Source organism: Ziziphus jujuba, chromosome 12 (genome assembly GCF_031755915.1).
Source record: "Ziziphus jujuba cultivar Dongzao chromosome 12, ASM3175591v1".
NCBI lineage: Eukaryota > Viridiplantae > Streptophyta > Magnoliopsida > Rosales > Rhamnaceae > Ziziphus > Ziziphus jujuba.
This window is the reverse complement of record NC_083390.1, coordinates 21,582,409-21,722,630: the sequence shown is the minus strand read 5'-3', so window position 1 is coordinate 21,722,630 and position 140,222 is coordinate 21,582,409. Positions and strand designations below refer to the sequence as shown.

At 32.2% G+C, this 140,222-nt stretch overlaps 16 protein-coding genes and 2 long non-coding RNA genes across 37 annotated transcripts in view; 12 read left to right on the top strand and 6 right to left on the bottom strand.

Moving 5' to 3' along the window:
• LOC107413355 (uncharacterized) overlaps positions 1-1,268 on the bottom strand; it is a 5,616-nt gene extending 4,348 nt beyond the window's left edge. The window contains exons 1-4 of one of the 2 annotated variants that reach the window (XM_016021287.4): positions 1,027-1,268; positions 815-913; positions 615-699; positions 7-76 (exon numbers count right to left, since the gene is read on the bottom strand). In XM_016021287.4, coding sequence (XP_015876773.1) covers positions 7-76; positions 615-699; positions 815-913; positions 1,027-1,140 — 368 coding nt within the window. In that variant the 5' untranslated portion in view covers positions 1,141-1,268. The remainder of the gene's footprint in view (positions 1-6; positions 77-614; positions 700-814; positions 914-1,026) is intronic. The other variant, XM_016021289.4, reaches the window with a different exon arrangement.
• Positions 1,269-7,725: 6,457 nt separating this feature from the next.
• On the top strand, positions 7,726-10,840 carry LOC107413344 (receptor protein kinase-like protein ZAR1). The gene is made up of 2 exons (XM_016021271.4): positions 7,726-9,608; positions 9,764-10,840. Exons 1-2 carry the CDS (start codon positions 8,132-8,134, stop codon positions 10,432-10,434), a joined length of 2,148 nt encoding a protein of 715 aa, XP_015876757.3. The 5' UTR covers positions 7,726-8,131; the 3' UTR covers positions 10,435-10,840.
• A 2,324-nt stretch (positions 10,841-13,164) lies between these two features.
• LOC107413322 (auxin-responsive protein IAA32) lies at positions 13,165-14,828 on the bottom strand. 2 transcript variants are annotated; one of them, XM_025072221.3, is made up of 4 exons: positions 14,358-14,828; positions 13,961-14,212; positions 13,607-13,758; positions 13,165-13,522 (listed from the first exon to the last, which is right to left on the bottom strand). In XM_025072221.3, the coding sequence occupies exons 1-3, from the start codon at positions 14,506-14,508 to the stop codon at positions 13,646-13,648; spliced, it is 516 nt and encodes a 171-aa protein (XP_024927989.1). In that variant the 5' UTR covers positions 14,509-14,828; the 3' UTR covers positions 13,165-13,522; positions 13,607-13,645. The 2 variants fall into 2 exon arrangements, with proteins under 2 accessions (XP_024927989.1, XP_015876720.2); XM_016021234.4 differs by having other exon boundaries at positions 13,650-13,758; positions 14,358-14,817.
• A 3,282-nt stretch (positions 14,829-18,110) lies between these two features.
• On the bottom strand, positions 18,111-23,245 carry LOC107413342 (uncharacterized). Of its 5 annotated transcripts, none has more exons than XM_048462301.2 (9): positions 22,485-23,231; positions 22,254-22,331; positions 20,548-21,252; positions 20,279-20,381; positions 19,824-19,924; positions 19,572-19,746; positions 18,920-19,090; positions 18,733-18,833; positions 18,111-18,451 (listed from the first exon to the last, which is right to left on the bottom strand). In XM_048462301.2, exons 1-9 carry the CDS (start codon positions 22,824-22,826, stop codon positions 18,392-18,394), a joined length of 1,836 nt encoding a protein of 611 aa, XP_048318258.2. In that variant the 5' UTR covers positions 22,827-23,231; the 3' UTR covers positions 18,111-18,391. The 5 variants fall into 5 exon arrangements, 2 of the variants coding, with proteins under 2 accessions (XP_048318258.2, XP_048318261.2); XR_009635083.1 differs by lacking the exon at positions 18,111-18,451 and adding an exon at positions 19,278-19,365 and having other exon boundaries at positions 22,485-23,245; XR_009635084.1 differs by lacking the exon at positions 18,111-18,451 and adding an exon at positions 19,278-19,332 and having other exon boundaries at positions 22,485-23,244.
• A 375-nt stretch (positions 23,246-23,620) lies between these two features.
• LOC107413341 (elongator complex protein 2) lies at positions 23,621-29,450 on the top strand. Its single transcript, XM_048462300.2, has 11 exons — positions 23,621-23,904; positions 24,009-24,096; positions 24,368-24,453; positions 24,798-24,951; positions 25,663-25,823; positions 25,918-26,592; positions 26,766-27,090; positions 27,227-27,447; positions 27,628-27,805; positions 28,528-29,012; positions 29,208-29,450. Exons 1-11 carry the CDS (start codon positions 23,749-23,751, stop codon positions 29,340-29,342), a joined length of 2,664 nt encoding a protein of 887 aa, XP_048318257.2. The 5' UTR covers positions 23,621-23,748; the 3' UTR covers positions 29,343-29,450.
• A 2,912-nt stretch (positions 29,451-32,362) lies between these two features.
• Positions 32,363-35,048, bottom strand: LOC107409866 (protein PAL OF QUIRKY). The gene is made up of 2 exons (XM_016017289.4): positions 33,748-35,048; positions 32,363-33,577 (listed from the first exon to the last, which is right to left on the bottom strand). The coding sequence occupies exons 1-2, from the start codon at positions 34,944-34,946 to the stop codon at positions 32,641-32,643; spliced, it is 2,136 nt and encodes a 711-aa protein (XP_015872775.3). The 5' UTR covers positions 34,947-35,048; the 3' UTR covers positions 32,363-32,640.
• Positions 35,049-47,171: 12,123 nt separating this feature from the next.
• Positions 47,172-51,156, top strand: LOC107413321 (lipid phosphate phosphatase 2). Of its 3 annotated transcripts, none has more exons than XM_048463188.2 (9): positions 47,172-47,315; positions 47,735-47,831; positions 48,585-48,809; positions 48,937-49,024; positions 49,169-49,278; positions 49,714-49,804; positions 50,262-50,450; positions 50,566-50,625; positions 50,715-51,156. In XM_048463188.2, exons 2-9 carry the CDS (start codon positions 47,766-47,768, stop codon positions 50,912-50,914), a joined length of 1,029 nt encoding a protein of 342 aa, XP_048319145.2. In that variant the 5' UTR covers positions 47,172-47,315; positions 47,735-47,765; the 3' UTR covers positions 50,915-51,156. The 3 variants fall into 3 exon arrangements, with proteins under 3 accessions (XP_048319145.2, XP_048319144.2, XP_048319143.2); XM_048463187.2 differs by lacking the exon at positions 47,172-47,315 and adding an exon at positions 47,387-47,634; XM_048463186.2 differs by lacking the exon at positions 47,172-47,315 and having other exon boundaries at positions 47,668-47,831.
• An 11,735-nt stretch (positions 51,157-62,891) lies between these two features.
• LOC107413325 (lipid phosphate phosphatase 2) lies at positions 62,892-67,445 on the top strand. 6 transcript variants are annotated; one of them, XM_060813110.1, is made up of 9 exons: positions 62,900-63,427; positions 63,991-64,071; positions 64,216-64,437; positions 64,538-64,625; positions 64,750-64,859; positions 64,976-65,069; positions 65,765-65,953; positions 66,083-66,142; positions 66,938-67,445. In XM_060813110.1, exons 3-9 carry the CDS (start codon positions 64,222-64,224, stop codon positions 67,129-67,131), a joined length of 951 nt encoding a protein of 316 aa, XP_060669093.1. In that variant the 5' UTR covers positions 62,900-63,427; positions 63,991-64,071; positions 64,216-64,221; the 3' UTR covers positions 67,132-67,445. The 6 variants fall into 6 exon arrangements, with proteins under 6 accessions (XP_015876728.1, XP_060669093.1, XP_060669091.1 ...); XM_060813108.1 differs by having other exon boundaries at positions 63,991-64,080; XM_016021236.4 differs by lacking the exon at positions 63,991-64,071 and having other exon boundaries at positions 62,902-63,427.
• Positions 67,446-70,729: 3,284 nt separating this feature from the next.
• Positions 70,730-71,540, top strand: LOC107413320 (uncharacterized). The gene has a single exon (XM_016021232.3). It carries the CDS (start codon positions 70,822-70,824, stop codon positions 71,257-71,259), a length of 438 nt encoding a protein of 145 aa, XP_015876718.1. The 5' UTR covers positions 70,730-70,821; the 3' UTR covers positions 71,260-71,540.
• A 2,720-nt stretch (positions 71,541-74,260) lies between these two features.
• On the top strand, positions 74,261-74,739 carry LOC107413318 (uncharacterized). The gene has a single exon (XM_016021230.3). It carries the CDS (start codon positions 74,314-74,316, stop codon positions 74,737-74,739), a length of 426 nt encoding a protein of 141 aa, XP_015876716.3. The 5' UTR covers positions 74,261-74,313.
• A 5,183-nt stretch (positions 74,740-79,922) lies between these two features.
• Positions 79,923-80,586, top strand: LOC107413319 (uncharacterized). Its single transcript, XM_016021231.3, has one exon. The coding sequence runs from the start codon at positions 80,018-80,020 to the stop codon at positions 80,441-80,443; it is 426 nt and encodes a 141-aa protein (XP_015876717.3). The 5' UTR covers positions 79,923-80,017; the 3' UTR covers positions 80,444-80,586.
• Positions 80,587-82,634: 2,048 nt separating this feature from the next.
• On the top strand, positions 82,635-90,582 carry LOC107413350 (amino-acid permease BAT1 homolog). Of its 2 annotated transcripts, none has more exons than XM_025071677.3 (8): positions 82,635-82,824; positions 82,923-83,183; positions 88,084-88,102; positions 88,221-88,440; positions 88,545-88,726; positions 89,228-89,517; positions 89,610-89,739; positions 90,040-90,582. In XM_025071677.3, exons 1-8 carry the CDS (start codon positions 82,712-82,714, stop codon positions 90,385-90,387), a joined length of 1,563 nt encoding a protein of 520 aa, XP_024927445.2. In that variant the 5' UTR covers positions 82,635-82,711; the 3' UTR covers positions 90,388-90,582. The 2 variants fall into 2 exon arrangements, with proteins under 2 accessions (XP_024927445.2, XP_024927444.1); XM_025071676.3 differs by lacking the exons at positions 82,635-82,824; positions 82,923-83,183 and adding exons at positions 86,452-87,050; positions 87,199-87,459.
• LOC107413327 (two-component response regulator ARR11) lies at positions 90,443-97,135 on the bottom strand. Its single transcript, XM_060813428.1, has 6 exons — positions 96,985-97,135; positions 95,753-95,902; positions 94,861-95,640; positions 94,642-94,745; positions 92,109-93,096; positions 90,443-91,996 (listed from the first exon to the last, which is right to left on the bottom strand). Exons 1-5 carry the CDS (start codon positions 97,133-97,135, stop codon positions 92,149-92,151), a joined length of 2,133 nt encoding a protein of 710 aa, XP_060669411.1. The 3' UTR covers positions 90,443-91,996; positions 92,109-92,148.
• Positions 97,136-106,756: 9,621 nt separating this feature from the next.
• Positions 106,757-108,528, bottom strand: LOC132800330 (uncharacterized). The gene is made up of 3 exons (XR_009635369.1): positions 108,402-108,528; positions 107,664-108,367; positions 106,757-107,545 (listed from the first exon to the last, which is right to left on the bottom strand). It is a non-coding gene; the product is annotated as an uncharacterized LOC132800330 (long non-coding RNA).
• On the top strand, positions 108,203-112,704 carry LOC107413329 (uncharacterized). Of its 2 annotated transcripts, none has more exons than XM_016021250.4 (7): positions 108,203-108,342; positions 108,483-108,558; positions 108,784-108,845; positions 108,966-109,108; positions 110,269-110,476; positions 111,441-111,612; positions 112,440-112,704. In XM_016021250.4, exons 1-6 carry the CDS (start codon positions 108,337-108,339, stop codon positions 111,609-111,611), a joined length of 666 nt encoding a protein of 221 aa, XP_015876736.1. In that variant the 5' UTR covers positions 108,203-108,336; the 3' UTR covers position 111,612; positions 112,440-112,704. The 2 variants fall into 2 exon arrangements, with proteins under 2 accessions (XP_015876736.1, XP_015876737.1); XM_016021251.4 differs by having other exon boundaries at positions 112,386-112,704.
• Positions 112,705-114,548: 1,844 nt separating this feature from the next.
• LOC107413346 (zinc finger protein CONSTANS-LIKE 10-like) lies at positions 114,549-120,462 on the top strand. 5 transcript variants are annotated; one of them, XM_048462836.2, is made up of 7 exons: positions 114,549-114,756; positions 115,559-115,600; positions 115,716-116,234; positions 117,084-117,452; positions 118,037-118,264; positions 119,054-119,364; positions 120,125-120,462. In XM_048462836.2, the coding sequence occupies exons 3-7, from the start codon at positions 115,719-115,721 to the stop codon at positions 120,249-120,251; spliced, it is 1,551 nt and encodes a 516-aa protein (XP_048318793.1). In that variant the 5' UTR covers positions 114,549-114,756; positions 115,559-115,600; positions 115,716-115,718; the 3' UTR covers positions 120,252-120,462. The 5 variants fall into 5 exon arrangements, with proteins under 5 accessions (XP_048318793.1, XP_015876759.1, XP_015876758.1 ...); XM_016021273.4 differs by lacking the exon at positions 115,559-115,600; XM_016021272.4 differs by having other exon boundaries at positions 115,559-116,234.
• A 2,848-nt stretch (positions 120,463-123,310) lies between these two features.
• Positions 123,311-126,323, top strand: LOC107413317 (zinc finger CCCH domain-containing protein 15). Its single transcript, XM_048463001.2, has 3 exons — positions 123,311-123,458; positions 123,986-124,700; positions 125,783-126,323. Exons 2-3 carry the CDS (start codon positions 124,011-124,013, stop codon positions 126,110-126,112), a joined length of 1,020 nt encoding a protein of 339 aa, XP_048318958.1. The 5' UTR covers positions 123,311-123,458; positions 123,986-124,010; the 3' UTR covers positions 126,113-126,323.
• Positions 126,324-135,603: 9,280 nt separating this feature from the next.
• On the top strand, positions 135,604-138,863 carry LOC107407404 (uncharacterized). The gene is made up of 3 exons (XR_007237451.2): positions 135,604-135,901; positions 138,045-138,443; positions 138,581-138,863. It is a non-coding gene; the product is annotated as an uncharacterized LOC107407404 (long non-coding RNA).
• The last annotated feature ends 1,359 nt before the right edge of the window (positions 138,864-140,222 follow it).

Sequence of the window (140,222 nt, the reverse complement as noted above, 5' to 3'; positions counted from 1 at the left end):
CCATACATGTGGTCCCCAAGTTTCGGTCGTATGCTGGCCAATGCACCAGTAAATCCCACACCAACAACTGGGGAACCTATTTATTAGAAAGAAAAATGAAAGCCATATGAAATGAGAACAGTACGAATTCCATTCCGTAAGGAAAATCATAAATTATGTAAAAAATACATGTGTATGAAACCTGGTGAGCTTGTTTCTCTAAGAAAACAGCTTAAAAGAATTTGGATTCTATCTGAAGTTCATTGATAATAGTTACACACAAAACGAGGACTTTGCCAGGATAAAAACATTCAACCATAATCAGCTCATAAGGCACATAAAAAAAAAAAAAAAAAAAAAAGGACCTTTCGAACTATGCATTGGATTGCCCTGAAAGTAGCTTTAATTCATCATTGACAGAATAACGATTCTCAGCTATTACAACACAAAATTACCAACAAGCTGAACAGCAAAAAAAACAAATGCAAACACTATGCAATAAAAAGTATTGTACACACACAGGGATGGTGACAAACATACACTCACATAAAGTCAAAGAAGCAATACAAACTGAAAAAGAAAAAAAAAATGATAATGGGTCTGGAGCAAACTAATCATATTCATTGCTGACGAACCTGGTCTGGAGAGCTTGAGAGCTCGATTGTAGGCTAACAAAGCCATTTCTTCAGCAGTGCGTTGGCTGCAAAATTGGGTCGGAACCTGCAGCAACAAAAACACAAAAGGACCAAATTATACCACACTCAGGAATTTTCACAAATGGGTTGCAAGCGGGAAACCCAAAAAAAAAAAAAAAAAAAAGGCTTCGTTGGAGGACCTTGCCAAGTAATTGGATAGTGGACATTCTGGAATAGGGGATCACAGCTTCAAGGACTGTGTTTGAAGCTCCTGGAACAGACAGTAGCCATCCCAAGGCCTGATTAACATAGTATTAAAAAAAAATAAAAAATAAAAACCCATTCAAATTATTCAATTTTTATTAATTAATGTTTAATAATTGTTCATATAAAATATGAACCAGAGAAAGACCTTAGAGGCTCCGCCGGCGAGATAGAGAACGGACTGAGTGGGACTCGAATGAATGGCTTCCACTACAGTTTTGATACGAGCCTCCGTCATCGCTTCCTCTTCCTTGTCGTTCATCGATCCTTTCCAAAGTTTGCGTCCTCGACTTGGCGGTGGATTAAAAACTTACCAAACGGTGTCGTTTGATTCTAACGGGAATTTTACCTTATATTAAACAACGTCTTTATGTTTTTATTTTTATTAATTTTTTTTTTTGTGCTTTTTTTTTTGGAAAATATTTTTTGTGCTTTTTTGGTCCGAAGAAAGTCTCCTTTTATCACAGCCCAATTGGTTAAAAAGAGTATCATATCACAGTCGTCAAGTGGGACAGGCACTTACACTAAGGAATTGATTCAGACTCGATTCACCAGAAAAAAATAATAATAATAATAAGAGATTCATACTCGGTAAATAAAAATGAAATAAAATAAAATAAGCAAGGAATTGATTCGAAGTTGCCAACAATATGCCAAACAAAAAAACAAAGGTTGCATGCTAAGAATGACCTCAATAAGATACAAAGTAAATAAGGCTTAGCTTGAGGTTCACAATTTACATTTTGATCATGTGGTGGAGCTAAATTGATGAAAGGATTTTTTTATTTATTTTCATTTTTCTTTTTTCTAATAATTGGGTGGAGAATTGAAATTTAGACCAGATTGACAATATAATAATTCATTTATGATTGACAGTAGCATCAAATATTATCAATATGAAGAAGAGATAAACTATTATTTTACCAAAAAAAAAAAAGAAAAGAAAATGGTGAAGTTTCATATATAATATGATGGAGTATATCACAAGAGCCTAAGAGTCTCGCTAAAATAATGTCTATAATACAAATTCGAATTAGTTGAAATGAATTTTTTTTTCTTTCAAAAAAAAAATAAATAAAAAATACAAATTCAAGTCCCCGTAAGAGAATTGTCCCCAAAAAAAAAAAAAGAAAAGAAAAACAATGTCCCCTCTTGGAGTTAAAAATAGAAAAAAAAAAATACTAACTTTAATCATAAATAGAGATTTTAACAATCACCTTCTCGATGTATCTTACTAACATTTTAACCAAAAATGACCAAGTCAAAGACACTCTTGAAAATCACTATCAACAGCGAAGATAGAATCATATTGTTTTTTGATAGAAAAGATAGAATCATATTGTTAACATATTTAAATTTGGATTACCAAATAAATAAATATATCCATTCTGTCAAAATTGAAACTCCAATGCAAAACAAACCACTTAAGACAAACACCCAAACTCCCAATGAAAGAAACAAAAGGCAATCAGGCATTGGACTTTAAGAAATTGGGGAGGTTAAGCTCAATTTCAGCTTTAGCCCATATTGAGAACTAGCACCCACGGCTGATTCATGGTCAACGGTCAAAACAAGCCCCATAAACAAGCCCCATAAGCTCCTTCAATTAGATATAGCTGCTTTACAATTTTTGTCCCAAAGAAATAAATAAATAAATAAATAAAATAAAAATTACATGATTGATTCGACCGTCTGGCGTGATTGGCTATTGGCAACCTCCGCGATGCCCGGAGGTTCGGTCTGATTCAATATTTTGAAGCCTTTTTTTTTATTTTCCTTTTTTTTTTTTTTTTTTTTTTTTGGTTTTGAGACAGAAACTAAAAATTCCAAAAGTAAATGTCTCTCCGCTCACCATTTTTATAAGTCCATTTTGAATAACTTCCAGCGACACAAATTAATTCTGTAAATTTACAGCAACTAGAAAACTGGATGGGCAACTTAGTAGCCAATAATGACTTTAATATAGGTGTGTATGTATATATATGTGTGTATTATATATATATATATACAATTCTTTGTTGTACATGGGCACATCCACCGTTGAATATATGCCCCGTATAAGCAAAATTATAGCAAAGGTTAATAATATTCTATGCTAGCTTTCCAACTGATTATACGCTTTGAACTCTTCAATACTACAAAAACTCTTACACTATCTTCTAAATTATTGTTTCTCTATCTTATAAGGACCGCCATCCATCTTTCTATAAACTTATTTAATTTCCAGGTTCTAACATCTATAGTTCAAATGGATGGTGTAAACCCCATAATAGTTCAAATGTAAAGTCTTTACTTTATCCATGAGTAAATGCAGTTATTACATCAACTTGAAAAGATTAAGGTGCAAATTGCAAAGTGCAAAGGAATAGCAGTCACAACTGTTATATATGCATGGGACCCAAAATATAATTGAGAGGCAGTATAAAGTAATAGAAGAACAAAAATGAGATTGAACATAAACTTGGCCTAAGGATTAGTATGCTGTGACACACTGCTAATGATATTTATTAGGCTCCTAGATAAAACTTGTAAATGTGTTTTAGTGGAGATGACAGTTTTGTGGCTTTTTATCAGTCATGGACTCATGGTAGTGTATTTACAACACACATTATACAGACAGACATGCATGGGGTGGACAAAAAGAACCTTTAATAATAGAAGGGAAAAAAAAAAGCATGACTTATTTTTATTATTAATTTCTGCTGTAAAGCATAGAGCTACCCTTTTTTTCTTTTTCTGGTAATAAAAAGCATACATTATGCATGGTGGTAAGCTTTGAGGAATTTAAAAATTGTCACTTTGGCCCCACTCACACGTTAGATATTATGGTCCAACTTCTACATTTTATGCTTTTGCACCCTCATTTGTTTTGCATTTTGTAACGGCAAAAATTGTTTCCAAAAAACAAAATCAAAATAAAATAAATAGAAGATATCTAGAAAATAAATGTTTTCTCTCCATCATATCCCTAAACGTCTCTCTCTCAGGAGTAGTCCATTTTTGAACCCCACATATGCACCTTTAACACGCAAATATTTTGGCATGCCTGCAATGCTGTAGTCACGTCTTTATTGTTGATAATAATAAATTCTTAAATATAGCCATTCGTGTCCATTATCTATTCTCTATTTTTTTAGTTAATGAAAAAGGATTGGAGGATTAAAGGTTGATGTATCCCTACAATCTTAAATGGTAAATTCATCTACATCGACTCAGCCAATTTGCATATATCTTAAGCAAATTTTAAGCAAATTTCACAGATATAACTGTATCTCCAATAAAAAAAAAAAGGTGAGATCCGAACCATTGTCTATTTTACATACATAATATTAAGGCCTTTTTTTTTTAGCTTATAATTTTTTTTGGAAATAATTATATTTTGGTCTGTTACAAAGTAATTGATGGGATTAATTGATTGTTACATGTATAACATATGATACAACAATACCAACTATAGGATGGCTGCTAAGGAAACCAGAAAACTTATTTTAATGATATATATTTTTTAATTTTATATTGGATGAAAAATTTATATTCCAAACAGTTTAGAACTTATACCAGAAAATAGTAGTTTTATCGCTAAATTATGGAGATTGATAACTTAAAACTTAAATTTGCATTAATATGCTGGAAAAATTAATATTATAAATCATGTGTGTATATATATATATATATATATTATTTCAGAGTAATCCTTATTAATTCGTTGGGTAGCTAAAAACTCAAAATAATGCAGTCTTAATGCTTTCAATAAAGAAAAAAAAAATATATATATATATATATACACATATATATACTCTAATTATGAGAAGAATATGCTCTACAAAATGTCCAGAAGAATTCTGTCCTGCCGGCATCTTTATTCATATAGATGGTTACCTTTGATAATTAATGTTGTATAGATATATATATATTATCGATGATATAAGATTTAAATGTTTTTTAACTCAATGCAACAGTTTGGGTGTTCTACATTCAGAATATTGCCAGAACAATATATAATGATAAAGGTGGTTTAATTTTTTAAAATAAATTGACAACCGCGTGAATGTCTGTATAATATTATATACTATGTGGTCTAATTTTATCAAGCACATCAATTTAAGATTATATAAAAAATTTGATAAGAATAAGACGGTGTATATATATATATATATATATAAAGATAAATGAATGTTTGTCTGAAAAAGGATAAGCATTTTGAATTATTCTACATATATAACAGAAAGTAGAATATATTGTATGAATTAATAATGTGACAATTTGATTCATTTCACTCGTACTTTGCAGCAGTGAGTGTCTATGCATGGCTTTATGCCATTCTTCTTATATCCTATACGTTTTTATTTTATTATTAATTTTATTGATATATGTAATCATTATCACAGCCAATGTTAAACCATGCTGAATCTGTTTGTACATTTGGGAGGAGACAACTTCATCAGTGTACAACAAAACAATGTTGGCCAAACATAATTCACATATTACTAATTTAATTTCCAAAATAGAATGAAAATAATTTAAATTAATTGGTTAGTATATATGCCTATATTTAAATGGACTGAGTACAAAACGCAGGTCAAATTAATTCCGAACTTTGAAAACAAATTAATGAACCTAATTAAACAATGTTCTATTGATAATATAATAATCCCGTATAATTAAATTAAATTTAATAAAAAAGAATAACTGGCCAATTATTGTGAGTTTTAGTGTGGCAAACTTTATTTGTGCCTCATGGTGAATTTCATTTATGCGCATTTCATCATCTCATTTTGATTTCGATAAAGTTGTAAGGTAGGCATTGTATGCTGAACCAAATAGCCCTTATTTCAATGAATCTTGGTGGAGATTTATTTTTATTCACCAAAATAAATATATAAAGAATAATACCATCGCCATCAAGTTTTTAATTAAACATTTCAACACTGGCACGCATATGTGGTAGACATTATTATAATATGACAAAATATTAATGTCAACAAAAAATCCCTTCACCGTAATTGAAAACTTAATAATAGAAATAGACCAATCGATATATTAATTTAAGTATAAAAAAAACAAATGGTAACGAAACGATTAAATTATTTTTGTCTTGGAGGAATAGAATTATAGTGACAAACTACTGTTTATGCCACATCCGAAAATAGAAAACAAATAATGGTTACGTTTTTCTAAAAACTGCAATAATAATTTTATTAAAATAGTCCTTCAAAAATAATTTATTGAGAGTAACAGAATATTGGTTGAGCTGGAATAACTTTTATTCGGCGAAGAAATACCAATTAATATTTTAATTTTCACACACATATTTACTACCCAGTTGGATGTTGGGACAGTCTATGGTCGAAAACCCAAAAAAAAAAAAAAAAAAAAAAAAAAAAAACATCGAGAAAAAATAAAATTAAAACAAATATTATGACAAATTTATTAATGAACCGTGGACCATTGAGTGAAATGCGGAGGGGATTGTCGTTTCTGCTTAATTAAATTAACCCTACACATTTGCCAATTTACAATTAAGTCCCTCGGAAAATGAATCCTTTTTTTTTTTTTTTTTTTAATATCTTTAAAAAGGCATTTCCCCACAACAGAGTCTAAAAGAGCGTGGGGCTCACCACTGACAAACGGCTACTTCCGTGGTGGTAAGTTCACATGTCAATTTATCGAACCTATTTTTCCATATCACGATATTTTTAACTAACTATTTTATAATAGTTTCCTTCCCTCACTGCCTGTCAGATATAGACCCGGTGTTCTTCCACGTGGTGGACATTCACAAGGTACCAAATTGGGCCCATTTATATTTAGGAAGATCGGGACCATTAGTTTAGTTTAGTTTATTCTTTTCGTTGCCTAACTTTTTTTTTTTTGGGTCAAACCTGGGGTACTTTTTTATTTATTTATTTGTGTAGTGATTTTCCCAATGAAATTAAAAATTAATCATTTATTTTTTCTTTTTATGATTGCTTGTATGCATAGTGACCATAATCATTTTGTGTCCCCTCTAACGGTTCCTTACCAAGAGCCTAATAATCATAAAATTTACAGACTTTGGCTCCTTTTCAATCTTATTAGTCCAATAGTTCAACTAAGGGCTTAGATTCAATGTTTTAATATAAAATTAGAAGTATCTATATTTTGATGAAAGAAGTGTATATTTTTTAAAAAAAGTATCTCCAATTTAAACAATTATTTGGTTACATCTACAATTATTATGGCATTATGCAATAAAAGAACAATATCATGAAAATTCATTAGTCAAAAATTTTCATATGTTTTTGCAAATTTTATAGAACTATCTATATATTTCTTAAAGAATTTAGAAATGCCTTCCTATGTTATTTCACTGGCAATGATACACTTTTTTATATCTAAATTATCTCATTGTCAAATAAAAATTATATACGTTAAATAAACCATTCATATCTATAATTGAAAAGTAATAAATTCAAAATATAAAAATAAAAATAAAATTTATTATAAATGATAATAAAAATTAAAAACTAAGTGCATGAAATTTTTTAAATATCAATTACAGTTTTAATTAAATATATTTACATATTTATAAATAAAAAATTCAAATATTGTATATACACAAATTATTGATATTGCAACAAAAATAAAATATGGATTTTCCTTTTTTTTCGAACTTCCCATAGTACAAAAATATTTATATAATACAACCAAAATATATTGGATGTTACTTTTAACTTAAAATAAACAAATAAAAAGGAAATGGGTAATTTTTTTTTTACAGAATAAAAATCATTACAACACATTTTTTTGTGGCATTAAATTATTTAGTTACATATCAATTTCATTATTCTAAATAGAGAGAAGAGGATTGCACGGAAAACCAATGTGAATACTCCGATGGGAGCAAAAGTTTTTCAACAAAATATCGCGGTAAAGTATATTTTCGATATGGAATGGAAGGAATTTAACTGCACACTACCATGGATTCTCTCACCAATGCATACCAGCTTTCTCTTTTACAATTTTATTTTGTTTTTCTCTATCTTTCCAAGGTCCTGCTAGCTGAACCTTTACTATTCTTCTAACACTTTCTCTCTTCTCCATCACTGTCAAAGCTTTTACACGCTCTTTCTTTGTCATAACCTCCATTGTTTCTCTGCTTGGCCTTCCTTTGCAAGAGTTATCACTTGGTTTTCTGGTTTTCATAAAGGTAAGCCTGTGAAAACTCCCCATCTCTTGTTTTGTTTAAGATTTGTTCCCAACGGTTACTGTAAATGTTTGCTTTGGTTTGTCTGGTTTTGCTTCTCTGCAACTCTCATGGACTAGTGGGTTCTCTGAATGATGAAGGCTATGCGCTTTTATCATTCAAGCAGTCCATTGTTCAAGACCCAGAAATGTCTCTGAGTAACTGGAACTCTTCCGATGAGAATCCTTGTACATGGAATGGGGTTACATGCAAGGAACTTAGAGTTGTCTCTGTTAGCATTCCAAAGAAGAAACTTTTTGGGTTTCTTCCTTCTTCTCTTGGCTCTCTCTCTCAGCTCCGCCATCTAAATTTAAGGAACAATAAGTTGTATGGAAGCTTGCCAGATGAGCTCTTTCGAGTTCAGGGGTTGCAAAGTTTGGTTCTTTATGGAAATTCCTTGTCTGGGTCTGTGTCGAATGAGATTGGGAAGCTTGCTTACCTTCAAACTTTAGATTTATCACAAAATTCGTTCAATGGGTCAATACCCTCTTCGGTTGTTCAATGCAAAAGACTTAAAACCCTTGTTCTCAGTGAGAATCATTTCACTGGTTCTCTGCCAGATGAATTTGGGAATGCTTTTGCTTCTCTGCAAAAACTTGACCTTTCGTACAATAAATTCAATGGGTCAATTCCTGGTGATATTGGGAATTTGTCTAGCTTGGAAGGCACTGTTGATTTGTCTCATAATCTTTTCTCTGGTTCAATCCCAGCTAGCCTTGGAAACCTTCCTGAGAAGGTTTATATTGATCTAACTTATAACAATTTAAGTGGTCCAATACCCCAAAATGGTGCTCTGATGAACAGAGGACCAACTGCTTTTCTTGGGAATCCTGGACTTTGTGGCCCTCCATTGAAGAACCCATGCTCGGCAGAAACTCCGGGTGCAAATTCTCCTTCCTCGTTTCCATATTTTCCAGATAATCACCCACCTCGGGATTCCGATGATAATGCTGAAAAGAATAAAGCAAGAGGGCTGAGTAAGAGTTCTGTGATTGTGATTGTAGTGAGTGATATAGTTGGTATTTGCCTTGTTGGGCTGCTTTTCTCGTACTGTTATACAAGGCTTTTTGCTTGTGGTAGTCATAAGGATGAACATGGTTATGGCATTGAGAAGGGAGGGAAGGGAAGGAAGGAGTGTTTATGCTTCAGGAAAGATGAATCTGAGACGCTATCAGAAAATGTTGAACAGTATGATCTTGTGCCATTGGATCCACAAGTGGCATTTGATCTTGATGAGCTTCTCAAGGCATCGGCTTTTGTTCTTGGTAAAAGTGGAATTGGTATTGTTTACAAAGTTGTACTTGAAGATGGGTTTACCGTAGCTGTGAGAAGATTGGGTGAAGGAGGCTCTCAAAGGTTCAAAGAATTTCAAACAGAAGTGGAAGCAATTGGGAAGCTAAGGCATCCTAATATTGTAACTCTAAGAGCTTACTACTGGTCTGTTGATGAGAAGCTGCTCATATATGACTATATACCTAATGGAAGCCTCTCCGCTGCAATTCATGGTTCGTTTCAACGTCTCTTTTTCTTCAGTTTATACTTTTTTGCATTGTTTCTCACTTTCTTAGAGGTAGTTAATCTCGATTTTGATTTAGGAGTGTGATTGCAGAAACTGATATTTATTCTGATTTGTTTGATTTGGTTCTTATAATACCATCAGGGAAGCCTGGAATGATAACCTTTACACCACTACCATGGTCTGTTAGGTTAAAAATCATGAAAGGAATTGCAAGAGGTTTGGTCTATCTGCATGAGTTTAGCCCTAAAAAATACGTCCATGGTGATTTGAAGCCCAATAACATACTGCTTGGACAGAACATGGAACCTCAAATTTCTGATTTTGGCCTTGGTCGCCTTGCTAACATTGCTGGAGGATCCCCGACCCTGCAATCTAATAGAATGACCATAGAAAAACCACAAGAGAGGCAGCAAAAGACTGCACCTTCTGAAGCTACCACTGTTTCTTCATCTGCTAATTTGGGATCTTGTTATCAGGCCCCAGAAGCACTGAAAGTAGTGAAACCATCACAGAAGTGGGATGTTTATTCATATGGGGTAACCTTACTAGAAATGATTACCGGAAGGTTGCCACTAGTCCAAGTGGGTTCAACAGAAATGGATCTTGTTAGTTGGATTCAACTCTGCATTGAAGAAAAGAAGCCTTTGTCAGATGTTTTAGACCCATATTTAGTTCAAGATGCAGATAAGGAAGAGGAAATTATTGCGGTCATGAAGATTGCAATGGCTTGCATTCATAGCAGCCCTGAAAGAAGACCATCTATGAGGCATGTAACTGATGCTTTGGACAGGTTAGCAATATCCGCTGACTGAAAAACCCAACAAACTCGTGAAATCCTATTTATGATGGTTAGAGTTGTTTGGTTTCAAGATGCTGTGTTTGTTGCATCTAAGTGATTAGATGAACCCTTTTGCCATTGAAGTAGTGAAAAGAGATGCTGATGCGTTTGTGTACTCACAAAGGTGTTCATGGCTTCCTTCAATGTAAGATTCTCTGGTTGGTTTATTTTTATTGCACAGGTTTAGGTGGAGGCAGGTCTGCTATAAGAGCAATGCTTTAAGGGAGGCTGCAATTGGATTATGGATGAGAGCTGGCTTTTGGTATATATGTTTCTTTTTCTTCTTCTTCTTCTTCTTCTTCTTCTTCTTGTTGCTGCAAACCTTTTGTATCTCATTATCTTTGTTGGTCATCTAGAATGAATGGATTATTTGCTTGTTATTTATTTCTCTTTACTATCAAATTATTCATTACTTAATAATGAAGGACTGAATGTTATTTGCCTGTTACTTATACCCTGAGACTCATCCAGATGAGTCCGTTTTGGTAAAATTTTATGGTAAATGAGCTCCCAAAACGTCTGATCATGGTAGTTCTTTGCAAGAGAGGCTAAAATACTTGAAGATGATCTAGGAGCATAAACCCGGGGTAGGAAATAAAGGATTACAAACCCATTTGTTATCTTGATCTTGCAATCGAAACAAGAAATTTCAGTAAGAATTTATATATATATATATATGTTCATATTGTCGTGTTGCAAAACATAGGCTTGCTTTCACAACAAAAGAGAAGAAAAAAAGCACCTAAAGAATTTTTCATAAACTTGCTTTGTGAGATCCTGTCAGCATATTTTTATTTGACCATCTTTAAACTAGTACTACAAAATGAGTGCTTTCGCGGTAGTCACTTGCAAAATAGTAAAATTTGGATTTTGGAATGGTTTATTTTCTAGGGAACCAATCACCCAACAACCATGTGGCGCGAATGTAGGGCGTGGACTCCACCTATGACTTTTAATCTCTAGAGTCAATATATATAAAGATTCTTAGCTGTCTTTGGAGTTAAAATATTTAAATCCGTCTGTTTTCGACTTTTACAGACCTTGTCGGTTATGTTGGCCAATTCATTATTCTCACGCTTCCATAACAAAGCAAAAAACAACTGCATAAAGGTTTCCATTTTCTTATTCAAGTTTTCTAAACCTAGAGATTGGCTTTTAAGTGTCTCCCGCTCAGATTTTACCGAACAGTTGCCTTATTCCTTTTTGAATGCGAGACAGCTTTGTTAATTTGTCCAATATCCTTGTTTATTTAAAACATATACATAAACAAATCACTAAAATATAAAAACCGAAACTGGTTTTGGAATATATAAATGTATCTCTTTCATGTATCTATATATAGAGTTTTTGATATGTTGGGAATGTATTAAATCAAACTCTAACTAACAGTAATGACAAAAGAGGTTCAACACAACATTGGAATGCACATTTCAGGAAGAACTCTTAGGATGTTAAAAAATGCTCTCTAAAGCCGTTTTGAGTTATAATCTACATATCCAACCCCATTGAAATATATGGTTTGGTATGATAACTAATGGATATGAGTTTAACCGTCTTCAATGTGATTAGCATAACCAATGTTATTATTAAAATTTTCAATGGAAGCAAAAGATTTTCAGGATACTAATTTTGTTCATCTAATCAAAAGGAGGAGCAACAACTAGCAAAGGCAAAATGCAGTAAATTTCTAATGAATGTTTTTCTACTTTTGAGTCCACCCCCTAAATGGTCCCCCATATCAATAATTGGTTGCTTTGCTTTATCAAATAATTTCAATGCCATATTTATTACTACCCACTTGATACAACATTGTTATAGCACAGCACCGAAAATCATTAACAAGGGTACAAAGGGTGGGGAGCCTTATAGAGTGATTTAAGGAATCGTAGGGTTGGCAAAGGTTTTCAGTTTTGAGTTTCCAATTTTACTAAGTAATAAAATTATTAAAACACCATTGATACTTTAAGAAATCCCCCCCAAAAGGATTGTTTCAGTTTTCAGTTGTACCTTTCTCTCTGTAATATTGTTTCAAAGGGCAAAGGCGATGGAATTTTGTGAGGTTATAGCACCAGGAAGGTGTTTGATGCTTTATAAGATGGGCTTTTCTTGAGGGCAAAATGGTCATAAAGTTAATTATTTTAAAAGACCAAAGTTTTGTGTTTTGAATAGACAAGCTGAATTCATTTTTTTTTTTTTTAAAAAAAAAAAAAAAAAAAAAGGGTTTTGAGGGGAAGGAAAAAAGAAAAAGCAATGATCTTTTTGGGCACTTCTATTGGTTCACTTAAAGCTAATATTGCCTATTGATTTGGGTCCTTTGTGTTCCATACCCCTGTAGATCAAAATTGGATATGCATGGTATGGAAACAGAGAGAACACAGCATTTAATTATGATAATCATGTAAATTACCAACTTATAATTACACAACACTTTTGGCAAGTTCAAAGCAAAAAAACTTCAACTTGTATTACCTTAAATTGTAAGTAATGATGGTTGGTTTTTTAGACAACCCTTTTTCTTTATTCATATTCTGAAGCCCTCATTCAGAATCCAAGGCACCAAACCCCAGAATATGTTCCCCTATAATTTTGTGAGGCATTATGCTGCCCTTTCTTTATTAGTTATAAGGGTCGCTCATAATAATTTAAGTTACTTGTTAATCAAGTGCTTCAGCAACTTCTAAAGCATTGCTATTGGTTGAAGAAGTTGAAAAGAACAATCTGAATCACTCTTGGAGTGCTTAATATATATCAATCTAGTAGATGAAAAAGATATTACATGGAGACTCATTAGCACATATTCAATACAACTTTCCCAAAAGATATGATCATAAGCCATTCTATTAGTTCAAACTGTCATCATTTTCTAGCGAAGGGATGTGAAATTTAAATTCAACTTAAAAAGTCAGAGACCACAAGAACATATCAGAGAGAGAGAGAGAGAGAGAGAAGAAATGTTAAATCATATTTGCTTCTATAAATTCTGAAGAATTTATAACGATCAGGGAAGATGAGCTCCATTCTTTGTTGCAATCCTCAGCCGTCGAACACATTCTACAAATTTCCTGTTACAATTCAACGAAAGACTTCATTACTTAAGTAGCAGCTACTTTTATTACAATCTATGATATAATAAAAGAGCCAAATACCAATTCATAAAAGTTGTAGCTATTGATTAGTCAATGAACCTACTTCCATGGAACATCACCAACAATCCTCCAATTTTCATCTCTGTCCTTGTAGAACAATGAGAATTCAGACCCAGCTTGGAACAACCGTAACCCAGATAAGGATTGCCTACCTGAAACCATCAACCAGTTATCATTTCTGAAACAAAAGCTTCCAGTGTATATGTATGTATAAGAACTAATAAGGCACCTTCAAGGCCGAATAAGGGTGTCTATAAGAGCTTGTAAGCTGTTCCTGGACTTTATTTTAGTCCTGGATGCTGGATAAAAGAATTTTCAAATATATATATATATATATTATATAATAATACCTACCAAACATCTCTTCAAGTTGGAGAGCTAGACTGGAGTAACCACCATGATCAAGTATACAAACTTTTCTACCCACAATAATCCCATCCATGTTAACCTTCACATAAGCCCACCTCTCTTTGCTTTGGACTCCCTCACCTTCTTCATCACAGTCATCTGGTACATAATTTCTTTGTTGAATTATCTCTGAACTTTTCAAGTTCAGATCAGGCTGGGGCCAATCTATAAGATCATCATATCCCTCTAAGCTTACCACTGATATTATTACCCAAAAAAAAAAAAAAAAAATCCTCTTCAAATCAGATTAATATTAAGTAATACTAATGACAGATAATGGAGGAAAAGTAAAGAAACAAAAAATAAAAAAAATTAAGAATTCAAAAAGAGTAGTTAAGCCTACAATGCCCAGATTGATGGTTATAAGCTTCAGGTTGCAGAGTTCTCAGGCTAAGACCGAGATCAATTACTCCATCATCTTGCTTATTAGCTTGATAGTAAACTGATGGGAGAGTTGAAGGATTAACAATAAAGCTTGAAGCATTGGAATCCATGGTGTTATAATTATTGCAAAACAAGTGCTTAGGTATATATATCGAAGATTTGAATTAGTAGAGCTATTCTATTTATGTGATTCTCAGGCAACAACCAGAGATAGAAATTTGTGGGTCCAAGTTCTTTAAACAATGGAAAGACAGGAAAATGCTTTCTCCCACTATCAATCATTCAGTGTTGCTTATCTTCTTCTGCAGACTAAGAACATGCAAGTACACAAAGTATGCAAACAAAACATCACAAGAACAAGGAATGGGAAAAGTGATTCTGACAGAAGTTATTTTGGATTCTGCAACCTAAAATTGCTACAAGGGTTATCGACTTTTTCCAAGGTCTCAGAATCCAATGGGAAACTGTACTGCTATAAAGTACACCATAACAAGGACACAGAACCTGCTTCCTTTAATTTCTTTTTTTTTTCTTTTTTCTTTTTTTCTTTTTTTTTCTGTTTTAAATTAGAAAGCATGCATTGGTGTTTTAACTGCAAATATGCAATAATTTATACTTTCAATTCCCAACCTTCTAGCAGTGGTTGCAGTTTTTGGCACAAGTAGCACCAACATAACTATGACAAACTTTCTAGCTTAACAGGAAGGGTAGGCATGCTATGGATATCCCCTTTCAAAATTTTTCTTCCTAATTATATCTTAAATTTGTAAAACCAACACATTATAATGACACTATATGTTATTGATGGAACCCAATTTGTAAGTTGAGTTGTAATGTTATAACATGAAACTGTATAATTAAATTCTGTAGTTTATAGTGAAAAGTTATTTTGGTTAAAGATAAAAGAATAAGCGTCACATGGATATTAGACATAATGTTTTCAAGGCCAAAACTGAGTAGGGTGTTGAATTTATATATTTGGCTTGATGTTATAGTTCTTATCCTCTAGTTCTCTTTGTTTGATAGCCTCTTCTGAATGTTTGGATGTCAGAAGTGTCACTCTTCAAGGGAACAACGATCTGGAACCTCTGGTCAGAATCCTACTTCCCATCCCACTATGCCCTAAATCATTCAAGATCATCAACAATAGCTAATAGAGAAATGCTCTGCTTTTTCTACAGTTTAATTCATTTTGTTTAAAAATATTTTTTCCTTGCAAAAGATTAAAAAAAAAAAAAACATTGTGGTAATTTAAATTGGCTTTCCTATAAGTGAGAGATTAATGACCATGCATCCACAAAAAGTCTATAGGTCATCCAAAACAAAATATATTTGAGGTCTTCTAAAATAAGTGGTGATTATGGATTAGAATATTAAAATATTATTTCTATTTAAGAAAACCAAATGAACTAAATTTTAGTCTCTATCAATTTTGAGAAACTGTAAACACAAAAATAAATTCAGTCTTTATAACAAAACTGTAAACACAAAAATAAATTCAGTCTTTATAACAAAACTGTAAACACAAAAATAAATTCAGTCTTTATAACACTGTATCAATTTATTTAAAATTAAATAAAATTATTTTTTAAAAATGGAATTATTAATTAATAATTAAAAAAACTGAAAATAATGTGAAACAGTTAAATTTTATTTTTTTTCATGGCACCTCCATTTTAATTATTATTATTATTAATTTTATTATTAGATTATAAATTTCGTTTCAATGGGCTGTATAAATTAAAATGATAAAAATATAATATTAACAATATTTTAAAATCTAAATATTATTTATTTTATAGTAACCAAAAGAAACCATAGCCTGAACATGTTATCATCTCCTGGCTCAACAACCTTGCCTTATCAACCTTTCCAACGACAGACTTAACTAATCATAATTCATCATATTTGCCTAAGAATAAAATGATATTCATATCAAAATTCCATATATTTGTCTTTCCATGCGTGTATTTCATTGGCATGGGTTAGTTGATGCTTCACCAGCAAAATTTCCCCATAATAGATATAAGCATGGTCAAAGATTGTTCAACTCATGTTGGTCTCAACTAATTTGAAGATTTTAAGGTAAAATAAAAAATGATATTTATTATATTGGTGAATATCATCAGTGGACCCATATATATATATATATATATATGTTAGTTATTAATTAGTATTGTAATTTTACATGTAGGAATTTAATTTTTTCAAAAGTTAAAATTGATTTAAATATAACTAATTACTATTTAACACATAAGCAAAGGTTTTATTGATGATATTCACCAGTAGTGACAAATAGTAATATTCATCTAAAATATAATATGACCGAATATTAGAATAATTTTAAATTTCTTTTTAAAGATTAGAGTTATTTAAACTTACCGAATGATTTAAATTGTTTGCTTTTCTATAGGATATAAAATTTATTTTTGGATTTGGTTAAAAAAAATTATATTTAGATTAATCATTTTATTCCATTTATATACAGTAGATAATGATTAAAATTGTACCAAAGCATTACTATTTTTAAATTGGGAAGTGTTATAATTGCATTAAATTGATTTTAATTTTCTTTTATATTTCTCAAATTTATGCAAAGCTTAAAAATGTAATTTTCCTTTACTTTTAATATTTTATTATTCTAATTTATAAAATGTATGATATAATATAAAATATGAAATGATTTAGTCGTTTTTGTATAAATATAAAAAAAATTCTTAAGAAGTTATATTATTTTTCTACATAATATCTAGATTTACTATTTCCTAATTAAAGATTTGGCAAAATAAATTATTAAATATATGTATATATATATATGCATCAAATAAGTAAAGAAAAGTGGAATTGTATCATTACCAATATTGACCAAATTTTGTTTGAGTCAATTTTAATGCAACATGGTAAGATGTTGAATCTTTTCAGCAGTGAATCAGTTATTTGAATTTACAAAATAATTTTTTTTGAAATTTATTTTCCACTTTTTTTTTTTTTTTTAGATGACATCTTCATTTTAATTATTAACTGTAAATTTGATTATTAAAATTTTGTTGAAAGTGCATTTTTAAAATTTTAAATAATAAATTGCCAAAAAAATCAAAGATTAAAAAAAAATTAAGGTTAAAAATTATGTTAACGAAAATCATTTCTATATCACGATCATTGTATTTTATTTGGCACAAATTAAGAAACATAGCAGTAATAATTAAAATATTTTCTAATTTGAAGACCATAATTTTCCATATGACAAAAAATAATGGAGGCAACTCAGATCTTAATTCAAAGGAAATTAAAAAAAAAATACATATATATATATATATATACACACACATTAATCATTCTTGGAATCAACATAATTGCATTTCTCTAAATGGTTACTTTGAGCTTTAGAGTGTTAATTAACTCTGTTTCACCACTTGTGTGGTACTAATTTTTCTATTGATTCATCCCAGAATTTCAAAGAAAATAATGTCTTAATTCAGAATGAAATATATTTCTGTGTGCCAACAATAAAATCTTTCATTTCATTCTTAAGAAATGAAGCTGTTCCATTATACTGAAATTATATATAAGTTAAGGGTTTGAGATTGTGATAATTTATAATATACATATACTTGTGAGATATAGGATAAGTCCAAAAAACAAAAAAAGAAAAAAAAGATACAAGGTTTTGGAAGAGCCGGATAAGTATACTAAGTAAATGGAAAAGGACCCAAAAAAAAAAGAGAATAATTTTAGAATTAGGAAATATAATACAAACTAAGAAATTTAAACCTTGTTTGTTACTAATAAAAAATTATTTAATGTAATTTACTATAAAAAAATTTATAAATACAAATTCGAAAAAGCAGGGCCCTTCAAAATCTGGGACCATAGGCATAAATCAGTAAGCCTCGAGTCGGCTCAACAGTTAATCAGATGGAGATACTTCACTTCAGATGGAAAAATCAAGTTTGCTGCCGAGGCATTTTGATAGATCATGGATAGTCTTGATGATCATGTTGAGTCATGACGACTAAGAAATTGGACCATACAGGGATACACTTGCTCCACTGCCTACAAGTTAAAAAAAGCACACAAAGACAGATAAATCAGTGACCAATTGAAAGCGCAAAACATAAATCACCTAAAACTGTTGTCAAGTTTCACCCATTTACTCACCCCATCCATACGATAGAAAGTTTCAGGAGGAAAAAAAAAAAAAAAAAAAAAAAACATTGTCTGTGCAAAAAAATAATTTATAGAAATTTGAGACAATATTGGTCAATGACATCATTATAGAAACTCTAAGAAAGCTTGCTCCAGTCACAAAAAAATTAAAAATTAAAATTTCATACCAATCTTCCTCCCACCAAATCATAATGAGCATAATGTGGACCTTCAGATTCTCCAAATACTTTGTAGGTGACCAAGTGCTCTGGTATTAGCTTAACAGTTTCTGGTACATTTGAAATACCATAAGCAACAAAAACGGGAAATCAGAATTGAAAATACCTAAAGAACGTCATTTTTAATAGGACGTACCTTCAACAGCTTCAGGTGGGCATATTAGATCCTGGTCTCCTGCGAGTGCCAAGATAGGTACAGTGGTTTTATGTAGATGATCCTTGTAAAAGAAGTCACCTCTTCTATTGCACAATCCACCCTCTTTAAAAGCTGTTGTAAGCTGCAAAATAAGTTTTGCTGGTATGGTACCTGCCAGTTGTAATTAGAATTTAAGTCCATCAGTACAGCTACTAAGAAAATGAGCGGACAAAAATTATTATGCCATGTGGTACTTTTTCGCTCTAAGGGGGAAACAAAGATCGGACATCTTACGAGATAGAATTACTAGCATTTGGGATAATAATACAGAATTATTTGCATTTCTCACATGACTGACCATGTTATGTTTTCTGCATACGTTGCACACTCTCTGGCTCCTCTCCTGAAATTCACTAAGTCCACATGCTTTAATTTTGTCTTCTTAACTATGCAAATATTATATGGATATCATCTCTGAAAATGCTATCCAAAAAGATCAACCATTTTCACATACAAACATTAATCAAGGCCGTCTTATCAATTCAAAACATGTCTGGTACTTTCTGCATTTATTGTTTAGGAAAAGAAAGCAACCTATAGTGGAAAATAGTATAAATCGAATCTTATACACTCCGTAAGCAGGGATACTCACAAAAGTTGTTCAATACAAGTTTTTTCAACAAATCTGGATGCATCATGTCTTCCGCTGAAATGAGGTTATTAAGCCACGCCAAGACATATGGAGGACGGGATGAAAGAGGATAAGCTGCTGCCAATAGCGTCCCCAAAGGAACAACAGGGACACTGAGAGCCTGTGCAGGATCTGCCTGTACAACAAGTGCCTTATTCAAGTATTGTACTTACGTAGAGAGGACAGCATAAGCATATTTCTGAATCCACTTACAAGGGGCAAAAGCAATTTGAGAGTTGACTTTGAAGAAGTGTAATCAAGTGATGACGCCAAGGTAGCTACAGCTGCTAATCTGGGGTCTCTTCCTTCAAAACCTTACAAGATAAAATAAAATGAACACTTCAGATGAACAACCTTTTTTTTTTTTTTTCCCCTACTTGGGAAAAATGACAAGGAAAAGAATCTAGAAGAATCTATTAATCATACGAAAACAAGCCTCATAGCAGCAAATTCCTTTTTTGGGAAAAAAGAGAAGGAAAAAAACATTACTGGTAAAAAGGTAAAAACATCAGGACCACAATGTTAAACTTATGTCGATAAAAAATTAGTTTCCACAAAAAGTACAACTGGCTTACTGGTTTAATATAATATAAGGCGTCAAGCCATTGAAACAGTACACTGCAAAACCTAAGGACATAAAAAACAATAGATAATGGATGGAATCTCACCACATCGTGATAGCATTGCATAAAGCAAGATTCCACCCATAGAGTGTCCAATTGCAAGCAACTTGCCATCCTTTGACTTACTTTCTGCTCTTATGTATTCCATCTATGTAGGATTTGTTGGAGATAGTTAATTCATCAAGTGATTAATTTTCAATATTTGTAAAACATTCCAGAAGGCAAAGTCATATAAGTGTTCAGCATATCAATTATGAAGACTGTAAATAAGTAATCATATCATAGCCTTCCAGCAAGATAAAATGTCACCTCACCGCAGCAGGAACATCCTCTTCCAGGTAATGATCGAAATCCCAGTCATACTTCACTATCAAGTCAAGTTGTTTCTGAAAATCTTCTATGGTTGAAGAAAGGCGCTCTTGCAAGTCAAACAATTGTGGCGAAACAGATTGTTGACCATCTTCAATGATATTTACAAGCCTTTGACTCAGATCCCTAATTTGGTTGGTAATACCTGAGTTTTGCCCTGTTTCCAACAAGCTTGAAAGCCTTTCCCTTATTTCATTAAAACGTTCAGACAGCTGAGAATCTACTAAAAGCTTTGAAATTTGATCAAGCAACTTAGCAGACATGATCTTCGATTGACCTTCGCTAAGGAAGCCAGAGAGTCTCTCCGACAATCGCATGAAAGTTTCTGTCAACCTGGCGACCAGTTTCGATTCATCCCATGCTGTTGCTATCTGTGTTATGTCTCCTTTGACAACAGAAACTTCAGATTTTCCTCCTCTAACATCAGAAAAGTCAGAAGCTATAGTGTTGGGAACATTATTTAACTGCCGTTCTGAAGACAATGTTACATTGGTTACAATCTCAGAAGCAGCTTCCATCTGCTCCGATAATGCATGGGCAGTCTGCTCAATTTCTTTGGAATTGGATCCATGCACACTTAGTCCAGCTCCTCGTACTTCAAGGATCCACGTGTCAAATCCTTGGCCAGCCATATAACGAGCAAATGAGCACTGAAAAGATGCCATAATCATTAGTAATACTTCATGGTATATAATATCAGAACACTCCTAGACAAAAGGTCAAGCATAAGGACTGGCAAAACCCATATGATCTTGCATAAGTTATTGTGGACTTTGCTCACCACCAAAAAGTTTCAAACCATTATAACAATCTAATAATAAGCTTCACAAAAAAGAATTCACAAAATAACACACTATTGAAACAGATTTAGAGTTGACACATGCAGATTATTATAAGCTTTGGCATTCGAGTACAAAAAGGTCATAGAAGCAGTGAACAAATTAGCTATTTATTGCAAGATGTCATACATCTTATATGGACTTTGTTCACCACTGAAAAGCTTCAAACAAATTATTATAACACTATAAAAATCAGATGGTTTGATCATGTTGTCTAAAAAATGTATGTATAACCATAACTACAAAATGGCTCCAAGCTTACAGGATTATAAACACCAACTATTAGGAGAAATTTGGGAGAACCTTCAACATTTAAATAAATTGCATCATTGACCAAAGTCAAGGTTATCACGTCCTCTGTCTAAGGCATAATTGATGAAGTTTCTCCATTTTAATTGCATACCACATTAACCACTAATTTTCATTTCCTGAAAACTCCTTCCGGACACTATTTCTTAACTGCAGCGAAATTTATTGTTGACACTGTTTTTGTTGCAAACATTTTAAAAAGGAATAACAACAAACATAGCTCACAAAACTAGCCAAATAAAGTGGCTTGTAGATATACTGTATTTCTATTTCCTAAATCATATATTGTAAATTTAGCTATTTATCCCATCTGTAACCCTAACAGTTTCTGTGAGACAAAACAAAAAACTTGGTACTTGTAACTATGCCAAAAACAGAATCATGTCTATATGTTTTATACAACAAAAAAATAAAAAAATTGGATATTTATGTATCTGAAAATTAAAACTTTTTCAGCAGAAATGAATGAATTTGAAAGCAAAAATTCAATGAAAAATACTTACCCCAGGTGAAAGATCGTATCCAATGGCATTAGTCCCCACTCCAGACAACAGCAACAGAGGATGATTCCTCTGAGGCGCCTAATATTCAAAATCCATTACAAATCAAACAAAATCAAAATCAAAATCACAAAATTTCCACCAATTAGAAAGCTCATCTTTGCCAAACGTTAAAAAAAAAAAAAAAAAATTGGAAACCGAAACCTCGAGGTCTTAAAAGTAAAATTAAATTACCTTTGGGGGCGGTTGGTATCGCCAGAGGGCGAGCCTCCAATCAGAGTTCGGGACTGACACATAATGAAGCTCGTCGGCCGTACATATCGCTGGCTTTTCCGCAACCTTAACGAAATCGTCTCCGCCGCCGCTGTCGCCGTCAGGTGAGAAAGCTCTGGGCCTAAACGACGTCGTTAAAGCCCGCCGCGCAGATGCGACGGCGCGTGAGCGGATAAGGTTGGGTCTTAGACAGCGAATGATAGAGGACGATGAAGAAAAAGAATAAGAAGAAGAAGAAGAAGAAGATGAAGCGGCCGCTATGTGAAGAAGCGCAAAACGCATGTCGGATTGAATCGATGCCATTTCCGTACAGTCCCGCACTAAAACTTTCAAATTATTACAAACTTTTTTCAATAATTATTATTATTATTATTTTTTATAAATTTCATTTAATTTCTCTGACCGTGCAAGACGAGAGTTTCAATGCGTATGTTTAGGCGGCGTATGTGTTTTTTTGTTTTTCGAAAGCAATTTCGGTGTTTCGGTTGTTTTTCGGAATGTGTTTTTGCATTTGGATTTGACGTGTGGCTTTTATGTTTTTTGGGATTTGAGCTTTTGACGGTGGCTCTGGCAGTGGCAAGCTTTGCTTTTGGTGGGTGACTGACGTGGATTCTCGAGACAGCTTAGTCAACAAAATTCGGCCATTGTTTGCTCCTTTTGCTTTATCACCTGCTTCCGATATCACTCACACTTTTCAATACTGCCATTCAGACAGCGGTCCTATTGGATGTTAAGATTATCCAAATCCTAAATTAAAAATTGGATGTGAAAATTGAAATACATTATTCATGTATGTATTTATTTAAATACTAGTCGATTAAATTTCATAACTTTTTTTTAAAAAAACCATTATGTCTTTATCAATAAAATTAAATTGTTTCTCACAAAAATATAAGATGGAAATTGAAACACGACTTAAAGATATAAAAGGTGTTGAATTCCCAATAGTGACACTTTTTTTTTTTTTTGGGATGAAGACCAATAATGAATTAAAAAATTTGTAAAAAAAAAAAAAACTCTGAAAAGCCTTGCTGAACTTGGAGGCCCAGAAAAGTTGACACTTCTTACGGCCCATTTTCAGATCTGGCCTCGTTAGAACGGCCCAAGTCCTCGACTCAGTTTCTCCACTTACCTCTCCATTGTTGAACCAGCAAAAGCCGAAAAACGCAGTCTTTTAACATTTGAAAAGCCCTCCCGTTCGAACTCTGCTATCAGAGGAAGCAGAATGTCAAGAAGCGGCAGTGATGGTGGGGGCGAGGTGGAAGTGAAGAGGGTGTTCATAGGAGCAGGATGTAACAGAGTAGTCAACAACGTTTCATGGGGTGCCTGTGGTTTGGCGGCCTTTGGTGCTCAAAACGCTGTCGTTATTTTCTGCCCGCAGGTCCTCGCTTTGTGTTTCTTCAAAACCCATATTCTATAATCTACTACTAGGCTATTTCAAACTTACAAAGATTTTTTTTTTTTCCTGAAAATTTCTGGGTGCAGACTGCTCAAATTCTGACGACGCTTCCGGGTCATTCAGCTTCTGTGAACTGCACCCAGTGGTTCCCAAGTGCTAAGTTTGCTTTTAAAGGTACTTTCTTTTTTATTCATTTTTATTGGATTTCTTTCCATTTACAAGTTGCTGCTGGAATTGGTTTGCTGTTATGAAGCTTCAAAAGAATGTCATAATGCCTAGTAGAACGACTTTTAGATCTTTTACTCTGTGTCATTACTGTGATTATTAAAATTTCTGTTATTTTCGATTATTTGGTTTTGCTAATGTGCTATTTCAATTCTTTTTTCTTTTTTTGGCAACCACTGATTCTAAATGGGTTTCTAACAAAAATATTGTTTATCCACAGCTAAACACTTAGAGCGGCATTACCTCCTTTCTGGAGACGCTGATGGCACCATTATTTTATGGGAATTAGCTCTGCTTTCCGGGAAGGTAATTCGATTTTATTTATTTATTATTTTTATTTTTGGATATGATCAACACTAGTCGATGCTAAGCATTCTTGTGATTACAAGTAGATAGTATAAAAAGTGTCAATTTCTTTTTGTATTTGGTTTCTTGGCAAACACAATTTCACATAGTTTGGGAGGTTGTTGAACATATTAAATTTCCTGTGGCTTTTGTAAAAGGTACTTTGACAGTGTTATACTTGTTATCTAAATATGATTTACTAAATAAAATCTGACAATCTGCTTGAAGATTTGGTTTCCTGTTGAAACAAAATAAATATTTATCGACAGCGCTTTTATTTTGTTCTCTCTTTTCACCCATGACAGTGGAGGCATGTATTAAAAGTACCAGAATCGCACAAGAAGGGTGTCACATGCTTTACTGGGATAATGGTATCGGAAACTGTGGCAATCTTCGCGTCTACTTCTTCAGATGGTACTGTTCATGTATGGGAGGTGACTTTTCCATCTACTAATGAAGGTCAGTCAAGGGTACTTCTGAATATATTGGAAATGTTAGACTGTTTTAATATCATAGTTCATTATTTTTCCAGTTTTTCTGTTGGCATTTTCATGTTGTTGGCCATGCTAAAGAAGAGTATACCACACAATTCTGAAGTTGCACTTTTATCTGGTTATATTATTAAGTTGGCAACTCCATTCTCGAAAACATATTGGATTCCCTAGGAAGCAACTATTTTAGCAGTTTTTGGAATCAAAATTTATTGGTTATGTCTTTCTTCCTTTCTTTTCCCCCCTTTGCAGATATCTACTTTGCAAATTGAATAACATGGTCCAACTAATAAATTATATTAGAAAAGAATGATGCAGGAATTAGGACTATAAGAATTCTGCATAGGTTTTTTTTGCTCCTTTTACATGGCAAATGAATAGTTGTGGAGGCATGAATGCTTCAAAAATAAGTTATTGCGCTTACTTAATGTACATCTACAAAGGTCTACACACTTTACCTTTAGCTTCATCTTCTGTGCAAATATTGTTAGTTGACCACACTTAACCGTTTATATTGTTAGTGTCATGCTGCTATGCTAGGGCTTTCAATCTATGCTCGTGTTTCGTTTTAATTATGTGAATCTTTTTGATGGAGTTTGAGTGCAGTCTTCATTGTCCAGCTTATATACTTTTTCTTAACCTGAGAAAACTTAAATTGCATATTTCTTGGTTGTTTTAGGTGACTGTAGATTGTTGTCTCTGGAATCTCTCTCTGTTGGTTCAAAACCTATGGTAGCACTGTCATTGGCTGAGTTGCCTGGAAATACTGAACATTTAGTTTTGGCAATGGGAGGATTGGATAACAAAATTCATCTATATTGTGGGAAGAGGACAGGAAAGGTCTGGAGCCCCAGACTTATACCTAATATTTTATTTACCTCTCAAGTCTTTTTGTGATGTATATGTATTGACTTTTTTTCCATAATTCACCCAGTTTATTCATGCTTGTGAGTTAAAAGGGCACACAGATTGGATTCGAAGCTTGGATTTCTCATTACCCATATGGACCAATGGTGAAGCAAAAAATATTCTTCTTGTAAGTTCATCTCAGGATCGGGGCATACGCGTATGGAAGATGGCTCTACGTGGTTTTTCAGGCAATTACCTTGGTGCAATTAGGAAAGAAGGAATTAGTCTAGCATCTTATATAGAGGGCCCTGTATTTGTTGCTGGCACATCCTCATATCAAGTATCTTTGGAATCTCTGCTAATCGGACATGAAGATTGGGTGTATTCAGTGGAATGGCAACCTCCGACAGTTGCAGCTGGAGAAGGTATTGCTCACCAACCCCAAAGCATATTATCTGCTTCAATGGACAAGACAATGATGATTTGGCAACCAGAAAAAACTTCTGGCATCTGGATGAATGTTGTTACTGTTGGGGAGTTAAGTCATTGTGCACTAGGGTTTTATGGTGGTCACTGGAGTGCAAATGGAGATTCAATTTTAGCACATGGATATGGTGGGTCTTTTCATCTCTGGAAAAATGTTGGTGTTGACTTTGATAATTGGCAACCACAAAAGGTCCCATCTGGGCACTTTGCAGCAGTGGCAGATATTGCATGGGCAAGATCTGGTGAATATTTGCTGTCTGTCAGTCATGACCAGGTAATCTGAAAATGTAGAGCAGTTTGAGATAATAAAGATTTGTAACATGAGTTATGGAGGAAATAAAGTTTTGAATTCCAGAGGTGGATATCGACAGAATTCTGTACAAAGCATTACAAATGTCAATGTTGCGTTGCTAAATTTTATTTGTTACTGTCCTTTTAAATATGCAGACAACTCGAATTTTTGCTCCTTGGCAACATGAAGCAACTTCTCTCAGTGGTGGGGATTCCTGGCATGAAATTGCACGCCCTCAAGTTCATGGACATGATATTAACTGCGCAACCATTATCCAAGGAAAGGGGAACCACCGTTTTGTCAGTGGAGCTGATGAGAAAGTTGCCAGAGTATTTGAGGCTCCTTTGTCTTTCTTAAAGACACTTAATCATGCCATTTCACAAAAGTCTGGCTTCTGTGAAGATCTTCAATTAGGTGTTCAGATTTTGGGTGCAAACATGTCTGCTCTTGGGCTATCTCAGAAACCTATTTATGTTCAGGGTGAGTTTCTCTCTTGTTCCTTTTTTGTAGTGAAGCTCTCTTGTTCCTTTTTTTTCTTCGAATCTATATGCTTATGTGACGTTAATGGTCAAATAGAATGATAAATGAATTAATGAGCTTCTTTTTCTCTTTTTAGAAGCTGAGAATGAGACTGCTGACAGAAATGGCAGTGATTCATATGACACCCTTGAAACAATTCCAGATGCAGTTCCAGTAGTGTTGACTGAACCTCCCATTGAAGATCAACTGGGATGGCATACACTGTGGCCAGAGTCGCACAAACTTTATGGTCATGGGAATGAGCTGTTTTCCCTATGCTGTGATCATAGGGGGAATCTTGTAGCCTCATCATGTAAGGTATATGGAACCTTTCCTATCAGCAAAGCATGTTATAAATATAAGTTAACACAAGTGGTATGCCACCTGGCCCATGCATGCCATCTCAAAGTATGTTGGAACCCTATGGGAATAAGTTGGATGGATTCCAGGTTGATGTCATAATTTGTCACTCATCATAGAATACATATTATATTGCAGGCTCAATCAGCGACAGTTGCAGAGATATGGCTATGGCAAGTTGGTTCATGGAAGGCAGTAGGTCAGTTGCATTCTCATAGCCTGACAGTGACACAGATGGAATTCTCTTACGATGACAAATTGCTTTTATCTGTTTCAAGGGATCGCCAGTTCTCTGTTTTCAATATCGAAAAGACAGGTACTAATGCTTACTGTAATTGATGTTACTTAATTGATGCTTTCTAATTGATTCTAGTGTTGAAATATTGAGGGTTTTCTTCTTTGAACTACGAAGACAACTTGTTAGGTTGCAAACTTGGAGAGTCTTTCTAATTTTTAAATCTTTGACGTAACTAAAGATAAGAAATTTGTGAACTTGACACCATGCTTTGTCTAGCTAGTTCTGTGTGCATAAAAAAAAGAATCTGATGTTCAGGACCTTTCATCTCATGCAGAGTGATTTACAGGGTAGTGAGAACTAAAGAGAATACAAAATTTTACCATAATAATCCACATTTAGGTGGAAAGCAGCAGTTCCATAACTTTATGCACAACCACCGAAACCACGTACGTAGCTACTCTGGTTGCTGTTACAGATGGTCCTCTAGAACCTATATATGTTATTTATGCTGCTTTTTCTTTTTAACATACAGTCCTTAGCACCTATAGATTCTTTGTTTCTCACCACCCTTTCTTTTTAATCTCTTTCTGATTGGAGCTCATATATAGATTGATTTATTCCTCATTAACTGTATCTCTCCAAGCCAATGGTCCAGTAGAAATATGTGGTTTGTTTTTGTCTCGATCTGGAGATTTTTACTGCCACGTTGGATCAACCTCTAATAATGAACACTGCTCAAGATAATTTAATTCATGTTGAAACTAGAAGAGCTCATAATGATTTTCTGATACGTCTGTTAGGTACTACTGATGAAATAAGCTACCAGCTTCTAGCAAAGCAAGAGGCACACAAGAGAATTATATGGGCATGTTCTTGGAATCCATTTGGTCACGAGTTTGCAACAGGTTCCAGGGACAAGACGGTGAAAATTTGGGCAGTGGAAAATCAATCTTCAGTTAAGCCTCTTTTGACTTTGCCGCTGTTTAAAAGTAGTGTCACTGCACTATCTTGGGTTGGTCTTGATAGCAAGAAAAACAATGGTTTATTGGCAATTGGAATGGAAAATGGACTCATCGAATTATGGAGTCTTTCCATAAACAGAACTGGTGATGGAAATATAGCAGTACTAGGTGCAACCGCCGCTCCTGTTGCCCGGCTCGATCCAGTTATGTGCCATGCATCTGCAGTAAATCGTTTGGCATGGAGGAACCCTGAGAAGAATGAAGATTTCAGCAGTATGCAGCTTGCTTCTTGTGGAGCAGACAATTGTGTGAGAGTGTTTGATGTAAAAGTTAATTAGTTAGATGATTTATTTTATTTATTTATTTTTTTAATCCAGTAAATTAAAATTTTGTTATATCTTTTCTAGATACCCACCCAGTTTTCAGATTAGTCTCCTATTGACGCCCAAATTGTTGTTACTTTATAATTGTCCTAGATGGACCACACTAATTTCGTTGAAGTTCTTGCAATTTGACAGGCCACCAGCCATGCAATAGTTGACAAAAACCTTGCGAATTGTAATTTTGGACCGGAAGAAACATCTATCAGGGACACAGCAGCAGAAGAAGAAAAAAAATGTATTCTACCACGTTTGGCAAGGTGGCAGAGTTAAACGTAGTCAAGCATATAAGATTTATCATGTTGTAAAATCCATACGTATTTGAAAATACATATATAAATATGAATAATAATGTTGTTAAACTATCAGGAATTTCTAAAATTGAAAGCAGTCTAGTCCAATCCAATCGGATTTAATGAATTCGGTAATTATTGGTCTGCTTGTGTCATCAAGCATGGTGGTAGAAGGCGTGACAATGTTGACAACGTTGCTTCCATTAAACCAATGAGTAAAGGGAGCTTAGTTTCAAAGACAAAACAAAGGAGGCGCTCAAGTGGAGTGAAAAACACGTTCTTGATTGTGATTCATAATTGTAATATTATTTTTTTAAAAAAATTTCAAACCAAGACAAAGTATAAGGATTGTTTCATTGAACGAGAATAGTGGGCGCAGACATTTTCCATCTGATTAACAATCCTGGTCTCTGTATTCAAGATTGGAACTTTGAATCCTTGACATATTATATTCCTCCTTTAGGGGACCCAGAAAATGAAAGAGATAAAGTAAGAAAGAAAGAAAGGAATACCCAAGATTTTTCTGACTGTAACAACTGAATATTAGATCTTTGGAGCAAAATCATTGAGAGATCTCGAATCAAAATTTTTATAAACGTTCAATTCAGGGATTGAACTCAATCGGGGTCCAGAGTTCCTTGTTCGAAACAAATTATACCAAACCAACAAGAACGTTGTAATGGAAGTCGTTATCTTGCAGCAACGGCAGCATTCTATAGATTCCATCAATCTTAAAGCATGAGATTCTGGATGTTAAAAAGCTACAGGCATTCTCTAGAAGAATACCTAATAGCTTTCAATTAAATGATTCTGAATTGGAATCCAGATCCTCAATATCAAAAAAAATATAAATATAAGATGAATTATATTTTACTCATCTTTAATTGTGGTCAGTAAAAATAAGCATTAAAAATCGTTTCACAGTTTGAGAGATCTGTATATTCTATTGTTTAAATCAACAAAAGTATATTGTTCATTTTAATTTTTTTTTTTTTTTTTATTTTAGTAACATAACTTTTGTAGTCACATACTCATACACAAACTTTGTCATAAACAAACATAATTATTTTTTAAAAAGTGATTTGCTTATTATTATCGTAAGAAATGAGCTGTCCTTGATAAGACCAAGACAGAAAGTGGTAATGGGAAGAAGCAGAGTCACCAGCTTTGGTCTCCAAAATGACAATTAAAAGTGACTAAACACGTGTTTAACCTTTTAATCTGCGTCACTAAAAAGTGTAATCTCTTCCATCCCCAAAACCAAAAACCAAAGCTTAGACATGAAACCTCGTACGTCTATTCATTATTTAATCACTAATTAATACCAAAAATCAACATTTAGACAATAAAACAAAGAATCTAAACTCGCTGATTCTCATGTGAACTATACAGTAACTGTGGGGTTTAGATTCTTTGTTTCAAAATTTGCATTTTTTATAAGACATGGTTTTTGGACTTTTATATCAGATGTGTCTTTCATATTTCATTATTTGATCTGGCTTGGATAATGGTGAGTAGATTTTGTGTATTATTTTGTTTCTTTTTATAGCCAATGTTTTGAAAAACGATACCCAAAAACATATTGTCCTTTATCGTTTTGATCTTTCTGAGAAACCAACCAAGAGACTTTTGTGTTCCTATCTTTGAAAGATTCCTTCACCAATTATGCACATCATGGGGATAAGTTTATATGTTTAAAATTATGCATTGGATTCAATGGAACAACCAAATTTCACCATAGCTGTGCATATATCGGTGTTTCTGGACTATTCGGTTCTAGATAATTTTAGATGCGATCAGCTTGAGTTCTTTATAAAAATTGAAATTTGCTTTAGTTTGCATTTTGGGTTAACCTGATAGAAGAGCTTGGAGGATCTAAGAGGAACCAAAAATAGAACAGAAATTAAATTGGGATCGTCAGGCTAGAATTTGATTCTCTTTGTCTATATAAATAATTAAAGCTCAAGCTTTCCTCTATAAGCTCATAAACAAACTTTGAGCACACACTTTGTTATAGAAAGAGTTGCTTATTAAATATCAAGTTTGAAACTGAAATATTTTAGTATATCCTCAAACTAAATTTTAGATTTCACTATTATGCTGTGCTCTTCTCATGTAAACTAGATTATAGACTTGACCTTGACCTTTACCTTTACCATGCTACTTATTATTATTATTATTATCATTATTTGGGCAATTAAAAGCATGAATCAAGCTTGCAAACCACCCAATTCTATGTCAAGACTGACGCCCTAGATTAGTAATCAGCTCAGCATGAATTAAACCTACTATGATCACAAAAGATTTTCACTCTCGACCCTATCTTTCTGGTCCCCTTTTCTTCCCCTTTTGACCGAAAAAGAGACTGAAAATTCTACATGAATTGAGACAAACCACTAGGGCTTAAAATACAATATTGCAGCTACACAAAAGTTGTACTACTATCATAATTACACATCTTCATTCTTCATAAATTCATTCGTGAAACCACGATTTATGTTTCACCCTGACAGAGGAGACATGGATTTATAGTGTTCAGTGGTTAACACAGGCCTGCAAAGCCATGCACTGCAAATCCCATAAATCACAACCTAAACAAGGAGTTGAAAAGGATGGTTTAAGGATCGCTTTACAAAACAAGGCTATTTGTGCAGTAGGAAAATCCAAATCTAATGCATTCATGGAGCTAGAGGCTGCAAAGCTATTTTGATTGGTCTTGCCGAGGAAATCAGATTTCTGAGCATTTGATTTGATTCCAATGGATAATGCAAGAAGAACAGGAGCAGGCCAAAATCCTAGTGTTACTTTGAGTGTATCACAATGATAGGACTAGAACGCACTATTATGGCCAAGCAAAGCCTTGGAACATGTAGGCCCCTGTTCCCCCAACATCTGCAGAAAACCCTTCATAAATTTGAAAAGACAAAAGCTCTTGCATTGCAGCTTATGAAACATTTGTTCAGTAACCCATATATACGAACTGCACAAGCACACCACATGTAAGTTTTGAACTTTTACAGTATATATATATATATATATATATATTCTCAGACCACTTTCATTTTCCTATGACAATAAGGAAAACAATATGACATACAGGAAAAAAGAGTTTTCAAGACCACCAGAGTTTCTTATTATCTATCACAAATACATACCACAATCCAGTACCAATGACAAGACACTAAAAACAGGAAAATCTTAAAACAAAAATCAAACCCATTACGCAAAATTGTTTCTTTCCTTATGAACTGGTTTTTTATATAGTGGCTGTGAAGTTCTCATCTGCTCTTCACATTGTCATTTGGCAGCTGCTCAGGAAGCATTACAGCACCAGTCCCTGTCATGGTCTGATACTGAGAAGGCATTGTAGGAGCCAATGGCTGTGTATAGTATATCTGAGCATGAGAGGGATCGCTACTATACTCATATGTGTAATTAGCAGTAGCTGCCGAAGTAGGAGCAACAGACTGAGATGGGTGATGAATCTGAGAGTAACCGACATATTGTTGCTGATGCTGAGTAGAAGGAACTTGAACCAGAGGCGGAGCACCAGTAGTTGCCGTTCTGTACATACCCGTGGCAAATTCGGGCTTAGCAATGGGAGCATTTCTAACGGGGTTGTAAGCAGCCTGTGTAGCGACAATAGCAGGGTTGGAATGCGTTTGGGGGCGGCTGGAAGGGATGGTAGAAGGAGCTTCACCCATATTCGATTGCTGCACAGAAACATTGTTGTAAGCTTGGGTCTGTCTTGCAGGCACATAGTACACAGGGTATTGCTGATCAAGCTGATGGTGATGATGCTGAAGGTGTTGCTGCTGTGGAGGATATACAGGGTAATAGGCTGAAATTGGAACATTCCCAGCCAATTGATGGATATAATGGGCACCAGCATGTACGAAATGCTGCTGCTGTTGTTGATGTTGTTGTTGTTGTTGATGTTGTTGTTGTTGTTGATGTTGTTGATGTTGTTGATGTTGTTGTTGTTGCTGCTGCTGCTGCTGCTGCTGTTGTTTCGGATCAAATTGGGTTTGCAAAACATATCCAGAATCATGAACCTGTTGCTGCATCTGGACCCGAGTGTTTGGATCGGACATATTAACTTTTGGATCCACTGGGTTCGCCGGAACCCTTGTGGCTCCGGCAGGGAGTTGAACAACTTGGTCTTGATAAATTAGAGGTTTTTGGCGAGAAATTGCACTTGCAATACTAGTATCACTGTTTTAAATAAACAATTAAACAAGAAAACCCAATTCAGAATCTAATTAAGTAGTAACCCACTTCACAAGAAATTCACAACAGAAAAATTCTTTACACAAACAAAATTAGCAGATGGACAACAGAAACGAAATTGAATCAAATGGGTATGAAATTGATGAAAACGTTACCTTGAAACTGAATCCGGGGATGGCAAATCGATAATACCGGTGGGCTTTTGCTGTGTCTGAGGGGGGAGATTCTGAGGCTGAGGCTGTGGTTGCTTGCGATACCCCATGGGCACTCCGTGGTCGGATCGCTCATCGTCGGAGACAACCCGACCAGGATAATCAGATGGGGCAGAGTTCATAGGCACGGCGGTAGGCATTACAATGGTGGTGGGCAACGGAGGCGGCGAAGAAAGAACAACGAAACCACCTTCCTCTTGCTTCTGCACAACTTGTGCCAAACTCATCTGCGCAAACTGTTCCTCAATCCCACCCACCTTCTGATCTTGAACCCTAACCCCACCACCACCACCACCTTCCTCCACGTGGACACGAATCGGCGGCAAGTTCGCCAGCGACGGCGACGACGATGTCGACCCGAAAGACGACGTCGTCTCGAGCATCGGCGAATCGGGAACGGAGTGAACATCCTGCCCTCCTTGTTTCCCATTTTTTGAATTCCCAAACGACCCAGGCTGCGAAGCCTCAACATCTCTAGAACTCGAATCGAGGTTATTCCCAACACCAACGATAACATCGTCGTCTAGACCCAACAAGCAATTGACGGAGGCCGAGTCGGAAAACCCTCTGTTAATCATACCGGTAGCGCCATTGAGCGCGTTGAGGAACCAATCATCGGCTTTTGCTTGGTTATCGAGGATGGGTCCGATCGACTGCGACGATTCGGGTTTCGAAGGGAAGAGAAAGAGACGGAGACGAGAGGGTTTCGAGGTAGAACTCTGCGCTGTCCGATCGTACTCGTCGATCATGTTATCAAGGTCCTCATCGGTGGTTACGGAGATAAGCGAGTCGAGGTCCTCACTGGGAAGCTGGTACTTGAGAGTAAACGGCCTGCCGTTCAGAAGCGTCTTCGAAAGACGAGCGGAGAGGTCAGAAAGGGAAGTTTGGCGATCCACAACGACGATGCGAGTATCGCCGCCGACATAGCAAAGCGACTTGTCGTGTGGGCGTGGGACTATGTGACCACCATAGCTGCACATCAGCCGGAGCCGGCTGGCAGCCGGAGGAAGCGGGTCGTCCCATGAATCGGTGTTTCTGGACCTGGGAGAAGATTCGACCGAGTCGGGGTAGCTCAGGTGAGTCGGAGGTGCCACCGACGACAGGGGTGGGGCCGCCGACGGCGGAGGAGGTGGTGGGTCCATAGGAGGGACTTTTAAGGGAGCGGTTTTGGTCCTTCTCAGAGGAGAGAGAAAGAGTCAGAGAGAAAGAGAGAGACAGTAAGAGGGGGGTTGATGAAATAGGAGTAGATGATCTTATAGTTACTCGAAAACCCGGGTCTGCTCTAGTCCAGCTGTTTTTAATTGTTTTTTTTAATTTTTCAATTTTTCTTGGTGGGAGTTAAATAAATTTTTTTTTTTTTAATCTTTTTTGACGAAATTGATGATTACGTAGGAGTTTAAAGTAATTAATTAAAAAATTGCTGGGCCTCTTTTGGTAAAAAAAAAAAAAAAGAGAAGGATTGAAGAAGGAATTTACAGCGGAGTTTGAGGGAGTAATTCAGTAAAAAAGGAAACTTGGGAAAAATATGAAACTGTGGACCGGTCCAGATGGTTTGACAGCTCGTATACTAATTGGCTCCAGTTGGGACTGTTTTTCAGTGGCAGTTTTCTATGCGATGCGGCGATCAGCTGCGCCAAGGATCATTGTAATCTTTCTTTTGGTCTTATAGATACGCTCGCCGTGGTCTGCTCCGGTCTGTATACGTATCTCATTTTTTTTTTCCTTTTTTTAATAATATTAGATTTTATGAAATTTTATTTATTAAAATTCACAATATACCATATTTTATTGGATAAATTTTATTTATGTATTCTTTTATCCACAGAATTTTATATATATGTATTTAATTTACATAAATTTGTAAATTTAGATAACTTTAATAATAATTATATTTCAAAAGTTCATACGGCAATATGAAATAAGATTAGCATTAAATACCCTCACACTCTTAGAAGATTGGGGATTTTAAATATGTATTTCTCCATCAATTAAATATTATATATATTTGATAGTTGCTAATGACAAAGTATATATATTTTTTATTCTTTTTTATAATAAGTTTCAATATAAAAAAATATTAATTAATTGAGGATATAATAGAAAGGAAGCTTTCACACCTACGTGTTTGAAAATTAAATTTCAAATCTTGACCAATGGAAATGATCTCATATTGCAATATCAATATCTCATAACATAGAATTATCATGAGGTATCTTTTTTTTAAACTAAAATAAAAAAAGGATATAATAGACACTTTCTTTTATCTGTAGGCAACTAGTTGAGTCGTAGAGGGAATACAAAGAGACTACCATCCGGGTGTTCCTCAAAATTGCTGCCACTTGAGCAAGATTTTTGCTAAAATTACCAAACACGTTTAAATTAGCTTAAAGTAACAAATATCGACTTTAAAATGTTTTTTTTAATGATTAAAAAAAAACTTCAAAATGTATCAGAAAATTATGCATAATTTCTGTCAAAATTTATTGATAAAAAATTATATTTTACATATAAAAAATACAAAATTGATAAATAATTTTCAAATAATATTTTCATTTTCACAACTTTTTTTGTCCCTTTGCTATCATGCAAAGCAACTTTGGAACAAAAACGCGTTTCTAAAAAAGCCAAAGAATCAGAGAGAATACACGCTAATCCCGTTTTGGGGGCAAAGGCAATTGCAAATGGGTGAGAGCTGCCCCCACTTAACGGCTTTTGGATATTGCCAAACGGAGCCTTAGCCGCAATTCAGGCTACGCAGCCACAGGTGACGTAATCATTCTGCACTTTTTTTACCAAAACAAAGATCAACGATGAAGATAACTCCAAGAGGAAAATAAAAAAGAATCAAAGGTGAGCAAGTGTTCTCACGCGCTTAACGAGAACCACCATTGGCTTTGTGACTTTATAAGCCAGTATTATTAGCGCGTGTGATTAAGAAGGGTAGGATTTTTTCAACAGTTACGAGGCGGCGGCCGTGAGACGCACCGCTGTAAAGGGACAACGTTTCGCCAACTGCCAAGCCAAGTCAGTTTTTTTGTTTTTAAAAAAATAATAATAAAGAAATTATTTGGTGGACAACAAAAATTTTTTAGATGCTCGTTGGGGAAGGAATCCGGTGCTTCCGATATACAATACAACCTTTATTTTTGCGGTCTATGCCCACGTTTGGGAAAAGCGTAAATAATTTTTTAAAAAATTTTATTTGTCACCTTTACGATTTATAAAGGATTATTATTAATAAAACTTATTTGTCTGACATTTTAACTTGTTCTCTCTTATGAATTTTTTTTCCTCTAATATATTTTTAATTTGATTTAAATACAACCAATTATTAATTGCAAAAGCATCTACAAGGATATGTTTAAACTAATGACATGTTATTTAAGCATGCCATTGTCAAAATATAACATTTGTCTTTTAAATTTCTTCAATGAGAGATTGTAAAATGGCAAATTTTGACATCGGAGCCCATTTTTATAAAATATGCAGGTTCTATGTTCTTTGATAAATTAATTAATATTATCTTGATTTAATTGATAAAAAAATAATATTAAAGTGAAATTTAATTGATAAAATAGTATTTAATAAGATTTAAAATTTGATATTGTCATTTTATAATATTTATTATCAAAAAATGAATGGTGAAATCTAGCATTGACAGTAGTATTTAGCATTGAAGAGTTCGTTGCATTGAAGAGCTCATTCTAATGTACAAATGACATTTATAGTTTGAGATGCTTTTAGTAATGGACCCCACTTTATAGATTAAGTTGAGATAAATAACGAAATTGATAATTTTTTTGGGTTTTATTATGAGAATTAGCTCCATATAAATATATTTCCATTTGTTATTTTGATGATTGAAAAACGTAGGATTCTTATCAGGTAATTAGTGTTTTTTGGCATATACAAGTAATTTTATTTTATTGTGCTTAGAATGAAAAAAAAATCGGGTCTAATTATTTAAATTAATATATTCCAATTTCCAAAGGATAAGCAAGTTGCACAAACTGATAAATTTTTCTAGGATTGTTTTTCTCTTGGTGAAATTTTTTTTCTAGGATTGTTGAATTTAAGAGCAAAGCAAATACCCAAAAGGTCAAAACATCAAATGGGTCCAAAACCATATAACAACTCCACCACATAGCCAAAAGGACAACAATCTTGATTTCCAAATAACACGAAAGACCTTTTGCTAAGCCATTATTGAGGGATTCTGGTCAAGATCTAACTCATATTCTTGTGGTGTTATAATTCACGGGGTAAGATTTTAGATGAATTGGACTAGAAATCTGCACTATAAAATTTTGAATATTCATTTTACCCCTAAGAATTCTATTCAAGCAACATAACTTTATAGCCTTTACAAGGGATATTAACCATTTAATGTGTCCTCAAAAAAAAAAAAAAAAGTGATGAAATGATTACGCTATTTTTCAAAATAAAAAATTTATTCATTTCACATTGAGAATTAACGTATAAGTAATTAAACCATTAACATTTCAATGCTAATACTCATAGTATGAATATATATATATGGTTTTGTTTATTCTTTTAGTTGATGAGTATTTTTAGAAAGTTTGCTTCTCTAACCTTATCTGGACCGCACAATCAAATTTATTGGTATGTTCACCAAAAAAGTAAAAGAAAATTCGAAATTATTGGCATAGTGCTAGTTGAATCTCCATAGATGATTGGGTCAGAAGTACATTCTATGATTATACTATAACAATATTATACATTATACGCATTAAGCCTAAGAAACAAAAGGAATACAATTTGATTTTTAGTTAAGGTTTATAATTGTTTTAGAAATTGAAAAAAAAAATGTTTTATACTATTTAATAATTATAAATTATAATAGGATGATCATAATTATCCAAATAATAAACTTATCATATAATCACATTCACACCTAAATAATAAGGAAAAAAAATTGCTCTCCTGATAAAAAAAAAAGAATAAATGAAAAACTTAGAACCACAAGTTTCAGAATGGAAAGAAATTAAAAAATAATAGAGATGACTGTTGAATTATACGTAGCCACCTGTATAGACAATCCGACTTTAGGCTGATGGTGTTGCATATAAACAATTCAATCATTGTATTCACCAAAAAAAAATTAATGCAATCAATGAGACGTACAGTCACGTGCACATCACGCAACTTCCAGCTCATCATATTTCACAATCATCATGACTCGGACACTCGAAACGAAAACCAACGTGGATCTCCACTGATATGGAATAACAGACGCCATTCAACCCAAATCTTCCTAATACAAAATAAAATTTTGTAATTATTATTAGAATAAAAGTTATTAAAAAGTGTTTTTTTCTAATGATGTTTTATTTGCTTTTCATCGCAAATTAAAGAACAGAATCACTATACATTATTCATATAAAAAAGAAAATATAAAAATTCAAATTCAAATTCAAATTCAAAATTATCGTTACAATAAATATATAGTTTTACATTGAATTGTTTTGGTAAGAGCTCAACATATTCAAAGTTGAAAATGCATGGGAATAGAATTCATTCTCTCCAACCAGCTAGGCTTTAGTCAGCTAGCTTATCACTTATTAGCTCTTTGTAATCTTAATGGAATTTTGGTTATTTGGTAATGTTCATAGATTCTCAAAGTTGGGGACTGAAAAAAATAATAAAAAAAATTAACAAACCAAATGGAAATTCTCAAAACTTTTTTAACAAGATTATATTCTTTAGACGTATTAAAGTCATTGTCCAATCATCTCAAAGTCTTAAAAAGTAACAAAATTGAAATTTTATTCCAATTAAATACACCATCTGATATGCAATGTGAGTTTGAAGCATTTAAATGATGGTTCCATGGGTTATTAAATTTTCTTTTTTTACCACATTTGAAATACAAATATTTATTTTGAAAAAACTCTGAAATGATTATGTTTAAAGATTCAATTTAGGATAAATAATAATAATAATAATAGACATTATTCATGAGACTATTCATTATAAAAGAATTTATTAGAAAATGTGATCAAACATAACAATCCTTACAAGATCTTTTTAAAATAATAGATAGATAATCCATTATTAATTGTTATTATTTTTGTTAAAACATATATACACACACATAATTAATTAATTAAAATTATAACAAAATTATTGAAAAATAAATTTTAAATTGAATACCTATTAGATAGACATTTATGTCATATAAATTGAAAGCCCTTCTAGTCTTTGTATCACAATTCATATAGCTTTTGGTGCTTTTATGCTCGAACTGATGACAAAATTTATCGTATATATCTTATAATCAAGTTATATATAATCATTTTTCAAACTAAAGTAGAAGATTACAAAATTTATCGTATATATCTTATAATCGAGTTATATATATAATCATTTTTCAAACTAATGTAGAAAATACCATACTTTAAAGCAATTTCTTGAAGCGGCAAATGATAAATCAATACAACAAAATCGGGTAAAAATCCTTGCCGAAGGAAGCCTACGGGGATTGATAAGATTGTTTGCTTTGGCCTATATAATCTTATAGGCTTCAATTATATAGATCTTTTTTTTTTTTTTTTTTTATATATTAAAGGTGGGAGATTTGAATTTGCATCCTTATCACAAAAATTAGTTTATCTTCACAGGGATAGAGTTGGAAAATTTAGAATTCAAAATTTCTGCCATATTTTGGCAGCAACATTCATGTAAAGACCCCTTATATTTGATATTGTTATCCAAATATATTCACATAAAGACTTTGTTATTTAAAATAAACTCTCATTGTTTTTTTCTGCGAATAAAAATAAAAAAATAAATAAAAAAGAAGAAGAAGAAGAAGAGGTTTGGTGTGCTAATATAAAGAATGGTATATAGATGAGATGGGGATTGCAAAATACAAGTGGTAGAGACCACGTAAGGATGGCTGTGTCTTGTCTCCTATTTTTGTTTATGTTTTGGGGATAAGATAAATTAATACTCCACGTATTTGACCAAAACGTTCGTTCTAGATATTGCTCACAATAAAGCAATTTGTCCCATTTCTCTTCCTCTAATAATTCAATGCCTCTTCCAAATATATACAATCTAATATATTTAGCGTTTTCATATTCCCAAATTCGGACTTTGTTTTTATATACACGTAATTTCTAAATAATTTCAGTTTTCCCTAGCTTTAATGATGATATATGTGTGTTGTGTTCATACATATATGCCAATTCATTAGCTATCTAGCTAGCCTAACCTACCAAAGTACCAATATTTTCACAAAACAGAAGGTATTAGGTGAAGATAACTTTAGGTATATATATGGTGATCACATTAAAGAGATGTGAATAATTTCCATTCTTGCTCAAAACCAACAAAATCGTATTCAACTTGCATTCTCTTGTAGATCACAAAAAATAAAGCAACCTATTCTTCAAGAATTTTATGATGTGTTTGCCTTGGGATTAGCTTCCCATTAGTGATTCTTATGTTATAAGAATTCAATTCTTTTATGATTCCATAAATTTGGCTTTGTTTTTTTTTTTTTCTTGGTGAATAAAGAATGCTATCAAGCACAAAAAGCCTCCCAAGGAAGAAATAGACTTATGTCCAAAAAACCATCCTCAGATAACGGACAAAAATAATATGCAAATTTCTAATTTGGGTTCAAGGAGAAAATCAAGTTAGGAAGGAGGCCAAATCCCAACCCAGGTCCACAATAATAGTCAAGTGTCGCTTTGGCGTCCAATATATCCCTGTTAAGTGCCTCACATATTCTTCTTTTTTATTATATATACGTGTGGGTAGAATATTTCAACTCAGTATGACTGCAGAAATAAACAGTAATTTTATTATTAGACTCTCTCAAAAGGCATATGTATAACTCTGTCAGACAAGCATATATGTCCACTTTCTTGGCAGTTTGTTTATAATATTAACATCGGCAACTTTGAGCAAATAGTTTTTTTAAAGTTCCACTTAAATAGTTTAACATTTACGGGACACAAATAATGATGCTTTTTTCATGTAATCATGTCCCAAATTCAATTTAAATATTCAAAATGAATTATGAGTTCAATATACACAAGGCTTAGTTAGAAAATGTTTTAAGTAACATTTGGATGTAAAATAGAGAGGCTTTAAATACAATATTGATTAAAAGAAGAGGAGGCTTTCGAAGCTTAGGAAACTGTGCAATTGGTGTAGAAAATGGTGTGAAGAAGGAGAAAAGGGAAGGAGAGTGTGATAGGGTGGTGGTCCTTATGAGACAAAACAATCTCAAATTCTGGGTAGTTTGGAACCACTTTAACAAACAATTAGACAAATATATGGAGGTTTCAGGTTTTAGGACACACAGCAATGTCCCAAAAAGTTGATAAAAGCTATACGACCCTGATTTTGATCCCCATTTTTCTCTTTTCTCTTTTTGCCCTTTACAACCCAACCTCTCCATGCCTATTGCCCAGCACTCCCTCTTCTTTCATATGCCAATAATCATTATCACCTTACAATTATTAATTTAGTTATAGTATTTAATATACCTTTTTTCTTTTTTCTTTAGTATGAGTTAAAATTAAAACCCAAAAACTAAGTAATATAATGAACAAAATGCCATTTAACTGAAAAGTTATTTGTGCTTTGTCTGCACAGCCAAAAAAAAAAAAATCTGATATACCAGGATTTCAGTAAATAAAAAAGAATGGTTTTTAACTTGGACCAAGCAAACCAACGTCCAGCTGACAATGATTTAGATTATGTGGGCCTGATTTTGATTTACACTGTGCTAAAAAGTCCAAACCCAATTGGTGTGGATTGTAGACAGTTATACAATAAAGGTGATGACGTTTATACAATAAAGGCGATGGCATATCTTTATTTATTTATTTAGTTATATATATATTTTTTTGTAATATAAAGGACAGAAGCACTTTTGAATAAAAAAAATGAAATAAAATTAACTTCTAAGATGCCATTGATAGGAAGTTGATTTGTTAAATTGATCCCTACTAATCTTATTTTACTTTAATTTCATTTGTATAACATCTTTAACGGAAAGACTTTGATATTGGATGCCTTTCAAGTGATGCCCTTATAGATCATTCATTCTAACCCATTTTTAAGTTGTTTGGAATTATATAAATGTTCATGAGATTTGAATATATCGCCGGAAAATGATTTGTTACGTTAAGGATTTTTCCTCTTTATATATATATATATATATATATCTGAGTTAAAACATTTGAATTCAGAAGTTTTATAGAATAAAATAATCACTTTACCCGTCACACAAGGAATATTAAAACTTACAAATCGTTTTCAATTAAACTTGAACTCTTAGAGAAAGTAAGATAGTTACTTCCTTCTTCTTTGTTTTTTTGGCTGAAATAGTTACTTTGGAGCAGGAACTGGAGTGATATTGTTAACCATTTCTATAAACAAGAGTTTGTTTGACCTTAATTTATTATCATATATCTTACAACCTTCCTTTACCTAAAATGCTTGTCAAACAGTGTTTTGGAATGGGCGTCTGAGCAAATCAAATCTGTAATACATTTTTCTTTTTTTTTTTTCTTAAATTTTGGAAGAGATGAGTTTGAAAATATCCCCTGTGATGCAGACAGCTTAGAATTTTGTGATTCTCTGTGAATCAAAATAGCCATACATGCCTCAGAATAGTTGTGCGATAGTGGTAGGTGGAGTGGTAGGTGGAGACCCCTAATTAATTTTTTAACATATTCTGAAATTTCATAAACCAAATTTTTTTTATAGAAATTCCAATTTGATGACAAAAAGATATTATATATTTACCAAAAGACAAAAAGATGTTAGATATATTCCTATTATAAATACTACATATTGCTTGCATAAATATCACTTTTTTTTTTTTTTTTGATATATTACTCGCATTAATATTTTAAAAGATAAATACTGATACTTGTAAGGATAAGATGATGAGGTCGCTCACGTGTAATGATTCTAAACAACCAATAAACCTAAATTATAATTGAAATTAAGATATGGAGAATGATTAATAAGTTTTTGTGTTTGAAGTCAATGCTCCAGTAATCTATAAAAAGGTTTTCACTTTTTTTTTTCATTTTTTTTGCTACAATAAAAAAGATAAGCATCAACTCAAAAACCCTATACAGTATTACACGGCATGGGACCATCCAGATTTTGCAAAAACCAGATTCGATATGAACAACTAAAGAAAAAGATAAGAAAACAATTTTTCTTTTTTTTCATACACAACTTTCGCATATATAAATACAATAGTTGAAAACTTTTTCTATTAAATTATCTATGGTGGTTTTCATTTTGAATTCAATTTAAAGTTTGAAAAATTTTAAAAATTCTTAGAAGTTTAAAAGTATTCGATTTAAATTTTAAAATAATTTATATAAATTTAATGATATTCAATTTAGATTTTAATGAGTTTTATAAAAATCAATTAAAATCTAAATGTATTTAATTAGGATTTTATAATTTTTTTTTAAAATTTTATGGTATTAAAAAAATTATTGATTTTAAAATATTTTAAAAAATAATGTATTTTAATAGTAAAATTGTAAAAAAAATTATCATTATGAAATTTAATATTAATTCCAAAAATTTCGTTGTATTCTTATAAATTTCTTAGATATAAAAATACATAAGAATTTATCAAATTTTTTAAAATTTATAACTTATTTTAAATTCATTAAATTCTAAATTGAATACATCTTTAGTTAAATATGGTATAGATATCATATAAGATGATTTTTTTAATAATTCAATTTAATTTAATTAAGAATATTTGAATTCAAATTTAAAATTATTAATTAAAAAAAAGGTGTTGTTCGCTCGAGTATAGGAAATAATTTTTTTTTTAAGTTATATCTTCATCCATCGTATATCTTTTATCAATATCTAAGGTTTACAATATATTATTAGTATTGAAATTGAAAAAACTAATATTTCCAACAAATAGTATTATATTTATAATTAAGAGATTAGCGTTCAAAGATTCATCATTAGTAGTACAATGAATCTTATGGATTCAGTCAGGTGGCAGTCAGTATAATTTTTCTTAAATCAATTACAACTTTTTTGTTTTTTTGGGATAAAAATTCAATTGCAAATTGACACAAGACACAATCCTCCATGGCTTCAACTTGAGACACGAACAAGCATGAACAAGATGAAATTGAAGTCAACCCCATAATGAATTATTTAGGCTGAAATAACATTTATACAACTTGCTTCAACTCTGGACTATGTGTTTGTGGTGTATGGTGTTTATTTATTTATTTTTTTTGGGTGTGTGTGTGTCACCTCAGATGAATAAATTTCGCATCCTGACAAAGCTTTTCATATATATCATTGAACAAATACATGATTTGGGGAATTCAGTAATTTTATTAATTAAATTGAAAAAAAACCTCCAACTTCATATAGTTTACTACTTTCATTTTCAAGCTTTGATTGTTGTTGAAAAAGTACCAGAGCGATTAAAATGGATTTGAAATGCAGTACAGTTGATTAGATCTATTAGGTCCATGATGGAGCAAAAGAGGGCAGACCAAAGGGCCCAAGTTTCATTTACCATAGATTTTTTTTTAAAAAAAAAAGTGGGCCCATATTTTCTTGCCGACGGTGTGACGAAATGGATGAGCTCATTGTACTGAAAAGACTCCTTGGTAATATCGTAACGCCGTTTGTATTTATTTGAGGTAAAAACAAGATGGAAAAAACATTTTTATTTGGACCTACCAAAAATCAAACATTGCGCTTGTTTATGAATATTTCTCATTTTGTTTAAATAAAACATCATATTAAATTACTTTCATTGCTTCTTCAAAAAAAAAAAAAAGAAAAAAAAAGTTTGCTTTCATTGCTCCTAATTGTTGAAGAAATAAATATTAAGACTCTTTTGGTCTTCCTTTAAATTATATATTATAGAAAATATTTCTCCTTTCAGTTTTATTTTAATTATATTTTGAGTTATATTTTTGAAAAATTATTATTAAATTTTTTTAATTTTATCAGCTAAAATCATAATTATATCTTTCAATTATAAAATATTAATTTTTATTTTTTTTAATTTTTATGTGTTCAGATTAATTTATAAAAACTGATATAAAAATATTATTTTAATAAAATATAAAAAATTTTAAAAAAATATTAATAATGATTTTGTTGGCAAAATAGAAGAGTTTTAAATATATACCTTTCTTATAACAATAGATTGCACAAATCACTACAAATCTTTGACCGGTTCTGAAATTATTTTTCCTTAAATGACAATGAAATTGGAATCAACCTTATTTCATTATCCTTTTTAGCCAAAAAAAAGAAAGTCTTATTTTATCATTTTTCATTGAAAAAGTGGAGTCCATCCAAAGAAAGAAAGACAAAGAAAAGAACGTGTGGACCATGCACTCTTTCATTGTTCCGTAATTTGAAGAAGGGTCATTGTTCACGGTGCACATATCACCTTCATAATTGTTTTTATTTTTTCCTAATAGAAACGTTTTCCATTTTTTTTTTTTTTTGCATGAAGTTTGCATTTATTAGTTTTTGGAATTAAAAAGATTTAGTTAAAATATTTAAGCATTTCATAAAATATAATAAAAGTACAAAATTTTATCACAGTATTAAAAAGTCTATCTCAATATTAATTTTTTTTATTATAAATGTTTGAACAATTATTATAGAAAGAAAATAGAGCCTCAAAAAAGAAAAAAATAAATGATAAAATATTCAACAAAAAATGTAATATTTATAAAGTTATTTTGAAAATTGATTATATATACAGTAATACAATAACACTATCAAATATATTTATTAAATGATACATATCAAAATTTTATTAATTAATATATTATTATAATATAAATAAACAAACGATTAATTAGAAAAATAAAATAAAAATTTAATTAGTCTAATATTATTAGATTATCTATCACACAATTGATAAATAAAATTAATGAACATCTAGATTAATCTAGCATCATTATTATTATTATACATAGACCATAATATTCTACTTGGCAATATCAACCATCTTAGGTAAGCCAATAGACACCTAACTATATCAATGTATGTATACATATATTCAAACATCAATTGAGCATATAATCTATTTAAACGCGCAAATTAAAACAGAACATATTTCTTGAATCGGTGGTGTCGTATATGTTATCGAGCCAATTAAAACGCCCTTTTTTCCAGGAAGCAGAGCAGGGCAGTACAGGAAAAATATTATTTTGAATAAAAGAAGACTGATTTTGTCAAAATAATAATAACAAGAATAAATGGAGATTGGTAAAAGTCGACATATCGGACGGCGAACATTCTCCAAAACGGCATTACCGAGTGACATTGAAATAATATTCCTTTCTGTAACGGTGTAACCCCGTTCCAACCACCCGATCACATAAAATATATGACAGTTTCTTAACAGTCAGTATCGTCCAAAATCATAACTGTCTGGCGCCAACAACAAAAATCAATATCCCCTTTCTCTCCCACTTCTTGTTCAAGAACTGGTATTCCCCTTTTTGTTTATTTTTAAACAGGAGGATTACATTATTATTATTATTATTATTGTAACGGACAAGATTTTGTTATAGTGTTATTGGGGTCCCATTTTTTTTTTTCTTTTTTTGTTTTTTTCCTTCCTCACCCTAATTTTTTCCTTCAAAGTTGTATATTTTCTTGAGAAATTTTTTGAAAATCTTAGTGAGGTAATTAGAGACCAAGTTGGTTCTACCCTCACCTTTTTTTTTTTTTTTTTGGTGTGTATGTGTCACACACGGACAAGTTGCTTTGAATTCACTGCTTTAGTTTTGTCCTGTTTGAGATAAGGTTTCTATATTCCTTTATTTTTCCTTTTGCTTTTTAGATTGTGTTGCTGTTTCGTAATCCATCATATGTTAATTTTAATTGTGGGTGTTTCTGGAACCAGTTATCAATTTTATTTTGGGTTTTCTTCATTTATGGCGTGGAGGACTCTGGGACTGGGATCGCTTTTTTCTTATTTTAATTTCCGTAATTTGTTTCAGGTTAGTAATCTACTCTTTAATCTTCTTCTGCTTTTGTAATTTTCTCTCTTACACGTTATTACTCACTCAATGACTAGCCTATTTATATTTTTTGTTTTATTTTATTTTATTTTTGTCTGATTAAGTTTGTGAATTCATTTTCATTTTCATTTTTTGTTTTGTTGGACTTTCGGGTTCCTCTTCTGTCCAAGTTATAAAGGTTTGGCTCTATTATACGAGTGTTGGTTTAGGTTTTGAATCTATATTATGCAGCAATGAAGTGCCTTGGTCTATACAGAGACGTTTGGATAAATTTGACCACAAAATCACCATATAAGAAGGGCAAATACATTGTTGATGAGGGAGGGTTTTGATTAATTAAAGGCAAACAGTTTCTGAAGTATGATTTGGTAGCTGTAAATGTTGAAGAGATTCCTATTTCAGTCCTTAGATAAGGAATAGGAAGAGAGCAGAATAAACTGCAAAATGGATATCTTGAGCAAAATGCTCTGTGAAAGTTTCAACCATGGAAACTTCCATTATTTAATATGAAAAGGGCCTGAAACTGTTATTCAATTTGGAAAATATATTTAGTGCCCTGAAAAGAATTGTTTTCATGAAAAAGTTTCTTAGAACTAAACCCAATTAACCCTGTTTTCAAGCAGTTATTGCTTGTGGTTTTGGCATATGTTAGTGGAAATCAATATGTTGGATATGTGATTTTTGCTAGTACTAGCCAGAGGCTTGATTTGATATTTTCGTATATGTTACTAGCAAAGAGGAACGAATGAAATTGATCTTGGAGCACATACTATAAGATCTCATGGAGCTGCACTTGCGAAGAATCACATGCATGACTGGCTTATATTGCTGCTTCTTGTGGTAATAGAGGCAATTCTACTTGCAATTCATCCTTTTCGCCGTTTTGTTGGAAAAGAAATGATGGTAGACCTCAGATATCCCATGAAAGACAACACAGTGCCTGTTTGGGCTGTTCCTGTAAGTTTTTTCTTCTGTTTACCAATTTCTAACCCCCCCCCCCCCCCCCCCCAAAAAAAAAAAAAAAAAAAAAAGGTCTTTGTTATCAGTATATTTGATGGGGCTTGATGTTTCCCTTGTTGGCCAGATGTATGCAGTTCTGTTGCCTATTTTCATCTTCATTCTAGTTTATATTCGAAAAAGAGATGTGTTTGATCTGCACCACAGCATTCTAGGTGATCATATCTTGCTGTTATTTGACAATATTATATAGAAAAGCTTAACTGGATTTCTTTTGCATTAGTTTATGCTTTTGTGCTGAACAATTTTTACTAAAATCTGGAAGACATTTGATTTTTCACCTTTTTTTGAAAGAGCAGGGCTGTTATTTGCTGTTCTGATAACTGCAGTTCTTACCGATGCAATAAAAGATGCAGTTGGTCGGCCTCGACCAGACTTCTTTTGGCGGTGTTTTCCTGATGGAATTGATGTATGTTCCCATCATCCTACAGTCTTGAATTTTTCTTTTCTTTTCTTTTATTTTTATTTTTGCTAAATTAAGTTTTGTAGCTTGAAATAACATTTGACAATTTGGTAGGAAATAATAAAGCAAAAGAACACTTATCCAAGTTTTAGTACAGTTTGAAGTTAATTTCTTGACTGTCTTACCAAGATTGATTTTGATCGCTAGAGGAATTTTCATTTATAAATGATTCATAGTAAAGAAAAAGTTGTGGTCTGACTCACCACTGATTATTTATGTCAAAAACTCTTGCTAAAGTTTGTTTGTTGCTGGGCTGCTAACCTTTTTATACACTTTACTAGAATAAAACATCAAAGTCTGTCATTTTATTTAGTGTGGCAATATTCTGATTTTGTTTAGTGCGGCAAGATTCTGATTTTGAAGTACTCCATTCTTTTGCAGAAATATGATAAGTTGGGAAATGTAATATGTCATGGTAAAGCTAGTGATATAAAGGAAGGCCATAAGAGCTTTCCAAGCGGTCATACTTCATGTGAGTAATCTTTATGGCTATTTCCTACACTGTTTTACTGAATCATTGTGGACAAGTTTAACTTATGGATCCCAAACTCCTCATTTAAAAAATAAAAATAAAAAGGTTGGTAACCAGAAATAAATGATACCCTAATTAAAAGCATTTGAATGTAGTTTTGTTTGTTTCAAAATCTAAACTGAAGTAACTATGATAACTTTGATTTCGTTTAATTCAGTTATTCTTTTCTAAGAACTCTTGACCAAATCAATCAGTATAAATTGTTCTATTTTTATCAACCAGTCTAAACTAATTACCTCGTTCAGCATGAGAATCATGCTGGTCTATTTTTTTTCATAGAAATATTTCATGGAACTGAGGATGAAATCACAAACACAGAAAGATTTATACAAATTCTAGCGTTTGTGTTGTAGAAAATCCATCCATCTAATAGAGTTTGTGGGATGTGTCTCTTCAGGGTCGTTTGCAGGTTTGGGCTTTCTCTCCTTGTACTTGTCTGGAAAAATTCAAGCATTTGATCGGAAAGGGCATGTGGCAAAGTTATGCCTTGTATTCTTACCTCTACTTGTTGCCTCTCTCGTTGGCGTCTCTAGAGTCGATGATTACTGGCACCATTGGCAAGATGTGTTCGCTGGAGCGATTTTAGGTTTGATGCCTCTCAATTTTCAGAGAGAATTAAACAAAAATTATATTATTATAACCTTCTAATCTGTTACCAAATCTTTAATGCCAAATAACATATCTCTAATATAAATTTGCAGGGCTTGTAATCTCGAGTTTCTGCTATAGCCAGTTCTTCCCACCACCTTATAGCAATGACGGTAACATTATATCATTCAAGAATTTCTGTACTCCTAGTTATAGAGATGGACTTAATTTTCTCAGCTTTCTTTGTTCTTCTTAAATTCAGGATGGCGTCCCTATGCATATTTCGAAGCAATGCAGGAGACGAATTCGAATACAAATGCAGCAGGCAATGTGCAGACAATGAGGTTGCAGAGTATGGATCCACAATCAAGATGTGTTAATGGTGAAGTAGATGCTTTACCATTTTCTGTACAGCAAACTACAGGTGCAACATTGGATGAAATGGAAACGGGAAGAAGGTGAAACAATCATGCTTTGTAATACCTACATCTTTCCTGTTTTGGTGCATGTTTTTGTGAATGGCTTGTGGTCTTCTTCTTTTTTTTTTTTTTTTTTTTTTGTTCTTTTGGTAGAAAGTGAATGGCTTGTGTTGTATATATACTTGCCGAAAGCAATTCTATTAACTAGTTTTAGGCTTTTTCCACTGCTTAAATCAATTAATGTAGTACCGCTGTTTGATAAATGATAATTAATTTTGAATGCAAGTTCATAATAGTATCTTGTTATTTTAACATATTTAATTTGAATAGTAGTCCTTTAAAATCATATAAATCGTTTCATTCAATACGACCAAAAAAAAAGAAATCAACCACTGTGAGAAATTAATGTGGTTCCGTGGAAACCCTATAAAGGGGTTGTCACTTTTTAAGTTAAAGATATGTCTCCGAATTTTCTCAGAATTTTGGAAGGCAAGGAAATGCTTGCCTTCGAAAAGTCAATTTATTGTTTTCCCAATATATCAATGGATCAGTATCACATTAATAAATAAATAAATAAATTTTACCATCTATTTGTGTTCCACAATAATTTAGCGGCCAAGTCACTTTTTTCTTTTATTTTTGGAATTTCTCTATTAAGCTTCCTTTCAAGTTTCTTTTTTTTTTTTTAAATATTTTTTTTGGAATACGCGTGAGCAAATTCCACATTATTTCAAATGGTTTGAACTATAATGGATTTATATATTTTAAACTTCCTATACAATGTAATTAAGATTTGAAGTAGTATATTATAATTGCAAAATATCCTAATGAAATAGAAATATGTTATTATATATCATAAAGTAATGTAGTCAAAGAAGTTATAAATAAAAAACGTATAAGATAAGAAATGCCAAATAGAGGAAAGAAGTGATCCAGACCATATTGTCTCTGAGGTAGGCACATATGCAAAAAATGATAGTCGTTATCGATTAGTATATTAGGCTTTACAAATTTCACGGCGAAGATTAAAAATAAAAAAAAATAAAAAATAAAAAATGTTTTTTTGAGTTATATAGCAATTAGGAACCATTAGCAATGGGCCCCATGGACACGTAGGACGGAAGGAAACCGTGACGTCTTCGTTTCTGGCAGGATCAAAATTAGTTTAGTAACTTTTGTCGTAACGCTAATTAAACCATTTGGCGTTACGTGATTGTTTGGGTGGCTCGGGGCCTTGGTTTTTCAAATTTCAATTGGGTCTATTTTTGAGCGGTAACAGCATGGGGAGCACCTGATCTACTGCACCAGTTGGCAGTTGCCACCTGATGGATACCGAATACCTCTATGAAATTTTAAATAGTATTATTTATTATAGGGTTTATCGTCAATAAGTTTTGAAATAAATATTATTAATCAGTTGTACCATGGAGAGCATTAAGCAATCTTTTTGTTTTTTTGGTGTTTTACGGGGCTGTATATATGTACAAGAGATTAAATTATGGAAGCTTAAAGCTGTATAACTTTTTTGAAGCGGAAAAAAACAAAAAAAGCTGTAAAACTTTTGCTAGTTTCCTGACTATCTTAAAAAAGACAACAATTAAACAGATTTGGTAATTAAAAATTTATTATCTGTAGACGACAAATTGAACATTCTTTTCTACGATATGTATTAGTCATATGAGAAATTTTTCTATATACAATTTTATGCTAAGATGGAATCTATCTAAGTGTATACAGTTAATGAAAAAAATATTATGTATAACATCAAATCCTAATTATTTTAAAAAGATCTATATTAGATTTTTGATGTTGCAAACACCGTTTATCTCTGTTATTTATTTTTTATTTTTTTAATCCTCTTCCATTTATACTTCACTCCATGCCCTGTTTTTTCTTAGAAAATCAGAAAATTTTTATTTTCAAATCTTCATACTATTCCCTCCATATTCAATCTTCTTTCATCCTCACCAATCGCTGGATAGAGGTCTCTCTAACATCTAGATCATCCTAGGCATGTTCTAATTTCCACTACTTAAGGTTTTCAATTTTTGCCTTTTTTTTCATTGATATTCTAATTTTTTTTATCAACATATAGAAATCCTGTACTCCAAATCGTTTTCAAGTTTTACATTCTTAGAAGCAAAATTCTTTAAAAATAAACTTATAAAAAATATAAATTTATTAGTTATAAAGAGAACAATAATTTTATTTTATTTTTTTTTTTTTTTGCTGATGAGGTTCGAATCCAGCTCATAAATTGTGATGTTGGTTCAGGGCTACCACACGACCTCAATAAATTTGAATATGTAAGAGGAATAATGAAAGATATTGGATGAGATGAATATGACTTTAAGGTTATGCTTTGTTCTCTGAAAGTAGTTGTGTGCAGAGAAGAAAAAAATTGAACCCAACTTCTTATGCGTCTTCATTTATGGGTACGGTGTTAGATTTTTATGAATCTAAATATACATAATAAATTCCATAAATTATAAATTACTAACCTCCAAACGCAGCCATTGATAAATTAGATCTTTAATCCTGCAAAATAGAAACAACATAAAGTAGAGCCTATGGACACACTACTCTCAAAGCACTCTCAGATTTCTGAAAACCCTAATCTCCAAAATACCGTATGGTATATCCCATGTTTGCTTGCCCTAGACCCTTTAAATAGTCTCTGCAAGTCAGACTTATTCATTAATTTTGACACACATAAAATAATAATAATTTGATAATATAATTATACTAGGAAAAATATGGATAAGTGAATGGGCTTATAAAGAGAGTTGGTCCTCCAGTCCAATGGGCCAACTGGAGTCTTATAGAGAGTGTGTGACCAAGGGCCTTACTACAAAATAATAAAATAAGCCAGTCCCATTAATGGCATAAATAGGTCCTGTAAGTGAGTAATTGATTATGCCAAGTCCACAAATATTAATTTAATTCAATATTCTCCCACTTGGACTGCATAATCATCATCATATAAAATCCAAACTCACTTACTATAGAATCTCCCGAACCATAATGCTATTTCATCCAAATATATAGTATACCGACAGGGCACAACAATATACTAGACTAGGCAGTAGAGATTCTCTCAGTAAATCTCCCAAAACATTATACCATTTCAACCGAGTACTTTGCATACCATAAACTCAGTCTAGGTAGTAGAGATTTACCTAACCATGTGCAATCCCCCAACACACAAAACCATTTCATTCAAGCACATTGCGTATCGACAGGATACAACAATATACCCAAACTAGGGATTCACCATGGCACCTGTGGATCAACATACACATATACATAGACTAATACATAGACTAATAGTCTCAACAGGCCTTTAAATATAAGGAGCAATAATATGTGTAATAAATCATCTCATAAATAAATAATGATCCACATACATCAATGTATTAAAATATTCAAAGAAATAAATAATACTCAACATGGATATTATTACAGAAAACATTACAAACTCCCACTGACCCACAGCAGTCTCAACTGCCTAACAATCCCATACGGAACACATGCTCCTCAAATATGCCTACCGGTAAAGCCTTGGTCAGTGGATCTGCCACCATGCTATAAGTCGGCGTGTGAACAACAGTAATGAGGCCATCTTCAACTTTCTCCTTTACCACAAAATATTTCACATCAATGTACTTCGCACCAGGAGTACCTTTTAAATTATTGGAGAAAGACACCGCTGCAGTATTATCACAATATATCATAATAGGACTCTCAATGGAGTCAACTACTCCTAAATCACGGATAAAATTCCGTAGCCAAACTGCATGACGGGTAGCCTCATAACACGCCACATATTCTGCCTTCATAGTCGAGGATGCTGTCACTGACTGCTTGGCACTCCGCCAAGACACAGCACCTCCTGCCATGATAAATATATAACCAGTGTTTATAGTCTGCATCACTATAACCCACTACTTCAAGAGAGTTGGTGCGACGATATGTCAACATATGATCTTTAGTACCCTGAAAATACCTAAAGACCTTCTTAACTGCTTGGTAATGAATAGGACCAGGATTGCTCATAAATCTACCAAGCACACCCACAGCAAAAGCTATATCAGGCCGTGTACATACTTGAGCATACATCAAACTACCTACTGCTGAAGAATAGCGAATATTCTTCATTGCCATCCTTTCTCTATCATTCTTGAGACACTGATCTTTAGAAAACTTTTCACCTTTATAACCGGTACACTTCCAGGAGAACAATTATGCATATCAAATCTCTTAAGAATTCTATCAATATAAGCTCTCTGAGACAATTACAACACATAATTAGTCCTATCTCGAACAATCTTGATGCCCAAAACAAAAGAAGCCTCACCAAGATCTTTCATATCAAAATGGTTGCACAACATCTGCTTTATCTCAGCCAACAGGTCAGTGTCATTAGTAGCCAAAAGTATGTCATCAACATATAACACCAGAAATATAAAACTGCTCCCACTGACCTTCATATATATGCATCTATCAACAACATTCTCCTTAAAACCATTTTTGATGACAACCTCATCAAACTTAAGATACCATTGTCTTGAAGCTTGGTTAAGACCATAAATATATTTCTTAAGCTTACAAACCAAATTACCATTCTCTGTTTGTTGGAAACCAACTGGTTGAACCATATATACATCCTCATATAAATCACCATTCAGAAAAGCAGTTATGACATCCATCTGATGCAACTCCAGGTCATAATGCGCCACAATCGCCATAATGATTCTAAGAGAATCCTTTGTGGATACAGGAGAGAAAGTCTCTGTATAATCAATTCCTTCCTTCTGGCTAAACCCTTTAGCTACAAGTTTAGCCTTATACCTCTCCACTTGACCATTGAATTCCTTTTTAGTCTTAAAGACCCATCTGCACCCAATAGGCTTGTCAGCCTCTGGTAACTCAACCAAATCCCAAACTTCATTTGATGCCATGGATTTCATTTCATCTTCCATTGCATCCAACCAAAAATTTGAGTTTGAACTGCTTATGGCCTCCTCATAAGTGACTGGATCTAAATCATCACTTATGTTAAACTCATGCTCTTGCAAGTAAACCTCATAGTCATCAGGAATAGCTGATCTCCTAATCCTTTGTGACCTCCTCAAAGGTACATCAGCATCTGCAATAGCTGAAATATCCTGCTCTTCAACAATGAGTTCATTCTGACCAACTACTAGTTCATCAACTACTGGATCAACAATATCTTTATCAGGAACAACTATACTGGGAATGAAAACACTTTCTTCTCTAAATTGAGATTCCCTTGGACCATTACTATCATCAAACCCAAAATCATCTTCAAAATAAATGGCCCTGTCTGATTCCACGATCCTGGTGGTGTGAGAAGGACAAAAGAATCTTGTACCCCTAGATCCTATACAATAGCCAACAAAATATCCACTAATGGTTTTAGGGTCAACTTCTTAATTTGGGGATTATAAATCCTTACTTCAGCTTTGCAACCCCATATTCGAAAATGATGAAAATTAGGCTTTCTCCCTGACCACAACTCAAAAGGAGTCTTAGGAACAGATTTACTTGGAACTTGATTCAAAATATAAGCAGCCATCCTTAAAGCTCTCCCCACAAATAATCTGGCAACCTAGAATTTGCCAACATAGACCACACCATATCCAACAAAGTTCTATTCCTTCTCTCAGCTATGCCATTTTGCTGAGGTGTACCAGGCATCGTATATTGCGCATCAATGCCACACTCATGCAAATAAATAGCAAAAGGCCCTGGGTTCCTTCCAGTCTCATCATATCTACCATAAAACTCACCACCTCTATCAGACCTTATAGCTTTTATTTTCTTATTCTTTTGAAGCTCCATCTTTACCTTAAACTCTTTAAAGGCAACTAAAGAATTTGACTTCTCACGAATAAGCTCAACATGTCCATAACGAGAGTAATCGTTAATGAAGTTAATAAAATATCTATAACCACCCAAAATAGTTGGTGTAAAAGGTCCACATATGTCAGTGTGGATGTTATCCAAAACATCTCCACACCTAGCTAACTTATCATTTCTTACCTTGGCAGTTAACTTCCCTTTCACACATTCAACACAAGTCAACAAATCAGAGAAATCAAGATTAGGAAGTATCCCATCCTTGGCTAACCTTTCCATTCTGTGCCTAGAAATATGTCCCAAACGTTTATGCCATAACATTGAGGAATTGTCATTAACTCTTGGGCGTTTGGAAGCAACAATAGGAGTAACAACAGAATTAACAGAGAAATTGAGACCATTATTAAATAAATCAAGCTTATATAAATTGCCACATAAAGTTCCAAAACCAACAACTTTACCATCCTAAAATAATTCAACTTTGTTATTTCCAAACAAAAAACTATAACCTTGACTATCCAAAACAGAAATAGATAACAAGTTTCTTCTTATTGAAGGTACATAAGAAACTTCTTGCAACTCCAAAACATATCCAGTGGCAAGCTTCAACTTGATTGTTCCCACAATGTCCACCTTCACTCTTGAGCTATCTCCCATATACAGTGAAGCAAATGTCCACGATACCGGCGAAAAATCACCGATTCTGTCGGTTGTCGACCACCTCCGACACCGAAAGGGGGGGGGGGAAACGTTTCTGTCATGGGTGTCGCCGGAATATCGCCGGATTCGATGGATTTCGCCTGGAAACGCAGGAGTCGGTTGGTATTTCGTTTTTTGGGTGGATATGGTGGAAATTCCGATGGAGAAGTCAGCAAGAAGTCGCCGGATTTCGGTGGATTTTTTGGGGAGATATCGGTGGCTGGCTGTGAACTGGCAGAGAAGAGAAGGAGGAAGAAGACGAAGGGAAGAGAGGAAGAAGAAGAAAGGATTTCTTTTCCACGTGGGGGCGGGGGGGGAGGAAAGAGAAAGAAAAAAATAAATAAATAAATAAAATATGATAATATTTTATAATAAAATAATATAAAATAATAATATGATAATATTATATTATATAAAGGATGATACATGATTTTTTTTATATGTAGTATTTTAATACGCATCTCTTTATTTTTTTTATTTTTTTATCTTAGTGTTTAATTTAATTTTATTTATTTTTTTAATAAATTTGATTTTATCTATTTAAAAATAAATAAATAACATTGTTAGTTTTTTTGTTATATATTATATAAAATTTTAAGATATATGCTTAATTGGATGAGTATTTTATTATTATTGTATTCTAATTATTGAATTTTTATATTATTTTTTATTATATTAATTATTTTATATTTCAAAATTTGTATTCTAAATTAAAAATTTACAGTTTCCGTAAATTTATCGATATTTCCATTGATATCGACATTTCCATCAATATTTCTGTAAATTCATACCTTTGATATTTTCATCGACATCGATATTTTCCTCACTGGCCATATAAACATGTTGCTCAAGATTGGTTGGGCCCCTTCGGCTTATCATCCCATGCAATGAATTAGTAACATGAATTGTTGCTCCAGTATCTAACCACCAAGAATTCATAGGCACATCGATAATATTGGTCTCAATCATTAAAATATTACCTTTCTTCTCTTGCTTTCCCTTTAAGGTCCAACAGTTTATCTTCTTGTGTCAAACTTTATTGCAGTATCCACACCTTCCATTGAAGTACTCTTTCCTTTCTCTAATCTGAAAACCACCATCCCTCGGCCCTTTAGGCTTCATACCAGAAAACTTCTTCCTATTGGGGTTAAAACCCTGCCCAGGCTTGAAACCTTGTGCTGGCTTGAATCCTTGTCCCTTCTTTTGGAAAAACTTCTTGGACTTATCTACCTGATGTGAAACCATAGCAACAGATCTAGACTTACTTAATTTAATATCATCCTCTTCCTTGACAAGGATAGCAGTCAATTCCTCCAAGCTACAACCTTCTTTCTTAGTATTCAAACTCAATCTTATATTATCAAACTGTGATGGAAAACTCCTCATTATAGAATAGGTCAAGAACTCCTCTCCAATGTCCATCTTAAGATCCTTCAGATTATTATAATAGGAAAAAAGTAGCATAATATGGTCCCTTACTCCTTTAATACCATCATACTTGGTATTATTCAATAGGTCCAAATAATGATGCTTCTCATTCATATCAAACTTGATAAACTTCTTTCCTATCTCCTCAAGAAGTCCCTTTGCAGTATCCACTTTAGGAATACTAGCATATATGGCCTCATCCATGTAATTCTCCATCATCATCATACAGCACTTATTAGAGTGCTTCCAATCTTCATAAAGTTTCTTAGCTGCGGCAGTACTTTCATCAGTCAGTATCTCTGGTGGATCTATTTCCAAAGCCAAATCCAATTTCATGAAAGTCAAATTCATAACTAAGGTTTTCTTCCATTTCTGATAATTTGTCCCATCCAATTTCATCATGGCAGTCATGGGTAGAAGGTTTGGGGTGCTACTAGCTGTAAAAATAGTAAACAACAAGACATTCAAAAAATTTAAGACAATTCAATTACTATTTTCCAGCCCCTCAACACAAAAACACAAACATAAATATTGCTTAGGGCCTTTGTAACACTAAAGATACCTTTACGCGGGCCAGGGACAGTCAACCAAATAAACACAATCAAATGCATTGAATTGAATCACCGATAGGGCAACTCAGAACCCGCAATACATGACATTTAATTAACTTCCACTGCCATTTCAGACGTCATACAAAGCAACTAAAACTACCGACAGGGTAGCCTAGTTACCCGTATAAACCCTGGTTAATAAGTGGGAGAAAAATAACATATTGACAATTTCATGAAATATGCAAATATAAAACATCCCATCCACTATGCCAATATACATTATATTGGTACATATAATGCAGATAAAATAAGTCTCACGACAGGTGAGTACCTAAAATCCCACACTACTATACCAACTAGGCACAAAGCCTCTTTGGGTAAGCTCACACAATCCAATTTTCCAATCACAAATATTTAATTTAATTTAATAAAATTGGAATGTGATAATTAAACAAATAAACAAACAATAAATAAATAAATTGAACAATTGAATCACTAAATTAATTAATAAATAAACAACAAATAAATCAATAAAAAAATAAGTTTTTTTTTTGGCCTGCTGACGTCATCTGCTGATGTCAGCAAACGACGTGTTGTGCTGACGTCAGCAGTCAGCCCAAACGGCACGTCGTTCGCGCCTTCTTCTTCACCCAACCGGGTGACGGGTGCCCCGGTTCCAGTCCAAACGGGTCACGCGACCCGCTAGTCTTACCCAGCCATATCTCGCCGTTCCGACCATACCGGCGGCTTTTGGTTCGTCTTTCCGTAGGTAACAGTTTCCATGAATCAATTTGATTCAAATTTAACTCAAAGCAAACACCCAAGCAAGAAAACGTTCGGCCATGGAAGTTCCATAAATAATCGATTTTACAAGGTTTTGTACCAAATTAATTAGTCTAATTCACTCCATTCAAACTGAAAAACAATTTCCAAGTTAACCCAGATCATGAATTCATACAAAACAAATTTTCCCCAAAATTTTGGAAAACAAATACACGCCTGATATTTACAATTTTTTTTTTAAGGATTTTCAGATCCAATTAGAAATAATAAACAATATAAAACACAATAAAGAAGAATTTTTTCACCATACCCAGGTCTTAATTCGAACTAAAACAAAAATTCACATAATTTGCACAAACTCAATATAAAACCGTTATTGCACAAGAGAAGAGAAATTAATCAATAAAATTCCATCCTTAAAATTTGGATCTCCAAACAAGCCGCAAACACAGATGAATATCACATATTGGATTTCAGGAAACAAGCATGTAATAGCAGAATCACAAGGACGAGAGAATAATTATAAAATAAATATCATGTCATCAATATACACGATAAAAGTTCAATGGCCGCATATCAATATAACAACAAATTTCAAAATAATTTATTATGTATATTAACCATGTGCTCTGATACCAATTGTTAGATTTTTATGTATCTAAATATACATAATAAATTCCATAAATCATAAATTACTAACCTCCAAACGTAGCCATTGATAAATTAGATCTTTAATCCTGCAAAATAGAAACAACGTAAAGTAGTGCCTATGGACACACTACTCTCAAACCACTCTCAGATTTCTGAAAATCCTAATCTCCAAAATACCGTATGGTATATCCCATGTTTGCTTGCCCTAGACCCTTTAAATAGTCTCTGCAAGTCAGACTTATCCATTAATTTTGACACACATAAAATAATAATAATTTGATAATATAATTATACTAGGAAAAATATGGATAAATCAATGGGCTTATAAAGAGAGTTGGTCTTCCAGTCCAATGGGCCAACTGGAGTCTTATAGAGAGTGTGTGACTAAGGACTCTACTACAAAATAATAAAATAAGTCAGTCCCATTAATGACATAAATAGGCCCTGTAAGTGAGTAATTGATTATGCCAAGTCCACAAATATTAATTTAATTCAACATAAGGAAGATTACATTCGTTCAATAATGGATTTTCAGATATTGACAAAAGGAATGAATTAGCAAGAGAGAAGTAGATGTGAGCATGCAAAACGAATTAAAGACACTGCCAAGGATGATCTAGGTGTTGGAGAGACTTCCATCTTGCAGTAGGTGTGGATGAGAGGATTTAAAATGGTGGGTGAATAGAAATCCTAGGTTTTTTTGGGACAAAGGACAAGCTGAAGTGAAACGAAAGTAGAAGAGGATAAGAGAAAAAAAAAATAATAAAAAAATAATAATACTAATAATAGAAGAATAACTGAAGTTAAACGGTATTTATAATATGAAAGAAACTGATGTGGATTTTTTAAAATGATTATGATTTTGTGCTATACGTATCATTTTTTCATTGATCATGTGTACCAATATGAATTCTAATTTGATACACATTTTGTATAGAAAAATTTCTCTAGTCAATATACTATTTGTTTTTTTTTTTTTGGGTGTAATAATAGTAGTCATCTACTAAGTTTATGTAAGTGTAAACAATGCTAATCTCCATTGAATATGAGATATCAATTATTTATTTGTTTTCAAATTGATGAGGAAAAAAAATTCTAAAATAGTCCAGTTGGTAATAATTATTAATAATAATTTTTTTTTATGTATAAAGTTTGATGGTGCAATCTACCATAAAAATAAAAAAAAAAATAAAAAAATAGTAAGGAGAAATAAATAATAATAAAATGGATATCTTTTATTATGTTTGGAATTTGAAGAGTGTGATATTGTACTTTCAAACTTATAACCTCCCCTTATAAGAAATTAAGATGAAATAAGTTTAATTTTCCTTTTAATATATATAACTTTTGAATACATTATAACGACAGAATTATTATTTTTTCTAGCAAAGTTTCATGAGTTCCAATCTGTACCTCCATTAGAGAGGATCGTATTTGAGAATACTCTTGAATGATCTGGAAGGCCGCATTGAAGTCATTAACTTTTCTTGTAATTTAATTTAATCTAATTTTTACTTTCCTTCTTATCCACAAGTAATTTGTTGTTTTATATACAAAAAGGCAAATTATCGCCATCTTCTTTATCTTCGGAGGTACAAAATCTAAAAGGGAAAATTACAAAAGGGATAACACCATGAACAAGAAAAGAATCTATAACAATGAAAAAGACTGCCTTAAGTAGCAGCAAGACTTCAGCCAGTACCATACTGTCTTAATTTGACCTCTATTTAAAATAACCAAATAAAGCCTGTCAGTGCTAATATATGTGTTGGTAAAAAAATTTCAACTTTCATTATCAGAGCAGAGATTCAAATCCTACTGTTGGAGGCTTAGTCATACGTATTGAACCGTAAACAGAGATTGAATTATAAGCATATCCAAACTAAAAAGAATTAAACATTTTGGAAATTAAAAGCGTGCAGATTTTGAGCCTAGGAAACTCAAAATTGAAAAATAAATATAAAAATATATATTACTTTACATATTTGGGTACAGGAAAATAAAGTGAAAAAAAAAAAAAAAAACAAAATTATAATGCTTTTGCTTTGGTTTCTTTTTGTTTTCTCTCTGTCGTTGTCCGGGCAGTGAAAGTACCATGCCATGCCGGAGTGCCAATAATTAATAGATGTGCTTTTTCTTGACCCATCTCAATAATAACAAAAATACTCCTGCGAAACAAACAGAAACTCTACAAGTACAGCTTCCATCACCGAATCCAATGCCCATTTCAGCATTTTCTTTTCCGTTACCATTTCACACCAACTGCAATTTACCTAATATTTTTTGTTTTCTAACTCCTTATGGTATGTATGTGTTCCCTCTCCTAACTTCTCTCTCTCCTTCTCTCTCTCCCTCTCTCTCTCCGCGTTAAACCCACGCGCTTTTCCCCATCTTCTCCAACTCTGCAGCTGCTTCACTGAAACTTACCCTCTCCATTATCTCTCTCTTGGTCAAATCTCTCTCTCTCTCTCTCTCTTTTCTTTTTAAAATTCCGAAACAAAGTGCACCGCCAAAAGCTCTCTTCCTCTCTTAGGATTCAGAATTTGAATCGAGCTTTCCATGTGAGTGTGACTCTCGTTCTCTCTCTCTCTCTCCCCCTCCCCCCGAGAATCTTCGTTTTCTTAAACTCCATATATGTTGCATTGCTTTCGTTCCGAAAGTTTTTATTATTTATTTATTTTTTTCTCTGTCTTTATACGCGTGAAGTTCTGAGTTTGTCTCCGCGTCTTATGCTTTGCTTTTTTGCTTTTTTTTTTTTTTTTGCCCTTTTGTTCTGGTTTCATTCTGTAAACTCAACTGAACCAAGCCTTATTTGTTGAGTTACGTTTCCGTTTGAGATTGTAAGTTGTCTTTTCCATTTCTTTTCTTTGTCGCTCTGTTTTTTCTCGGCGTAATATTTTTTGAAGTTCTGTATTCGTTTTGCTCCCCTAGGCTTCCTAACTTCGAAACAGAGCACATCAGAAGAAAAATCCTAGCAAAAGCTGCTAAAAAAAGAAAAAAAAAAAAAAAACCTATTTTGTTCGTCTTGCTGAATCACTTTAAATCGTTTATTGTAAGTCAAGATTATGATTTCTTTATTGATAATATTGGACATGGAGTAATACAATGTTCACTTATTTCCTAGGTGGCTGATAGTCATAGGTTTGGCTCAGTTGCCACATTGTGAACTAGAAGAGACGGCCTCTGCGTTTGATTGAAAAAGATTGTATTTTTGGTGTTTACTTCTTCCCCCCCCCCCCCCCCCCCCCCCCCCCCCCCCCCCCATCTAATCTTTCTTTTTCTTATGCTAATTTAGTTTTCCAGTTTGAATCTCACCCAACTTACAAATTGTTTTTGCCTTTTTTTGCAGTGAAAGATGCCAGAGATTCAACTAGGTTCTCACACTATAAGATCTCATGGAGTTAAAGTAGCAAAAGTTCATATGCATGACTGGCTGATCCTACTCCTTCTTGCTGTTATAGATGTTGTTTTAAATGTAATAGAACCGTTTCACCGCTTTGTTGGAGAGGATATGATGGATCACCTGAAATACCCTTTGAAAGACAATACTATTCCCTTCTGGGGTGTTCCGGTACGTTTTCATTTCATGAATAATGATTTTTTGTTCATTTGCATAGAAAGATTGGACAAAAAATGAGAGCCGAATTATCTTTTGTCAATTCCCATTGCAGATAATTGCAGTGTTGTTGCCTTTATTTGTAATTACAGTCTACTACTTTATCAGAAAAGATGTTTATGATTTGCACCAGGCAATATTAGGTACGCGTTGTTCATCTTTCTTCAGATTTTTTCAAAATTTTTTTTTTCCCTGTGCATGCTATAGTTGTGTCTTGATCGATTATGTGGTGCCATTACGTTGTACTTTTTATTGCTCATCTTCCAGGTCTTCTGTTTTCTGTGTTCATCACTGCTGTTTTAACCGATTCAATTAAAGATGCTGTTGGTCGTCCTCGTCCAGACTTCTTTTGGCGTTGTTTTCCCAATGGAAAAGGGGTAGAATGTCGTGATCATATTCCTTTTCGGCATTCATTTGATGTTTTCTTGACAGTTATTGGACTTGCTTGCACATAAATATGGTCAACATGTGAATTGTGCATTGGCGTTTGCAGGTGTTTGATCCTGTCACGAAAGGTGTCATATGTAATGGAATCAAGAGTGTTATCAAGGAAGGACACAAAAGCTTTCCAAGTGGACACACTTCCTGTAAGCAATTTAATAGTTTTGGAATCTATCTTTCTCTGGAAGGATAATTATCATCTTGTATATCTGATATTTTCTCTTTAATGCTTAATGTTGGGTTCGATATTTACAAAGTCACGTATGTATACTCAAATATCAATTTTGACATTCTCTTGGCATCATTTGGTATTCCAATGACATATTTTCTGTATAATTCATATGATGTCCTAAATGACAAAAACAACAAGTCACTGTTTCTTTAGTCAATATCCTGTTATTTGGCTGCTTATCTAGGGATTTCTAGTGGGTACATTGGTTTTTATTCACATTGAATTGACTTTATAGGTATGCTTCCATTGAAGTTTCTGTAGTTGGTCAGTGCTTGACTGACTAAATTCGTATCTGTGCTTAGTCCTTTCAGTTTTCCATATATGCGGTGTTAAAGTAAAATTAAGATAGATCACCATTCGTACTCCCAATTTTCTATTTCAGATATCTGATATGACATATGCTCTTATTTGTATTAACTATGTAGTTTATGCACTGTAGTGGGAATGAGATGCTTGTAATAGCATTTTTTTTCGCTTGTGCATTTGTAGACATGTTTTTTGTTCATTTGTGTGTTTTAGGGAGTTAGTTCATCTATATTATTGCTATTTTGTTCAGTTCGTGTAGAACAGGAACATTAACTTAAAGGATATAATGGTATCGACATGCAGGGTCCTTTGCAGGTCTTGGTTTTCTTGCATTATACTTATCAGGGAAAATCAGGGTGTTTGATCATAGAGGACATGTTGCAAAGCTCTGTGTTGTTTTGTTACCTCTACTTGTTGCAGCTCTAGTTGGAATCTCTCGAGTTGATGACTATTGGCATCACTGGCAAGATGTTTTTGCTGGATGTCTTTTAGGTAGTTCGTTTTGCAATGTTTTCTATTTTTTATTTTTTAATTTTTTTTTCTATTCTTTACTTCATTTGCTGCTGACATTTATTCCCACATCCGCCAAAATGAATTCTTCTTTTCAAAATTTTCGTTCAGGGTTAACAGTCTCCTCATTTTGTTACTTGCAATTCTTTCCACCCCCATATGATGTTGATGGTATGTGGTCTGCTCTATCTTGCTTGATGTGTACTGTAATATCCTTTGATTTGTCCTGTTTAACTCCCAAACCATTGGGCTATAATTGATTATCCTGAAGTGAAAGTGATATTAAAACGTTTATTCGTTTAAAATGCCAAAATATAATATGATGGTGGAAGGGTGTTTCCCCATTGTGTTGCAGCATTTTGTTGCTTGGTATGACAGGCTTGCAAATAGAATTCCTAGGCAATGAATGAAGTGTCAAGTTTTGTAGTTCCACAGAAATTTCATTACATAATAGACTGATATGACAAGGTTTTAGTACGTCTTAGCTTGGTGGCATATTTATATTGATATTCTAAATTTTTTTGTGGCTAAGGGTTTATCAAGCTTTCTGGTATCAAATTCATTAGAGAACTGTTAAGATTTTGGTGCAATATTCAACTCAAATCTCTTCAGTTAATGTAACTTCTTGTGATTGTAAATGACATTGACTAGGTTTTGATCTTGTTTGTGTCAATATCCTTTCTTTCAACTATGAAAGTAAAAGTAAAAGCGGCTGCTTAAGAAAGAAAACAGCAGATTAAACTGCATGCATCATCTGCTAACATGTGCTTGATAATGAAGCCATGTCATGCATGTAATTCTGCATTTGCAGAAATTTGGCTAAAAATCCTAATTTCCTCTTATGAACTAATAATTTCTCATTCAACTTAGTGTTTTTTTCTTTTCATTTGCCGAACAATCTCCATCACCACGTGCTTTAGTGGTTCACTTTCTTACTCTCTTCTCTGTTTATGTGGGATTGTGAAGGTTGGGGACCTCATGCATACTTTCAGATGCTGGCGGAGTCTCAAAATGAAAATAATGATGAGCCTTCATTCGCCAATGCGAATGCTTTTCGTACATGGCAATCGGAGATGGGAAGTGTACACGTCCAGCCAAGGGTCAACAGCAGGGAAAGTAGCCTCATTCTGGCTGAATTGGAAAGTGGGAGAAGACACTGATATTAAGCTAGAAATATACTTATTGACCAGATGTACATGCTTAAAAGATACATAGGATGTGGAATTTGTAATTCCTAAATATATAAATACTGTTTTTTTTTTTTAATTTTATTATTTTATTATTATTTTTTTATATATATAATTTAAATTTTAATTCTTTATTTGATAGATATATGAATTTTAATAGTAAGTTGAATTAGTATGATCCTACTAAAAGTAAAGTCAACGAAGAGAATTGGATAATATGTAATGTAAGTATACACAATGCTGAAATAGAATGAGAATAGAATTCTAACTAATTATGCAGATGCAAATTCAAACCCCAAAAAAAAAAAAAAAATATATATATATATATATATATATAAATTTATAATACCATCGGAGTTGAGATTTAATTCCCTAAATTTGAAGTCCGAAGTTTAAAAGCTCCTTTTCAGTTAAAGAAAAATATTTTGTGCTGACCACTTGTAGGCTCTCCAGCTATAATTTTTTTAGGAAAATAATATATTATTTCAAATTACAAATTTATTGGTCCATAACTCTGTTAGGTTTGGAAAAGAAAGTCTGATTTGTCAAAATTGTCTTGTCCAAATTAAACTATATTGCTTCCAAATGCGATGAAACCATGTCAAGTAATATTTGGCTTTTGGCTGATAACTCCTCCATAGAATGGTCAAGTGGCTTGGAGCTCCTCAACAATTCGATTAGTTTGCCAAATTTATATAATATAATCTAAAAATGGATAACCATCTTCTATTTTGTATTATAATTTATTCATTATTTATTAATTTATGAGATTCGTTGTTGGACCAGTAATAATATAGAATGAATCTTTCCCGATGGAAAAAAAAGGGGAAAAAAGAAGAAGAAGAAGAAGAAGATATTATATGCAATGAACTTTAAGAAAGAGAGAAAAAAAAAAAAAATGACACAGATGGGGCATAATTTTTTTTTAAGTTTATGGTTTTTTCAATTGCATTATTGTTAATGGTATTATTATTATATGTTATCCTGTTGCTTGTAAGTTTTCATATGTATCCTAATTAAAAAAAGAAAATGAAAATAAAACCCACAAACCCAGTCAAATCCCTCACTGTTTATGACAAATATCCCTGAAATCATCTATGCAAACATGTTGCCACATAAGACAAAAACATATTTTTATTGCGAACAAGGACAACAACATAATGAAAACATTGCTGGCAAAAATAATAATAATAATAATAATAATAATAATAATGAAAACATAATAATACGGTCTTCAACATTTAATACAAAGTCGTTAAAAAACAATGCAACATATTCATTTTCTTCGTCAAAAGAAAGTATTCTAGATCCTTTTCCAAATGAAGAATCATTACAATTATACTTTTAAAATTTTTGTTCGATAAATTCTGCATAGCCACAATTATAATTTGTAACACGCTTCTTTGTCCCTTGTGAACATTGAAGAAGTAGCTTATCCATCTATTCATTTGATTTATTTAATATAGTTTTGTTATTTATCACATAAATAATGATTATCATCTTATAGAGTAAATTGTAATTAAAATATTTAATTTTAATATTAAAATTTTTAAAATAAACCTTTAATGTTAATTATTTAAATTATCTCAGGTGATATTTAAAATATAATTGATTGAGGGACAAACTATCAAACTTAGGACCAAATAGAAAGAAACAGCGGCTCTACAAAAAGACAAATCCAGAATTTCTTTGGATTTGCCATATCCTGTTTTGCCTCTAAGGTGGTCCTTTTTTACTCCAGAATCAAACCAAATTGTCAAAAACCAATGATATGTGTATGATTTTCTATATAGTAAAAAAAATTTACAAAGTATAAAAATTAATATTATATAATGATTATTGCTCTCACTATTACTTATTTATTTCACAGATTTTGTTGGTAAATAATAATGCCGCATTAAGCACAAAGACCTCCAAAAATGGAGGTAGTCAAAAACAGGCTCATACAAAACCAGAAGCATCTCTAGATGCAATATCTAGAAACGAACTAGGAATGGTCTCCAAAGTGGAGTCATCAAGGTACAAGTTACAGTCATTAACCAGAGACTACTTAGCCACACAATCAGCTAAGTTATTGGAAGATCTAGGGTGAAAGACAAGAGACCAATTAGAGTTTGAATAAAAACACATAATATTGTTTTGAAAATACAATCATTAACTTATTTATTTCCCAGTTGTAAAGACATACTATTATGATTCTGTATTCTCCGCATGCTTCTCAAATTGTGAATCTATAAGCAAAATCGCAAAATAATATAAAATTCTTTTTTGTCGATTTAATTTGGAACCAAAGAAAAGTAACTTGTTGTTTTCCCATTCCTTTTATGCATGATTTTGTTTTATGTAACAACAATTGTCTAGTTAGTATATATGAACAGTTTAGGATCTTAATTAGAAGATTTTCTGTTTGTCCAAAAACAAAATTAGTGGATTTTCTATAAACCCTGCTCTGTTTATAGTATAATTTTTTATTTTTCATATTTCAATTCCATCTAAATATATTTTCAGAAAAAAAAATCCATCTAAATATGCTGTTCACAAATCAAACCAAATTTTTTGTTCTTTGTTTTGTTTTTTTTTAAGGTCAATTAAGGGACTAAACAGACTTTGGCTGTTTCCTAACTAGAAGTACAAAGAAATAAATACATAATGAGAAATACAGATTCGCTCCTTCTTCACCAATCAGCAATCAGTAATCAGCAGCCAAATTTGGACTGCTGACTATTGACTTTTAGTATGCATTAATTTAGCCCTTCCGAGCACGTCGCTGCTTTTCACTTTTACGGCTATACGTGCTTTTGTATTTCTGTAAATTACAGAACTTTTCCTTTTTATATATAATTTTTTGAAAATTTAACATAGAAAATTTTATTTTTTTTAATTTAATTAACATTTTTAACATTTATATATATATTTTTCAAATACAACTTTTCCTTTTTAGTTAATTAACACTTTTAACATTTCTATAGATTCAATTTACATAGATTGATTTCAAAACTGTACATAAAAAATGATGATATTTATTTGCAATAAAGATAAAATTTAAATGGATATTTTTATAATCTTTTTTCTTTCTAAAGGGTGATATCATAGCCGTCACCTGCCATCTAGAAGTTTGTTAAAGAATATAGCGACTTTGATATTATTGTTTTGAAAATACAAAATTATATTTGCATAATTATGGTGTAATTTACCACAAGAAACGAAAAAAAAAAAGGCTCTTTAATGCACAGAGAAATGTATATGTTTTTCTTTGTTGGGTATCTTGTTGGAATCCATGAATAAGTGACATACAGGTCAATATTGGAGAGCTTTTTCGGTTTCATAGGGATTATTGTGATCTATTAATCAAAATTTTTAGCATACGACTTCTCGAAGCTCTTTAAATATTTAATATTTTATTTCGTCAAACTGGCATATTTTGACCCCAAAAAATAACACATTTCTCTTTTTTCCAGCTAGCTATCATTCTCTAGCCCGCCATTTCCTTCGGCCTTCTATGTAAACCCCTCTTCACTTCCTCTGTTTTCCACCACTCTGCTTCTCTCTATCTTTTTTTTTTTTTTTTTTTTTTTTCCTTCTTGTGAGCCAAGCACTCCCCCCAAACAAAAAAAAAAAAAAAAAAAAAAAGAAGAAAAAAAGTAGAAAATCATAGCATATACCATGGAGATTTTTGAGAGTCAGACTACTTACTTTGACAACTTGAAGAGGTATTGGAGGAGAAGAAAATACAGAAAGCTAAGTGGTTCACGCACAATCAAAAGGAAGATGAAGTATGCAAGGCTTGGTGATGGTACTAGTCCTAGTCCTAGTCCTAGACGTTCTTGGAAAATCAGAACCTTTCCAAAGCTGAGACTGAGACTTGTTTCTCCATTGAAGCTTTTCGCAAAGTTCCATGAAGCTTATGTGGATATGATGATTGGTTTAGCAGGTAACGTTGCGAAATCGAGCCGGCTTGGAATATTTTCAGGGAAGAAAGTTGCTAGTGAGAAACATATTTCCATGGTTTCTTCTGGTGAAGAATTGGTCGATAGCAAATTGGTTTTGGAGATTTACAATAGATTAGCTGCTTCTCGTCAATTGGCTATAACTGCCGCTTAGTGATCCAACCCAAGTTGCAGAAATTAATTAAATTCGATCCAATCCTTTGACTGTTTTTAGTAACTGTGCCAAAGTTCATCTTCAATGATTTTTTTTTTCTTTTTTTTTTATTAAATTATTATTATTATTATTGTTATGAAAGTTTTGTGTGCTTAAGTTGGCTATTATTAACGGTGAAGGGCTAGGCTTTGTTTGTTGACCCAGAAGTTGGGATATGGTTTGTAAATTTTTTATGTATAAATCATCCTTTTCATAAAAGCGATTGATTATCTTTCATATTATATGCTCCTAATTATTTTATTTTTGGAATCCATATACATATATAAATGACAAGGGATCATCGACAAATTATGAGATTATAAACGACAAGATAAATCATTAGCATATATATATATATATATATATATGTGTCAGATTAATTTTTCAAAACCGGGTAAATCAATAATGAAGAACACATGTCAGTACCAGTTTCTTGGTTTAATTATTGGTCACTTTATAAAAACCATCAATATATAATTCTAATACCACGAGTTTAGTATTTGGTATTGTTGATGGGATTATAAATTCCAGTGCTAGCTTGCTCTAGGATAAAGATAACACGGGGTACAATATTATTTGGGTTAAACTACAAGGTCAATAAAAGTATATGTGAGCACTGACATTCTCTAAAGGCGACTAACTAGTATTTTGTTAATTTCAATCTAAAAATTTTCTCTCCTATCTTTTCTGACTAATATAAATGAGTCATTTGCCACTGTTTTGATATATATATATATATATATATATCTATATTTGTAATTTCGCTTAATAGGTATCATAAAGTATAGAAACTATTAAAAATTGTCAACATCATGCTGTCACTGTTGTCAAAGCCCACGAATTATTGCTTTAAGGTAAAGCAAAAAAAAAAAAAAAAAGGAATTATAGCTCCAAGGGAGTATGTGGCATTCTTTTTGCTTGCAAATATGCGATTATTGTAGTGGTTTTCACTTTTCAGGGACATAAGTGGAAGTCACAAAGATGTATATATATTTCTCTTATATTGAAAAAATCTGATGAATTTCATGATTTCGCAATTTCAAAAGCAATTTTGTGAATGATCCATGGAAGATTATTGAACATCACGGAAATGCTTAATTAATTTGACAGCTATTTTTAGAGTTATTATACAAAAGTGATAGTTTGAATAATCTGCACAGTGGCAATCAAGTCTTTAATCTAGAAAGATTGTCTCTTTCTATGTATACTTTCTGTTTTATTTTCAAAGGTTAATTTTATACTTAGAGTTGTTTTATGTACATAGAGTTTTGAAAACGAAAATTTGATCTCTTAAACAATTTTTTTTGCTACTAAAATATATATTGAAAAAAAGTAATTTCTTAATTTATGGTTAAATAAGTTTTTACTACATATTTATGTTTAGTATTGCAATAGAATAATACATAAGGAAAGATTATATCATATGCCATCATGATTATATAATGAGATAATTTTAGTCAGTCTGCTTATATGATATACTGATTTAAATTATCTAAACAACTTTGTTACTTTATATTACCCATGCGTTCTGGCAACCTATAAAACATATCAATCCTATGTTAGAAGAGTTCGGAATCCACGAAGAAAAGGAAAAGTGAAAACACAGAATATTCAAATTTGTACTGATTGTTATATTTTATTTTCATTTTGTTCTTCGCATTTTTTTTTCTCTCGTAAACAAACAATAGAAAATTCAAAGTTTCCAACAAATATTGTAATATAGCCTAAATTTCTTTTTATGTGACAATAAGTCAAAAAATAAAAAATTCATTCGTATAGAGACAAAATGATTCATCAATGATCGAAACATGCATTAATTACCTTGTAAATTGAAACACTAGCAAGGTTCAAATAGTTTAAATAAATAAATAGTTTATTTCTTTAATATGCTTTTTATGTTTGTGACAATAAGTCTGGAGTCGGGTTAAATTTCATACACTTCGAGACAAAATGAGGTACCGTCAGAATTTTCATACATAGAGAGACAAGATTAGAGAAGATGATATGGACGATGGAAGCCTGATCTAATTTTTGTTAATCATCAGGTCTATTTGAACTCAAAACCTCACATCTCACATCAATCAATTATTTCCTTGATATAAACCATGACTTTCTGAGGCTATTGAAAAAAAGAAAAAGGAAAAAAAGAAAAGAGAGGTAGGGACGTTAATTATAATTAATTTGGTTTTATGATAATTTTTTTGCTTATTTTTTAATTATTTACAATAATTTCTTTTCATTTGAATGTTTTTTGGCTTATAGCTTCTTAATAATAAATGTGATTGGTTTAACAACTAAGTCAATCTTAATTTTTTTTCTTAAATGGTTCATTAATTTTGTTAATTGATTTTACGAAAAAATTTCCTAAAATATTTCATATTCTGTATACATATGTATAGCTGATAGATAAAGTCAAAATCAAATAATGACTTAGACTTAGCACAATACTAGTAGTGAGGAAAAAGTATGAATTGGTACGAACAAAAATGATGCGTTATAAATAATAAACAAAAAATTATATATAATATTAAAGAATGAATCAAAAATGTTTTGTTTGAATACACAGAAAGATGATATCGAGGTCAAAATTAGAGCATTAGACCTTTAATGGATCGATTAAGTTAATAAATTTATATATTAGCATAAGAATACTCCAAATATTTAATTAGTAAATATTGTATTAAAAAAATAACCTTTACCTGGTCAGAAAGGAAAAACATTGGCAAAATATGAAACTTAACTCGTTTGTCTTCTCTATCCAGCAGCGCGTTCCTTCTATCAGCTTTCACAGGTTGTGTTAGACCAAGCCCATCATTCAAAAAATTTCATTTGCACCTTTTGTGTTCAACGTTCTATATAAACACCTCTTACTTTCTTCTCTTCCCACCGGTTAATTCTCTCAAAAGGTTATATAATCCTCTCTTTTAAGGCTTTGATCACTCTTATTTTCTCTCTTTTTCCTATAAACCAAACAACTATCATAAAGTTAATATATATATATATATATATACAGCAATGGAGATTGTTTCCCCTTCTTACTATGAAAACTTGAAGAGATATTGGAGGAGGAGAAGATACCAAAGGCTTAGTGGATCAAACAAAATCAAGAGGAAGCTGAAAGTAGAAAGACTTGGGGATAAAGAAACTCATTCTCGTCGTCGATGCTCTTGGAAGATTAGGGCGTTACCAAAGCTGAGGGTATTGAAACTTGTTTCGCCGGCCAAGCTTTTGGCTAAGTTCCATGATTCTTATGTTGACATGATGATAGGGTTAGCAGGAAATGTTGCAACATCAAACCGTGTTGGATTTGCACGAAAAAGAGTTGTTGCAAAAGACCAGCAGATTTCAGTGGTTTCTTGTGGTGAAGAAGTTGATAGTAGATTGGTTTTGGAGATTTACAAGAGGTTTGCTGCTTCTCGTAGTCAAGTTGCTTCATGTTGATGAAACTTAAGAAATAAAATTCAATTTGTGTGGTTGTTTTTGATAAATGTTCCATATATTTCATCTTCAATTTATAATTTTTTCCCCCCAAATTATATGTAAGTGTATCCCAAAGTTGGCTTGGGGTGTAATTGAATTGTAAAATTTTGTATGTAAATCATTTTCCAAGTTCATAGAAAAGCCATAGTTGCGATTAATTTTTTGTGACCCTATTAAATTTAATTATTCTTCTATAGAATTTATAGAAGGAATGCTTGGTCTAAAATGAAAAAAATATTTAAGGGAAAAGCTATGCCCCTGTTGACAGGCATTGTCAATTTCATATGAAGATAGTACTCAACCACTTTTGTATTCTATGGAGAACAAAATAATTAAACACTTGACCAGATAAATCCAGCCACATGTCATATAATTATTAAATGGTTTATAGTTCCATATGATAATTATGGTTTCGACAAAATGAAGTACGTACGGTACTTTGGATGGTCACCAGCCTAAGCAAGATTCCCATATTCAACCATGTAACATAAGCAAAAAGGAAAAACTTCTTCTTCTTCTTCTCAATTTTTATTTTTTCAAAAAAGCTTCTTATTTTTCTTTGCTCTTTTTAATGTTTATTTAAAGTTAAAAGAGAACTTATAGATACTGAAATTGAATAGTACAAAAAAAAATATATGTATATTCTAAAAAAGTGCAAAACTATTTTAAGTTAGAGGCATGACAATGTAGTATTGAACAAAGAGTCAAAAACGCTATTATTATTGAAATAGTCCAGTTTTGTATGATACAGTCCAATATATAAAAAGTGTGTTTTTGGCTGCTATTGTAGATAAAAATGCATATTTTTAAGCGAACGTTTTTTGTTTTTGGTTAATATATTTTTAAAAATAACTTAGAGCCACTACAGCATATTTAATGATAAATACTATTTGACATTGCTATTTTTAAAAATTTTCCGATAAAAAAATATCAAGCCAATGCCAAATTTTAATTTTAGCAATCCAATGGCAAAGGCTAAAAAAATAATAATGCCAAATTTTAAGTTTTATTTTATCAAATTATGATCATTCCTTTACATGAAAGTTTCAATCACATTTAATCATCATTTTTATTTATCACTTTTTCATTTTCCCAAGTTTTATTTAATACCATTTTTTTTTCCCCTATAATACCATCATTTTGTATTCACCTAATCTTTTTTCCATAAACTATTTTTCTATTATAACTTTCAAATAATTAAAAAAAAAAATTCTACTTTCTATCTATAAGGAATGGATCATCAATTACAAAAATTTCCATGTTGAAGCATTGTCTGAGTTTAGCAACATATTTTTTCGATTCTCAGATGGCATCAGAGTTACTGTGACCAAAAGTTCTTTTCTTTAATCTTTGATAATCTATTTGAATTTGTATTTGTGTTGAATTATTATTTGAATTGGATTAAATTGTTGTAAGTATTATTTGACACTGTAAGAGGCAAAATCTTCCCTCCTGTGAATAGGCTTACACAAATATGTATAACTGCTCAAGGATAGTGCAGTGGGATATTATGCTAGAATTATCTTAAATTCATTATTTACAATAAAAAGATGAAGACAAACAATTTAATAATGGCCGTGGGACCTATATATTTTATGCCCGTGGATCCAATGCCATAAAATGATAGCATGTCAAATTTGATCTTAAACTGGGCATCACAGAATTTAGCCAGTATTGAAGTTAATAAATGGAGAAAAAAAAAAAAAACTAGATTATAGCATGACATTAGAATATGTCATATCTTTAATCTTTAATGATAAATGTTATTTTGTTTTCGGTATTTTTAATATTTAATATTGAGATGAATTTCAAAATAATAAATATATCAATATTGATACCCATGCCAAATTTTATTATTGACCATTCAATGGTACATTTTACAAAATAATATTATTAAATAATAATAACATCCTTTTTTATTAATTAAAAAATAAAATTATAAAAATTTAAATATTAAATTTAAAAAACACAGAATGATTAACCCCCCCCCCCAACACAAAGAACAACACACACACAAACTTTATTATAATATGGTTCATTAAATTTGACATTAAAAAAACAATTTTAAATTTTATAATAATGCCGTCGAAAAGGTGAAATCCTACACCTCCAAATTTTGGCATTGCAGGATGATTTCATCCTCGTACATCTGGCTTCTTTTAAAGTACGACACTCGAGATCTTTCATCGTTCAAGCTCATCGTCATCATCATCCACATTATAGAATTTATATTTTAACCAAAAAAAAAAATTACTGAATATATATATATATATACATAATTATTGCCAAAAAAGAATTTATATAGAAAGAAATTATAAAAAAATTCACAAAAAAAAAACTATAGAAAAAAAAAGGTTTAATTAACCAGAAGAAAACAAAAACAAAAAACGAAAAAAGTGGAACGGCCACGTCAGTGTGACCATGGTGGGGTCAGAATAAGTAGTTCATATCCTTGTGATTACCTACCTCTAAAGGATGTGGGAGGCCAATTTGACCCAACAAATTAAACCCAATGCACATGTAGATCTATGCCAATGGAATCTTAACTCCTATAAAAATCCAAACTTCAATCATAGCAATTAGCAAACACTCAGGGCAAAATAGAGGGGAAAAATGAAAAATTGGCATTTGCAATTAACATTTCCTTTTCTAATTAAAAATTTGTATTGATTTGATTGACAACCACCCAAAACAAAAAGAAAGTTTCATTGAAGAACAAATATAAATTTTACATGTTTATGGCCTTTTATTTTAACGGAATTACTACTTGTTAGATAGATATTATAAGGTCAAACATAATAAGAGATATAACAATTGTTCTGTTTTTACATATGATTTGACGTTAAATTTTGCTAAAACGATAAAAAGAAGAATAATTTAATCAATTATGATATTACCAAGAAAAATAAGTATATATATATATATATATGTATGACTATGTGTATGAGAAAATATTATATATAGAGGATTATAGTGAAGCTTTCTCAAACTTAAAGGAGACTCATCACAAACTAGTGATTTGGTGTAGGCAAGTTTTAGGTAGTTGTGAACCATATGTCAATTTTAATGTAAACACAAATCTCATCTAAAAAGGATTTGTTATCAAATATGAACCAGAATGACCCCAACAATCGATTGTGAAATCAAACGTACACATAACTCAGTGACACTGAGAAACTCCTAAATATGTTCCTTTCGAACTATTTTTTCCGTTTCCAACATTAGAAATTCCATTTCTAATCCTTATTTTTAATGTTTATTTCTACATTAAAAGCAAAGTCCATTACTAAAATAGGATAAAATGTTTTTGTAAAACTTAGCCAACGCCATCCAATTTAAGAAGGAAAGAAAACCTAGCGAAACGGTTCCAAAAATAGAGCAGAAAACAAACAAAACAAAGCAGAATAGACAGCCTTGCCTCCACCTGGTGAAGATTGGCATGGACATCAAAAACATATGTGTCCTGCTTCGTCGTCATCACATATTTATGTTTAATATTGCAATAGAATGATATATTAGGCGAGATTATATCATATTCCATGATATGATTATATAATGAGATCATTTTAGTCAGTCTGCGCATATGATATACTGATTTAAATTATCTTAACAATTTTGTTACTTTACATTACCCAATGCATTCTGGCAGCCTATAAGACATATCAATCCTATGTTAGAAGAGATAGGAATCCATTGAGGAAAGGAAAAGTGAAAACAGATTCAAATTTGTACTGATTGTTATATTTTATTTTCATTTTGTTCTTCACATTGTTTTTTTCTCTCAATCAAACGATAGAAAATTCAAGGTTTCCAACATATTATAATATAGCCTAAATTTCTTTTTATACGACGATAAGTCTAAAAATAAGTCAAAATATTTCATTCGTATAAGGACAAAATGATTCATCAAAGATGGATACATGCATTAATTACCTTGTAAATTGAAACACTAGCAATGTGCAAATAGTTTAAATAAATAAATAGTTTATTACTTTAATATGCTGTTTATGTTATTGTGACAATAAGTCTAGAGTAGGGCCAAATTTCATACACTTCCAGACAAAATGAGGTACAGTCAAAATTTTCATACATAGACAGACAAGATTAGAGAAGACTACATGCACGATGGAAGCATGTTCTAATTTTTTGAACCCTCACATATAAATGAGTATACACATTACCACTATGTAAGTTGGAAAACATATTCTAATTAAACAATAATGTTTTTTTTTGGTGAACCTACTTAAACATTAATTAACTGCAAATTTATTTGAAAATATTCCTTACTTTGCAATTGCTAGTCGCCTATCTATTACTTGATATAAATCATGGCTTTTCGAGGCTAGTGGAAAAAAAAAAAGCAGGGACATAATTATACATAATTTGGCTTTATGATACTTCTTTACATAATTTTTTTATCATTTATAATAATTTTTTTCCATCTTAATGTTTTGAAATCATGAACTTCCAATAATAAACATAAATGGCTTAATAACTAAGCTAAAAAATAAATACAATATACTTCATATTAATTTTGTTAATTGATTTTACGAAAAAATTTTCTAAAATATACTTTATTTATAGCTGATAGATAAAGTCAAAATCAAATAATGACTTAGACTTAGCACAATACTAGCAGTGAGGAAAAAGTATGAATTGGTACGAACAAGGACGAGTTATAAACTATAAACAAAACATTAAATATAATATTATAAAAATAAAGCAAAAATGTTTTGTTTGAATGCAAAGAAAGATGATGTCGAGGTCAAATTTAGAGCCTTAGACCTTTCAATGGATCGATTTAATTAATAAATATATATATTAGCCTAAGAATACGTATTTAATTAGTCAATATTGTATTAAAAAAATAACTTTTACATGGTCAGAAAGAGAAAACATTGACCAAATATGAAAACTCGTTTGTCTTCTCTATCCAGCAGCTAGGGAAAACATTGACCAAATATGAAAACTCGTTTGTCTTCTCTATCCAGCAGCTAGTACCTTTTAGCTTTCACAGGGTGTGTCAGACCAAGCCCATCGTTCAAAAAAATTTTACTTGCACCATTTCTATTCAACCTTCTATATAAACTCCTCTTACTTTCTTCTCTTCCCACCAATTAATTCTCTCAAAAGTTTATATAATCCTCTCTTTTAAGGATTAAATCGCTCTTATTTTCTTTCTGTTTCCTATAAACCAAACACTATCAAAAAGTTTATATATATATATATATATATAGCAATGGATATTGTTTCCTCTTCTTACTATGAAAACTTGAAGAGGTATTGGAGGAGGAGAAGATACCAAAGGCTAAGTGGATCAAACAAAATCAAGAGGAAGCTGAAAGTAGAAAGACTTGGGGATAACGAAACTCATTCTCGTCGTCGATGCTCTTGGAAGATTAGGGCGTTACCAAAGCTGAGAGTATTGAAACTTGTTTCGCCGGCGAAGCTTTTGGCTAAGTTCCATGATTCTTATGTTGACATGATGATAGGGCTAGCAGGAAATGTTGCAACATCAAAGCGTGTTGGATTTGCAGGAAAAAGAGTTGTTGCAAAAGACCAACAGATTTCAGTGGTTTCTTGTGGTGAAGAAGTTGATAGTAGATTGGTTTTGGAGATTTACAAGAGGTTTGCTGCTTCTCGTAGTCAAGTTGCTTCTTGTTGATAAAATATTGAAGAAAAACAATATTCAATTTGTGTGACTGTTTTTGATAAAATATTTCATGTGTATTTCATCTTCAATTCTTTAATGTTTTGTGTTTTTTCCCAAATTATCTTGGTGTAACCCAAAGTTGGGGTGTAATTAAATTGTAAAATTTTGTATGTAAATCATCTTCCAAGTTCAAAGCCAAGCCATAATTGTGATTAATTTTTCGTGACCCTATTAAATTTTAATTATTCTTCTATGGAATTTATATATGTAAATCCTTGGTCTAAAATGAAAAAAAATATTCTAGTGTAAAGCTATGCTCCTGTTGACATGCATTGTCAATTTTATATACCGATAATTAATTCTCATTTTATGTTATATGTATTGGAATTGGAGATTCAATTTCTATGAACTTCTACATAAAGGCACAATAGTACTTAACGTTTTTGTATTTTATGGAAAACAAAATAAATAAACACTAAATCAGATAAATCCAGCTACATGTCATGTGGTTATTATATAGTTTATAGTCCATATTATAATTATGGTTTCATCCATGGCATTGATGTAACAGTCCAGTCCATCCACATGAGATATTGTCCTTTTTGGATCCAGCCCGCACAGTTTTGTCAAAACACGTCTCTGTGGTTAGGGATCCCACTTAGGGATCCCACCTCTTCACCTACCAGTCCCATTGGCACGGGCTTCCCAGGTCCATCGGAGATATTGTCCGCTTTGGAAGCTAGGTGGTGAGTCCAATCCTATCCCTCACGGTTTTACTTTCCTCATGGAAATGAGTCTCAAGGGAAAGGTATCCATACCCTCTTATAAGACATGCTTCGTTCTCCTTTTCGACCGATGTGGGATCTCACAATCCACCCCCATTGAAGCCCAGCATCCTCGCTGGCACACCGATCCGAGTCTAGCTCTGATACCAACTGAAATAGCTCAGTACATATAAATGAGATATTGTCCGCTTTGGGTCCAGTTCGCACGGTTTTATCAAAACGCATATCTGTGGTTAGGGGTCCTACCCCTTCACCTGCCAGTCCATTGGTTCGGACCTCCCAGGCCCAACTGAGATATTGTCTGCTTTGGAAGCTAGGTGGTGAGTCCAATCCTACCCTTCACGATTTTATTGCCCTCATGGGAACGCGTATCTGTGATTAAGAATCCCACCCCTTCACCTGTCAGTCTCACTGGTCCGGACCTCCCAAGCTCAATGGAGATATTGTCCGCTTTGGAAGCTAGGTGGTGAGCTCAATCCTACCCCTCACGGTTTTACTTCCCTCATGGGAACATGTTTTAAGAAAAATATATCAACACCCTTTTATAAAGCATGCTTCATTCTCCTTTCCGACCAACATGGAATCTCACAACTGAACTAAAAACTAAGTAGTTCATTCATGTGATTACCTACCTCCAAACTATGTGAGAGATCAATTTGACTCAACAAATTAAACCCAGTGCACATATATATCTATGTCAATTGAATCTTAAATCCTATAAAAATCCAAACTTCAATCATAGCAATTAGCAAACACTCAAGAAAAAAGAAAGAGAGAGAGAGAGAGAGAGAGAGAGAGAGAGAGAGAGAGAGAGAGAGAGAGAGAGAGAGAGAGAGAGAGAGAGAGAGAGAGAGAGAGAGAGAGATAGAACAATTAAAATCAAAACAAATATGAAATTTGATTGGTATTTGCAACGCTTTAACCCCTCCTTTGGAATGAACTTTTTCTTTTTCAATTAAAAGTTTTTATTGATTTGATTGACCACCCAAAACATAAGAGAATTTCACTCAAAAGCAAATATAAATTTTACATGATTATGGCCTTTATTTTAATCGAATTACTACTTTTTACCAGGTTAATATTATAAGGTCAAATGTATTAAGAGATATAACAATTGTAATATTATTTGACGTTAAATTATGCTAAATCAAGAAAAAGGAGAAAAAAATTTAATGAACCTTTGTTTGCTATATTATAATTGTATGACTGTATGATAGCCCCACAAAAATCATAACAACAATAATAATAATAATTGTATAATTATGATGTACTTAAAAAATGTAAAAACCAACAAATTTGAGTGGCGAAACTATGACCTTTTCTTTTCCATATTTATTTAGTACTTTCAGTGTTTCATGTCATTGATACTGGTCTCCAATACAGTTGGCTCAGTGATTCTTTTTTTATTTTTCTAAACCTCCAACACTTTCACAATTCCTTTGTTAATTACAGAGAAAAATTAAACTAGAAACCCTCCTGAATCAATCTCAGAACCATGGAAGATGATGAACCCTGCTGTCACCTTCTTCTTGATAACGAGACCATTATTTCCGATGATAGTCGATTGAATCAACTGGGTTACAAGCAAGAACTCAGTCGCAAGCTTTCGTACATATTCATTCCATCTCTTCGATTTCTTTATTTAATTCAATATTTTCTTCAATTTTCTTTGCATTTTGGGGCTGAAATTCTTCGTTGGGAGGCAGGGCGATATCGAACTTTTCGTTGACATTTTCGATTATATCAGTTCTGACGGGTTTGAATACAACGTACGGCACAGGGCTTACCTATGGAGGACCTGTAACAATGGTTTATGGGTGGCCAATTGTGGGCATATTCACACTGATCGTGGGTCTTTCAATGGCTGAGATTTGTTCTGCTTATCCAACTTCCGGTGGACTTTACTTCTGGAGTGCCAAGCTCTCGGGCGACGACTGGGGACCTTTCGCCTCCTGGATCACTGGCTGGTACGTCCCAAATACCTCAATTGGCACTCTGTTTTCTGATTTCTGATTTTTTTTTTTTTTTTTAAGCTGAATAAAGTTAATTGGATGGAAACTTTACACGTGGATTGTTTTGGTTTGTGTAAATATTAAAATATTTATTTTATAAAAAAAAAAAATAGTTATGTTGGAGAAATTCTTACCTGTCGTTGTTTATTGTTTAGTCTATCATATTAGGGATTGATCTTTGAAAAGTAGACAAGGACCAATATAAATTAAATAACGGTATATTAGCTCGCTTTTGGAGAAATGTTGTATGATGAAGGATTTAGCTTAGCTTTCTCAAACTTAAACGAGGGTCATCACAGACTAGTGATTTGGTGTAGGTAAGTTTTAGGTTTCAGCTTCTAACCACCGATTGTGATCCATATGTCAGTGGTAATGCTTTGTCTTGGGTTATAACACTACTAGTTTAAAGGAAGTTTTTGGAACATTCAGCAGCAGCCTCTTCCTTTAGCCCGAGTTTGGTTGGAAGGGAAAAAAGTAGCCATGGTTAAATTTAAATCAACTTAAAGGAGATCATACTAAACTGGTGATTTGGTGTAGGTAAGTCTTAGGTTTGAGTTTCTAACCACCAATTGTTAATCATATGTCATCGGTAATGCTTTGTTATAGATTATATAACTAAGCTTTAAGCAATTTTTTCACGCATTTAGCAAAAACCTCTTCCTTTGAGTGTTTGTTTAGTAGGAAGGAAAGAAAGTAGAAGGGATATGTAGAGTTAAACAAAATGATGAAGTAGATATCTATGTACATGTTCTTCGTCTTATTTGGTAAGTTTTTTTATTATAAAATTAAATTTTTAATCTTTATTTAATAGACAGGAAGGAAAGAAAATAAGGAGAATGAATATGATATAAAAGATAAAAAATATATATTAAAAAAAATGATTTAATATGGTATTGAAAGTGCTAAATATTATTGGAATTAGTTACAAATGATCACTTGGACTAGAAATTGAAAAGGGTTTAATGACAATTGCATTAACATTATTAGCCATAACCAACCTTTTTACTCTCAAATGTAGATGGATTTGGAGGGAGAGTGTATCCACTATCTTTACCTTTCTCATTTACATTCCAGGGATGGAATTTCTTTCCTTCCTCCTCTCTCTTTTCCCATTTCCTTGGTACTTTTCCTCTCTACGAAACAAATCCTACGAATATTTTGTGTGATTAGGCAGGAGAAGCTTTGAAGTCACTCCCTCATTTTCTACCCCTGTTCTCCTTTGTTCATTTCAAAATGATTCCAAAGTTCGTTGTGGGCCCAATATATGACCTTATCCTCATAGCCCAATTATGAAACCTTGGGCTTAGACAAGATATTCAATTTTGGATCTAGCTTGACCCAATTCTTTTCTATTGTATACAACAGTCTCCAATGTGGGCCCTGTTTAGGCAGTTTTTTGGGGCTAGGGAGGCACATTTGGTGGATTGGACCATTGGATTTGAATGTGTTACCAAATTTCTAAATAACATTTAATATCTTGGTTCTCTTTCCTTGTACTTTTTTTTTTTTTTTGGTGATATTTCTTTTTTGTTGTACTTTAGGTTCATCCTCTTATTTTTCCCAAATTTAATGTTGTTACTGGTTTTAAGATTACTTAACTTTTGGCAGTTATAGGAATGATTTGTTATGAGTAAAAAATTGAAATCTAATTTATCTGTTGGATTAAAAGAAGTAGTTGATTTTATTTTTCCCAAATTTAATGTTGTTACTGGTTTTAAGATTACTTAACTTTTGGCAGTTATAGGAATGATTTGTTATGAGTAAAAAATTGAAATCTAATTTATCTGTTGGATTAAAAGTAGTAGTTGATTTTATTAAAATTGGTGTTTTTGGTAAAAGATTTTATTAAAATTGGTTACCTTTGCCCCAAAAAAATATATATATGGTGTTTATATGTAAGTTTTAAAAATATAAAAATAGATTTGTAAAATTTACAAAAGAAAGAGGATAATAGTAATAGTATAGTTTTTCCTAATAAAAATGTCTTTATAGATTTTAAATTTTGCAAGTAGAATTATTATTATTTTTATTTTTTAATCTAGGAATATATTTATATTAAAGGTGGAAAGAATCATTATTAAGGAAACAATAATTTTTATCCAAAAAAAAATTGAGTATATCTGTTTTTTAATCTCAATTTCGTACCTCCCACAATATACATAAATAATTTTGCAAAATTATTAAAAAAAAAAATCCAAACAAGAAGTATTCAATCATCCACAAATTACTTTGAAACCCAAAAACTATTAATTCCTCTTGTAAAAGAAAAATTCCAAATCACTTGGCAATAACATTAAAGCCGATCAACAATGAAACAGTATGCATATGAAAAATAAGAAAAAATATATATATATTATTGGCTTTTCAATACTCTTTTGTTTCAACAAATAAGAATACTCAATTCATATTGGGCTGTCCCGACATCTAAGAAGAATACCAAAGGTGTGAGAAAGTCAAGAGTTGAAATGCATAGCAAAATTTGATTAATGACGTCATCTAAACAGTTAGATATTTCATGAGAAAAAAAATAAATTAAAAAAGAAGAAGAAGAAGAAGATATTTTTGTGTTCTTCATTTTACTACAACCAAATCTGCCAGCCACCCTATGACTTCTGAAGCTCTGCCAAGTGTGAACTGTGTTACTCACACATCGCACTTAATTGTCGTGCTCAAAGATCTAACTTCTTTCTCTTCTTATCAGCACGCAATCCAATAATAATATCAACGTGCGCAAATTTTTGAGAGCCTTGTTAATTCGTGTTTTTATAATTTTTTTTTTTTTGGGGGGGTAAACTTTTCGTGTTTCTGTACCCATCACAAAATATCACCTACTTTGATCTTTTATATATATATATATATATATATATTATTTGCTGGTTTTCTATATTTTTATGTATTAAAAAAGCAATCATGAAAGCTTTTAGAATATGTTGTTATTATTTTTATTATTCATATCTTTTTGTTTTATGATACGGGAATGAAATAAATATTGACGTGGAAAAGTATGTTAGACCAAAATAAGCAAGTTGATTATCAGAATCAAAGATTCTTATACAGTACTGAGTATCTAATACCATATTTTATTTATTTATTTATTTTTTGAAACTGGGAACAAAGTATCTATTCTATTGGTTGATTTAATTACATTTAGAAAAGATTGTCAAAATAATAAGCAAAATTATAAATTCTATAAAACTCCAATCTCGTCAGAGAAAGAAAATGTCAAAACTGCCAACCAATAGATGCAATAACAGAATATAAAAAACTACGAGAGCGAAGTGGGCAACTCCAATAGACCACATTACTTATGTATCAGATATTTCCGCTTGGCTAAGCTGTATTTCTATTATTTCTTTAAACTATTCTTTCCTTGTTGACTCATAGCCTCCATGAGATCCCATTAAGAGAAAGTTTTGTTTATTTGTACTTTTTTTCTCTTTTATTTTAATCGGAGTTGACATTTGGAATTTATGAGATTGCTAATGGGAATGGGAAAGATTGCTGGGTTGCCGCTTTCAGACAACCTACTTGATTAGTTTCCAAGAACTGAGGGAAAGAAGAAGCAGAAGAAGAAGAAGAAGAAGATATTGATTTCTCTCCTTCTTCATATTGGTTGGAAGATTGGCAAATACCAAACTCTTAACTTTCTCTGTAATTATTATTCTTATTATTTTTTTCTGTTTGCTGGATGAAGATGGTGTCTAGTGGTGAAAAACTGGTACTCCCATCTCATCTGCCCCAAAATGGAAACGGTTCTTTGGACTCAGGCCATGCCCGTCTTCATGAGCTTGGTTACAAGCAGGAGCTCAAACGTGATATGTCGTAATTTCCTAAATACCCATTTTGTTTTTGTTTTAAGATCCCAATTCATTGAACTTAGATAGAAAACTTGTAAGTACTAAGTTCAGTTTGATATGGTTTTTTGCTTTGAGGTTATTTTGGTTCACTGGGATCTTGATGGGAATTGCAGGGTCATTTCGAATTTTGCCATTTCGTTTTCAATCATATCAGTGCTTACTGGTGTAACCACCCTTTATAACAATGGTCTAAGATTTGGTGGTCCGGTTTCTATTGTTTATGGGTGGTTTATAGCTGGTTCTTTCACCATGATAGTTGGGTTATCCATGGCTGAGATTTGCTCATCTTACCCAACTTCTGGTGGTCTCTACTATTGGAGTGCCAAACTTGCCGGCCCAAAATGGGCACCTTTTGCTTCATGGTTGACTGGCTGGTAATAATTCTGTTTTGCTATTTTATTGCCGACTGAATTTTCGTTTCGTCTTAACCATTAGCTCATTAGAAAGTCAGTATATGACTCTTCAAGTGCTGAATAGTTACGGGTTAAGTGTAGGTCGTGTGCACTTTGCTTCCATCATATCTAGGGCCTTATAAGAGTTAGTTTAGGGGATGAATGATCAAGGTCGATCTAGGGCCTTGTGTAGTTAAGTAATAAGGATAAATGGAATGGCAAATAAAGTTTGGAAATGTTGACTTAAGGTCTGACTTGATATATAATTACATTATTCATGTCCATGTGGTACATAATGAAATGTTTTGTCATAGAATATGTGCGATTAACTTGTAAACGTGAGTAGATGAATTTTATTGGATATTGAAATGGAAAATGGGGACGCAATAGGTAGTCTCTGACATTCCCAGTTAGCGAACTTTTTACGTTAGCCTTCTCCATTGATCTGTTTGGAAAGAACAAAACTTTGTTTACATGCCATCTTAATCTGGAATCCGTTTGTCTGTGAAACTTTTACTGTCGGTCAGCTTTTTCCTTATGAATGTCGAATTTTTCTTCCAGTATGGCATCCTCTGATATGCAGTAAATGATTTTTATTGCTTGCAGGTTCAACATTGTTGGTCAGGTACATAATAGAAGTTCTGGAATTTGAAGTTCTACAATTATCTAGTGTGTGAAGGAGCTTTTCTTTTGTATCTGTCTGTTAAAAGCTCTAAGAACTTTGGATACGTTTTTATTTGCAGTGGGCAGTCACAACAAGTATAGATTTCTCACTTGCGCAGCTGATTGAAGTAATCATTCTCCTTAGCACAGGTGGAAAAAATGGCGGTGGATATGAGGCCTCTAAGTATACAATTATTGGTTTCCATGGGGGAATTTTGCTTTTACATGCTATCATTAACAGTCTTCCTATCTCATTGTTATCTTTCTTTGGACAGTTGGCTGCTGCATGGAATATTGTTGGTATGAATAACTTTACCAGTTCTTTTCTCTTTCCTAAATTTTCATTGTTTAATACTTAAGTCTATCTGCTTCTTGGATCTCAAATGAGTCTTGACATATTTTAGGTGTTTTCGTACTCATGATTCTAATTCCTTTGGTTGCAACTGAGAGAGCTAGTGCCAAGTTTGTTTTTACTCACTTCAACACTGATAATGGGGAAGGTATCAGCAGCACAGTTTACATTTTCGTTTTGGGGCTTTTAATGAGTCAGTATACCCTAACTGGGTATGATGCATCTGCTCACATGGTAAGTTCTTGTCAAATAAATTACTGCTTTGAGAAGCTGTAAGAAAATGCGGAAATTTTCACATATAACATATAAATGTTGAGATACTGTTAGCTTGACCCAATAACATGCTATTTCTCAAGAAGATGCACAATGACATTTATTAACTTACACACAGTGTGGAAGTAAAAAACACACTACCTGATTTTTCATTTTTAATTTGTGTATCCAAGCTTGAAGTAATATTGATTTTTTCAGTTCATTGAAGTCAGCTGGTCTATTTCAAACCATATCCCAGGGCCACACAGCAACTTACAAAATTATTTACTGTTTGCATTCTAACTACTTTTCTCAATTTGAATTAGTGACCTGGCCAGTATATGATTTTCTGGAACTGAAACTTGTTCTTTTTCTGAGTTGGGCTTGGTAACTTCTGTTCTGTCTTTTTCTGATAATGACTTTAATAGCTAGTCGGATGACTGAAACTTAAGCTTCCTCTTTCCTTTAAAATTTGTTTTCCAGACAGAGGAAACCAAAAACGCTGATCAAAATGGCCCAAGAGGAATAATTAGTGCCATTGGGATATCTATTATTGTTGGATTCGGTTACATACTTGGTATCACCTTTGCTGTTACCAACATCCCATTCCTTCTGGATGAAAATAATGATGCTGGTGGCTATGCCATTGCTGAAATATTTTATCTAGCATTCAAGAATAGATATGGCAGTGGAGTTGGGGGAATTATATGCTTAGGAATAGTTGGTGTTGCCATATTTTTCTGTGGTATGAGTTCAGTTACTAGCAACTCCAGGTAAAAATATGTCTTTTCTAGTTTTCTCATCTAACAGGAATCACTGGGGGATGTTTATTCTCTTAGCTACTTATCGTGATTTTCATTCCCAGGATGGCTTATGCATTCTCTAGAGATGGTGCCATGCCATTTTCATCGCTTTGGCATAAAGTGAACAAGCAGGAAGTTCCCATTAATGCAGTTTGGCTGTCTGCTTTCATATCATTTTGCATGGCACTGACGGTAATGAAATCATTCATTTATTTTCTTTAAGTTTTGTTCTGCATTACTATGGTCATCTACCACTGTAATTATGCAAAATATCTATATCCTGAAAACTCAGTGCAATTCTTTAAATATGACCCGAGCTTGGTGAATAACTGTTGGAATGCACCTGGATAAGGCACCACTTCCAAGTCATGTTAACTTTGTTAAAAAAGAAAAACTCATTCACCAAGACTCTAATCTCTACCTTGAATAAAACTTCTCTGTTTTTCTCCTTCAAGTACTAATCATATACCTGTTGCTTTCAACCTTTTGCAGTCTCTTGGAAGCATAGTGGCATTTAATGCAATGGTGTCTATAGCTACAATTGGACTGTACATTGCTTATGCCTTACCCATCTTCTTCAGAGTGACTTTGGCACGCAAGTCATTTGTCCCAGGACCCTTCAACTTGGGCCGCTATGGAATCCTTGTTGGTTGGGTTGCAGTTATTTGGGTCGCAACAATCTCAGTTCTCTTCTCACTGCCAGTTGCCTACCCAATTACCATTGAGACACTCAATTATACTCCTGTTGCAGTTGGTGGTTTGTTCATTCTTACTGTTTCTTCTTGGATCTTGAGAGCTCGGCACTGGTTTAGAGGTCCTATTACCAACATTGATGCATAAAATTCTGTATACATTAAAAAATTTCATTCCTAAAAACAGCAGTAAAATATGGGGGAAAAAAAAAATTTCCATTTGTCTTCAATCTCGAGAGTTCAGCTGGTTTAGAGGTTCTATGATCAGCATTAATACATGAAGTTATGTATGTATACAATATTTTCATTGTTAGAAGCATTAATATAATATATAATTTTATTTTTTCTTGTTTTCCTTTTATGGCATTTAAAATTTTTATAAGTAGCCAATTACTTATTCTGTATATCTTGATATATGGTAATCCACTGGCGTGGTGTTGGAGTCATTGCATGTGGTACCGGTGGCCATCATTTTTTTATTTTTTTATTTTTTTATTCTGTTGAGTTTAAGATTTAAATCTTAATTGAATACTAGAGCTGATACTGGTGGCCTCTTTCATCTTCTGAGTTGGATTTTAGTGGAATCTGTAAAAGTCCCGTATGACAGGATCACTTTCCCATCTAGAGTTTTAAATTTTGCCAAGAAAAGATTATTAAAAATGTAGGCTCAGCCTAAGTATATACCTTTCTCAAATTTTCTTTCTACCTGTAATGGTTTTTGGATGCATCTTTCTCTCAAACATCTCGACAGATTCATATTCATTCATTTAACAGGGAAATTGCCACCTCTATTGTCAAAATTTCTGTACGGAAAACTATTAATTGATCATGAAAGCAATTGAATGTCAGCAAAGGCCAGGGTTGTAGGTTTTCTTTATTTTCATGTAAATATATTCATTCATTTATTCAAGTCCCTAGATCATAAAATTTTTGTGTTCAGCATTAGCTGTTGTTCACTGGCTAAGATCATGAAGTAGTTCCTCTCACATTTCTTAAGTTAGCAGTTAAGCACACTATAACGAACTTATTGTTGTTAATTCTGTACCTGCTTGGCCTTCTAATATTAGAGCCTTTTTGCACCCTTTCGTGTTAGAACATTTAAAGCTCATTATAAAGCCATTTATTATTGCTCATCATGGAAACAAATGGTTTGTCATTTTACAACTTAGCAAGTTAATATGAAGTGGTTTATGTGTTTTGGTTTATAAGGCGAGATTTTATCAAAACTTTTGAATTTGAAATAAACTTTACCATTATAAAGAGGAAGATAAGAGGACAAATCATGCATGAAAGATTCTCAGTTCTCAGTTTGCCCTTTTCCCTGAAGGGGAAAATTTCATCGCTTACAGAGGATATGTGTGAACTGTCATCCTACCCAAAATCTCCACCCAATAGAGTACAAAAATGACAGGATATAATGATTAATCTGTATCATGAACAAATAAGTGATGCTTGGTAATAGATAGATCTTGACTGCAGATGTCAGAATTAAAGCTGTAATTTTGATAGGCATTCAGAATTTTCAATACAGGAAAGCTTGATAAACATAGCTTATGAGTTCAACAATTAGAAAATATAAGAAGTCTATTGAAGAATGACAATCAAAACAGCAGAGTTTAACTTCTGTACAGTAAAGTTTGGCATATAAGCTCTCCACTTATACTTCAAGCGGATCAAACTGCATAGAATCATATAAAATGGGTCTCCATGTTTTGCCCTTTTTCAGTCTTGCTTGATACATTCACATCATGAGCTGCCTGCAAAAACCAGAAACAGCTCTTTGATATAGTACACCACCTTTCCTTTAAAGCAGCAAACAATATATGTCGCAAATCACATTATATTGTAAAAAGAAAGCTTCGGACAGACCTTCTGATGTAAAATATTTTGAGAATGCGCACTTGTTAAATTACTGTGGATCTTTGCTTTTACCATGTAAAGTTTGCTCTAGCCATTTACAGTAGTGATCTATATCACCAATATCTGGTGCACTGTCAAGACAATTGTACTCCAGATCATCTTCAAGAAATTTCAAGAGATTAGCGTAATCCAGAAGAGATTGATTCTGGTTCGAACCACTTGCAGCAACCTGTTCTGGTGTAGGATCCACATTTTGGCTCCCACCAAAGAAGTCATTTGGAGATTTTTCTATGTTGGTTGCATTGCCTAAAGTCATCTGTGCTGGCTGTGATTGCAGCACGTCAGTTCTACCCATAGCTCCTGCTGACAACTGGTTTTGATTTTGTGAATTAAAGGGAGCAGCCAAATCTGGAGCAAATTCTTGAGCATGATTCACATAAGGAGGTACATTTAGAAGTTGAGACATATCCGCTGATATGCAGGGAGAAGCAGCCTCAGGGATCACATAACTCAAATTTGGTAAGTTTGTTTCTGATACTTGACTGACACTCCCTTGAATTTGATAAGGCTGGATTTCCTTCATATTTTCGTTCACGAAATTATTACTGTTAAAGCTGCTGGTTTTCCTAATCTGGTTTGACCTTTGAAGCATTGAATGATTTTCTATATGCACCTCATTGGAGTTATTATTGGTAGGATATAAATTTAAAGTGCGAGAGATGTCCATTTGTCCTGAATTCAGGTTTGATGTTCTGTGATTGTTGATAACACTGGATAAACTTGGTCCAGGTTGAGCCAAAGATTTTGGGGCGGTGAATTGTGTACTACCTCGACCACCAAAACTCAAACTTCGCTGTCCAAGTGGGCTTGCCAGAGCACTTGGCCTCTCAAGTAATGATGGAAATTCAGCTTTACTATAGGAACTGGTTGATTTACTTACAGGAAGAAAATCGGTTGTGCTTGTCTCATTAATTTTCTGTACTTGAGATTTGTATTTCTGAAAGTAAGGAAATAAAATGTTTAGAGAACTTGCACAAAAAAATTAGAAAGAATAAAATCTATATTATATATAAACTGCCAAAATTATAACAAAAGTGAAAAAAGAAAACAAATGTAACATAAAAAGAAAAGAAAACAGAATAAGCAAGATAACCTTCTTTTACAATATATACAAATAAACTAATTTGCATTAGCAGTGTTATCAAACTGTTTAACTTTTTTATTTCAGCTTTTGACCTTCTCTTAACATTTCTGTAAAAATACTATAATGTCACATATGAAATCCATTGTACTGAAGTGTCGAAGGCATTTCAAAAGAAAATGAATCAGCAATATGGTACCTCAAAGAGTTATGAATATAGAGTAACGCATGAATCTGTTCTAAACTTATGCAAGCTAAAAAAAATATAGATGTGTCTGTGCCTGTGCCTGTGCCTGTGTGTGTGCACACGTGCATGTCATGTGCATGCATGAGTTTGTGTGGTTTTATTTGCATGTTCTGACGTCTAAACTAAGAGTTTATAGTAGTTTTTCGTATAAATTATAAATAAGAAATGCCTGAAGCTGACTTTTAAACTTTCTGGTGCAAGGTATAAAGAAGGCTCTTAGCAGCAAATTAGGATGTTTCGGATTTTGGATTATTGGTTAAAGGAAATCAAGCTTCAAGTGCTACATGGTATGTATACGTGTTATATACATCTTAATACTTGAAATAAATTCATCATTATAGACCAATCTACTGTGACAATCTCTTAACTGTGTAATCACAATAGTGTAACTAGATGGTTTTTTCTTATTCCTGCCGGCAACTTGTGTCGTTGATTTTATTGAAGACTCCCAAGGTAAGTAGCCTCTACATTTATCATAGATCATAAAATTAAATGTTTAGTTTCTGAACTAATTTAGTTAATTTCTTAATGATTCTATGTCTATCTATATAAAACTCTTATGTTCTCTATTTAATAGCTTTATGGTTAGATAATCTATGAAGAATGAAATTGAGCTACAAGTATCAGCTATAGTAACGTGCTTCCTGAACCAGCAAATGTGCTAGGGTTTATAAATTTTGTTTTCCAAGACAGAATTTTAGCTGTCTTCTAGATTTACCTAACAGAAAGGAAATGGCAGGGCAAAGGGGTATGTGGTTACTATGCATAGTAGTACTTGGATTCTAGCAAATACGTTTCCCATGACTTTCTGAATTGAAAAGTTCATCGCACACAGGAAAAATAGTGACAAAAATATGATAAATATGGCAGCATCAAGAACATTGTTGATAGATCATGTACCAAAAATGAAAACAGTTTTGATCAGATAAAAATAGTCCATACCAGATGACATTTGTATAGATTTATAAAAACAGATCCTCGAAATGCTAGGATGATTAATGCGATAAAATTGGCTTTACCGTGATTAACCAACCATGAAACCTTAGAATGGATAAATAATGCATACAAGACTTGACCTAGAGACAACTTTAAAAATAAAAAATAAAAAAAAGTTAAGTTCATTAAAATATTGATGTGACCATATGGAAATGAACCTGCAGATGGCTAGCAACCTGGCGTAGCGTTATGTTCGGAGAATTCATCAGCTCTAGAATTGGTTTTGGCCGGGCTTCTGGATCAAATGACAGAGAAGAAACTGCTGGCATTAGCAATATATTAGGGTGAAGCATAAAATTCCTAAACAAGTAGCTTACATAAAGGGAAAATATTAAACGACATATATTATTGGATTCTTTCTGAGGTAAGATAATTACTTTTGTCGCCTAGTGCACTAACAGCCGCTGTGAACTTGAGATGTAACTCTGGGCTCCAAACGACACGTGATCGTTTCTCATTGGAGCTACTACTATCATCCTTCCTTTCCCCTTCTTCCTCATTAGTTTTTAGGCTTTGGGAGCTTTTCTGTTCAGAGTTTACTTTAGTTCTCTTCCCTTGTTGCTGTTGTTCTTCATCATCTATTTGTCTCCTTGTTTTCAATCCTTCTTGTTTCTTTTGCTCTGTGGTTATTGACCCTTTAGTGCAACTGTTCTGCACAACTTTGACATGATTTTCATTAACTAGGCTAACTTGATGCCCTTCGAATTGCTTCTTCTTACCATTTGGATCAGTTACCATATATCTATTTTGAATGCCATCCAAATTACATACAGTGGCCGAACCAGATACACCTCCAACTTCCTTACCACCTTCATAATTGGGAGGCCTAGTTGCATGATTAACTTCTTTGATTATTATACCTTGACAGCGAGGCCTACCAGACACTCCACCTGGCTCCTTGATCATATTACCTTTCTCGGGAGCCCTAGACACGTTGTCGGTTTCTTTTATCTTAATACCTCGAGAGTCATTTCCATGATTCATCTTGTTTTCAATATTTGCCTCACAGACTTCTTTCATTGGCTTTCTTATCTTCCGGTACATATGTTGCCACACGAATTTCAGATCCTCCAAACATATTGGTTTCTGTAGGAAATAGCATGCTCCTTGAGCCAGGGCTTTCCCGGCCAGGTTTCCATTTCTTTCAGAAGACATCACTTCTTCGTAATCAAGTTACGAAAAAACACATGAATATACATATACATACATCAGAAAAACTTCATTTCAATAATTAAACCAAGTAAATAAATTAAAATCGAAGCAGCTTACGTATGACAGGGATGTCTTTCTTAAGCAATAGATGCAGGAAAGCAAGGTTGTCAATATCTGGCAAGTTCATGTTAGCTATCACAAGTTTATATTGCTCCTTTTGTTCCCGTAAGATGGACAAAGCAACAGATGCTAGTTCGGTCGTTGTAACTGAAAGAAAAATACATAGTCTAGTCACCAGTTTAACAAAGTTGTGGAGGACAGTCATAAATATAATTTTCTTAGAGACCGTCTTACGCGAAAAAGAATAGATGAGAAAAACCAGTATTTCCATGCTTGACATAAAGTATACAGGTTTTTCCAATTAAGAACAAACAAAACATAAATGAATAGATAAAATATACCATACAGGATTTACTTTCTATTAGATTGATGTCTGTTTAAACTACTACCATGGCTCTGTGCTGAAAGTTTCCATAGATTGACTCTTATGTTGCATCATCTTTAAAATTTATTGCCCTAAGATCTGTGATATGTTTTATGCTTGATATAGATTATCCTTTTGTTTTATGCAGTTTCAATACTAAAACAAACTATATTTCTCAGTAAAGTGTGGATACATAAGATTATTTAAACACAAACACAAAAATAAGAAGAATATTAATATCAATGAAACTTATGACAGGAAAATTAAAACGAAGAATTGACATCTAGAACATCAAGCAAAGACTTTCATGGCAGCATATATGTTTTACTATAACATCATAAAAAAAATTTCACAGATGAACAAAAACCCATCATTACAAGGCTTAAATAATAAGAAAATCTGGTTATGATTCACTACTACTATGATCCTAAGAAATCTCTTTATCAAGAAGCAACTTAAATCAATAACATTTTTCTGTCTTCTTACTGATCTTATGTTTATAACTATCTTTTCTAGATTTCTGAGGATACGGTGTCAATCTTCATGACTAAAAGAGAATTTAATAATCTCATCCAAATTCGATAAATAATATATATATAATGTAAGACAAAAGAATTCTATATATCATCTATATGTTAAAATAAAATAAAAAAACATGAACTTAAATAATATATATGGATATATAAACATCAATATGGTAGGTAGCAGACAAAAAATCTAAGAAACAGACCTGGTCACTAATTATAACCATTGAAAGCATCAAAAGCATGAAAAAGGGTAAAAGAAATTAAAAGCAACAAGGAAAGGAGACTTTTTTTTTTTTTTTTTTTAAGTTTTGTTATTAATTTAATTTTATCTAAATTACCCTTGAAAGAGTATTGTTCAAGCATTGATGCCAAATACATGAGAGAAACTGTATCATTATCCACCACCAGGATATGAAGGCCATTCGCAGCTTTTGGGACAATTTTAGTGACAGAAAAATTCATTCCATTTCCATCCATTTTCAAACACATCTCATGAAGAAAACATCAAGAAGAACAACAAACGGAGACAGATAAAAAGAGAGCTTGAAACCCAATTGAAGAAGATGAAGATGGTGATGAAGCAGAGAAAGGAAGATAGAAACAAAGAAAAATACAAAAAGTGAAAGAGGTGGTGAGCTTTGGTTCATGAAACGGGGCTTAAATGGAGTGAGAAACGGAGGCAGAGTGAGGTTGATGAAGAACACTTTGCATCACCAGCCGCATGAACTTCGGGGGTGCTTTTTTATATATATAAAATAATAAAATAACAGAATTGGCCAATCTATGTGGGGCACACTATCTGACCAATGATTAGACACCACGTGTACAATTTCCAATGGTCGTAGTTCAACGGGGTCAACCAGCTATTACCCCTCTGAGAAAGCCCACAGTTTTGACTACAAAGCCAAAACCAATCGAACCTGACGGTTATTTGTACAGTGAATACAGTTAAACAGAAATAAATAAATAAATCCCTATCCTCAATTTCGCCACGTGGTTTTTACACTTTTTAAATTTTTTTTAAGTTATATTAGCGGTATTTCATTTTTAAATGTTTTGAATTTTTTTTTTTGAAATTAATATGAAAAAATCGATTATCAATTTTAGGGTTCTTAATAAATATATGGAAAGTAGTGGCCGGAGGTCATAGTCAAACCAATGTTCAACCAATCTTTTAAATAAAAAAGTAACAAGTTATTTACTTCCTATTTTATTTTCTTTTTTTATTATTTTGTTATTTAACAGGCTAATAATTTCTCGTGAAATACATTTTTGGAAATACAGCTCAGTTCTGAGTAAGAATGTAATAATAATTATTTTGTTTACAAAAATTCCTTAAAGAGTGAAGTTTTGACCAGCTAATTTTACTTTACAATACAATTTAAATTTAAATTAAACCAATTAACTCTTTCACATTTATCAAAAACTAATACGTCCATTAATAGAAGACTAAGTAAAACTATAAATTTTTTTTTTTTTTTACTTTTATTTTGTGAGATATAAAAATGATTTTGAACTGCCAGTTTTTAATTTGATCCAATTTTTGACAATAGCTTCTTTTCTTTTCTTTTTTATTGAATTTGTGACAATGGTTATGCATAAAAGAAACATATTTAATTATTGAATCAATAATTTTCTTCAACGTGTATCAAAAAAAAAAAAAATCTTCAATGCAACATTTTATTTTGGTTAAAAATAAAGGGGTCGACTAGTGGGTAATAAAATGATAAAAATAATAATAAAAAATATTAAGTTTCTTCGATAACAATTTAATTGTAAAGTTTACTGTTCTTTTGACAAAAATTCTAAAATTAAATCTCTTCAAAAAAAATAATAAAATAAAATACTCATAGATAATTTTTTTTTTTTAATCAAAGTCACTTTTTTTTTTTTGTTTTTAATTCACTAAAACACACGATGAAGTATCAAAGAAAAGCGAAAATCATATAAACTCTCAAATCTCACTGGCTATTTGTTGTCATAGGACTTTAACACTACAAGTCTACAAACATGAGCAGGAAGAAATCAAAACAGTGATGGAGTAGCAGATATGATTTGGAGTGAGACAATATATACGTGAATGTATAATTTAAAGTAGTTGGAGGAGTACAAGGTCCTTTTTTTTGTTTTAGGAAAAACGAGGATAAAGTTGAAAGTGCATAAAAAGTGCAAAAAGGAGTAAAATTTAGACATAAATGCTTGTTTAAATTTTATATTTTTATAGGTAACATATAAAAAAATAAAAAATATTATTTATCATTATTACACATTAACGGTAAAATATATACCGACGTGCTAATTATTAATTAATATGCTTTATGCTTTAAAATTTATAATTTAATAGTTCACTTCCCATATAAGTTTTGAATTTTAAGAGATCAAACAATTTTAGATGCAATAAATTAATAATAGACGCATTAATAAATCATATATGAATAATGGTCTGAAATAAATATACTTATAATGAAAGTGATATAACATATCATTGTAATTGCATAATTAATAGTTTACATAAATAATACCATTTATTTTTTGGCGGAAGTTTCAATTTTGAATTTAACATCCCTTTTATAGAAATAAAAAATAAAAAAAATGGCATAAATAAGAAAAGGGACATTCCTCTGTTTTGTTTTCGGCAACGACTCCATTATTTTACCAAATAAACAAATAGGATGTTCGTTTTACAGGACAAAAACTGTCCCTCCCTTTCATTTTCTTTGTACACTATCCCTGAGGAAAAAAAATTAAGTATAAAATATCTCATACTTAAGTTAAAACTCAAATTATCTCTAAATTTATACATTCTCCTTAAAGCAAACGATATAAATATAAAGGCAAGAACTTCTAATTGTATTTTCAAATTAATTTATAGAGACATTTATAATTTAGAGGCCGAACATTCCAATAATACATTATTCTATTTCCAAAAATGTTGTAATAGAAAAAAAATTTTTGTTGAATTTTCATAATTATGATTTCGTTATAAAACTTTGCAAATAGTTTTTATGAAGTGATATTTGATTTATATATATATATATATATATATTGGTTTAGTTAAGATTTTATAAATCTTAGGTATTTTAGATATTTTAAATATTGTATAAAATTAATTTTTATTTTTTATATAATTAAATAGTAATGTATAAAAAATGATACCATATAGAATTGTTTTAGAATTGTAAAAATAATATATTTTTTTTTATTTTTTTATTTTTATAAAAGGTTTAATTTGTATCAAACAAAAACTTTATAGGCTTGCAAACGAATGAACAATTATCAATAATACTCGATTTTGTGATTTTTAAACAAGTATATTTCTTAGTTTTTATTTTCTTCTATTTTATAATTTTGACATTGTTTTAGATTTAAACCAAGTTTTCGGTTTTCTGTTAAGGACAAGCAATTTGGCCATGGTTTTCTAAACAATACATTTTAGTCTCCCATTTTAGTAATCCATAGCTAAGAAGTTTATTTTAAAACAAAACACCCAGTAGATGTTTGATTGCACAAATCCAAATAGTTCGTATCAATTATTAATCTATAGCATCATGGCAATTATTTAGATATGTACTACTATGTTTCATATGGGTGTTACAACTGAATATGTCATGGTTGTTCCAATTTAAACAACCGAAAATTTGTAAAAACTTCCTTTTGAACCATATATCAATTAAGCATATGAAGAAGTAATAATGAAAAAGATAGAATTGATATTTTGGACTAGACAAGTTGAATGTTGGTATTTTATTTATTTTTCAAGTGAAGTAGAATTTTTTTTCTTCTATAATTGGATATGCATAAGTAATTAATCAAATAAGTAATTTTCAATAATTTAATAATAGAATTTCATAAAAAATAATTTATAAATAGAGCTAAATTTGAAAAAATTGCAATAAAAGGAGGGGAGAGGGGGGGGGGGGGGGTGGGAATTCCGTCGTCTGGCAAAAACTTTCCTAAATATAAAAAAAATATTATTGCAAAGAATTGGTGACAAGAACAAGAGACGAATATGGTAGCTCAGGGACAAGTATTACCATCTACACTTTCTATTGGATTCAAAGGGTTATTTCGAAAAATAACCACTTCATAATATGATTTTTGAATAATAACAAATTTTTTTTTTTTTTAAAACTAGTCACTTTGGAACAAAAATATTCTTGATAAAATTGAAAATTATACAAAAAGTTTTTTTTTTACCTTTTCCTTCTTCCTCTACACAGCCGTTCATGTAAGGATTTCTTTAACAGGCCACTCTTTGCATCTCATCTCCTCTCACTCTCATTTTTTTGTATTTTCTCATATCTGAAACTAAACTCATGTAAAAATTTTATCTTTTTTATTATTAGATGAAAGTAAGGAAATATGTATTTTTTTTTTCTCTTTCTCTTTTTTCTTGTATTTTTTGTTAGTTTTGGAATTTTTAAGCTTTTTATTTAATATGGGTATGCAAGAAATTAATTTATGAGCTGTTATATATGATTTTAAAGATACTTAGGTGACATATGGTTTGAAAATAGGAGAAAATTTGTGTAAAACTGAAAAATTATGAAAAACAGTAAAAACGGAGGAAATTTGGCGAAAAAGATGAACTTCCGCCATTTTCCTCCAGTTTGTCAGTTTTCGCAAGTTTTCCACTAATTTTTCGCCAATTTTCAGCCAAGTTTCCGCCAGTAGGAAAAAGCTATATTTGGCTAAAAAAAAAAAAACGGAATCAACTTTTTTAATACAGTTAATATGTTTGTTTAGTATTATTCAAAATTTTATATATTTATTGATTTAGTGTAACGTTATTCATTTAATTTTGTAGTAAAATGGAAGATGATGATATTGTAATTGCGGTTTTATAAAATGGAACATTGGTACAAAATGATGGTGGTAATTGGAAATTTCGAAATGGTAAAAATATAATGGTTTCCATCGGCAAGAGATGCATAAAATCAGAGTTAGAGGATGAGATTTTCAATTCTATTGAGATAGATCGAAATGAATATTTGTTAAAACTAAAATGGATATATGGACGATGTGCAGAAAAGTTGGATCCTACAGAAATACGCTGTGATAGGGATGTGAAATGCTTTCTTCAAGAAGTGAGGAATGGAGGGATGACAATGATGCGGCCTCCATTGTATATTGAGGTGATTTCGAAAGTTGAACATGTATGTAGAAATGTTCATCAAACAGCCTTTGCTTCGGATAGTGGGAGTAATCTTCATTCTTTTTCCTGTCCTCCAATTGGCGTTTATCTACCACAAGTTTCCAGTACTGAACCTATTCAAGCTACATCTCAGGCAAAAAACCCAGTTTAGAGATCAAGTTGATGTTCGTGGGGCCTGGACATCATTTAACATCCATGAAAGAGTTGATGTTGAAGGTGACTATGCTGAACGGTTTCCTAACGATGAGGAGTATGAGCAGCTGCATAATATTAATCATGATGAGAATTACAATGCAGCAGGGGATGATGTTGATCATAATGATATAGATTTTGATCATGAGTTGCTGAACAATGATAATGATATGCATCCTGAAATGAACAATGAAGGAGTTGATAATGTTAGGGTTCATCGTGCTACAATTGACCACATATCATCGAGCAACAGAAGTGGTTCTATGGCCATATTTTCGTCAAAGTTCACTGGCTGTGAGAGCATAGTAGTTGGACAATTATTTCGCAACAAACGTGACTTACAGAATAAACTGAGTATCTATTGCATGCGAGAAAATAAGGAGGTTAAGGTGACACGGTCAACTACACAACGGTATGAGGTTGTATGCTTGGAAAATACTTGTAAATGGCAACTACATGCAACCACATTTAAAAATGGAGAAATATTTGTTGTGAGAATTTTTTATAATATACACAGTTGCTCGTTAGATATCGTGTATCGAGAACATAAGCAGGCCAGTAGCCAGGTTATCGAGCAATGTATCAAATCTAAATATGAAGGTATTGCACGTATTTACAAACCCAAAGAAATTCAACATGCTTTTTGCAGAAATATGGGGTGAATATAAGCTACAACAAAGCATGGAGAGGTAAAGAGTATGCACTTAACAGTGTTAGGGGATCTCCAGAGGAGAATTTTGCTAAGTTACCTGCCTACTGTTATGAGTTAGTGTCGAAGAACCCTGGGACTGTTACACGTATCAAAACAGACGATAATAACAATTTTGTATATTTCTTTATGGCGATTGGAGCAAGCATTAGGGGATTTAAATCCCACATAAGATCCGTGTTGGCTGTTGATGCAACTACATTAAAAGGGAAATACAAAGGGTACATGTATATTGCATCGGGCATGGATGGCAATAAGCAAATATATCCTTTGGCTTTTAGCATTGGAGATGGAGAGAACGAGCAAGCATATACATGGTTTTTCCAAAACCTCAAGGATGCCATCGGAGATTTTCCGGATTTGGTGTTTGTGAGTGATAGACACCCCGCTATTGAAAGGGCATTACGCAAAGTTTTTCCCAATGCATACCATGCGTTGTGCACGTACCATATAAGCAGAAATATTAAAGCAAATGGACATGCGAAAGATGAATCAATAATATAATGTTTTATGCTCGCAACTAGTGCATATTTGGTTGAAGATTTTGAGTTTTATATGGGGCAAATTGAGGCAAAAAATAGTAGGGCTGCCCAGTACATTCGATCATGTGACCCTAAAAGGTGGGCATGTTCTCTTTGTGCATGTAGAAAGTACACTATCATGACCACCAATATTGCAGAAAGCTTGAATGACATTTTGCTAGATGCTAGAGAGATGCCAATAGTAGTATTAATAGAGCACATACGAGATTTACTGCAAAGGTAGTTTTATAAGCGACGTACTGCAGGTGCAAAATTGACAAAGCCTATGACTGACCATATGGAAGAGCAACTCAAACTACGAAATTTAGAGTCCATCGGACTACGTGTGAAAGCCATTAATATGCATGAATTTCTTGTGGAACGTGGAGTTTAAGGGGTACAGTTAATCTCCAATCAAAAACATGCTCATACAAAGTCTTCAATCTTGATCAATATCCTTGTGATCATTGTATTGCCGCTTGCAGAGATCGAAAAATTGCTCCTTATGGCATGTGTTCTCATTACTACACCGCGGATGCATATCATGCAGCTTATGCTGAGTCCATTTACCCTTTGTTAGATGAAAAACACTGGCATGCCCCGGATGACGTGGCAAGTCGTATTGTTCTTCCACCAAGATAGACACATAGGCGAGTCGGTAGGCTGAGGATGCAACGCATACCATCCGAAGGTGAAGATGTTATTGGACGTAGATGTAGTCGATGCGGTGGTGTTGGACATTATAGGCAGAGATGTACGAATCCATTTTCTTATGCTTCGAATTAGAAAGTTTTCATTTAGTGTTATGGTTTAATATATTTTGATAATTATTTCATATATTGGATATAATATTTTCTACTCCACGGTGGAAGATTTATTAGCAATCTTCTTTTTTTTTTTTAATTTAATCCCAAATAAAAAGAGGCTTTCTGGAGTTGATTTTAAATCTTTAGTTTACATATCATTTTATGAAATGTCCAAATGATTTTGAAAAGAAAAGCAAACATATATTATTTTTTCTTTTATTTAAAATGGTTATTGATTTTGAATGTCAATACATTTTTTGCTAATTCCATCTTCATCTTATATAATATTTGTCTCCACTCTCAATTTTTTTACCCCACTATTAACTTAAATAATATATTAGAAATTGATTTTCCAAGTGGAGGAAATTAGTTTCTGATAGGAGTAAAAATTATTCAACGATTTCCGCTTAAAGGAAATTTTTTCCAACAGGAGGAAAACTATTTCCACTTGAAGGAAAAATATTCCACCTGGCGGAAAAATTTTCCACCTGGCAGAAATTTATCCAGAGGCTTCAATTGATCTCCATATGGGATTTCTGACTGGAGGAAAATTTTTCCTCTTGGAGGAAATATTTTCCGACAAGCGGAAAACTTTTTAGAATTTGCAATTGAGCTCGTAAGACATTTGTGCATAACGGAATTCTAATAAATAAACATAGTACATTTCTTATAAGGTCAATTAGTTATCCTTACATCAATACCATATCGTTATCTTTGTTAAATGAACATTATAAGCCACCATTATCTTTACAATTAAAAGTCTAATATAATAAAAAATATGCATCTATAAACATGACAAAGGGAAAGAAAAATGCATCACCACCTAACTCATATGCTTAGTTATTTGTTGTAAGCCTCATATGCATACTTCTTCCTAAAGAACTCCATGTCATCTTGTGTGAATGTCACTGGTAATCTAGCATGTAAAAACTTGATGGTCTTGAGTGTAAACATGCCACAGTCACTACTACAAAAAAACAATTATTATAACATATATTAGTATTATTAAAACCATATTCAATAGTTAATATTTATTCAACAAACATGTACGTATTAAGGGGTTTTACCCTTGACTTTGCTGAGGGAAATTTTGTGCCAATTCACATGTAAACTCATCAACGGAATCTACAAGATCCGGCCACTGCTCATAAAAGGATGCAGACCGCAGTAAATAATACATAATTTTTGGAAATAAATTTCTCCCCTATTTCGGTTGCCAGCCTTATCTGAGTCATATACAGTCATACGACGCTCTTTCAAGTCCACGTGCCCTACCAGCCAATGTATGTTGCGCTTGTTTAGTGGAATCAACGTGGCAAGTCGTATTGTTCTTCCACCGAGATGAGCACGTAGGCCAGCCGCTAGGTTGAGGATGCAACGCATACCATCCGAAGGTGAAGATGTTATTAGACGTAGATATAGCCGATGCGGTGGTGTTAGACATTATTTGCAGAGATATACGAATCCATTGTCTTATGCTTCGAATTAGGAAGTTTTAATTTAGTGTTATGGTTTAATATATTTTGATAATTATTTCATATTTTGGATATTATATTTTCTACTCAACGGTGGAAGATTTATTAGCAATTTTTTTTTTTTTTAGAATTTAATCTTAAATGAAAAGAGGTTTTTTGGAGTTGATTTTAAATCTTTAGTTTACATCTCATTTTATGAAATGTTCAAATGATTTTGAAAAGAAAAACAAATATATATCATTTTTTCTTTTCTTTAAAATGGTTATTGATTTTAAAATTTAATATATTTTTTGTTAAATCCATCTTCATCTTATATAATATTTGTCTTCACTCTCAACTTTTTTGCCCCACTATTAACTTAAATAATCTATTAAAAATTGATTTTCCAAGTGGAGGAAATTAGTTTCCGATAGGAGTAAATATTATTCAACAATTTTTGCTTGGAGGAAAAATTTTCCAACAGGAGGAAACGATTTCTGCTTGGAGGAAAAATTTTTCGCCTGGCGGAAAATTATCCAGAAGCTTCAATTGGTTCCATATGGGATTTCCGACTAAAGGAAAATTTTTCCTCCAGGAGGAAAATTTTTCTACCTGGAGGAAAATTTTTCCAACAAGTGGAAAATTTTTCAGAATCTGCAATTGAGCTCGTAATATGTTTGTCCATAATGGAATTCTAATAAATAAATATGGCACATTTTCTTTAAGGTCAATTAGTTATCCTTACATCAATAACACATCGTTATCTTCGTTAAATGAACATTATAAGCCACCATTATCTTTACAATTAAAAATCTAATATAATAAAGAATATGCATCTATAAACATGACAAAAGTAAAAAAAAAAAAAAAAAAAAAAAAAAAAAAAAAGCATCCCCACCCAGCTCATATGCTTAATTTTTTGTTGTAAGTTTTACTCTTTTTCTTCAGTAGGATATCCACATTCAACCATAGGAAATTTCCTTTTTCAGTTTGAAATAAGTTTCTAAAGTAGGAACTAAATTTATCATGAGGAACCAAATTTATCAATAGTATGATTATGAGTCAACTATCTAGTTTACAGAACTCACTTTCCAAATCACTCATGGAAGAAGAAAAAGAAGTACATACGAAAAAACCTAAAGGGAAAAAGGAAATCAATTGGAGCAATGAAGAAGAAGAATCTAAATGTATACTTTTATATATCTTTTTCCCTTTTAAATGAAAGTTTTTTGCATAATAGATTTATTCCACTTCGCTTTATTATTTAGCCACACGAAGCCTCCATTGAAGTAAAACAACATGAGGATTTTTAGATTTGCAAAGAATACCTGGGAGCAAATAAGCATTGACAATAATAGCTTCCAAAACACTATTCAAAGACAAGAAATTTTTTTCATAAATGGAGTCAATCATAACAATGTTTGGAAGCTTTGCTCTTCTATATTTCTTCCTCAACTGGTTGATACATTCAGGCCTTTCTTAGTAGTCCCATCTCTATGTTGCTCACCCCACGCCTACAACATTCCACACATCCCTAATTCCCCGTTAGTAGAAATAAAACTTGGTTAATCTAAAATCTTTACCTGTACCCATTTCCATAACCAAAAACCCAAAACAAAGGTTCAAACTTTGGTTTTTTTTTTTTTTTTCTTTTCCCTCAATTTTCTCATTAACCAAACACCACAGAATACATTGAAAAAATATGAAATTAAGTGTAAAAAAAAAAAAAAGAAAAAAAAAAAGCTCTGTACCTCCTAAGTGATATCAAAGAGAAGAATTGCTGGGGTAGCATCACTGGAATAAGCAGTACAAGTCATGAGGATTCGAGAAGCAATCCAATTTCAACTGGGTCATTTGGTCTCTTTTCCATTTCCAATTTTGGGATCTACATCTTGGTCTTCTTCTTCTTTTTCTTTTGGGGATATTATGGATCTGGCATATTCAATGAATCTAAGAAATGGGTCCTCCTCTTCTACTTCCAAATCTTCAATGGCCATGTCTAAATCCTTTTTTTTTTTTTTTCAACGAGTTTCATATATAAAATTTTCTTGGATTAATTATCCTGCTAAAGCAAAATTCCAATATTATAACAGTTCATAAAAAATCAACCACTAGCCAAAAAAAAAAAAATTAGAGAAAGAAGGAATAGGTGGTTGCTGCGGTATCGACACAGACGCAACCTGCAGCTGTGGTGACAACTAGCTTTTGGTGGTGACAGCAATGGTGCAGATGCGGCGATGGCAATGGTGTTGGTGCTGCGACGACTGGCTCTTGGTGGTGATGATAATGATGCAGCTGCAGTGATGACTAGCTCTTGATGGCTATGGCAATGATGCGGCTGCGATGATAACTGGCTTTTAGTAGTGACTGCAATGGTGTTTTTTGAAAGGGAAATTAGAAAGAGAAAGTCCTAGCTAAGTTTTGAAAGGGAAAAAGAAAGGGAAATCAAGAAAAAAATTTTAAAAAATATAATAAAAGATATTTTGGTCCAAATATGTTAAAAATTGGTTATTTAAAAAAAAAAAATTTTGCTATTTTTCAATTTTGAATCGGACATGTGGCTACTTTTCAAAAAAATCCTGGATGCAAATCTATAAAGAGATAAGAGATGTTTGGGGCAAATAAAAAAAAAATAAAAATAATAAAAAAAAAAAAAAAGAACGAGAACTCGGGCCCAATTTGGTGAAGCCCAAAACCAGGGGCTCGGAGAGTAGTATCTGAATTATCATCGCAATTTGAAATTCTAATTATTCTGCTTAAAACGATTCAAATACTCTCCGCAGGTCACAAAGTCTGCTCTTTGCGTTTTCGGCGAGTTTCAGAAAATAAAGAAAAGTGACGTTTTCGAGGTTGATGATGGTGCGGTCTCTCTCTCTCTCTCTCTCTCTCTCTCTCTCTCTCTCTCTCTCTCTCTCTACGACAATGCTAGGATTTTATTTTATTTTTAAAAAAATTTGGTTTCTTTCATGAATCAGTTCCAAACTTTTTCAATCTTGCAGGCAGAATTTAAGGAAGAACTCGAGCCCTTATTCGATTACACTCGGGTTCAACCCGTCAGTGTTATTAGTCTCGACGGTACGTTACAATAACCTTTTCAGACGTAGCTTCTTTTTCTTTTCCCTCTTTCGCCTCATTGGTTGTTTGGGTGATCAGAAAATTAATGCAAGATTTGAGAAGGTTTTAGGTTTTTTGCATGATTGTAGTTTCTAGGGGTTTTTAAGGAAAGAATGAAATTTTTGTATTTGATATTTTCTTAGAAGTTAAATTTTTTTTTTTTTTTGGCTGTTTTGTTTCTGGAAGACGATGAGTTGGATGATTATCCACTACCCCCGTCAAAAAGGAAGAAGATTTCCAATTCCACGGTAAAATTTTTATCTTTTTGTCTATTCTATGTGTATAAATTTGTAATGGAATTGATTAGAAATTTGGTATGGAATGGGATTTCCCTTTATAACTAATTTGTTTATTTATTTTTCTATTAGGTTGAAAAGGTAGAGGATGATGTGAAAGCAATTCAAGTATTTGATTGTGAGAAAAAGGATGATGAGGATTGGCTACCTCCTCCTCCAAAGGTTTCCTGTGATGCACATACCATTGGTGAAAATTCGACCATTAAAGAGCTGAGGTATACAAAGTTGATTTTTCTTTTTTTTTCTTTTTTCATTTATTTTCCACTAAACCTTTAAAATTCGGTTGGCTCCCTATTTTTATTGAATTGCACTTCTAAATGAAAATTTTTTGTTTGCTATTCATTGGAGAAAGTGCTGTTGCCTGATGGGTGACTTGCTTGAATTTTTTGAAAGAAAGAAAGAATTCTAGCAAATTTAGAAGATTTTTTATTTTATCTTCATTTGTTTTGATTAAGGTGATTCTGTATAAATTATTTTTTGAACTTTTATTTATTGTTTATTGCATTGGAAATCACTTAGTTAATGTAAATAAAGTCCTAATCAAAGAGAATAGGAGAAGAAAATCCAAAGAACTATCTATCATGAATACTCCATCTACTTTTGCCCTTTCATCATTTGTGCTTCTTCTACCTTAACGGTTCCTGTGTGCTGTCCCACCTCCATTATAGCTGCTGGCACAGGTGCCATATCTGTTGCCATTCACTCTTGCATGTCCTAAAATTTTCTTGTCATTTTCCTTTTGCCAAGCTGAAATCAACGTAGAAAATACTTTTGGGATAATATTCTACACTGGTAGTGTAATTAAACATGCCTTAGAATTTTTGAGTGAAATAGAAAGAAAGTATTTTCAAATGCTTAATCTCTTAGCTTCCCTTCTAAAGGTTTGTGATTTATGTTGTCATTTGTAAATTATTGAGTAATGATCCATTAGAAAATACCATTGAGGTTAAAGATCTTTATTTTTTTTTTCTTTTGTGGGGTTTAAGCAAGGCTTAAATAAGGAATAGTTTAGTATCATCTCAGAGTATACATCATTAGAATCACTTAGATATGTAAAAGTTTTCATGATAAACTTGAGGATGACAGTGTGCAATACTTTTGACCTGGGTAAAATGAGATTCTTCTTTCAATATTCTTGGGTATTTAGAAGCAATTGCTTGGTCAGAATGCTATGTCCTGAAACTGTACATGGAATTGAGGGAAATTAGTGTCTTGTAGAGTCCTTGATTGCAGGTATACAAAAATAAATGGGAATTACAGTATCTTGATGCCTTGCTGTCTTTTAATATATATTATTTTAAAAAATAATAAAATAATGTTTCAGCTGGTTTTGTTTTACAAAGTTTTTTCCCTATCAAATGTTTTATGCAAGTAGGTTAAAGAAGCAAGAGCTGGCATCATTTGCACGACAATCAGCGGAGGATGTTTTGCAAGCTATGGAGGAGTCTGTAAAGAGAGAGCTTCAGCAGCAGTCCTTTTCGGAGGCCATTGCAGATGAACCTTCAAAACCTCGTAATGATAGAGCTAAGATAATTATTTCTATTCAAGACAAGGATGGACCTAAGCAATTTCGCATTTACTCGGTATGTTTACTACCTCTTGTTAAAGTGTTTGTTCCTAGTGGAATAATAAACCTTCTTTACAGAACTAAATAAGACAGGAATAATAAATGTTCTTTAAAGAACTAAATAAGGCAGGAAACTACAAAGAAGTGATGTGTAGAAATCCTTCACTCTTAGTGGGAAATCCACCTACATGGTGATATAGTGCATTGTTAATTTCAAAATTATGCTTAGAATGGCTACTGTCGGTGGTGCTCTAACTTCTAAGGTTGCAATTATGTTTTATGTAAATTTGCATTTCTTTCTTTGTGGTTCTCATCATATAACTTGTCATGATCGTTCACTAATTTTTAGTGGAAAAAGATTTTAGTGATAAAGGAATTTGTTTTTCATTGTTTGGTTAAAAGAAAATTCTGGAATAGAAAAAAAGAACACAAGAATATATATATATATATATATTAAAATTTGAACTTTTCATGAAACATGTGAGAGTCATTAAGATGTTTACCCAAGATAAAATTTTTGTTGGGATGGTGGGTGGAACCTGTAACTCACCTGTCTAATTCATGAACTTCCCTTTCTGGCCTCCTCTACTGTATGAAGTTTATTTGGATTGTTGGACGGACAACAACTACTTCTAGACTGCAATTGAATTTTTATTTCACAGGAGTGGTGTATGATGATATATTTTTATGTATTTTCTTTTTATTATAAGCTTGACCCTGAATGGATTTTATTTAATTATTTGGTCGTATAGATTGCATACACTTCTTACTTATCTAGGCTCTTTGTTTTTCTTTTTAGTTCATTTCTCATGTTAAATTTCTTATCAAATTTCAGGTCAATCATTTAATTCTTTTCCTTGCATAACATGTTTTACATGTCATTACGTTAAAAATTTTTTGGTGGTATCATTTTGTATATAATGGGAGCTATAATATCAAATTATTTGAATTATTCAAGTAAACCTTTTCTATTTATATAGGATGACAAGTTTGAGCGGCTGTTTAAATTGTATGCGGATAAAGTTAAACTTGACCAGCAGAATTTAGTGTTCTGTTTTGATGGAGAGAAAGTAGGTCCAGAAGCAACCCCTGATGCCCTTGGAATGGAGGATGATGACATTATTGAGGTGCATGTTAAGCCTAGATTATGAGGTAATATATTAATGCTCTTTTCCTTGTCACGATTTGCTGGTCTCACTTTTCTGGAATTTTCCGAATTTGGGTTTTTTTTTTTTTTTTTTTTTGGTTCTTATCCTAATGCAAAGTGTACAAAGACATATAATTCCCAGAAAGATGAAAGTAAAACACATTATTTATTCATTAACTTCATGGAGTTTGTTATGGGGAAAAAAAAAAAAAAAAAAAACTATGTAACCAATAACTTGGAATTACATAATTTTGGAGTCTGGGTAAAGACCAAGTAGTGCTGTCTTTGAGTCAATGGAATGATATAACATATTCATTTCATTTATTTTGCTGTCTTTTGTTGTGGGGATACAAACATGACACCTTTCTACTTGATTGTGATAATCATTGATCATTTGGTGTTGTAGCTAGTTGGTGCATTTAATTGTGATACAGCTGTCACAGTGACGTTTAGAGACTTTGTTAATCATGTTTGCTGCATAGGTTGTAGAATTAGTTCCTAAGAGTTCTATTGAAAAGAGACAGGCATATTATGTAACCATGAAATGTTGATAAAACAAAAGAGAAAATAAGACCTTTATAAATGCTATTGAAAAGATTACTGCCCCTAGCCGTTTCCAAATTCCTCACACAGGAATGCTTTCAAGCAGAATCATAATTACGCCATTACTTTGTTGTCTAAATTTGTTATGCGAATTTTCAAAGTCACATTTGGACCTTTGATATCTTATTGATTCTCATTTAATTCTGTTCAATAATTGCCGATATTTTTGTTGCAGTATTCAAGTAAATGCCCTTTCCAACTTTTATTATTTCTGCTGCTTTATATTCAGGTTTTTTGACGTCAACCTCAACACTCAAAAACCAACTTGATTTTGCTTTTTTGGGATGCCAGAGTTAATATTTGACCCTTTAGTATCACAATTACAGTTACTGTTTTTGTTTATGGATATTTGCCCAGCAACTGTACAGTTTAATCCATCTTTTTTCTGTAAGTGTAAAGTAGCTTAGAATTTGAAAAGATAGCTTGATAAACGTAAAAGATGTAAATTTTGATTATCCTAAATAGCATTTGGCTTTTTCTGGCAATTATTGTTATTTTAGTTGTTCGTGAAAATGGCTGTGTTTATATTGCACTTTGGCAATTGGCATGTCAAATTAGTCATTCCTATGTTCTGCTCTCTTTTCAATTCCATATCAAATTTTCCTGGAAAAGAAACCATTTTTTTTATTATTTTGTTTTAATTATTTCTAAGTATGGAATTTCTTCCTCATTTTGTTTGGATGCTTCCCTATCTGGTTTGTGAATGATATGTATGCAGATTGGCATGGCCTTGTTTAGCTTTTACTTATTGGCTAAAGAGATTTGCTTTTTTTCTGGATTTATTTTAAGTTTCCGTTTTTCTTTTTTTGAAATATCTTTTTAATCACATTATTGGCTGGATTCTTTTTGAATAAGTCATTGGTGGGTATGATGCTAAAATGATAGAATAATTAAGATAGTGACAATATTTTGTTAAGTTGTAAATGAATGTTATATTTGACCAATTACAAGGGCGCACCATGTGATTTTTGGGGCATTTTCTCTAGTGGACTGACAAAGCATGTATCACATAAAAAAGTAGGAAAAAGGAAAATTTCAATTTTTTTTTTTTTTTTTTGTGGGGGGGGGGGGGAGGAATTGCAAAATTTCAGGTTTAGCGTAATTCTAGGGCCTCTAATTGATGCCTTTTTTGTTTTTTTTAATATGTTTCTTGGTTGAATTCAATTAATATCAACTCATAATGAAAATTAAAGAAATTGATAAAGAGAAGAAAATATCCATCATATTCTTTTGTAATTAATTAATTAACAGAGTGTAGAGAGTTTATCTGTTAATCTTGTTTAAATCTTTAGATTGAAATTTTTCCTAGCTTGGAAATTTTTAAACCATAAAGGAAAATAGAAAATTTAAAACTATAATCAATAAATTTAAAATTCTAAATACTTCAACCAAAGAAAAAAGCTATTCGTTTAGCACATTGCACATTTTCCTTCACAAACTCTTAACAAATTAACACGCATTTTTAAATTCATCAAAATAGCAAGTACACGAAGAACTTTTATCGATTTCCTGCTGTACAGTACACCATAATCATGCATATATAGATTATTACCCAAAAAAAATATATGTATATATATATATATATATGTATATACATATATAGATTACAGAAGCAGACCTACCTTGTACTACAAAACTGAAAAAGGGAGAATCCCAAAGCAAAAAGAACCGTGAAGTCTTACTTTAACCGTTTATGTACGGCATTACTTTAAGGTTAATCATTTTAGGTTTGAAAATTTTATTCTTTTTTCTTTATTGACAATCAATGAAAAGAAATTGTATTATATTAAGCTTCAATCATGAATTATTTAAATTAATTAATTCAACTAAATTTGGTTGGAGGAAAACCGTGGAAATGAAACATAAAAGTTGTGTCTTTTTTAAAAAAATAAATAAATAAATAATAACAATAGAAAGAAAGAAAAAACAACTGGGCGCCTCGTGATAAATAACAACAATAGAAAGAAAGAAATAACAACTGGGCGCCTCGTGATTCGTGCTTGCTTTTTTTTTTTTTTTTTTTTTTTTTTTACTCTGGAGGATTGTGGGGTGGGTGGGTCCCACATAAGCTGGTTTGTTTTTCCCCTTCCCCAAAGGCCGTAGCCGTCAATCCGGTTTCACAATCGGCAGTAAAAGCATGGCGAATTGTGATTGGCGGAGAGGGGTAAGCTTTAGGATCACATGGCCCTCACATACACAAACACATTTTGACATGCACTTTTGGGGATGTATATGGATAACGTCGTTGGGTCCCACTTTATGAGCCACGTGTTCGCATCCACGCTGGAAAGTTCAACCCAAAAAGGACGTACACGTCAGAACTCTCAGTGGGTAAAGATAGAGAAGAATAGAACAACGACGTAGAAGAAGAAGAAGATAAAAGCAAAGCAAAACAACGCAAAGCGGAAGGAAGGAAGGAGCTCCGACAACCTCACAACTCCATTTTCCCGGGAAATTTTTTTAACTAATTTTCCTGGAATTACTAGAGCTGATTTGCCCTTTTTTTTTGTTTCCCCTTTTTGGACTGAGGTTTCTCCTTTTTCTTGGTAAACAACCACTGATGCGTCTCTCTCTCTCTCTCTCTCTCTCTCTCTCTCTCTCTTTTTCTCTCCTTCTTTTGGAGTAGGATATATTCTTTGAATTTGTCAACGTTGATCTCTAACCCTATGATTTTCAGATTTTGTTATGAATTTAGGCTGATCGATGATTTGAGCTTTTGTATATTACTTGATTTGGGGGTTTTCTCAGTGTTTTTCTTTGTCGGATCTCCTTCTTTTTTTTTTCTTTTTTTTTTTTTTTTTAATTTTGCTCTTAGTCACATGGTTATGGCTTATAATTTGTTGTAGATGAATATGAATTTTCATCGAAAATTTTGGTTTATTGCTTTTTGAAATATAATTTGTGAAAAGCTGTTTGAATTGACTGGTTTTGTTGCATCAGTTGAGAATCTTTCGAATTTTGTGGTGTGTTTGGAACGTATGTGGTATAGATACTGGGATTTCACGAAGATTCTCATGCTCTCTCTCTCTCTCTCTCTCTCTCTCGTTAGCTGTAGCGTCTGAAAATTATGTGTTGAAGAGTGACTCTGCTGCCTGTTGATTGTAAAAATTAGGAGTTTATAGAGCCCAAAAGAAATCAATTTATTTCATAGTGAAAATTTTGACAGCTTTTTCTGATCTTTCAAATATGGACTCCCAAAACATTTCTTCTTTCGAAGATGTTTTCAAGTAAAACATTAATGTGAAATGGAGTTGCAAAAGACTAGTTTTGAAAATTTCATTCTGGTAAAGATTTATTTTCATTTTGGGTGACTCCAATTTTCTTTGTTTGATATGAATCCATTTGCAGAATTTGGAAACTGCTGATATCGTTTCGGTGGGAAAAGACAGTGTATTTGTTACCCTAAAGATCTTCGGATTGATATTTGAGTATGTTGGAATGCAAAATTGGAACGTCTTCTTATTAAATTTCTGAGTATTGGAGATATTTTTTACTTTATGTACAGAAAATGGAGAGGATATGTGAATTCTGCACAGCGTTGAGGCCGGTTGTTTACTGTAAGGCAGATGCAGCATATCTTTGCCTATCTTGTGATGCAAAGGTCCATTCAGCTAACACACTTTCGAGCCGACATCTCCGCACTGTTCTGTGTGATTCATGCAGATACCGCCCAGCTAATGTTCAGTGTTTAGATCACCGGACATTTTTGTGTCGCATCTGTGATAGAAACCTGCATGATGTCTCATCCCAACATCAGAAACGTGCAATCAGAAGTTACATGGGATGCCCATCAGCTAAGGATTTTGCAGCTTTGTGGGGTTTTGATTTGAGCCAACTAGACAGTAGTAGTCATCAAGATCAGCCAGTGTCCTCCTGTGGTTCTGGTAACTCAAGTGTGGTAAATTTGGATGTTACAGGACGGTCACGCTCACAAATTGGAGGTCTATCAATGGCATCAAAAGCAAATTGTCCGACTTTGGTCTCTTTTTCTCAACCCAAATTGGGATCAAGCAGTCAACAAAAGGTAGAAAGGATCTAGTGACTAAGTTAATTCTTTTCCTCTGATTTTGACTAGCATCTTAGTTGCATGTTTTAAAGTCTTCTTTATATTTCTTGAAAATATAAAATCACCAATTGTTCCTTCTTGACATCTCCACTGATAAAACATTAATTATCTGTATATTGCCTAGTGTAGAATTATAATCCTTGATATAGGAGGGGTCCCAGTATCCTAGAGGTTGATATCCATTTTATATTTTCACTACTGTAGTATTGAACAAATATGAAAAAGAAGGATGCCTATGGGGTGTAATATTAAGTATACATAAGGCAGTTGAAGGAAGACGATTTTAGTTGCATAACATCACTAGTTGGGCTGCTTCTGCTTCTCCTGCTAACATGCTAGCAGTGAAAAGATGACTCCATGCATTACGGTCATATCTATTTTATAAGTTTCTACCTTATTCAATTCGGTAAGTCATAGATTTCTTCTTTGTACCCTCACACTTGTTTCTTTCTGTTCCGTGTATTCAGTTTTCTATTTTTTTTCTTTTTTATTTTTTTTCCAGTGAATATGCATTCAGTTGGATTTTCATATTTGTGATTGTCAAGGATTTGAATGTGGAAGTAACTTCAGATACTCTTATGATGCAGTAAAATTGTCTAAACTATGGTAGCTGTTGTTGATAGGCTAATTCTTGTTTTTCAAGAAATTAAAAGGTCTCACATTGTAGATGATGACAATCTCCTTTGGCTAATCTGGGGAATTTATAGTGACTTCACTAGTTAGTGTGTGCTCACATGTTCCTGTCGAAACACAGATTAAAATTTTCTACAGTATACATCTTAGTAATGCTTTTTATGTGTTTTGCAGATTCTTCAAAAGGGGGAACAGCAGCAAAGTACTTGTTTTGTTTTGCAACAGCTTCTCGACTTGAATAGGCTTCAGCTCACTGAAGGGAGCCCTTCACCTTTAATACGTGGACAAGAGAAAACTGACGCATCTTTTTCAATGCATCAACCTGTGAAGAAATATGGGGAGAACCTTGATCAGCCCTTACAACATACAGAGGATATTCATGCTGGTCTTCAGGAAAGGGTCAGTCCACCTAAAGAGCTGAAAAGCGATGATTTGCCATTTCCATTTTCTCAACTGGAGAATTCACCTTCATCTGCGACTGCTGGACTTCCTGTGCATGGAGAATCTTTTTGGCAATGCAGAAGTCCAGTTCAAAGTAGTCAGGTTTGATAATATTATTCTTAGTCATTTAGTTAGTTCTATTTGTTCATGTAAAGTACGTTGAGAAGTTTCCATTTGTTGCCACCATTTCATAATAATCTCTTCAATCAATTTTTGATGTTTAGATTTCCTCTGTTGACTATGATTGCTAATATTCAGAATCAGACCATTTCATTTTATTGAACTCTATAAGTTCTTTACGAATAGTCTTGAAAAACTTTGCTCATCCACTAGAAACAGATGAAGCAGAATTAGCTCGCCCAGAAAATCCTGTTTTTTAAAACTGCATCCTCAGATTACTAAGTTCCAAATTCATGAATCATGTTGTGGACCCCATCTTAAATGTACTTTTGGTTATGATTACAATACTCGGGAGTTTGTACTTGCATGCTGTTGTCCAATGCATGTCTGAAATCATATCTTAACCTTATGCTCTAAATTTTTCTCTATTTTCTCGTCAATAGAAACGGTTTGGAGTGTTTCTTATTATAATGATCCTAATAGTTTTCTTTTCTGTTATTAAACGTAGGGTCAAATCAGAATAATTCTGTTGTACCATTTAAATATCTATTGGTTAATATTTGCAGCTGTGGTCTCAAAACATGCAAGATCTTGGGGTCTGTGAAGAACTTGTTTGTCATGATGACTTTAACATTCCTGATGTTGATTTGACATTTCGGAACTTTGAAGAACTATTTGGAGGTGATCAAGAGCCTAACAGAGCATTACTTGTTGATAAAGACATGTCATACTCCTCAGTGGAAAAGGATATGTCTATTGATAAATCAGATAATGGCCTTTCAAGAGCAATGGAGGTCTGAATTACAACTTCTGTTTACTTTGTTCACTTTAAGAAATTTATAGATCATATTCCCTAATTCCTTGTGGCATCATGCCTGTGATGGATCACCGTTTAATTTAGAAGGTAACCCTAAAAGTATAAAAATGGAAAGATATAAGGTGGATTGATAACCGTGATCATTTGGCAAAGGCATCAGAAACTTTATACAGGACTTGTCTAATGTGCTGAACAATCATTAACAATTTCACCTTATGATCTACTGAAAACAATCATTAAATCCTTGTGGCATCAGAAACAAGTCTACTTAAAACAGGTAGCAGGGGATTTACTTCTATTGGTAAAAAGTTTGGAAACATGATTAAAATATGCAACTAGTTGCTGTTAATTCAGAAGTTGTTGATCTTGTCACATTTGACTGTTGAAGTAACTTGATGTACAAATGTCATGCATGCGAAGGAGGCCCAACTATTTCAGATTCAAAAAGTTGTTTACATTAAAGTAGTTAATAGATACTACTATTACATGAATGTTAATCCTTTCAAACTGCGAATGTAGGTCTTTCGGGGTGCTTTACATTGCCCTCTCTATCTTCAATTGATGGGCCAAAATATTATTACCATACTTAATATTAAGTTGTTCTTGACTTGTGAGCATTTATTGAATCCACATAATTCTAAATAGATGCAAGTGCTTATCCATTCAATATCCTTTTTTCTGTTTTGCAATATTTGTAGACTATCTGTATAATACATTTTTTTTTTTTACTTTTTCTTATTCATGCCATTGCATTTTCTCATGACAGGATGCCTCAGTGGCTTCATCTGCTTACATTAATCACTCTACTGACATGGACAAAGATATCGTTTGTTCTAAACTCAATATCCTTCCAGGAAGCATGGATTATCCACGCTCAGTTAGAACATCTTATTCAACTTTGTCATTCTCCATGTCAAGGTTCAGTGCTGAGAGCAGTGGCACTGATTGTCTTGATAGCGGAATTTCCCCCTTTGCAGGAGGTGAACCTTCAAGTAATTTACAAGACCATGAAGTTTCGCTCCTAGAAGCCAGAAACAATGCCAAGATGAGATACAAAGAGAAGAAAAAGTCCAGACTGTAAGTGTTGAATTCCTTTTCCTGGTCTTCTTGATGTGTATTAGTTATTAGATCTCAGTCATTCAAACTTGTTTCATATCTTCGATACAATGTTGTTGAACTCCTGACCTCTTGACTGCTGAACTTTTCTACCTTGTTAATTATAGTTTAACGATTGACAAATAGGATCTAACACCTGATATATGTAATTAGGAGTGGGAATTTGATATCAACATTTGTCTTCTTCCTACACCAAGTTAAGGGAGGGAGGCAGACACCACAGAAATAGTATTGCAGTTATGATATGGATCTACATAGTATAAAGAATTAATTTAATTTTCCTGATTTTTAAAAATCTACAACAACTAATAAGTTATTTTTATCGTAACCATTAGGGGAGGAAAGGAGAATGGGAATAGTACGACAGATTCAGTTCCATATTCAGATTTTCCTTAAAAGAATGGATCAGAATGCTGAAGGTTTCCTTTTAGAACATATGATGAAGCAAAAGTCGGAAGATTATTAGAAAAATTACTGTTAGTTTTTTATGACTTAACAATTTCCTCATTTGTTTGATTATCTTGCATGCCAAAACTTAAGGTGAAGAACTTTGGCCGCTGTTGTTCTAAATTATTACTTCTCTGTTTCTTGAATCATGTAGGTGCATTCTGCAGTATTTATAGATATATGGATACAACTATTATTCATTTCTCTTTTTCTTGTTTTTCGCAATTATGCTGTCTTGTATAAGACATATATTGATATATAGTTACATCTTCAGGAATGAGAAACACATTCGATATCCATCTCGAAAAGCAAGAGCAGATGTTCGGAAGCGGGTAAAAGGCCGTTTTGTAAAGACAGAAGAATATGACTCTGACAGTATCGATGTGACACGCAGCTATTAAACATTTCATCTTTGTTTTTGTACATACACTACTTCAAAAGTGATTCACCACTATGGTATTCTCTTGCTCGTTACCAATTCTTTCAATCCCTTTCATGTATAGTTTTGTATTGTGGTTCTGGCAGAGTAATATTCAATATCATAAGTGCTGGTTATTATTGAACGCTATAATTCAGCTTAGAAAGAATAGGAATACCCAAACTTTAATTTTCTTTTTCGAGTTTCTGGATCTAGTGAACTTCTTCATGTGCTATATAGAGTATCATCCCAGGTTAAAAACTGTCTGTTGTGCAAACTATCTGATTAACTCACAAGTAAAAGATTTTCTAAGCACATATAAATCGTAATGTATATATGGCATCATGGAGCATCATATAGTGGTTGCTATGTGGTTTATTAGCGCTAATAGGCATCTATTGGTGCTTATAGGCGGTTAAGGGTTGAGCATAAACGGTTTGATGATATCCAACCAATATTTTTTGTGATAAATATAATTGTATGTTAGATATAAACCCAAAAAATATTTTTTGTAATACATATAATTTATATGTTATACATAAAAGTTTGGTGACAGGAAGTGCATAGGAGCCTGAATGTACTAGTGATTTCCAATTGCACCCTTTAAGCGGTGTACTTGGATTGGTTTCAAAAAGGTTTTCAATTGCAGTACCAACTTGTAAAATCAATCAAATAAACTACTCATGGGGTTTTTAGCCATCAGGGAACTCTGGCCTTGCAGTTCCAATCAAATTGACTGATACGAATTTAAAAGTTCCAATTTGGCATAGAAACTTGAACAGTCCACGAACCAAAATGCAAAATCTACATGGAATATATAATAAAAACAACAACAATAATAATAATCAACATGCACAAGTGCAATGAAAATGAAAGAGAAGCTGTAAGTTAATTGTCCACCGAAGCTTAAATTGAGAAGAAATGTTGTTTGCTCACTTAACAACCATGGAATAAGAAAAAGTTGTCTCCAATAGGGAGGGAAAATGTGGGGAGATTATTAATTCACCAAACATTTGATATTGGATTTTGATGTGGGAACGAGCAACTATTGGACAAAATATTAGGTAGTTATAGATGTAATAAAGAAGCAAACTCTGATCCACAAACTAATTTAAAAAAAAAAAAAAACCAACATCATTCTTCTTTCAAATCTTCCTTCCTAATGCTTTTATTAAAAAATGTCTTTTTTCCTAATGCAAGCAGGTCTTAATCTACTTCATGACTTGAACATTGAAAACCGACTAAAAGTCCAAAACCCACCACCACCACCACCCTCTTCTCAACAAGCTTCCAAACTAAGCAACACTCCAATCAAATACTTCTCTCTAACCGCAACAACACCTTTCACAGTCTCATCTGAGCTGTGTCAAAATGATATATTTGAATGGGAGAAAAGTATTTCAAGAGTGCGACAATTTTTTTATTTTTAAGTTTTGTGGGCCAATTATTGTGTAAAAACTATAAACTATATGTAGGTTATGTTAGTTTCAAATTTACAACAAAGATAAACAAATAACAAATCTTACATTTCATGCTTTATTTTTTTAAAAAAAATAAAATAAATATTTCATATAAAGATAAAGGAAAATGTAGTCAGCTCCTCTGTTTTCGGCCAATATTAGATACAGACTTCCCCTGTCAAAATATTTACTTACAATAATACCTTTTAAAATGAAAAACACACACACACACACACACAAATTAGAATGTAGCCATTTTTCACTATAGAAAAACCATCTAAATATATTTTTATGCAAATTTGTTATCTGCTTCATATTTCTAACGTAGCAACTTCGTAATCTTATGCCTTTTTAAAATGAATTTAAATGGTCATTTTAAAGAGACAAACTATATCTTTGTCCTGTGGGAAAAAAATTTGCCATTGTTTTCTTAAACAAAGGACTTTAGAGCCTTTTTACCCCCAAAAAAAAAAAAAAAAAAAAAACACTATAGAGCTTGAATCCTTCTATCCAATTAGAAAAAAATAATTAATAATAATAAAAAAATAACTTAGGCATTTTGAAAAGTGAATATTCTATCAGTCAAGTTTGACTCACATAGAGGAGGATTGTTGACATTATTTTTTCCCATTTGAAGATGTACAACTGTTAAAATTTTGAATCCACATGTACTCATGTAGTTCCTAACATTGGCAAAAGATTGGGAAAGGTCAAATATAATTTTTCCTAAAAATTAAAATAATAATAATAATAATAAGACAAAACATGCATTATCCCTAGCAAACCTTTTTTTTTTTTTTTTGGAAAAGAATCCCTAAGAAACTTAATATGCAAATAAATAAAATAAACATCACTTTATATCTAAATTTAATACATTTATTTGGGACCTTTTTTTTTTTTTTTTTTTTTTTTTAAGCGGTAAGAATGGTAGTTGAAAAATATTATTTATATCTTAACAAGCAATTATTTACCATTCACCAATATAAAAAGACGAGGTCATAAAAAGATTGGAAATCAGACGGTAGCTAAGCCATCTATCACGGTCTCCATCATTTGTTGCTGATGCATGTGGTACAGAATTTGACAACTTTAACTACGTCAGCTACTTTGCAATAAAAAGTATTATATATATATACATATACAAAATGTATACACACACACACACACACTACGTGAGCTACAAGAAGTCAGATTACGATAATCCCTCCGTTCATCATCCATCATCAAGTGGGCTCCACAAAAATGCAGAACAAACATAGTTTTACACCGTTTGATTAATTCAATCACCGGACTCAACTTTCGCCCAAAATGAAACTAGCTGGTCTTGGTTTATACAGGAACAGCAGACATCAGGTCGTTTAGGCATGCCTACCCTATAATTATGAAAATACCCTTGTAAACAAAATGAAATGCTACAAAACAGTGGGGGCAAATCATGTAAATAGAAAAACAAAGTAGGCGTAGGATAGTCTCTCGACCGTAGTGATGAGAAAATTAGTTAAAAGAGAGGAGAGAGAAAGAGCCATCTGTGAAACCGTTTCGAATTCGTTTTCAGTGTTTCCCTCTCTTACCCTCTCTCTCTGTGACCACTGCATGCTTCTTCCTCTTTCCCTCTAAACCCTACCGAACTATAAAACCGCCTCTACTCTTCCATTCTTTTATCACTGTATTTCTTTCTCTCTCTCTCTCTCTCTCTCTCGCTTCTGTGTTTTATTCGCTGCTTCCGAAGGGTACGTACACCAATTTATTTACAGAATTCGATCATGCGCATTTTCTTTCTCGCCAACCAAACAGCCCCGAAATCTTGTTTGCTGTCTATTTCGCTTCGGTTTCTTGAATTTGACCTTTGTTTTTTATAATCTCTGCTCCTATTGTTTGGTTTGTGGTTTTTTACGCCTTTATCCAGTCATCGATCGTTATTACTTTCTTTCTGTTAAGTTTCCGATTATATTCATGAATTTTTTCTTTTTCAGATAGAATGATTTTGGAATTAATCTATGTTTCTTAGCTTTTTTTTTTCTTGGATGAATCGTTTTCATTTCGTAAGGTATAGATCTGGAGGAATTGTTAATCCTGTTTTCCGAGCTTTATTGAATGCTTCAGGGACTCAGAGTCGTCCTCTGAAAATCGAAATGCTATAAGCATTCAATTAGACGCTGTTTCTTGATTTGATGTCAAAATGTTTTTCTTACAAGTTTTGCTAGTTGTATTAGTTTATAATCATCAGAAAATAACAGAGACTTTGTTTTGTGGTTAGGATTTAGGAAATCGGCAACAGCAAAATGCAGGACTCAACCTCCGCTCATGGCGGACTCACCATTATACAATCGTCAATGCTCATGTCGCAGCCGGAACCAAATGACGTCGTCGGTTACGCTTCCCTCTTTCCCCACATTTTGGGTTCCACTCCCGATCCTTCCCTCCCTTTCGCACCTTACGAAGTGGATTCAGACTCCGAGACCTCCTCTTCAAGCGCCGCCGCCATTCAGAAACTCCACCTCGTCCACTCACTTCTCACACAAGACCGACAGGAGATGGTCAACCGTCACAATCTCTGCCTCACGCGCCTCCGTGAAGCCAGTGAAGAAGCCGACTCTCTCCGCCGTGAGAACACCCATCTCCGGACCGTCAATCGAGAGCTGAACAAGCACCTGAATCTCCTAATCCAAGCCGCGGTGCAGAAACAACTCGACGCTTCGACGTCTGAGTATACGGGGTTGATCAGGACATTGAACACGTTTCGCAATCGTGCTCCTGCTTTGGATAATGAAGAAGTGAGCGACGAAAGCCCGACGAGTGTGATCGAAAATGGAATGGTCGAGAATGTTGAGGGGGGAAGGTCATCGCTGCCCAAGAGCATTTCTGTGAGGTCCAGTGGGTACTTGAAGATGGGAACTCATGCCGTTGCCAGCAATGGCGGTCGGGCTCGGAGCTCGACAAGGTCTCGAGCTGCGACTCCACAGACTGTTAAGGTAATTTCGTAGTCCTTTTTTTTTTTTTTTTTCTGTTCAGGAAATGTGTTTCTCTGATTACTGTTATATATTGATCGAATGGTTTTTGCTGTTTTACTTTTCCTATTGTTACAATTTCCTTTACTGTATGTATCGCCTTGACTTTTAATTCCTTTTGATCCAAGTAAAACGAAAATACAAATTTTCAAGGAAAATGATAGATTAGCTCTCCACCAGATTTTCTTTTGACGGCCTCATATGTTTCGTTATTAATTTTGTGGATAGCCACATGTTTTCGTTATTTTTGATTGATGAAAATGGAGTGAGCCCTTGTCTTGTCTTTTTGCTTTATGCCCGTGTGTATCTATTTTTGGCTTTGTCCTGCAATCTTTGATTTTTTTATTTTTTATTTTATTTTAAGTAATTAGCAATTTAGCATATAGATGAATTGAAGGTCTTTGAGCCGAATGAGTGTAATTTTTGTCCCAAAAAAAAATTATGAGTAGGACTTGGGACCAGGGTCCATTTTGATCAAAATGGCTCTGGAAGCTTAAATAACCATATTTGGGGACCGAACATATATATTATATATAGTATCGCCTGAAAATAAGGAGTATTTTAATATATGAGTGGGATGTACATACACAGCCATAGACCACAAGGGCATGAAAGCCACTAGCTAGACGTCATCCATCGTTCAGAAACAAACTACGTGCTTGATTTTTGGCAAGAGCTATTGCGTGCGTGCAAAGCAAGCTCATTGCCATTTGTCATTATTAAATGTGATATCTAGTAGTAGGTTTTCTTTTTTCTTTTTTTCTTTTTTTTTCTTTTTTTTTTTTTTTTTTTTTCCTAAGATAGTAGTATACCGTCGTACATTCAAACATGGTTCAATTTGAACATGTAAGATGTGTATAGTACGCAATATATCAACATATGTACAAATTGCCTGGAGGCAAAATGACCCAGATGATCGATATTCCTCCCATTGTTATATATGTAATTCCTATAATTCATTATTTCATGGCTCCTGGTGATCCAGTACCTTTTGAATAGATAATTACTCTTAAATGATTTATTTATATATGAATTATATGGGACAGCAAAAGGTATGCGTGAGCGGAAGAAAGAAAGAGGAGGTGCCACTTGAATTGGACGTGTATAAGCAAGGCATGTTCAAGACTGAGCTGTGCAACAAATGGCAGGAGACCGGTGCATGCCCTTATGGAGACCAATGCCAATTTGCTCACGGAATTGAGGAGCTCCGTCCAGTCCTTCGCCACCCACGCTACAAGACCGAGGTTTGTAGGATGGTCATTGCCGGTGTTCCCTGTCCATATGGTCACCGATGCCATTTCCGCCATGCCCTCACTGACCAGGAGAGGTTCATGATTCCACTGAAGCGCAGGCCAAGCGCGCCTCTGGACAGGTGAAATATATATATCATCCTTGATAAAAGAATAACGATGACTGTGCATGACAAGAAGACCATGATCGGGTATATTACTTAGATGTTTATATGCGAAATGGTAAATAATAATACTCTCATTATATAGTATAAGTATACCCCAATTTGGACAGAACATATAACATAAAATAATAATTTGTGTTATGTGTTAGTTAATGTTGATCCGAGAATCTGCTTATTAAAAAAAAAAAAAAAAAAAAAAAAGGGTTTGTGTGGCCCAGATGGTGGAGACATTAGATGAGGATTCCAGAGAGATCGATTTTGGATCTCTTCTAATATACGGCTGGCCTGTTGATATATTTTTTGGTTCCTTATAAATATTACTTTGAAAACCATCAATACTTAATATGGCATGCTTGATGATCTCTAAAATCATCAAAGCAACCAGAAAGATACTCTCTGTAATAATGTATTTGATTCTGCCAAATTAAGCAAACTTCTCATTGGACTTGGTCATTTATAGCTTACTAAGATAATTATTAATATCAATTGCGTTCAGTATATCTTTAAAATTTGTTTACTGGCTGGCTCGTATATTTTTTCAATTGTATGTATGAGTTTTCTTCTTCGGTATATAATCGTATAACAAAAATGCTAGGGTCATCAAAATTTTGTTTCTATCAAATTTTGTTTACCACGTGAGTGGGACTTTCCATGAATCTAGAATTTATTGTTTCTTTTTTATCAACCACTAATCTTCCATCACAAAATTAGGTAAAAAATCGATGGCCGGTGTTGCTGATTGTTTAATGTATTTTCATTTTGGTCTTGGTTCTGTGGTCCAAGCTCTGTTCGGTTGGGGTCCTTTGGAGTAAATGCCATTTGAGTGACTATTAAATTATGCGGACGGGGTTACATGCCATTAAGTAATTGTTATTAAATTATACGGACTCGTAATTGCTAAAATCTTTTGGAACATTATCCAATGGGGTATGGCTATAAACCAGGACAATTAGGCACCATATTGGGCCTGAAACTGTACAATCGCCTTCCTTGTCAATAAGTGGGCTAATCTTGGTCTGAATGTTTGGACCAACCCTGACTAAAAACTCCCACAGTGTAGTCAGTTAGCTTGAACAAGGGTTCGGCGACAAATCAACCCGATGAATCAAAACAAAATATAAAATAATAAAAATAAAAAGAAGATGGGGAAAAATAAATAAATAAATAAAATATTCTCTATATTTTGATCATTTCTTTGGGGTAGAACAAAATATTCCTCCTTTTCATTTTATTTTCATAAAATAAAACAAAATATTAGTTATTAGAGAAAATATGGTTCACAAAAATTATATGGGCAAAGAAAGTTACGTTGTAGAAAAAAGCCCCAAAAAAACAAAAAAATAGAAAACAAAAAGGTAGGGACGGCTTTCCAGACATTGGGCTTTGATAAAATGAGGAACACCTTTACTAAAACAAATAATACACGGACTGGCCCATCCTTTTATTTCCAAAGCCAAAAATTCCAGGAAAACGCGCTTTACATCTGACGACGACACGTTTTGAGTTTTGACTGAAAACCCTAGTAACATTAGCACCCACCATATATAAGTAGTGTCATGTGCATATGCATATTACCAAATCTGGAACCAGAGCTAGCCATAGAGGGAGAGAGAGAGAGAGATAGAGAAAGAGAGAGATGGACGAGCTAGAGAAGAGGGAAAAGGAGTAAAGAGCTTAAGGAAGTTTTGGGATATGGGTGAGTTGGCAAGAAAAAAGAAGAAAGAGGTCTTGAATTTGTTGAGATGAGGGAAAGAGAGAGAGCATTTATTCTCTTGCCGACTCCACCCATTCCCATGATTTCCTTTTGTTCCTCCTTTTCCACTTTCCTTCTCTTCGTTTAATTTTACCCAAAAAAAAAAAAAATTCTCTATTTTTGTTACATACTCAAAGATCTAGGTACCAAGTTATTTTAGTCGATTACTTATGTTTTATTTATTTTTTTTTTTTTTGGGATAAAACGATTAATTGTGTTGTTATTATACTGTTTTAAGTGTTTGTTACACGAACTTCTTCTATTATATTATTATATTTCGTGTGTTTGGGTAGGTTAGAAGATGAGAAGGAAATTAGAGGAAAAAAAGGAAAGGCTTTTAGCCTCTTCGAAAGCCTACCTCTTTGCTCTTAAGTTTTCATTTTCTTGATCTTAGTAATTTTGTTTGTTTTTATTTATATTTACACTTTGGCTAATTACTTGATTCGAAGGCTTTTTTTTTTTCTTTTTTTTTTCTTTTTTGTGGTTTCCATGAGTAGTTCTGTTTTAAGTAATAGTTTTCTTCGTAGATGAATATATCTGTTGGTTCTGTTTTATGTGATAGAAGAAGCAAAAGATGTTGGTTTTTTTTTTTTTTTTTTAGTGATACCATAAGTCATTGTACTTGATGATAAAAAAGTTCGGATGCAACCCTTCTTCTAAAATATACATATTTTGCGGATTAATATTTGAAATTGTTTTAATTTTTTCCACTTTGTGTTTTTGATCTGTATTTTTTTGCTTTTATCCTATCATATATCCAAGGACTAAAAAATAGCAACAATATGTTATATAATTCACACACAAAAAGGGAGGGGGGGGGAGGAAAAAGAAAAAAAAAATGTAACTAGATGTTTTATGATTGATTGAATATAAAAAAAAAAATAATAATAATAAAATAACAACGCCATGGAAAAAATGATAATCAATTGTTAGACAAGTAGGACTGATAAAAAGATAAATGTCGAATAAAAGCTTAAACATCTTTATCTAAAGGTCAAATATTTGGCGTTTGGTTTTGAATCTATGAAAAATAAAGTTCTAATTAATTATGTAACATTACAAATAAAAGTAAGACATTAAAGAAAAAAATTAAATTCAAGTAATATAGGATAATTGTTATTAAATGTTAAAAATTCCTTGCTCTCTTATTCTTCATTTTTATTTTTATTTTGGTGAATAGAATTCCTTAATCTTTTCTATTCGGAAGAGCATCAGTCCCAAATTAAAATGTTTAAAGCCTGTACGATTTTTCATTTTCTCTAAACGCTAAATGAATTTTTAGGTGTAGGAAAAAAATTTAAAAAATAAAAAAGAGGTGATAAATCTACTAAATAAAGAATATTATATCTATGGAATTTCAGAAGGCAGGGTAATCAACTTATTTGAATAACTTTTATACAATATAATAGACCAATTGTTAACAAAAGTTGAATATGATATCACTTATTTTTATTTTTCAGACATTGAAAGTGGGAAAGAAAGATAGGTTTGAGATGCTACAATAGCTTCAGCCTCATCGATCCGACCTTAATAATGAAAAGTTTCCTTCTTAGTCTTTATCTTTATAATTATTAATGGAGAATTTGAACTCATAATTATGAAGAAAATAATGGTTTCGCTGCTAATTGGTCCACTTTGTCCATGTAGCTTTACTTTCATCAATTATAAAAATAATGTGTATTAGTAAATTATTAATTGACTGCATGATGTGGTATACATACAACATAGTCAATTAGAAAAATAATTATTGAATGTCTTGATTAGAAACCAACGAAAAAAACAAATATGAAACAAAACCAAAGGGAATAACCGGATTTAGAGGATTTTTTGTTGTTGTTGTTGTTGGTGGTGGTGGTGGATAGAAAGACTGTACTTCATTAGATGTGTAAATCAGCATCAAACACTCGGAAATCAGGGGCTTCCTCAATCCAGATACAAAAAGAATCACGACCTAAAGGAAACTAGACAGCTGATGAGAGTTAATCTCCCTATGTCCAAACAAGAAAAAGAAGGAAAATTGCATAGATTTCTTGGATTGCATGCACCATAAAAGCACTCAGTCTCATAAACTCAGCAGGATCATTAACTAAATTTAGGCCAATTTAGCGTGCCATCAGCTATTGATAGTTGGATGGTTTCTAAGAAATTATAACTTAATTAACTTTTAGCTATTAAATTATGTAAATAATGTAATAAAAAAAATTATATAAATAATGCACAAACGAATAAATCTCTTTTTAATTTTTTTTTTTTTTTTGAGATCTCAATTTAAATAGAGTTCAACATGAGTCATTTACATGTCATACTGCCATTTTATTTAAAAAAAAAAAAAATGACACAGAATCTTTTATGTGCCACATAGTTATTTCATTCTACACAGTTCTAACAATATATCATATATTTATTTTATTTTAGCCTGTATTAACACTAGTCTTTTTACATGTCACATTATCATTTAATGTTGGATCTATGTGCACATTATTTGTTTCATTTTTTTAATTTTGAAACAAATTGGTCGTTTTTATTAATCAAAAAACAAATTAGTAATTTCATTTTAAAAATAAATGAGCACGGTTTTTGTATGTGTCACATAGCCATTTTATTTTAACTATATATATGTTATATCGGTCATTTCAATATAATAAAAAATTGGCACGAATTTTTTATATGTCATATATTCTATTGTTATTATGAGTGGAAACAATTTATTATCCTTCTAAATCTTTTTTAAAAGATTTAATTTTAAACATATAGCTAACAAATATAATTTGCCTCAAAATGTAAATCATTATATTAATGTAAAAACACATATATATATATATATATATATATATAACATAGAATTAGTGAAAGAGGAAGCAAAACAAAAGTAGAAAAAGATGAGAACTACAAATTCTAGAATGGTAGGTTACAGGGGAAAAAGACCAACCTATACAACTTCTTCGGCAGTTTTGGTCCCGAAGTTTTTCTTCAAAACTGGTTTAAGTTTTTTCCTCCTCAATGTGTTTCCTTCAATGGTTACAGCCTAACATAGCACAAAATTACAGACATATCCTATTACCCCAAAAAAAAATTAAAAATTAAAGACATATCCAAATTCTTCCAAGTCATTTTCGTTTTCTTCACTTTTTCTCGAAAGTCAAACAATATTTTCTAGTTTTCCCTTTACAACCCATCAACTTTTCTTCGTATAGAAAATCTCTTTTCAGAATCTTCAGCATTCAACTTTCTGCTCTTATTTCACCAGCTATGTTCAAAGTTTTCTTGTGGAAAAAAACCTATTGTTTGTGTTGGTTTTGGCTTAATGCATAGCAATCTAGACCTTCCAAGTACTACATCATTTCCATAGTACTACATCATTTCCATACAAATCGGGGACTTTATTTCTTTCAATAATTTTAGTTTTATAATTCACTTTTACTTGGATCTCCATAGATATATAAATATATATATATATATATATATAGTAAGACGATAATATGATATTTTTAATATGATATTTTTTTTATTAACTTTTAGATTATAAGGATTAAAATTTAAAAACATATTAAAAGTATATTTTAAAAAAGATGACTTCATAATTTAATAATTAATAAATATAATTTTAAATTATAAATTTTTAATATAATTTGAAGATTGAAAAATAAAATCTTAATATTAATCATCATATTAACCCCATTTGAATTTGATCATATATCTAATATAGTTTTGTATGTCTTACATGTAGATACACACACTGATATTTTTTTGAAAAATGAAATACCCATTTACATGTAGTTATTATAAATATATATATATATATATATATAAAGGTGTTTATCAATAGTGTTAGATGAAACAAGAACCAAATTCAGCAATTGTTGTTAAAGAGGTCTTATTAGCATTGAACTAAAAAACTGAAATTGTTATTGGGAAAAAAAAAAATTAATTGTATTGAAGAGGTGGAGCATTACTTGAAAGAGCCTGAGTTGGAATGCCAAAAGTAAAACCACCAAAAACAATAGTTTTTTTTTTTTTTTTTCAACAAGAAATATTTGAATTGGTGGGTGAGATTTGAGGGAAAAGTCGAATGATGCTGATTCTGAATAGGTGTTTGCTTTCGAAGAAAAGTTGTTGGGGTCATAAGAAGAAAAAGAGTAAATATTGTTTGGCTTCCGAGAAATAGGAGAGGAAATTAGTGAATTAAAATCAACAAGATGAACGACTTTCACGACTTCTTTGCTGCTCTGCTACGCGGTTTGCAGTGAAAGTGAACCACATTGTGGAATGTGGACAAAGACATAATTGTTTTTCTTCTTTTTTTCTGTCTATATTTTGCTTTGTACTTCAATGTTTTTCAGCAAATTGGAATATAAAAAACTAGTGTACACTTCTAAGCTGAAAATTTTGTTTAAGTTTTCTTCTTCAAGATGAAAGAATGCTTTTCATTCCCTTCATAAGGTTTTGTTATTTGTTTATTAAATTCTGGACAGGAAATATTAATGATTTATTATTATTATTATTTTTAATTTTTATGGTAAATGATAATAATTTTATTTGAAAGTGATAGTTAATTATTTTGAAATAGTTGATGTCCATTCCTTGCTATAGTCTTAAACTATAACCATGGACGCTAAATTTTGTACCAGTAGTAATTCTTCATTTAAAAAAAATCATAGTAATTCTCATTTTGTGCTATGTGATATATAAAGTTTAGGACACAAGTTATTATAATTTTGAATTGAATTAATTTAAGGACAAACTAATTAAAAAAATATATCAATATTTTTTCTTAAAAAAAAGCTACAAACTAATTTAAAAAATCATGCATGATTGAAAATATATATATATATATATATATATATATATATTTATATAGAAAGTGTCTAATATGCAAGCCGGCTTAAAGCAAAGGCCACTAAGGGCCATGCCTAGGCCTCCATTTCCTTGGGGCCCCTAAAAAAAAATAAAAAAATCCATATATATAATATATACATATATTAAATAGAATATAATTATTAATTTATTTTAAAAGTATAAAAATTTTGATTTAAAAAAAAATTAAACTATCTCTAATTGATTATTTGTTTTTAGATGAATTTTAATTGATTGTTTATTTCAATAATCATCTTTAACTATTTTTATTTTTGAAAAATAATATTAATTAAGTTCAATTAAATATTTTATATTCTATAATTGATTATATTTTAATAATAAAAAAGAAGAAAAAATATGTTAAATATTTTTTTCATTTGCTTATGCATTTTTTCTCATCTTACTCACTTATTTTCATCCCTTATCATTCATTCGTTTTTTTATATTTATTTAATTTTGGTATCCAACCTATATCATTTGCAATTTTAATGCAAATGACTTTAAAATAAAAGATAAGCTTGTAAGCGACAATTTATTTTAATGGATTTGTATTGTTCATTTTCATAATAGTTTTAATTTTTATTTTTTTATGAATTTATGATTTTAATTATTTACTAATTGTTCTAATTGTTTGTAAAAAAGTAGACTTTATATCCCTTTAGTTTTTGCTTTTATATTTTTTTTTTATATCTTAATTCAACTAAATTAATTAGATTTATTTTGAGAATTAAAACTTTAAAAAAAAATTATTTTCCCTATATATAGATTTATTATATTTTGTTAGTACAGTTTCAATGAAAAAAAAGTTTTTCAAAATTGAAATTAATAAAAGTTTATTTATGTTCAATTATATTTTAAAAGGATTAAATAATTAACAATTTTATCAATTGAAAAATATTTATTATCAAATTTTAAATATAAAAATTTAATTAGTAATTTTACATCTAAAAAGCAAGAAAAAAAATAATAATTTATATCAAAAAATCAATTTTATAAAAAATAATATTTAATTATGACCCTAAATATTTTGTTTGGCCTAGGGCCTCAAAAATTGTTGAGATGGCTTTGCTAATATGAGGACCGTCCGTATGGTTCCTGTGAGGTCCAAAAACATGCTGAATTTTCCTGCCTTTCGATTGTAAAATCTGGCACAAACGGTGGAGATTGAACATTCCCTCATGTGTGGGTTTTTGCATATTTCTCCTCTTTCCATTCGCACATTTTTCTTCTCTTCCCTTTTGCACCGTGTCAACGACGTTAAGCCATTTCCACCCACCGTGCCAGCAACGTTAAGCCACCACCATCTCCAGCTTGCACGTGACATTGAGCCACCACCATTCTTCACTCTCTACTGCTTCCACCGGACAAAAAATCTTAGAACCCTAATTTGCTTCCACCATCTAGGGATTGGGTCAAATCTAGAACTTCAATTGAACATTGCTAGAATCATCTCAGCTGCTCCTTTCCAATGAACGTGGATAGAGCTATCAACTTTCCTCTTCAATAAAACCCCATTTCTTTTTTTCTGTGAATTGAAAGCCTCAACATGAAGAATTGAATATTTCCTCGTAATTTTCTCCATATCCATGTGCAAATCCTCAATTGCCCATGAAAGAATTGCTTTCTCTGTTGGACTACCTGAGATTTCATATTCCATTCCAAAACTTGGCCTGCATATACTATCTGTGGTATTCAGAGCAATTCCTTCCCTGAGCAATTCTATAACATATGGAGCAACTGAAGAATAAACTCCTGATTCTTCCAAAAATTATTTGCCTAGCCAACACTTTGTGACTTTCATTTGGTTCATGGTTAATGTATTTGTTTTGTCCGTACATATGATGGTGGCAGAGCTCATTGTTTTGCAAACAGAGAGCTTCCTCACCATTGCTTTATCTGCCATCATTCTCTTCATTGAATAAGCAAGAGTTAATATAACTGCTAATGGCAGGCCTTCTGTTATTGCGACCACAATAATGGTGACAGTAGCTACTATAAATTCCATTGAAGAATTCAATACATTGTCAAACAGTGGAGCAATTTTGGCAAAATCCTTTTGAGCTAGTGAGAGCGAAAATGTAACTGCTTCGAGAGGAAAGGATTCAGGGGAAATTTGGCAAAAAATCTCACGTGAAAATTGTAATTGAAAGTGGATTCAATCTCCACTATTCGTGCTAAGTCTTACAATCGAAAGGCAGAAAAATTCAGCATATATATAGAAGCTATTTAAAAAAAAAAATAATTAAAAAAAAAAATTAAACTTGAAACTCAATATTTAATACATTTCATGTTAGTGTGGTATCTAAATGCAAGCAAAGTGGATCAATTTACATGGTGCTGAAGAGCATCTCCCATTATTAACCAAAAAAAGAAAAGCATCTCCCAATACTTGTACTTTAATTTTCTTTTTTATATAAAAAAAAAACTTTATCTTCAATTTTATTCCAAAAAATATATATATATATATATATTAATTTTATTTTTTTATTTATTTTTTAGATATTAGTTTCACCGTAATTCACAAGGTGCGTTTTTCAAAAATAAAAATTCACACGGTGTGAATGCAATTCCTTAGTCAATGGTTCTTCCCAGACCCAGAGTTTAAGAATCTCCTTCTGTACCTTATCCCAAAATAACAATAATAATAAATAAATAACCATCAAAAGTGGAGACCCAATGCATTAAATTAATCAATAGTGTCTCCTTCTTTGGACAGCTCCTCTTATCGTCATTTTCAAGGCTGACATCAACGCGTTTTGAAATCTACACCTTTCACTTCACACATTGACTATCTAGTCACCCTTTTCATTTATTTATTATTTATTATTTATATTTTGTGAATAAATATCTGCCTACCTTACCAATTTATTTGCCTCCTTCTTCGTCATTGGATTTGAATGTTTCATTAGCTTTCCATAACAGAGAGAGAAGAGGGAAAGAGAGATAAAGAACTTATGGAAATTTTTGGCTATGGGAGGTTTGGCAAGAGTAAAAATAATTATTTACAAGATAAAAAATAATAATAGCATGTTTTTTCCTGCCTATTCCTCCCATGCCAATGATTTCCTTTTGTTCCTCTCTTTCCCTTCTTGCTCTGCACTCATTGATGATGAGATAAGACAGAGAAGCTGCCGAAATTTTTGGGTATGGTCAAAATTTGAAATAATTACTCTTTCGACATTACCCTAAATGCCATAGTTTCTTTTTTTTTTTTTTTAATTTATTTAGCTATGCTCCTAATTTGCTTTCTTCTTTTTTTTTTTTAAATTTTCTTTGGATCAATCATTTATATGCTTCTGGAGATATATATATAGGATTATATTACTCGGTCTCTAATATCTGTAAATCCATATATTAAATAAATTTATTAATATATATTAGAATAGAAGCTGTGTAGGGTGTACATATTGTAAAAGTTCCTAGGAGATACACCTTAGTGAACTATTTGTTTTTTTGATGAAATTTTGTTAAACTAGATTTTTTTTTTTTTTTTTTTTCTGTTGTCTCAGGGAATGGGTGGAAATCATATAAAGATAAACGATTTCCTTTTGGTTTTTATTTTTGTTTCTTATTATTTGAGCGAGGGTGGGGATTAATCACGGCTGAGATAAGCCATTTTGTTTGTTGCTTGAAAGGTATAAACCAAGGTGGATTAGTTTGATCAAGTTTATTGAGAAATGGACATTTCCATTAAATCGGATCAAGTTAATTAGCATTAATCAGTTTATATGTTTTTCTGAGATTTTTGCATGGCATTTCTTAAAAATAAGAAAATTATTTTCTTCAACCCCGGCTATTCGAAATCACCCCAAAAAAAAAACAAGAAGAGCCATTTCAAGCTCAGATGTTAGCCAGGAGAAGACTTATCAAGTTATTATGCCCCTTAACCAAGTGACTCTACACCAAATTACCAAAAAGGTAACTTTGTGTTAACATGGCCATATCTAACCCACCCCCACCCAAAAAAAAAAAAAAAAAAAAAAAAACCTTTCATCACAAAAAGAAAAAGAAAAAGAGAAAAACAGAAGGTGTATCACCACCGGCATGAGTTTTGGCCATAATTTATGGAAAAAAAATTAAAAAAATTAAACAAAACTAAACATATAATAGTATTAATATGTAATTTATATTTTTTGCGTAAATAGCATGTAATTTCCAAATGCAAGAAGATAGATGCACAAAAATATAAATGAATTATATTATTATTTTTAAATCATATTTTATTCAAATGCAATGTCGAACATACATAGACTAGTAATAAACTAATCTTTGAATGATATGTGATTCATTTCATCATATTCAATTTTTTTTTTTCATAGAGTAGTAATAAACTACCCATTTGAATGATATGTGAATCATTTCATCATATATATATATATATATATAAATTTATTTTTTCTCACAGATTAGTCATGAACTACCCATTTGAATGATATGTGATTCGTTTCATTGTATTCTTTTTCTTTATGCAACGATACAAATAACAAACAAAGTAATTTGGTAATATATCATTCTTTAATATGATGTTGCCAAAAGCAGAGTTACTAAATAAAATAAGACACAGCGTTACCGTGTGTATACATATATATATATACACACTAATGCTCACATTATAACATCTAATAATTTTAATATTAATTTTTTTATTAACCTTTGATTTTTATTAAAAATTATAATTTAAAATTTAAAAATAATAAAATATAAATTTATTAATATATTAAAATCTATTTAAAAAAAAATTTATCATAGCAATTAATAAATATAATTTTAAATTCTAACTTAGATATATTTTAACTATTAAAATATTTTTTGATATTAATCATGATTGTAAATATATAATTTGAATATAATTATTTATATTGATGAATTTTCAAATTTGTAAAAAAGAGGATGAATTTAATATTTTTTATTATTGATAATATTTTTTTTATTTCATATATATTAATTTTTAATAGATACAAATATTTTATTAATTAAAATTTAAAAAATTAAAAGCAAGTTCGAAAAATATTTGATTAATTTCTAAAAAGTATTTCTGAAAAATATTTATAATAAGAATATATACAAAATTAATTTTTTATAAAACAAATAAAAACAGAAGCTATATATAGAACAAGCCACTAGATCATTTACAAATATATATATATTTTTTAATGAAAGATAAATTTAAAATTCTTCACTTACACTGTAAGTGAAAAAAAAAAAAAAATTCCATTTTGAGATTACTTTCTCCTGCTTATAGGTTAACAGCGTTAAAATGAAATTACAAAAGAGCCCTTTTTTTCAGACAAAACTAGACAGAGCGAATCTTTAGTACTGCGAGAAAGATGCGTAGCATTGGCAACCGCAGACAACTTTTTTATATGGTCGGTCCCAAAATCTTCCTCTTGAAAGCCCTAGCAAAGCAAATTTGCAAAAACGCATATCCGCAGAGAAAAAAAAATTGAAAACAGAGAGACGGGAAAGGTAGCAAAGAGTTAGGAGGTTATTAGGAATGGGCGGATGGGATAAGAAATTTAATAAAGTTCATAGATCTTACTATGAACTAACAAGTTTCTTTCCTATTCCTCCCATTCCATTCAATTTCCTAATTTCCTTCCTTTCCCTCTGTTCTCTCTCTCCTACTAATCATACATTTTCCATCTCAAAAAGAAGCACTATCAAGATTAACACACAGGAAAAATGGGTAATTTTTTCTTTCTTTGTTTATCGAGCAATTTTCTTTTCTGTGTCTTTTTGAGATATTTGGCAAAGAAAGAGTTGGTTTTTTATTTTTATTTTTTGTCTGTGTGTTTGATTTTAAGACATGGCTTTCTTAAACAGATCCGGAAATTTGCTAAGTATTAAACTTTGCAGCTTTTGATTGTAGGTAACGTTATTTGAATCAAACTGCATCTTTAGATTTGGACCTTTACAATTTTTCATCCATTAAAGATGGCAAATGAAATCCCGAACTTAGAAGCTGAAATTTCTCCGTTGTATATTACCAATGGTAAAGGCGACTCGAAGAAACCTGTACACTATATTTGAGACCAAAGAACGAACAAACAAAACAATAAAGGTTTATTTTGTAAGAAATAACAGCAAATACTAATTAGTTTTTTTACTAATTAATTAAACAAAAAAAGACTAATGAAATGGAGGCAACGTTGAAATAGAATAAATATGATCCACCTCCATATTTGAGTTTAAAGTTTTGAATTTCTTGGTTGAACGAATAACTAAAACTGGGTATCAAGGTGCGTTGTTGGATCTGTTTGAGAGCAAAATCTGTAGGGAAAAGAAAAGTTAGTTCATGAGCTTAACTGGGCTAAATGATATTGTAAATTAGAGAGAATGTTTAAGATGTGTTTGGACTGGAAAAAGAGATCACTTGGCACTTTTTTTTTTTCAAAGATGTAAGCTTTTCAAAAAGAATATATAATTTAATCTCTTTTTTTTCTTTTAAAATATTTATATATATATATATATATCAGGTGAGAATCAAACATATATGTATATATATATACACATGCAATTAAATGACATGAATTAGACTTGAATTGTTACCGGACAATTTAAATTATACAGCTTGAAGAAGATAATGAATCTCAAATCTCCCAAATCATTCAGGTAGTTTTTGTTAGAAACCTCATGTTTTGATCAAAAAAAAAAAAAGAAAAAGAAAAAGAAAGATCGTACCTTTTTTTATGAAAAAAGAAGATCATGTTGATTGTGATTTTTGATTCCATACTCTAACTAGTGATGTCCAATTCCTAAATGTTCCTAGAATTAACCTACAATACCAACGACAATATTATTATTATTATTTTTTTTTGCTGCTGAAAGTACCAACGACAATATTATTACCAAGAAAAGAAGTATGTATATCAACGACAATACTATATACATCTTGTTTAGGTAATTCAATACTGTGCACAGCCACAAGCTGGTAGGGTAGGCTAAATTTTGCAAAAAACAAAAAGCTGGTAGAGTTTGGTGAAAGGTAGGAAAACTCGATGAATGAAAAATAAAAAAAGATCACCAAAATTCTAAGGCTGCGGTTGGTGAGAGCAGGATTAAGATAAAATAATTATAATTTTATGTTTGATGCAACGGCGTTAGAATAGATCCTCAGAATATTCCATTCTAATAAGATATAAAAATTATATCCCATTCCAATACAAAACTTACCTTCTCCCATTTATTTCTTTTCTACCCATGAGCACATTGTTATTTTCCTTGCCTTAGTTTGTTATTTTCTTTTCTGTCTTTTAATATTCTTTTTTTTTGTGTTTTATCTTCTGCTTTTCTATTTTTAATCTTCAATCTTCTTTTTTTTTTTTTTATATGTGATAATTTTATTTCTTCCATAGTTATTTTATTTCTTTTTTTTATTATTTTGTCTTTGTTGTTTCTCCCATGTTTGAGTTTTATTTATTCTTTTTGTTAGCAATATAACAATTATATTGAAGAATTTTTTTTG

What these genes read in the sequence shown, in the direction of transcription:
- LOC107413344 (XM_016021271.4), top strand. Translation starts at nt 8,132, where the DNA reads ATGTTTGCTTTGGTTTGTCTGGTTTTGCTTCTCTGCAACTCTCATGGA. An exon ending in CCTCTCCGCTGCAATTCATG is followed by an intron (nt 9,609 to 9,763) that starts GTTCGTTTCAAC and finishes TAATACCATCAG; the next exon opens with GGAAGCCTGGAATGATAACC.
- LOC107413322 (XM_016021234.4), bottom strand. Translation starts at nt 14,508, where the DNA reads ATGGATTCCAATGCTTCAAGCTTTATTGTTAATCCTTCAACTCTCCCA. An exon ending in TAACCATCAATCTGGGCATT is followed by an intron (nt 14,213 to 14,357) that starts GTAGGCTTAACT and finishes TAATAATATCAG; the next exon opens with TGGTAAGCTTAGAGGGATAT. An exon ending in CCAACTTGAAGAGATGTTTG is followed by an intron (nt 13,759 to 13,960) that starts GTAGGTATTATT and finishes TGATGGTTTCAG; the next exon opens with GTAGGCAATCCTTATCTGGG.
- LOC107413342 (XM_048462301.2), bottom strand. Translation starts at nt 22,826, where the DNA reads ATGGCATCGATTCAATCCGACATGCGTTTTGCGCTTCTTCACATAGCG. An exon ending in GATACCAACCGCCCCCAAAG is followed by an intron (nt 22,332 to 22,484) that starts GTAATTTAATTT and finishes TTTGAATATTAG; the next exon opens with GCGCCTCAGAGGAATCATCC. An exon ending in ACTTGTATTGAACAACTTTT is followed by an intron (nt 19,091 to 19,571) that starts GTGAGTATCCCT and finishes TACAACTGGCAG; the next exon opens with GTACCATACCAGCAAAACTT.
- LOC107413341 (XM_048462300.2), top strand. Translation starts at nt 23,749, where the DNA reads ATGTCAAGAAGCGGCAGTGATGGTGGGGGCGAGGTGGAAGTGAAGAGG. An exon ending in TGTCTGTCAGTCATGACCAG is followed by an intron (nt 26,593 to 26,765) that starts GTAATCTGAAAA and finishes TTAAATATGCAG; the next exon opens with ACAACTCGAATTTTTGCTCC. An exon ending in GAAACCTATTTATGTTCAGG is followed by an intron (nt 27,091 to 27,226) that starts GTGAGTTTCTCT and finishes TTCTCTTTTTAG; the next exon opens with AAGCTGAGAATGAGACTGCT.
- LOC107409866 (XM_016017289.4), bottom strand. Translation starts at nt 34,946, where the DNA reads ATGGACCCACCACCTCCTCCGCCGTCGGCGGCCCCACCCCTGTCGTCG. An exon ending in TCCCCGGATTCAGTTTCAAG is followed by an intron (nt 33,578 to 33,747) that starts GTAACGTTTTCA and finishes TATTTAAAACAG; the next exon opens with TGATACTAGTATTGCAAGTG.
- LOC107413321 (XM_048463186.2), top strand. Translation starts at nt 47,700, where the DNA reads ATGTTAATTTTAATTGTGGGTGTTTCTGGAACCAGTTATCAATTTTAT. An exon ending in GTTCGCTGGAGCGATTTTAG is followed by an intron (nt 50,451 to 50,565) that starts GTTTGATGCCTC and finishes ATAAATTTGCAG; the next exon opens with GGCTTGTAATCTCGAGTTTC. An exon ending in ACCACCTTATAGCAATGACG is followed by an intron (nt 50,626 to 50,714) that starts GTAACATTATAT and finishes TCTTAAATTCAG; the next exon opens with GATGGCGTCCCTATGCATAT.
- LOC107413325 (XM_060813110.1), top strand. Translation starts at nt 64,222, where the DNA reads ATGCCAGAGATTCAACTAGGTTCTCACACTATAAGATCTCATGGAGTT. An exon ending in GTTTTCCCAATGGAAAAGGG is followed by an intron (nt 64,860 to 64,975) that starts GTAGAATGTCGT and finishes TGGCGTTTGCAG; the next exon opens with GTGTTTGATCCTGTCACGAA. An exon ending in TCCAAGTGGACACACTTCCT is followed by an intron (nt 65,070 to 65,764) that starts GTAAGCAATTTA and finishes ATCGACATGCAG; the next exon opens with GGTCCTTTGCAGGTCTTGGT.
- LOC107413320 (XM_016021232.3), top strand. Translation starts at nt 70,822, where the DNA reads ATGGAGATTTTTGAGAGTCAGACTACTTACTTTGACAACTTGAAGAGG.
- LOC107413318 (XM_016021230.3), top strand. Translation starts at nt 74,314, where the DNA reads ATGGAGATTGTTTCCCCTTCTTACTATGAAAACTTGAAGAGATATTGG.
- LOC107413319 (XM_016021231.3), top strand. Translation starts at nt 80,018, where the DNA reads ATGGATATTGTTTCCTCTTCTTACTATGAAAACTTGAAGAGGTATTGG.
- LOC107413350 (XM_025071676.3), top strand. Translation starts at nt 86,917, where the DNA reads ATGAAGATGGTGTCTAGTGGTGAAAAACTGGTACTCCCATCTCATCTG. An exon ending in GAGCTCAAACGTGATATGTC is followed by an intron (nt 87,051 to 87,198) that starts GTAATTTCCTAA and finishes TGGGAATTGCAG; the next exon opens with GGTCATTTCGAATTTTGCCA. An exon ending in ATGATGCATCTGCTCACATG is followed by an intron (nt 88,727 to 89,227) that starts GTAAGTTCTTGT and finishes TTTGTTTTCCAG; the next exon opens with ACAGAGGAAACCAAAAACGC.
- LOC107413327 (XM_060813428.1), bottom strand. Translation starts at nt 97,135, where the DNA reads ATGTGTTTGAAAATGGATGGAAATGGAATGAATTTTTCTGTCACTAAA. An exon ending in GAAAGACATCCCTGTCATAC is followed by an intron (nt 95,641 to 95,752) that starts GTAAGCTGCTTC and finishes ATTACGAAGAAG; the next exon opens with TGATGTCTTCTGAAAGAAAT. An exon ending in AGGTTGCTAGCCATCTGCAG is followed by an intron (nt 93,097 to 94,641) that starts GTTCATTTCCAT and finishes CCTTACTTTCAG; the next exon opens with AAATACAAATCTCAAGTACA.
- LOC107413329 (XM_016021250.4), top strand. An exon ending in CAGTGTTATTAGTCTCGACG is followed by an intron (nt 108,559 to 108,783) that starts GTACGTTACAAT and finishes TGTTTCTGGAAG; the next exon opens with ACGATGAGTTGGATGATTAT. An exon ending in TCGACCATTAAAGAGCTGAG is followed by an intron (nt 109,109 to 110,268) that starts GTATACAAAGTT and finishes TTATGCAAGTAG; the next exon opens with GTTAAAGAAGCAAGAGCTGG.
- LOC107413346 (XM_016021273.4), top strand. Translation starts at nt 115,719, where the DNA reads ATGGAGAGGATATGTGAATTCTGCACAGCGTTGAGGCCGGTTGTTTAC. An exon ending in GATCAAGCAGTCAACAAAAG is followed by an intron (nt 116,235 to 117,083) that starts GTAGAAAGGATC and finishes TGTGTTTTGCAG; the next exon opens with ATTCTTCAAAAGGGGGAACA. An exon ending in GTCCAGTTCAAAGTAGTCAG is followed by an intron (nt 117,453 to 118,036) that starts GTTTGATAATAT and finishes TAATATTTGCAG; the next exon opens with CTGTGGTCTCAAAACATGCA.
- LOC107413317 (XM_048463001.2), top strand. Translation starts at nt 124,011, where the DNA reads ATGCAGGACTCAACCTCCGCTCATGGCGGACTCACCATTATACAATCG. An exon ending in CGACTCCACAGACTGTTAAG is followed by an intron (nt 124,701 to 125,782) that starts GTAATTTCGTAG and finishes TATATGGGACAG; the next exon opens with CAAAAGGTATGCGTGAGCGG.